The sequence below is a fragment of the Hemibagrus wyckioides genome, linkage group LG18 (assembly GCF_019097595.1).
Source record: "Hemibagrus wyckioides isolate EC202008001 linkage group LG18, SWU_Hwy_1.0, whole genome shotgun sequence".
Taxonomy (NCBI): Eukaryota; Metazoa; Chordata; class Actinopteri; order Siluriformes; family Bagridae; genus Hemibagrus; species Hemibagrus wyckioides.
In genome coordinates this window covers 12,742,412-12,886,590 of record NC_080727.1, presented here as the reverse complement: position 1 = coordinate 12,886,590, position 144,179 = coordinate 12,742,412, and the positions used below count along the sequence as shown (strand labels likewise).

Here is a 144,179-nt window from a genome sequence, read left to right as displayed (position 1 = left end):
CCTAATATATCCCACCCACTAGCAATTCAATTCAATTTTATTTGTATAGTGCTTTTAACAAAGAGCATTGTCTCAAAGCAGCTTTACATAAGAAACAACATAAGAAAACAACAAACATATAAACAGACAAACAGTCCTAGATGTTATCCCAAGTGAGCAAGCCTGAGGTGACTGAAGCGACTGTGGCAAGGAAAAACAAGTGCCATGATGAGGAGATAATCAGTGTTATTCACTTTACTTGGCACTGCTCATAATGTTATGCCTGAGCGGTGTACACTACTAGTCAAAAGTTAGTTTTTTGTTTAGGGATTTATTTTCTACATTCTAGAACAATACTGGAGATTTCAAAACTATGAAATAACACACATGGTCTTAAGTAATCCATATGTAATGACAACAAAAAACAGTCAGTTGTTATTTAAGACACGAAGGTCAGATGTTCTGGAATAGTTCTTGCAAGAACAGTATTGTCAAGTGCATTTGCAAAACCCATCAAGCACCATGATGAAACTGGCTCACATGAAGACCATCCCAGTAAAGACCAAAACTTACCTCTGCTGCAGAGGAGAAGTTCATTTGGAGTTACCAGCCTCAGAAATCACCAATTAACAGCACCTCAGATTAGAGCCGTTATGAAGGCTTTACAGAGCATCATATTTTACATATTTTATATACTTTACAGTAGCAGACATATTTCAATATCAACTGTTCAAATGAGATTATTGTGTATTCCGGCCGCCTTCAGCATTGTTTTACAATGTAGAAAGAAATAAACATCAGGCCATGGAATTAGAAGATGTGTCCAAACTTTTGACTGGCAGTGTATGTTAAGGCATGTACGAACAGAATACAGATTTAACAGGTTTCCAGTCAATGAAATGCCAAATTTCAAGTATTTGTGTTGTTTTTTGTAGCAAGTTCATAGCACACAAATTTCTTGCCTTATGATTTATAAAATAAATAATATGATAATAAAACATATGATGTGGCCTGCTGTTTATAGCAAAACTAACTTCCAAAAGCTGTAAATAAATAACAATACATTTATTTACATTTGTGCACTAAGGCTGTTAAAGGAATGATTGTTTATAGCTACTATAACATACATGATACCAGTTTGTTTACCATTAAACAAATGTATAAGGTGTTTGAAAACTGCTGTTACAGTACAACTAACTTACACATTGAAAGCTTTAAAGAATGATGGCTTTGAATTGAATGACAATTTGTAATAAAAAGCCCTGATAACTGTGTTTTGAAATGTTTTGTGTGATTTATACAGTAATAATATTTTTTTTTTTTACAATAAATTAAATTGTATCATATCTTCATTTAGAGTCAATAAGTCCATTGTTAAAATCACTATAGAAATAAAATTCAAATGAATTACTTCAGGTCACCATTGGGTTTTTTTTTTTTTAAATTATCTTTCCAAAAAATGGATGACTGAGAAGTCCGGAAGAGCAGAAGGGCAGAAAATGCAAAAATCCACTTGGTGGGACTTAATATGCAGCTAAATTAACATGCAGCAAACTTAATATGCAGTTAGAGCTGAGCAGAGAGGGAAAAAAAAACCCTGCCATCATTCTCATGTCTCCTTGCTTTGGTTAAATTTATTACAATTGCATAACCTGGTGGTTCAGGAATGCAGGCCACATAAGTGTAAAGTGTTCATACAATCATTATTCTGTCTCCTGTAAAACAGCCAATTACTGTCAATCTGTCTCAATTTATTTATACCCCCAGCATGAAAAGAAACATGGCATTAAAGAATAGACTGAGAGTATGAGGATATTTAACCCCCCTGAGGAGAACAACAGGAACTGAAGAGAGACTATTAGAGCAGCACGCTCATATTTCTCTCTAAACCTGCTGACCACAGATGAAGACTACAGCATGTGAGTACAGCGACAGGAATTTCATATTGCAATAAAAAAAAAGGCTTATAATGTTGCAGACAGAAAAGGAAACTCAGAGTCGCTGTAACTGAGAGTGAGAGTAAAGGAACGGAAAACAATAATTCAGCTTTGAGCCTGGGGTTAAATGACCTGACGGTGAACTCTGCCCCTTTTCTCTCCAGGTGGTAAAAACCAAGACTGGAGATGTGACAGCTTCCACTTTGACATGAAGAGGAAACAGAAGGAGGCGATAAACTTAGGTTAGGTTTGACATTAAAAGCCAGGTTTAAGTGTAAATCTTTAGTCTTTTTTTTTTCAATCAGTTGGGCCTTTCGGAGTTTATTATCCAGAATATCACTTCCATCCCTGTTGAATTCTGGATTCGGATTGGTCAGAAGATGTTAATTAATTTTCTGCAACAGATGCAAATCACAGGTTTATATTAATGCACTTATTCTAATACATAATGACTTCTATAGTAACAGTATTCATTTACACTGCATTCACAAAGCTGATGCTCCAAATAGTTTTGAAAACCTAATAATAAACACATTAAAACATATTATTATTATTTAATATATAATTGTCTACATGATAACATTTTCTTTAAAGGAGCTTTCTCTTAAAAATTATGGTTAGGGTCAGTGTTTTATTAGTTAGAAATAAAGCAGTTTTCCAATACTGAAACGTCTATCCGGCTGAAATGTAACCACAAATGGATAAAAAGTGTAATGAATCGTTCCCAAATGAATGTGCTATAGGATGAATAAAACATTGTGGATGTTTTTCTAACACTTCAGGGTGGTAACAGCAACATCTACAAGCTTTATGCACTAAAAATGCACATACATTGTACACATATGCACTTTATTCATAAACAGTAATAATATATTCATATAATTCATATCACCATATTCATATTCATATCAGTCTTATTGTATTGTATCTATATGCTAATTTATTTCCGTTTTATTTTATTTTTGTGCAGTTACATTTTACTGTGTGTGATTGCATATGTGATCAATAATGTCTGAATTTGAAGCATATTTTTTTCGTTAACTGTAATCCTGGATTAGATAATAATAATAATTGAAACAAATCAAGTGTGAACTATAATATTAAACAAATATCTTCAAACAAACAATTTCACCTACAGACTTTAGTCCACACTGAATCTGATGTGTGGTTTGACCAAAAGCATGTAACTCTTACTTTCTGATGTCCAGCTAGGAAAACAACAAAAGAACACGGAGTAAAAAAAGGTTCACTTCTCTTCTTTTAGATAAGATTATAGTAGCATTAGTTTCAGATCAGTCAGCACATTAATATGTTGGTTAAATCTATAAAAATTACTGTAAGCTGTTTTGAAAAAGTCGCTAGTGTTAGCTGGCTTTTGCTAATTCATGAAACTAAAGACAAGCTTGTTTTTCCCCTCTTGAATGCATCAAGGTTGAAAATGTGTAATTTCTGTGCTTTGATTTCACATACGAGTTGAGCTGAATGCAAGCATGAGCCTGATTCTGGCATGGAGTGCTGAGGAAAAAAATAATTTGACTTCAGGATGGAGCTGCAGCTGCTTTTAGCTCTGCAATGTCCTTCTATCTAGGTTTATAAACAAAATTGTGTCATATAGTGTCAGAAGGCATCAGCAAGACTGTGTGAGACATTGAACAACTCCACGTTTATGTGATACTAAACCAGAGGCTACAGGCTTCCTTTAATTTATAGCAACATTATTTGTTTGGCTGAGGTATCACTACCAGGATAAATACAATCGAAATTATAGCCAATATGTATGCATCACATCCTGTTTCACAGTTCCACTCTGATGAAGAGAGGGTGCGGCGTGGGATTGTGGCTGTTCCCAGCGTTGCACTTTTCAGGACAGATTGATGTTGTCATTTCCTGAATTCTTTAATTAGTTGTAGCTGCTGTTCCAGCTTAGGGGTTACAACCCTGAGTGTGTCTATCACCTTTGGGACAACCTTAGCTTTAACCTTCAGGATCTGCTGCGTCTTAAGCTTCTCATATTCCTTCCTTACTTTCCAAACAGACAGAACACAGATAAATATCTTCCTAGAATACAGATAAATATCTTTCATAGCCAGATTGATTCTTTAATATCTTACAAACTGACTTGAAACAAATAGAATTAAGAACAATACCAGGTTTGTTAGCAGCCTAGCTAGCATCAGGCTTTTTTTATTATTATTAAAGTATTTAAACCATTAGCAAACTAACCAGCATTAAGTTCACTGTTGTATTGTTTAAACAATTAGTTAGCTTTGTTTGTTGTGTATAACCTTTTAAAAATATTGTGTACATAAGCAGACAGTTAGAAATTTTAGTTTTTAATATTGTGTAAACCAACAGAAGGCTGCTAGCAAAAATACTAGCAGGTTAGCATGTTAGTAACAACTACTTATTATGCTGTGTAAAATAATATATATTTTTTATAGTGCTATATAGAAATTTGTTTTTAAGTTAATATCTACAATTAGATCCGATTCACACTGAAGTACTGAAAAAATGTGTTGTCAAACAAGTAGATCTATGTATCATTTTACAGCTTCCATTATTCATATGTCAACTGTTTTGTTCACTGTATGAAATGAGGATAAAATAAATTTAGACCCTGTATTGTTCTAATGATAGCACACAAGACTGCAGTTTATCATTAATTAAGGCTGCTAGTCAGGATGTCACTGGGTCTTTACAGTTCATCTGAGAGCTCACTTAGAAAACGCCCAGCATTCCAAGCTGACAAACTGGAACGTGATTAACGACGTGCCTGGTCTACTGTGAGGATAAAATCTTGGCTGTGTCGCTTTTTATAAAATGTGGTTTGCATGCTGAGGTTTGCTTCTGCTCAAACCCAAGATAAAGGAGTGTATGAGTCACTAGATAGGACCACAAACTCCACCACATGGGAACCAGAGCAGGCCTATTATACCTCCATCAGCCCCAAGCTTTCCCCAGGAATCATTACTGTCCTCAGGCAGGAGGAGGTACTCAAACCCTCCAGCATTGGACTACTTCCTGGACCATTTGGATTAATCAATCAGCCCTTTGCTTTGTTAAACTCATTTATCTGAGATAAAGTTAGAAAATGGAAGATAAATAAATATATAACGGACATGTATTGATGTTCCAAGAATTACATTACAACTCACGTTACAAGTATGATGTGTTTCCATGGGAACACATGTCGGAAAGACTGGACAGAAGTCTGACACATTTAATAATGTTATGTGCTGGGATAAACCAGCAGCCTTACTTCAAGCTGTGACGCACGTGTTCGGAGCAACAAATGTCAGGACGTGCTTAAGCGTAAAACGTCTCGTTGGTACATTCTCAACTCTATAGGTACGCTGACCAAAAATGCATGTCAAGGATAAACCGAAACCATAATCGAAACACGCAGCATAAACTCTTCCCTAAACAGCATAAGACAAAAAATAAGAAAAGCAAATTGTACATGAAAAATGAATCGGCATGAATATGGACTGTAACTAACTTAGCAGAACCAAATGGAAACTATTTTAAAAAAAATACTGAGGTATCATCAAGCAACACTTGTGAATTTAATACAAAATCCTACTTAAGCATGGTAATTGAGTAATCACAGCTCATAAAGCTACCACCTCTGCGTGACAGTCGTCGGATTTATCCGGAGCTTATGTTTCCACGATTAAGCGAGGTGGTGCTTGACATCAGTGTCACTTTAATTATATGAGGATTTTGTCTTTATCTCAGTGTTGTCATGGATATTTTTCATTATACATCTTGACCAATCACTAAATAAATCATATTTCTGTTATTTATGACCGAAGGGGAGTTACAGTTTGCCACAGTTTTCACAGTAACTGGTTCTAAAAATGTTGAGCTTTTATGGTATAGAGTATCTGCAATAGTACAGAGTGCTGCAGGGATGACGTATGTTTTTAGGCAACCTGGAAGTGATCTTCACTCTGGTTCCCTCAACAAAAAGCCAGCAAAAAGGATTTCTCCATTGGCTTTTTTGGATTATTGAGGAAAATAAGCTCTGTGATCAACAAGTTTATGATTTTGACACATCCTGTTCATCAAGATAATCTTCACTGATGAACAGAAATTTTATGAATTTTGAATTCTAAATACAGTCACCTGTACTACAGTCATGTGAACTCTTTTAATCTTTATTTTAAAAAAATGTTTCCTGATTGGGATCCGCTGTGCTCTTTATAGTGGATAATTTTTAATGAGTGATTTGGAATAGTTTGTGAGAATTTGGTGTTAGTTGAAACATAATGAGACTGTAGTAGATGAGTTTCCTGTTTGGCTTGATAACGATTAATGTCCCTGACAACTTCTATAGCCCTGTTTAGCTACTTGTTAGCAGCCACCTTTAAAAAAAAAAAAAAAACGTGAAATTAAAAAAAAAAATCTCAAGTGGTGTGTTACTGATGTGTTTCCTGTCATAAAATAAAACATGAAATTATCTTGTGCTAGTGTTAACCGCAAGACTTATTTCAGGCATTTAATCAAAAACCTGTTCAAAAACCCAAGCCTTCAGGACAATGGAGCCAAAAGTGTTAAAATGCCAAATTATTTCTGGGTTTTAGGACTCATGCCCACATTAATCAGACAATGGTAAAACATTAAAGCAAACATATTAAACATTCTTGTAAACCTGTACAAAAAGCCTTTTTGAACATTCTTATTATATTGTTCTTTTTGAGAACGACTTTCCCATAATACCCCTTACATTTTCAGTATTTGTCATATTGCTAAAGAGAGAGTAACTATAAGGAAATGCGACACTCGGAGCCAAAAACTAATGCAGCAGTGTGCAGCCCTGCTTAAGGTTTTGGTGTATTCAATACAGGGATAATGTGTGCAAGAGTTGCGTGTCGATGAAACCACATTTGCAAGTTTACATGATAAAATACTCTGCTGTTTTGTATTAGCTGTTGCGTATGACTGCTCCAGTACTGCAGGTGGCACTATTAAAATTTCATAACTATTTTCATGAATACAGGACAAAGTCTGCAAAAGTGATGAGCGTGAAAGCTATTTTTCAGTACTTATATTTCAATTCTATATTTAAAGAGATAACAGGAAAAATAAAATAAGATGCAGGTAATATTGGGCATAGTTTGTTGATAACAAGCAATCACAGGTGTAGTGTGAGTCCATTTGCTCCACAGTTACATCACATTGTCTGCTCAGCAGTGCTGTGTATTCTGTGTGTTTGAAAGCATCCATAAATGATGACGAGGTTGGGACCATGCTTGGAGAAACAGATATGACATTAATGTCACATATTTACAGCAGTCATGTTCCTGCACAGAGAAAACACAGATGTGATTTTGTTGGATTTATGAAGGGAGTTGCAAAATTTTTTATCAGAGTCTCAGCAGGACACCAAAGGAAGGGGTAAGAAACTTACACAAAACAGTAATAGACAGAAGCAGTAGTTTCTTAATCAGTATTTAAAAAAAGAAAAAGTTAGGATGCAGAGTGCATTATTCCTTACCTAGTTGGTAGACTACCCACTCCATGTGTTCTTGAGATCCTGACTGGCAGTGTGTGTCAGAGTTGACTGTAGAAATATAGTAACATCATCATCCTCATTAGGGTCCAGCATTCAGCTCCACAGTGAATTTAGTTTAATTTCTAGATAACAGGAAGTCCCACTGTGTCCCCAGCCACATCAGCATGCCTGTGTGTTAGGACTTAACGACCAACTGCATGTGCTTTAAGACACAGATTTACACAGATTTTAGAATGTTGAGTGGCATCCATTATTTGTTCATTACACTAAATTTGACCGATGACGTAAATGTTGGACAAAAAATGTGTCTTGGCTGTACTGCATTTGGCATAAGTGGGAAACTGTAAATTTTATTTTTTGTTGAATAATTTCTTTAATATTATGCTTTGACCATGGGCTTTGATTGACCATAAAAACCATATGTGACCCTGGCACTATAGCAGTATAGCAGTTTAACCACATTTGAATGTCCAATTTAATTGTATTTGGCATGTGTACAAGGTTGACCAAACCGCAGGGTGCGCCAGTGCTTTATGGTTCTAGTTAGCTGCAGGTAAGTGAATGCACTCATTTCTACAATGGATCGTTTCACTGTTGACAAACTTACAGTAATGGCTCCGAAGCATGGCGGCTGAGTCTCTTTAAAACGTTGCAGTCTTGGGTATAAACCAAATCTGCCTTAATTAACTACATGTGCTCTCTGGAAACGATAAGTCTAACAAAGTTGCAGATTTATAGCAGACTGTGAAATGAAATCCGATTGGAAAGAAAATACTGATAAACGCCTGCATTCTTCGAAAAAAGTGGGATTGTGTCTGAGGTAGACTCTATTAGTCCAGCTTGGGAAGAAAATTTGTATTAATTTCCTTCCTTAATCTCATTTCATAGTCTGGTGGATTTAGTGGTTTGTATTGCTACTTCACCAGAGACCTCACAACAGAAAACAAAAAAGCAAGGCAGTCCAGCTCTGATTCATTCCCTCCTAAAGCTGCACATCCTCCCTTTCATGAACAACATGTAGTCCAACATTAATAAAATCAGTCATTTGTTGCTTAGCAACATGTCACCCTGCCAGTATGCTGTTTCTTCCCTCTTAATGCTCCTGAGATGCCGGGCGCTGTGGAGCACTGTGTCTGGCTAAGTGGGGGTGGGATAGAGGAAATTACTGCTGCATATGGAGTAGGTTTCTATGAGATGCTCAGCTCAAGGATAATTTTTTTTTTTTTTTTTTTAAATCTGAACTGTTTTATATCAGTGTAATCTGAATGACCTGAGTCTCAATCTGAATTGTAGATTTGACAGTTTCATTATACACCAATCAGCCACAACATTAAAATCACTGACAGGTAAAGTGAGTAACATCGATTATCTTGTTACGATGGCACCTGTCGAAGGGTGGGATATATTAGGCAAGAACAGTCAGTTCTCAAAGTTGATGTGTTGAAAGCCGGAGAAATGGACAAGCGTAAGTACCTGAGTGACTTAAACAAGGGCCAAATTGTGATGTCTAGATGTCAGAGCTGCTCCACAATAGCAGGTCTTGTGTGGTGTTCCTGGTATGCAGTGTTTAGTACCTATTAGAAGGGGTCCAAAAAGCACGAGTTAACCAAAGATAGGGTCAAGGCTCATTGATGCACGTGGGATGTGAAGGCTAGCCCATCTGGTCTGATTTCACAGAAAAGCTCCAGTAGCACACGTTGCTGAAAAAGTTATCCTGGCTATGATAGAAAGGAGTCAGAACACACAGTACAACACAGAGTGTCAGAGTGTCCGTGCTGACCCCCGTCCACCACCGAAAGCACCTACAAAGGGCACATGAGCAGAAGAACTGAATCATAGAGCAATAGAAAAAGGTGGCCTGGTCTGATGAATCACTTTTTCTTTTACATCATTTGGATAGCAAGATATATATGTGTGTGTGTGTGTGTGTGTGGTGCTTGCAGAGGCAGAGGCTGGCACAGGCAATGTGATGCTCTGGAAATGTTCTGCTGGGAAACCTTGGGTGCTGGCATTCATGCGAATTTTACTTTGACAAGTACACTCTTTCATTGCGACGGTATTCCCTAACGGCAGCAGACTCTTTCAGCAGGATAATGCTTCCTGACACACTGCATAAATTGTTCTAGGAACGGTTTGAGGAACATGACAAAGAGTACAAGGTGTTGACTTGGCCTCCAAATTCCCCAGATCTCAATCTAATCAAGCATCTGTGGGATGTGCTGGACAAACCAGTCTGATCCATGGAGACTCCACCTTCAGAGGTTTAGTGGAGTCCATGACTTTATGGATCAGAGATGTTTTGGCAGTACAAAGGGGATGTACACAATATTAGGCAGGTGGTTTTAATGTTATGGCTGATTGGTTCATATCTCCAGACATAACAAAAAAGTGAGAAAACAAATTAATTATGCAGTGAACTTTAATCAACTTGACCTAAATACTTCATAATAAATAAATGGATAAATAAATAAATAAATAAATAAGCATTACCTTTTCTCTTTAAGGCAAGAAAAGAAGGAAAAAAAATCAAATTTGTTCGATGTCTAGAACTAAGTAGTAATTAAAATCTTGGATAATCAAAATCCTACATAATTGTCTGCCTTAAACACATTCAGTTTTTCAGTGAAGTCACTTAAGTTGTCTTTATTTGTCACATGTACATTACTGTACAGTGAAATTCTTTCTTCTCATATCCCATTCTTAGGGGTTGGTGTCAGAGCGCAGGTCATCTATGATGCAGTGCCCCTTGATCAGGGTGGGTTAGGGGCCTTTGGAGGACATAACATCCTGAAGGGTTTTATTCCTCTCATTTCACAACAATTATCTTTTTATTATTAATTAAAATATTTAAACAGTTAGGGCCACACCCCTGGATGATCAGAGCCACTATACCACATAATGTGATTTGGTATCAATCTGTCCTGTAGACCCCACCTCCAAAAGTTTGAAGCAGGGCCGATACAGAAGATGAACTGAACGTTGTTTAAATTATAATCATGTAGTTGTACTCTGCTATTTTGTGGATATTACAAAGCTTTCCTATGTAATTTAATGTATAGAATTTTGCATAATTATATACCCCCTTCAGCAATTCCACATTATGCACTGTCACAAACTAATCATTTATTTATAAAATTTATGTTTTATTTTATTTATTTTATTTATTTATTTATTTATTTATTTATTTATTTATTTATTTATTTATGTTGTTAATTTTTTTAATTTAATATTCAAATAAAAAAAATTAAATAGTGATTGCATAACTATCCAAAGGCTGTGTGATTATACAGCAATAAGAACTGTATTAAAAAATGGCAGTATATTTCTGAAGAGATAATAAGTAAGGTAAAGTTTTGTTTCTTAAAAAAAATCAGATCACCTGCATGAGGTGAAAATTGGGTAGATTTGGTAAATAGGGCTAATTTTAATTCTGTATACTACCAAGCAAAAAAAATGTCCATGACTGAGACCTGAGACAGAGCTGCCAATTCAGTGACAGTAGCTAAAATGCAAATGATGTTTCTTTAATTGCCCACTCACCCCACCACTTTAATTCCTACCTGCATAGCTAGTTTGTTTTGCTAATCTGAGAATGAGTCTAATTCAAAGTGAGTGTGTAAGATGTAAATCAAACCAATTTTCACTGATTACTGATCGATTTAACTAGTTTGTTTTTGAAGCCGACTAAACTACATGCTCACAAGAGCGTAACTACAAGCAAAATGTCTAACTTACCATTTGCTAATGTGAGCATACTGTAATATATATGGAAGTTGTTACTTGACTAGTTATTACATGATGAAATTGAAATGATGAAAGTCCAGAACTTTATAGGTCAAGAAAGTTGTTTCACTTTTCAGTGACACTGTTTGCTGATGATATATCACCCCCCGCTTTAACTGTATTGACTGATGAAACAATATTCCTGCACAGAAGGGAGCTTACATGCTGAACCCAGAAACCTTGGCTCCAGAAGCCTCACACCGCTCTTGATTAAGCCACTAATGCCAGTGTCAGTGTCAGTGACAACAGGCTGCCTACAACAGGCCCTAATTGATTTTCCAATCCTCCTCCACTCACTGCACTCATACCTACAGTGTGGGATAGGCTATTTTGAGGGATGATATATTATTCATCTGAAAGTCAGTGGCAGAAATGCCACAAAAGAGAGGAACCTGTAGCCTCTCTTCCAAGATGCCGTAATGAGCCGTGCCTGTGACTGAGTCGTGCCGCTGGCCCATTAAAAAGCAACCCCAGGTTTGCAGTCATTAAAAAACAGCAGCTGCTTTTTCACAGGTCATGACTGATAGAGGACTTGCAGGTTCTGGGTTCTCCGATACAGGCTAAGCTAATTGTAGAAATGCTCATTAAATCAGATAAAGTAGCTCATAAATCAGACTGAAGGGTTGAACTGTGGTCAGTCAGAGCTGTTTGGCGAGAGTAAATCTCCTCGGGACTTTTTTTTATTTAATGCCTTAGATCTCATTACATCTTTTTCCTGACCGTGTTCCAGCGGCTGTGATACTGCACGAGGCCTGCCCTTGTGCGCAGCTGGTTTCCGTGGGCTTGGATAAAAGGAAAGCGATATATTCCCTAATAATGTCACAGACGTGAGCATGCAACTCAAATCTCTCCATTCTTATGTATTAAGGTTTTACAACTTCACTACTAAACCTTAACATAATCTCAGCACTTATACATTCTGTAGGCTATAATTCATCACATTACCTCATCTTACAGCCCTCATAAAATCAACTGACCAGGTAATTAAATGATATTTATATTGGCATATGAATCCCGTATTACAAATCCACAAAATCTGTATCTTGAGGAGTTCCTCAAGAACCTTTAGCATAACTAAATGTGGATTTTAAGCTCATTTAAAAGAATACCTAGGCAAACATACTCCAAATGTAGACTAGGAGCCAAGTCATGGTTAATGTCTGAAATCTGCTGCTTTAGATTTGCAGTAACAAGTGAAGGAAGCTCCTTTTACATCTAATCAACTTTATTTGTATTGTGGTCTTAAATCAGCCTCACAAAGGATTAATAAATAAAACAAGGATCCATAAAACTGTAAAAGAGCAATGAAAGAATAAAAAAGGAATGCTTGAGTTTATAGTTTCTCTCTTTCTGGGACCTTATTGGTTGATGCACCTAATAACCCTAACAAAGTCTCAGTGGTCCTCTGAAGAAATGGGAAGGAATACTTGAACCAAAAGAAGAAAGCAATAAAGACAAAATCACATGATAAAAGATAAAAGACTAAAATAAATAACATCATGTTGTTTATATAGCTCGTACCTGCATCAATGTATAAGAGTAACTTTATTCGAAAAAGTCCTGGGGAAAGAAATGATGATGAGGTAAAAACAAAATGAAATAAATATCCTGTGCACTGAAACTATTGACGGACACAACACTGAGAGGAAACACGTACATCGGTAGTGTAAAGTGTTCTATAGCAGCAGAACATTCAAAGAAATTGGTAGTTATTACTGGACTTACCGGCACTTTCTTTTTCAATCAGGCTTTAAGAGCTGGAGAATGATACCATGAACAAAGCAATTCTGGTATTCCAAGATGGCTTCATGACCCTTGGCCCTCATAAGATCCCTGCATTCAGCTACATGGTCAAGTTTTCTTTATCAGAGATGGTAGAAAACACCATGAAGTTATAGGAAAATGATCAATGGTGTGGTGGTGTGAATAGGTCTGATACAGTGAGGTAATGTTACCACCTTGAAGTGGATTCTTTTCATTTTCTCTTGATTTCTCTTACACAACAACAGATTGCAGATTAATACAAATGTTATGTATTAAAGAATGTCACTTTTTTTAAAAACTAAATAAAATCTGGAAGACAAGCTATTTCCTGTTATCACTTGTTATAGCAGCTATAAACAATTCTTATGTCACCAGGCTCTATTTTCTCTCACAGACAATGGAGACTCTTTCCGTCAATGGTAAATAAACATATCCTTATAGATGTACACAACAATATTGATTATTATACATTTTTTAGTTAAAAAAATCTGTTGTTAATCCATTTATTATGTGGAGCATCTGCTATACAAGCGCCTGTGAAAGAGCTGTTACTATAGAAACAGTAACATATTATAGCAAGTGCATAATATCATACTGGGATTTACCACTGGGAAATTAATCAACACCTTTTGACCAATCAGATTAGAGAATTCGACAGCACTGTGATATAAATGTTTGTAGAATGACAGGAAGTTCCACTATGCCCTAAAGCAAGCCTGTGTGAGACCATAGTTTTACCTGGATACAGCTTAAGGTAAATATTTATACAGAAGATGTCATAGATGAACTTGTTTTTTTTGTCCAGACTGTACGTTTAAGGGCTGAGGTGATCACTGATGAATTGTGCTTATTGTTAGAAGTGAAATGCTGCCTTTATTCGCTCTCCCCTGACTCTTGTACATGAACCATTGCCCATCTGAAGGTCACGCTCCGTCAGAACAGCGCTCTTGGAATAGCACGGAAACACATTAGATGCCTCATTTGGAGCACATGTTTCAGGGAGGAAGCCAAACGCTGATGGCCAAACAATACGAAGCTGGCTTGCTGAATATGTGATGAGATTAATAACACGCTCACATTCCCTATGTGTATGCAACAAATGGTGCTGCCTCCATTACTGGGATTAACTGCTGACTAATTGATATTTCAGCAAGGAATAAATCTCAGGTTTGTGTCCTTTGTACTCGAGACGCTAATTGAATTAAGATGAGGCCTTCTACAGGATACGGTTTACAGCTCAGGCTTGTCATGTAAGATATCAAAACGGTTCCTGATGAAAGTCAAATATTCGCATCCTGTGCTTGAGGAGAAGGAAAGCTTTGTGGGTGTGTAAGTTTGTGGGTGTGTGTGAATGAATGATAGGCTGAAAGTGAGAGTGATCGACTCATAGTGAGCTGCAGCTTCAAAATGAGAGACAGCAGGGTCATTCCTACTTTTCACACCTCCCGTCATTCTTGGCAGACAGCACATCTCTGAGACAATATGCAACTCTGACACACGCTGTTATTTGAGCGCATGCCTAATTACAAGCTGACAAGACTGGAGCCAAGAGAAATACGCATTTCAGAAATATGCATCTCCGTGAGTTTAGATCAGCTTGTCCAGACGCCATATGGAAAAATGGAGGTAGAGGAAGCTACTTGAGCCGTATGTTTAAATGCAGCTCTGTGAGGTGGGGGCTAAAATACCTCAGACAGAACTGTTTACATTTGCACTGTTTCTTAACGTCTGCTTTTGGGCTTTTAGGGACTCAGCCTGTCTCGCAGTGACAAAAGGCTAAAATAAATGGGCCTTCTTTATAAGTGAGCAATGAGGCCCACTATACACACTCACTCACTCATTTTCAGAAACCACTTTATCATGATCAGATTCACAGCAGATCCAGAGCTTATCCCAGGAACACAGGAATACACACATGAAGGGAAACCAGCTCATCACAGCCCACCAGGATCATGTATACACACACTCACACACATTCAAAACAAGCGGAAATTTTTAAAGTAGCCAATCCATCATTAACGGTGCATTTTTGGTAGATGGGAGGAACCGAGAGAACAAATCTAAAGCTCTGGTCAGACAGTAAACTGAGCTGAGGATTGAATCAGGACACTGTGAGGCAACAACATTATCTACTGAACCACAACCTACAATAGAAACACAGACTGTTAAATGAGGAAGGCCTTCAGAGGGAGCAACATTTAATACAGCTTTATGGGGGGAAAATGTCATCGTTTACAATTCTCTGTAACTCAGAAGGATGTTAAGTGGTTAATTTCTCCCTGCTAATTCTTTTCAAAATCCTTCAAAATCCTTTAACATTACATATTTTTCAACAATGAGCAACAATCCCAGATTTTTAAGGTTACTTTGCTACATTTTGCTGTTTAATAAGTAAAAAGGTTGAGATAGCATCGAATTAAAAAATAGGCAAAATGTGGTTAAATAAATCTTGCGATTTCTAATTTGGGTAACAGCATGAGATGTTAAATGGATTCACACATAATTTTTTTTATTATAAAGTGTAAAACAGAAATGTTGTTTGCCAAATGCTGTAGCTTATTTAAATGTGTTAAGTGATTTATCGGAAACCTGCACAAGGGTTGTTTAAGGACACCAATTGCAAATGTAATATTAGTGGAACACAAATGGCACCTCAATTATGGAATTAGCTAAAACAGAATTCTCCAAATAAATCTTAATAAAGTCACATATTGAGCTCAGTTACTATTGTAATCATGTAAAATCCACAGCTTTGGAGCAACTCTAGCAGGCCATGATGATCAGAAACTGTAATGTTTTAATATGTATTGTATATATATATATACACTATCAGTCAAAAGTTTGGGCACACCTTCTAATTCCATGGTCTTTCCTGATGTTTATTTCTTTCTACATTGTAAAACAATGCTGAAGGCGGCCGAAATACACAATAATCTGGTTTGAACAGTTGATATTGAGATATGTCTGCTACTGATGCTCTGTAAAGCCTTCATAACAGCTCTAATCTGAGGTGCTGTTAATTGGTGATTTCTGAGGCTGGCAACTCTAAATGAACTTCCCCTCTGCAGCAGAGGTAAATTTTGGTCTTGCTTTACTGGGATGGTCTTCATGTGAGCCAGTTTCATCATGGTGCTTGATGGGTTTTGCAAATGCACTTGACAATACTGTTCTTGCAAGAACTATTCCAGAACACCTGACCTTCGTGTCTTAAAATAACAACTGACTGTTTTTTTTTGTCATTACATATGAATTACTTAAGTCCATGTGTGTTATTTCATAGTTTTGAAATCACCAGTATTGTTCTAGAATGTAGAAAATAAATCCCTAAACAAAAAACATTGAATTAAAAGGTGTGTCCAAATATATATATATATATATATATATAAATATATATATATATTTTTTTTTTTAAGTTTGTCTTTGTTATATATACCACAAAAATGACAATAGAAGTAATAAAAAAATAAAAAATAGATATAGAATCCCAACTCATGTGTAATTGTAAGCTAGTGTGCTAGTAGTTGTACTAAGTTAGCTATGTTAGCTGATGTTATTGTTATAGGGATGGAGGTGGGATATTTTTCTGTATAAAAATTGCTAACAAAAATCCTAGCAGGCAAAGAGAGAAAGCAAAAATTGTAAATTGGTGTATTGGACCTCTAATTAGGGCCCGAGCACCAAAGGAGCAAGGCCAGAGGCCTTGCATCGTAGGTGCGGAAGCCCTATTGTTTTTGTTAGAATTTTATATTATTTATTTTTTATTTATTATTTTTTTCTCAAACTTTCGGGGCATTTTGGACCCCTTAACATGCTCAAAAACTCTTGAAAATCAGCAGACAGGTTGGAATCTGCGGCCATTAGGACGTCACTGTGGCTCGGCCCTGGGCGTGGCACACACCCGTTACAGTGCCCCCTGGAACATCTTGCTGCGTAGCTGATACACACTTGCACGTATCCATGTACAACTTGGTACACACTTAGATCTCATTGAACTGAACAACTTTCACACTGCATGTCATTAAGTCTAATCCACAGGAAGTGAGTTATTTTGAGTTGTTTGCAAAACGCACCCAATGGAATCTGAAATACTCCTCCTAGGGAATTGATACAACCGCCACCAAACCCAGGGTAAAATGATCTCAAGACATTGATAATGCAAAATTGATGAGGGATTTTTGATATCTCAAACGGTTCAGCCGTGAGAAGCCCTTAAACTTATGGCGAATAAAATGAAACAGGAAGTGGCTAATAACTTCTGTGTACATTAAGTGATCTACATGAAACCTTAGGATTATGTTAAGCATTGAAAGCTGATCACACTGATATGACAACTGTGAGTCTTGGTCATAGCGCCACCAACTGGCAGTTGGCGTGTCACTTTTTGAAATCTCTAATATTTTCTCCCTTATTTTCACCTGATTTGGTTCAAAATCAGTCAGGATAATGACAAGACATGGCTGATGTGAAACTGTGAAGGAATTTTGTGAAGACCTTGAATCGTGTTACTATGGTGACAATTTACATGAGAACTTAATAGAAGAAAATGAATCTTTTCATATATTATGAGTGGAAGGGCCTAATGTTCCAAAATATTTCCCATAGAGAGTGTACATGTTTATGAGAAAGACCAGTGTGGCTGGTCCCCGGGCGTGGCACAGGGCTGTCACAGCGCCCCCTGGAACTTTGTCAGAAATATAGCTGCACAGCTCATATTCACTTGGACATATATGCACGAGAGCCAGTATACATTTAGTTCTCATTGAGCTAAATGACGTTCATCCACCTGTCATGGGATCTGCTTAACAGGAAGTCAGTTATTTTGGGATGTATTAGGATGTATTATTTTGAAAAACGCACCCAATGGAATTTGATATACTCCTCCTAGGGGATTTGTATGATTTTTGATCAAACAGGGTCCAATATGATCTGAAGACACTGAGGATCTAAAGTTGATAAGGGATTTTTGATATATCAAACGGTTCAGCCGTGAGAAGCCCTTAAACTTATGGCGAATAAAAGGAAACAGGAAGTGGCTAATAACTTCGGTGTATATTGTGTGATGTACATCAAACCTCAACTTTATGTTAAGAGAAGAAAGCTGGACATGGACATGGCTACTGTGAGTGTCAGTCATAGCGCCACCAACTGGCAGCAGGAACTGTGTCACTTTTAGAAATCGCTAATGTTTTCCCTTACTTTCACCTGATTTGGTTGAAAATCAGTCAGAATAATGTCTGGACATGGCTGATGTGAAACTGTGAAGGAATCTGTGATATTTTGAATGTTGCTATTGTGAGGACATAATAGAAAAATATTAATGTTCTTATATCTTAACAGTGGAAAGCCCTTCAAAATTTTGTTTCAAATTTTTTTTAAATAGAACAAACATCTGGTTGTGAGTGATTCTGCTTAGTTTCATGATTTTGTGATGCTCAAACGGCTCACAACAAATTTTTACATTTGTCAGTCCAGTGACTAGTCCATTTTCACCTGACTCCTGCAGTACTAGACTATGTCCCCTAGAGGCTCTTATCCCGTTATTTTAATTTTTTGTACAATACTGCTAAATTTTCACAATTCATGCATACAGAGTCAACCAAAAAATGTATATACACTTCAGGAAAAGAAAAATAGTATGATGTAAATAATATTAGTATAATATTAATAATATTATCATAATATTATCATAATATCATCATATAAATCAATCTATAACATATAGCAATAAATTTTGTAATACAATATTTATACAAATAGTAATATAGTTTAGAGGGAGAGTCATTGTCCCTTTGGACATCACTGGACATTGCTATGATCTATTTCATTACAAAATGTCCCTTTTTTCCTTATATAGTTTAGAAGGAAAGTCAATTTTCATTTTGCCATCAGTGAACTTTGCTGTGATCACTTTCAGTACACCCAAATTGTCACTCTTGTCCTTTTGGTATTTCCTCTTTTAATGCATGTACCCACTGTGCTCACTGTGTCTGGTGCACCTGGGCGGCAATGGCACCATGTAGTGATGGCCCATAGTGCGAGGGCCCATCATTGCTGCTTGCAGCTATATTTTTATTTTATTTTTTGCCAAGTTGTGCACTAAGCAACACTAAAAGACATAGTGAGGTGGAAATCTGGTGCGTCACTGTTTAATAATAATCAGCAACTCTAATTTCTTACTGACCAGTAAGACCACAGTCCTGCCTATTTGGTTCCTACTAACTCAAAAGGCAGGCAAAACTATGAAATAACACACATGGTCTTAAGTAATCCATATGTAATGACAACAAAAAACAGTCAGTTGTTATTTTAAGACACGAAGGTCAGGTGTTCTGGAATAGTTCTTGCAAGAACAGTATTGTCAAGTGCATTTGCAAAACCCATCAAGCACCATGATGAAACTGGCTCACATGAAGACCATCCCAGTACAGCAAGACCAAAATTTACCTCTGCTGCAGAGGAGAAGTTCATTTGGAGTTGCCAGCCTCAGAAATCACCAATTAACAGCACCTCAGATTAGAGCCGTTATGAAGGCTTTACAGAGCATCAGTAGCAGACATATCTCAATATCAACTGTTCAAACCAGATTATTGTGTATTTTGGCCGCCTTCAGCATTGTTTTACAATGTAGAAAGAAATAAACATCAGGAAAGACCATGGAATTAAAAGATCTGTCCAAAATTTTGACTTGTAGTGTATATATATATATATATATATATATATATATATATATATAACATATATAGAAAACATATTCACTTATAATAACTGAATTCTGAACACTACACTGGTAAGATTTTTTGTTTGTAACCCACAAGAACATTAACTGAATTGTTATGTACCTCCAGTAAGCAGACATCTGTGAAATAATGCAGACTCTGTATTGTGTAGTGAGGCTCAATGTGTTTTACCAGTTGCTAAAATCCCCTGTCCTCCACTACAGAGAATCTGGAGTTGATTTGTTGAGTGCGATAAGCTCTAAAACTCTCTGAAAAATGTCTCGAGCTTTTGTCTTCTACAGTCTGAATGTTCTTGTGCTGCTGCATGCTTGCAGAGGAGAGGAGCATTAACCTTTGATTTGGATGAAGCTTGTCCCTTTATAGCAGAAGCAGCCTCCACTTGAGCTTTAACGAACTCATCATATTCCTTGCTATGATGAGATTTAAGGTGAGTAATCAGATTAGTAGGTAGTATTAGAGAGTTAGTTAGTATTCCAGCAGTGCAGAGCTTACAATTGCACTTCTGTTATCATTGTCCCTCAATTCAGAGACAAGAGACATAAAGTGTTGTTTTTATTTATCTCCAAAACTTCTCTTCCAAAAATGCTAAAACCTTAAATGTTGGCACATTTAAATTTATGTAAACAAATCTATTAGTTTATTGGCCATTACAAAGAAACATTACTAACAGTTCATTATTCTACATAGAATATTTTCAATTCTGACATGCTCCAGGAGACATTATTGCAGAAGATATCATGTTCTCCAAATGACAATAAATCATACTGAAATGGTATAAAAGTGCATGTTAAAATGAGACTAAAACATCCTTGGCAAGAGGGAATAATAGGTCTCTGGGAATTTGACGCATGGAATAAAACAAGCAAACTAGCATACTAATTGGATATAGTATAATTAAATATTAATTTTGCAACTCCAAATCTCCTCTGGATAGGTAAATAATAAATATTATACCAAATTCCTTAATTTTTTAGAACAGAACTTATAGTAGTTTTCACAATACCAGTTATGAACATCAATGGCTTAATTGGTATCACAAAAAAAACATGTATTCAAAGACAATGGAGAAAATGGATCAAAGTTGTACAACAGAAATGATTTTTGGTCCTCTTGAAAAAATAAAACCTCACACTGAGCAGTGCATGTCTGAAACCACATCCTTATTGCATCTGGCTGCTTGGTGAACACCAGACCATAAACCACACTGGCTCAAGTCATCAGCTTTCCCGTCCACACATAATTATACATGCATGCTTTTATCTTGCCAGTGCAGACTTGATAACTGTTTTAAATCATCCTTGAAATTGGCAGCAGTTCTGTTTGGGGTTAAAAGTGTCAGGATCCCGTAGGGTGGCTTTCAATATTACAGTACACAGAAAACAAGGCAGGAAACTTTGACATCACAAACTGCATAATAGTCATCAGTTCTTTAGAGACATTTTCATTTTCTTCTTTAGCATTTTTTGTAGTGAATACAGTCTTTTTCATTTTTTCCAGTCTAAAATATGTTGTTTATACATTTCTTTCGACCACAATGAAGCTGCTTTCGATGCTCCACGGTTATTCACGGTCATCGTAGCCACATAAAAATTCTCTAAGAGCCTCTTTGACCCTAATGGAAATTGGAAAATACAGAAAACGCACAACTCATGAAACTCATGGCCTTTTTCTAATTAACTAACAAGCGTATAAACCCATGAAAGTACCTCAATGTCCAAGTGAGTTCAGAGAGATGGTTCTCAGAAGAATTCTGAGTACAAATTGTTCTGAATCATTACAAAACAACCATCTGGACTTAAAGGAAAGATTCAATGACAAAAATCAAATGTACATATTTTTCCACTTATTCAAGACATGTTTGGTGAATGAGAGAGAAGTCTAGAAATATTTGTTTCAAACCACATTGAGTTCTCGCCTGATGTCACACAGACATGCTGAGACAGTGACGGTCTTTCACCAAAGTTGTGTAGAAATATGTGACGGTTCATGAAAGCAATGATCTTTGAACAAATCTGGGTATAATTTATGAAACGTTTGTGAATCAGCTTTTTGATCCTCTTGAAAATTTTTTTGTTTAAGGTGACTGCTCCCACGTTTCCTAAGAACCATTTTTGTGCATGAGATAAATGGAAATCTGTCTTCCATATTCTGTATAATGCTGTTAATCGCTCACAGGTCAGCTGTAATCTACAAGAATTCAGTGACTAATCTGAGTTGCTTGGCAGAACATAATGATCAAGTGTGAATTCAAGCTAAGGCATGTGGTTGACTCATCTGTGTGTTACTGACTCAACATGGTGTTTATTTTATATTGTATTGTGGAGCTTATCATTTATCAGAACAAACATAATTAAATCCTCTTTAAATACTATTGCATTGGAAGCTGAGTGTAGATACAGGAGGCACAATAATATCAGTGTGGTATCGAGCATTGTAGGCTATTTTTCAGCCTAATGAAGCTTTATTTGTCAGAAGAACAAAGTCTCGGCTGATCGACTGTGTATGTGTGTACAAAAAAAAAAAGATAGATTTAGATCCAGATCCGTATGGCGACAGTATAATAAAAATACTGCTTTTACCTCACACAATGGAGTCAGCCAGAGGTACTCGGCTGGTAAAGATTTTTAAAAAGCTCCATAAAAAGCCGTTATAGCACTAATTAAATCCTGCCACGACATTTGCAGTTGATAAAGTGGTATGTTTAATGTGATCATTATTCCATGTGGGACTAAGATACCACCCAAGATTCATCCCCCAAAAGAGTCTGAGGAATATATAGTACCTTTCAGTATAAAAAGAAAAACAGAAGTTGACTTATGCCCTGAAAGCACACAGATGCTGTCCTTCCTGCTGTGAATAATGCAGCGTTCAGTCTGTATGGTTATTGCAAGGTGTAATCTCTGCTTAGCGCTGTAATTGAGCTGTCCTGTCTGTGAACTGTGGCCTAGCGGGATGTGAGTGTGATCAGCCAGGTGCTCCTGAGAGATTGCGTCCGACTGGGCCACATGCCAAACAGACTCGGAGCTGTTTCCTCTCGCCCCCCTCATCCCCAGCTTCTCTCGTCATTGACAGAATGAATGTTTTTACAGTTAATACATTGTTTATGTTTTCAGAAATTATCGTGCCCCTTGAACGAACAGTGAAGATACAGCATGTCCCAGGAGTGAAAAGACAGGGATATTTCTCATTAAAAAAACAAAACAAAAAAAAACAGTCTGGGCGAAAATAAAATGTCCACTTTATTCTCATAATCTGAAAAGTTTGTACAGGATCTAGAAAGATAATAAGGTGGAAGCTTATAACTAGCTGTAATCATTACATGCTGAACTCATTAAATAAAATACTAAAAATTGGAAGCTGTAACACTTAACATTATGGTTCATTTTAATAACAATAATAAACCGTGAATAAACCATAATTAGTATTAAGGAATAAAACACATTGGATTATTTCTTGTAACATTATGTCCCAATATTTCTTTTAAACCACAGCAATTTATGACCAATTGCACTTTCGTTTTAAAATGTATAGAAGAACAACACATCATATACTGTATTCTGTCTACTTAATTTTTTTAAATTTTATTTAATATTACATTATGTTAATTACTGTTACCATTTATATATATATATATATATATATATATATATATATATATATATATATATATATATATATATATATATATATATATATATATATATATATATAAATGGATAGATAGATAGATAGATAGATAGATAGATAGATAGATAGATAGATAGATAGATAGATAGATAGATTTAACTAGAAACAAGCAGTCTCTCACTGGCAGATTCCACCATCCTGAATAAATGGTTTTGGTCTCACGTGTCTTTACACAGAAAACAAAAAACAAAAAAACAATAGCAATGGTTCTGCTTTTATATAAACATTAAACATGTATTATATACACACTAGTTACAGCTCCAGGGTTCTGGATTCAGTCCTGAGCTGAGGTTACTGGTCTGTTCCCATGGGTTTCCTCTGGGTTCTCTGGTTTCCTTCTACCTCTAAAAAACATGGAAACGGGCAGATTGGCTACATTATCTCTAAATGTGAATGTGTGCTGGTGAGATGGTCTGGCCTCCCATCTGAGGTGAATTCTCACCCCCTGTGCCCAGTGTGCCAGGACTGGTTCCTGTGTGACAGCTGAAGATGGATGGATTGTGGATCTTCTTCATAGCTTTGTTTTTTGGTCTTTAAATATAACATTTAAAACTCCTATATAAATAACATTATTATTGTTAGTAACATTTCCCACAATTTTCTTGCTCAAGGGCATTTTCACAAGTTTTCTTTTGCAATTTTGGTTTGTTTTGATATATATATGAACATGACAACCATGCTTAGATCCTTACAAAAACATTGCAAACAAACTCTGGATCCCTGCTTGTGGTTAGGACAGAATCCGACCCAATGGAGCAACTAACCAACTGTATAGCATTGCATGATGGGAACTGCATTAGGTGGCATGTTACGTAGGTGTTTGTTTAGCTAATAGCACACAACATAAATCATGTCTGATAGATCTTTGGTGAAGAAGAATTCTGTGAGTAATGGTGATTCAAAATCAAAGTACGCCTCTTCATTTTAAAATGACATATAGTGGCTCGTCTTCAAAAACAGTGCATTGAAAAAATATTGCCCCAGTGAAACCTCGATTCCCACACAAACTGATAAATTATAACGACTATGGCTAAAAAGAAAAGCCACAAAAAGCTCTCTGAGCTGCTGAATATCCATCTTGAACATTGTGACCATTTAAGTTCTTTGTTTCAGAACAGTAACTTCTGTGACACATTCTAAACATATGACACATTTTTCTATATATAAACATAATGCAAAACATTTTTGCTGTTGATTTGACTTGTAGGTCATTGTCTCATTTTCCCATTTAAGGGGAACACAGTCACGGTGCATACAGTTTGCTCTCTGGCTGTGGAAATATCAGCCAGCCTTAGGCTTTCCCTGGTTGAAAAGAGAAATGATTCCTCTCTGCTGTAGCGCCAGAGTATTTTTAGATTGCTGAATAGAGTTGCAGATGGGCCGCATAAAAACTGAATAGTGTTCCATTTCTGAAACAAGTCCTGAATTTGGCTTTTTGAGGCATTTGGCAGGCTTTTTAGCAGCAGCTGAGAAACATCATACTCCCCATGCTTATAATATGATCACTTTTTTTCACCAGGTCGAAGGACAAGAGGTTGCAAAAAAATAAAAAAATAAAAGATATCATCTGCTGAACAAATCCACTGCTTTTAATTCCCTCTTCCTTCATCCTTTTTCAAACAGCTCAGGTTGCCTCATGACCAAGCTATAAAAGCTCTAAAGGTTTACCAAGAGGACATCAATAGAAGTTATAGTTATAATTATAACTGGACTTCAAATGATACATAAGGGTCCATTTACACACTACACCGATCTGCCATAACATTAAAAACACAGAGAGGTGAAGTGAATAACATTCGATATCTCGTTAAAATGGCACCTGTCAAGGGGTGGGATATATGAGGCAGCAAGTGAACAGTCAGTTCTCGTAGTTGATGGGTAAGTGTAAGGATCTTAGTGACTTTAACAAGAGCTAAATTGTGATGTCTAGATGGCCGGGTCAGAGCATCTCCACAACAGCGGGTCTTGTGTGGTGTTCCTGGTATGCAGTGATTAGTACCTAGTGAAGTGGTTCAAGGGAGGTCAACCAGTGACCCAGAGACAGGGTCATGGGTACAGAAGGCTCACTACTGCATATGGGGAGTGAAGGCTAGCTCTTCTGGTCCCACTGCACTGAAAGACTACTATAGCACAAATTGCAGAAAAAGATGCTGGCTATTATAGAAAGGTGTCAGAACACACAGCTTTCTGTGTATGGGCCTGTCAGAGTGCACATGCTGGACACAAAATTGCTTACAATAGGCATGTGAGCATCAGATCTGGACCATGGAGATGGCTTAGTGAATCATGTTTCTTTTAGGCCGTGTGTGTGTGAGTGTGTGTGACTTACTTGGGTAAGAGATGGCACAAGGATGTAGGCAGAGTGATGCTCTGGGCAATGTTCTGCTGGAAAACCTTGGGTCCTGCATTCATGTGAATGTTACTTTGACATGTACCACCTACCTAAACACTAAGTACAAGTACATCTCTTCATGGCAACTGTGTTCCCTAACGTCAGTGGTCTCTTTCAGCAGTATAACAGTAATGCACCCTGCCACACTGCAAAAGTATTCTGGAATAGTTTGAGGAACATAACAAATGATTTGGCTTCCAAATTCCCCAGATATCAAGCTGATCGAACATCTGTGGGATGTGCTGGACAAACCAGTCCGATCCACAAAAGGTTCCACCTCACAACTTACAGGACTTAGTTGATCTGCTGGTAACGTCTTCAGAGACCTTGTGGAGTACGATTTGATGGATCAGAGCTGTGTTGGTGGCACAAGGGGAACCTACACAATATTAGGCAGGTTTGTATATTTATACAATAATTCAGGACCGAAATTTGATTAATGTTGAGTATCTCAAATGTTCCAAAACCTTTGTGATACTAAAGATGGTAACACTTTGTAATACTGTTCCATAACCTATAGGTAAGTACGAAGGAACTAAGCAGTATTAACTGAGTATGTCTTCATTAATACATATTTTATCCCTATTAACTATTAATAAATACTAGTTAATTACTCAGTAGTTAGTTAGTTAGTATGAATCCATTATTAACATGGTTATAATCTCTGAGTATTAACCACTTTATTATTGAGTCTTTAATTTTTCCTTTAGAACTACTATCTAACTATGGCTATTTATAATAATTACTGATTAATTCAAACTAATTCTCAATAGCTATACCTTAGACCTTCCTCCTGGAGTGTTCCAAATAATTATACCTCAATACTTCCAGTATCTAAGTGTCTAAAATGTAAATGTCTATGTGAGTTATTATAGGTTTCCTTAGAGGAATACAGGGTTGGTGTGTTGTTTATATTTAGCCAGTCAAGGTCTAAAGAAAGAAATGGATAACAAAAAGCACAAGAGTACAAGGCTGTAATGCAGAAACGAGCAACACATACCCTCCAGTAACTCTACACTTTCAAAAGTATTGTAACGTCCTTATCCAGAGCAACTCACAGAAGTGGTGTGAAATTGATAAATCCATCCTAATACTTCCTAATAATCCTAATAGTTGTAATAGTTGGACTCCTTCCATCTTAGAAAATCTCACCACATGAACATATGATAAATTCAATGTTTGTGTCTATGACTTGTAGGTGAATCTTCTGACCGATCAGAATTCAACAGTGCTGTTATATGATTCTAATTAAAACTAGCATAAACTGCAAATCCTGTAATGCTGTACAGACCTGCTTCTGCTGTGAAACCTGGTTTAAATTTGTTCACATGACTTGAAGTAAACAAGAATCTCAGCCACAGGGGACAGTGTTTTACAGCATATGTTTACTCAGTAGGTTGCTCAACTTTTTTGAATAGTTTTTCACTTCACACCTCATAAAGACCTTTGAGAGGCGAGTCCTGAAACAGTCTCCACCCATGATGACAGACCATCTGGACCCCCTGTAGTTTACCTACCAGGCACACACAGGTGTAGATGAAGCTCTGCTCCATATGTTTCACACAGCTGACATGTATTTGGACAAAACTGGTGCCATGGTTCAGGATTAACTTCTTTGATTTCTCCATACCTGAGTCTGCGAGTGGCGGAAAGCTCAAGGCAATACATCTTGAGATGTTTCTACTGTCTCCGGAATCTGTCTAACCTCAGCAAAAATGAGTGTAACATTTTTTTACACCCTATACGTCTGCCTTCTGGTACAAAACAGGCTCATGTCAGCTTCTATTGGTGTAGTGACAGGACGAATAGATGCAGGAGGCTTGCTGGAGGGCTTTGTCAAGTGATGACTGGAGAACCATATGCAGCTTAACATCAGCAAGACGAGACATGTTGTGATCGACTTCCGATATGTTCAGCAAATTTTTAGATGATTAAATGGACTAACCAAAGCTGCTAATCAGACCTAATAACCGTCCTATTCTCTAGACTCAAGTTCATCCACTGTTTCTCTGAGCAAATGTTTTCAGATCATTGCCATACAGATGACAGTTTACTACATTGATCAGCTTTTACTGCCTTCTAAGGCTATGTTTATGAATGTTCAAACTTCCCACCTAAGAGTGCTTACATGACCTCAACATTAAGATCAGCCATGAAATGATTAGTGTTTCATTTTATTTTAAAAGTGGGAGGAGTCTTAAGGAGTAGTGAGACAAGGTCTTTGGTTTGATGCTGAGCTTAAGATAATGTTTGCATGGAGTTTTGTATGTTCTCGCCATGTTTTTTTGGTTTTCAGCAGGTTCTCTTATTTTCTACCAAAAAAAAACATGCAGCTATGTGGAATGGCTACACTAAACTGCCCCTAGGTGTGATTATATGTAAAAGGTGCCCTGTGATGGACTGGCATCCCATCGAACATGTATTCCGGCCTTGCACTCAGTATTCCCAGGATAGGATAATGTGCTTACTGGATAATTCCATGCTACTCAGGGCAGAAGGCAGGGCACACAATGGCCATGTACCAACCTATCACAGGACACATACACACATTCACACACTACAGACAATTTAGAGATGCCAATCAGCCTAGAACTATGCCTTAGGCCTGGAGTAGGAAAGACCATGCAAACTCTGTGCACACAGGGTGAAGGCAGAGAATCACACCCCCAACCCTGAAGATGCAAATCATGATGCAAACCACTAAACCACTGTGCCCCCTTGAATATAATTTACTCATTCAGAGCACTGAAAAGGAACAAAGAAGAATTCTTCAGTCCGTCTGTTCATAAAGCACCTTGAACATAAAGAGACCTTCAAAAGTGAAAACTGTTAAAAATCGAAAACATGGTTCTATTTCTTGTTCTTATGCTTTACTGTGTAAGCTGAAATAACCACACGGAATTGTCACTTGGATTGCTGCTCATAGTGCAGACAGAAAGCTCCCAGGTCCCAGTTCCCAACAACAGTAAATCTCATTTCTGGTGGAACATCAATATACTCGCAATGAGAATTAAACTCTATCTACCAAACAGCCAAAAGTGTCTCACATTTCTCTATTACCTTGCATATTTATTCCTAAAGAGACTAGACATTGCTCAAGAGGTTAATAAATTATGTCAAAACCTGGCTGCCTTGAATGCTTTATTTTGCAGTTAGGTCTTTTTTGTTCTACATGTACAGTATTTGCAGTTATAAGCATTATGCTTGTTATTAGACATGAATTTTACAAATATTTTAATTAGTGATATTGGTATTGATCACTTACCTGTTAGCATAAAAATGCTCAGATGCCACTATTCATGCAATATCATGTGATACTATGTTTTGTAAGCTTAGTGTTGTGGGGTTTTTTTAATGAAAGTACAACAATTATTTATGATTAATGATCATAGAAAAGCAGCCTGCAAACTGAATATATCAAGAGCAGGAATATCCACAGCTTCTTCCTACATTACAGCTAACCTGATTAAAAACATGTTCTGGGGTTAAAAAATATATTTAGTGTGAGTGTGAGGACAGCTGACCTGAACACAAAGAGCATTATCAGCAAGCCTGGTCATTAAAAATGAGCACATGCTGGAGCTTACACACTACAGGCAAGCCTGGAAGAGTGAATTGGGCACGTAGAGATTGAGCACTGATACTGTATACTGATACATGTGAGAGCACTTCAGTTCTGCGAGCACTGAGATGACACACACACTAACACACACTTCCTTTCCTCCTCACTTGCAAATGTCTGTGCTTTGCTAGTGAGCCAAAGTGCAGTTCACAATACCACTGGAGTGAAAAGTCAAAATCCTGGACTGTACTTCAATAATTGTTGACATTGTAACACCTTATTCATCATCACGATCATCATCATCATCATCATCATCATCTTCCTCACTCTCACTTTATCCCTGTAGATTTGATAGCATCACTGTACCTCCATCATCACCCTGGTTAGCATCCTCACTGTCTCTATGTAGGGTATTTCAATATCCTCCTCAGCTAATCTCATCCTCACTATCCTCCACAGGCAGTACTACAAACATAGTAAGTAAGTACCTTTGTACTTTTTTGAAGTTTAGTAGGTTAGAGGGATTTATCTTAAAAATAATACTGTAATTCTAACATAATACAATATATGAGATAATAGAATGATTAGGAACTAATGAGTTAAGGCATGTACTAATCAGGAACTAATGAAGGCTTATGAACTCATGCATGAATAACAACCACCTTAAGTACATGTAAGTACATGCTTGTTATTGTATTAATTAACGATGTAAGAGTAAACTAAATCAAACAGAAAGAAAATAAATGTTGTAATAATTGTGTAAATCAAACTGTTTATATAATTTTCTATATGCAGATGAGTACACAAACATCATTGGATGGTGCTGGAGTATTTTCATAATTTACACTGATCTAACTTATTGAACACAGAAGATGCCCTAATAATAAACACCAATCAATTCATCTCAACACATTTTGCATCACTCTCCATGCATTTCTCTTCATACCACACTGTGGTATTTGTACATGCTCTGTGTGGCTCGGCCCACGGCTCTGCTCCTTTACACACAAGGATGAATTTAATACAGTAGCATTTATTCATTTAGCAGATGCTATTATCTATTAACATTTAAAACCAGTGAACTATAATATTATTTCCTAGTGTGATAGCATCTTTTTTTTGCTTAAATAAAGCATGTTTAATTTCATTTATCCTTACATGTTAATGAATGCACTCAATAACCAACATGTCCTAACATGTACTTAAGGTGGTCATTATACGCTCATGTTCTCATAAGTAGTTCATAGTTATGATTAGCTCTTCATTAGTTCATGATCAGTACATGCCTTAACTTATCCCAGATCCACCAAGCTGCCACTGCTGAGCCCCTGAGCAAGGCCCTTATCCCTCAATTGCTCAGTTGTATAGAATAAGATAAAAATGCAAGTCCCTCTGGATAAGGGCGTCTGCCAAATGTATGTTAACTCATTATGAGTTATTTTTTCAGTATTTCTATAAATAACTAACAGTATGCTACATTGTTCAAATTACATCTTGACCTAAAAAACTGAACATGGTTCAATTGAACATGTTCAATTAATTTCATTTTGAAGAACACTGACTGGAAAATTGTTTAAAGGATCAATTTTTACTTAAAGAGGGACTCAAAGCAGCTGCCAGTGGATAATGTGACCAATTTTCACATTCTGTTGCTTAGTATTGGGCCTTCCTCACTTGATTTATAAACTCAGAAAACTGGTTGATTTTGCATGTTGACTGGAGGAAACAGGGTACTTATTCAGGGTTAAAATGTGCCTCCAACCATCAGGGTTACAGGTTTAATTTCCACCTCCAATCTGTGTGGATGAAGTTTGCATGTTCTTCCTGTGCTTTGTGGGTTTCCTCACAGTACTCTGGTTTCCTCCCCAGTCCAAAGTCGTGCTGTAGGCTGAGTGGCATTTTTAAATTGTGCATAGTGTGAAAGGTTTTGTGTGCATGTGTGTGTGATTGTGCCCTGTGATGGGTTAGCACCCTGTCTAGAGTGTCTGCTGCATCATGCCTCAAGTCCCCAGGGAAAGACTCGGATGGATGGATGGATGGATGGATGGGTGGATAGGTGGGTGGATGGATGGGTGGCTTTATTGTTGGATGGATAGATGTTTTGATGGATAGACATCCCTGGTTGGTTATATGTTGCCCATTTCTGTGTCAGCATCAGGATCAGCAAGTACCAAAAACCTGTTCTGTATGTCACTGAGGTCTGTGGGACAGCAGATCCCAGAATTATAAATTCTCCATGCATATAGCTATAAAAGTGCTCCAGATAGATCTTTTTTAAAAATGAGTCTATGCACTTGAACTGTCTTTATTACCCTGCACTGACATTATCATTGACCACTGAGTGCACCACATAGCATTGTAATAACCCAATTATGTGTCAGTGCTGGGTTAATCAGCTTCCTCTCTCGCTTACTTAAAACAAATCCCACTAATTCAAGGATATGAATTATGACATAATGAAGCGATTACTAACTTTATTAAACGAGGGAAGAGAAAGTGTACATGTGCGTCGTTCAGATGTATCACCAGCACAGCAGCTGTCACTCAAAGCAGTAAACCTGCACCTCTCCTGCTTTACACTCCTGACACCTTTCATCATAACACAGCAGTAATTGTAGAGAAACACACATCACACCCTCACACCCAGCCTTCACTCCATGTTTGATGTGAATTACAAATGGAGCGAGGATCTTGACAGCACAGGCTCTGCCAATACACAACGCAATAAAGAGAGAAATGATGTGTCACATGCGCATCCACTACGGCTCTGCCATTATAGATGCAGATGTCAACCTTTACTTGGATCTAATCTGTATCGGGTTTGACCAGGATAATCCATGACCCGAGCTTTCATAACACCTCTCCTACTGCAGTGTGAGGGATGAGCTGGGGATTAACGGCCCATGTGCAGTCACCGTGCTCTCCATTCACTTTCTTCTCAAATATTGTAGTGACCTTCAAGAAAAAAAAACATGAGTCCAGGCTGTGAGGCACTGACATTTGTAAGCAGTGTTTGAATTGTGAAAGGATGGACAGTGGGTTGAAACAACAGGGGAATGCATCAGCCTCGCCGATGCCAGAAACTTAGATCAAATTATTTCAGTTTGCTAAAGTATCCTAATTTGTATATGACATAGAGTGATTGCATTTTAAATGAAGTCAGTAATGATTCAAACGCTTTCTGAAATTTAAATAAGTTCAATTAACTTGTTAATTTAATCAGACTAAAATTTTCTGGCCCTGAAATTAGCTTTCTAACTAAACATAGTGGTCAAACTTTTCACATTTTTTTTTTTACTAAAAGGTCAAAAGCTACTTCAATATAAATCCTAGTTTAAACTTAAACTGACGTTTACTGTTTCTTAACTAAAAACATCTTTCATTTTTCAGATAATTTTCCATGTTAAACAAGTCCACGGATATTTTTGTAGCTACATGTCAGTTCTAAATGCTGAATCTGCAGTATTCCTCTATATTAAACATTCCCCTGCATTATTAATGAAATGAACACTGCTGAATTCTGGATTCTGATTGGTCAGAAGGTGTTGATTAATTTTCTGTAACAGCAACTCTAACAGTAGTGCAGGTGAAAATCACAAGTTTATGCTGTATTGTAATGAAGCACATTCATTCTAGCATGTTTTATAGTAAAGGCATGTTCACAGGCTTGTATGGAGGACATGGCACCTCAGCAAACTGTGTAATCATTGATATAATGAAATTTAATTATCTTTATAACAGTCAGAGGTAAAGCTGCAACCATAAATGTGATGTCATCCTTTAATAAATAAATCATCAGAAATATAGACAAATTGCTGTGGTATAAGAGGAATAAAATACTTCGGGGCATGCTGTTATCAGGAAACAATCAACTGTGTTAAGTCTGAGTGTTAACAGAGACCCTTTTGAACCTCCTGTAGTTCCTTAATTTTTCTTTGGGTGCTTAGCATTCGATACTTTCAATAATAATAAAATGTAAGTCGCTCTGGATAAGGGCATCTGCCAAATTGTAATGTGAATGTTATAGACATATATGGCTTTATATATATAGGCTTCTTGAATAACTAAGAGAAAAAAATGAAACCTTATGCTCTTTTCACACACACATAGCAACCAGAAACCAGTCATTTATAGTCATTTATAGTCATGAAACTTCTGGCCACATGATTGACAGTAGCCATTGGTGACTAGATGTGGGCGTGTCCAGCGATGCGACAATGTTGAGAAAAGTTGAACTTGATATAAATATGGAGTGACTCAGTGCAGCAACTATCAATGGGAGCAAAGAGTAGAGTGCACATGATCCATGATCAGTAAGAGCACACACTGCTTCTCCTTCATCTCGTATGATATAATGCAGATATTACACTGCAGAATTATATACACAAACACCAAATCTCTGTCCAGAATGTTTCATTTAACTGATTTGTTGTCAAGTGGAATGCTAGTGGCTCCTACCACCGCTGCTCATTATTATTACACCAGCCAGTTGTATGAACTCATCCTGGTGACATCATAGTACAGCGAGTGTGTGCTTTTTAATGGAGAGGCAACACACCAGAGACACATTTACAACAATGACAGATTTATTGAATCTTTTTTTTTTTTAATTAGTTTTAGCTGCTCTGACAAGTGTATTTACAAACAATGGCATTTGAGGATATAAAAATGTGTGTAACATAAAGCAGAAGATCTCAAGCATCAGGTGAAGGTGACCAGCGCCGGGGCGTGCGGAGGAACCGAGCCAGACTTCTTGAAGACGGCTCATGACTGAAACAGGTGAGTGTGAATCTACATACTACGTGATCATGTCACAGTGCTAAGGGGAAATGCAACAATCCAAAACAATAATGGGTGCAATGATTCATGCTTGGTTAAAGTTAAAACAGACAAGACCATCATCATCATCATCATCATCATCACCGTCATCATCATCGTCATTCCACTGTCAATTCTTTACCCCTTTAACAGGTACTTTTTTATACAGAAATGAAGTGACAAGTTACAGCCAACACTGAACAGCAGTTGTATCATATGACAGAAATTTTTGCCATGTTGCAGATACAAGGATTTTGGAGATGCATTGCTTCTTCTTATTTAATAAGGCTAATTCATGGTTAACCCCTTAAACCCTAAATAAGCACTCAAGTGGTTCAGACGTCGATTCCTCACTATCTACATGTATATCATATTCGCTTAACTCAACCTGGTTCTAAAGAACCTGCCTGTCTTGTGTATTTCTGTGTTTTCCTGCTCTAACACACTCTCTTCCTGAGCCCCTGAGTTGAAGTAAGTGTGTTAGAGCAGGGAATATGCTAAAATGTGCACGACAGGGAGTTCAGAGCTAGGCTCGGGAGGTTAAGGGGTTATGGTCAAACTGTATTGACTACATAGCTATTTTTTGGCTTGCCTATTATTTTTTAACAAACTTAGCGGACAAGATTCCCAAAAATATTTAAAAAATTATTCGTGTAAGCCATTATGTCTGGGAAAAAGCAGTTATTGAAAATAAAAGAAAGAACAAACGAAAGAATGAATGTTGTAAATTTGTCATGTATCGCTGCACAAGCTCTCTACACGCTCTCATGTTAATGATCATGACCTTTCTGTGTCCTTTTCTTCTGCAAGCTTCATATCCACCTGCATGAAAGTAAAAATCACCCTTACTTTTTTTTATTGATCCAGCACACCACTAAAATCATGCACAGGAAAATCATTAGCATCACATATAAAAGAAATCAACATGTTCATGAACACTGTACTTTAGCATCTTTTTTTTTTTGTATGTTAAACGTCTCGCTCCTATTATCACTGTATAGCATATATCACATAGACAACCTACGGATACACAGTATCCATAAAATTAGGATCAATATTCTCCTATGTTATTAAAAAAAAGATTGTTTCGTTACAGCAGCACACTGCAATCAATCTCCAATCAACAGATCTGTTTTCTTTCAGTGAAAAATTTTCATCTTTTTCTTGAGTTGTTTTGTTACTGTAGCTCAACACTAAATTTGAAAAAGAAGAGGCAGAGCTATAAAAAGTTGCTCTGTTGAAGCTGAAAGGAATGAGATTGTACGGACAAAAGTCCAGTTTTATTGTTCAGACTATTTTGTAAAACTGCAAATTTCAAACGTGACTGCGGTTTTAAGGCAAGGATCATTAGCTATAAAATTCATGTGGTTAGTTTAGTTACGTTTAAAAAGCAACATTAAAACATGGATGATTTGTTGTAAGGTTAAAATTGTAGACATTTCATTTTAAATTCGATGTCTTCCTTGTTCTTTAACAAATGCTCTATTTCAATCTTTTCATCTTCAGAGGACTTTTTAAAAGCTACAGCCTCTTCAGTCACTCACACTCTAACTGTATCGTGCAGGAAATCGGAACCGGCACAGAGACTGAGGCAAATATTTACCATTTTATTCAATCTGCAAAGCCCATTACTATCGATTGCAACAAAGACTTTTGTCCCCCTCCCCCACTAGTTCGAGTTCGTGTCAGTAACGCTAGCCTACCGTTGAAGTGGACACCGGTACGGTCTGACGCGCCAGTCGATTTTTAATTCCAGAAATGACCCACACGAGGCCACAGTATGTGGCTTGCATTCCTGTCATCCTGGACGACTTCAAACAGTCTATTAAATCACTTCAGGCCTCCAGCTGCCACCAGGGCCGGCTACAGTGTACTGCTCTGTCAGCATCACCTCGCCATGCACATATCATGTTTACGTCTTTAAGAAGCTGAGAGCGAAACTTAGACATGTTAAATGAACACTTTAATGTCTTTAAGATAATGATTTATACACTTACTCAAGATGTTCAAAATTGCCCTGACGCTTTAAACCGTGCACAGATATGCATGGCGTTACGCTTTATTGTTTTGTTTTGTTTCATCTGCAACATGTGATAATGATAGCACATTGAAATCTTCACCATATTCCCATCATAGACTTTAAATTTTAAATCAGTCAATTAGTCAGTTCAAACCACTGGAAAAAGATGGCAATGTCTAAACCTCAAACATCTAACTCAGATTATGGCTACAAACCCAATGTGTTTTTTTAAAAAATATGTATTTCATTACCTTGCGTTCACACTAGCAAGCAAACTCAATCATACCTGTGCAAGTTTTATGACACAAAGCTGTGATTCCAATGAAAAAATGAATTGGGATTCTATCCGATTTACACAAATTAGCAAGAAATCCAATCCTGTGTCGGAAATTATGCGCTGTACAAACTGGATGTACAATGGATAATGGGATAAAGCCATTATTACAGGTTAAGATACATCATTAGGACACTAAGCAGTTTCAGATGTGATGAATAAACTCAGCTGTGCATTAAGACATGAATAAAGAATGATAAAATGTGGATATGTGTGTGATTTCATATATAAGGCTTTAAGTAAGTGATTGTGTTCTGTAGATTCCTTGAACCAATCATTGTGCAGGGTTAGCCAGTGTCTATCTCTCTTTCTCTCTATACTCACAATTTCAGTTCCTTCCAATTCAACAGCATTTGGAACAAATGTACTAGATTTTAAACGTGTCAGACACCTTTATCCACTGCGACTTACATGTATCTCTTCCATACAACTGAGCAGCTGATGCTTTGCTTGGGCCTTGCTCAAGAGCTCAGAAGGGGGGTTTGAGCTTGTGACCATAAACCCAACATCTTAACCACTGCCGCTGTAGAAGATATACAGTAACCTGTAAACATTTTGAACAGTACCATTTCTGATCAGCGCTTATACTACAGCAGTGTTGAGTTCTTGGTTCTGATTGGTCAGAGGTGTTGATTAATCTTTTATACAGCAACCCTGACAGTAGTGCAGCTACAAATCACTTGTGTATGTTAATGCGCTTGTTCTTATATGTTAGAGTTTTTGTTATATATAACATCTCATTCATAGGGACTTTCATGCTGGACACGCCACATAATTTTAAAATAATAAAAAACAGCAACATAAAAAATACAACCAAAAAAAAAGCGTGTGAAATTGCTGTTAAGGTGATGCTTTCTGTAAGGAGATTTATTTATTATTTATGGAATGGCATGGAGTCTCTAGCACTTTAGCACAGTCAGATGTAAAGGTGTAAGTTTAAGTTTTCTGACACAGGAAAGTTTAGACCTGACAAGCTTCGTTTTTTTTTATCTTATTCAGTTCACATGAAAGAGAAAAAACAGAGTCTGGTGAGGGCACAATGTAAGTGATAACAGGAACTAAGTTTGTGGGTGTTCCATTAATATTAAATGTAACTATAAATGGATAAAAAGTGAATGTAGTGTAGTAGGTAAAAAGAGGATTAAATATTACATGATGCTATAGGAAAATGATCCATTGTGTCACATCACTCCATCCCATTGTTGATTATTTTCCCATAACATCACAAACCCAAGTGTTTTACTCTTTACGCCTACATTGCTGATTGCTAGTGTGAACGCAGGGTGAAACCTCACTATTAGCTGCAGTGGCAGTGGGTGAAATAATGAGTAATAAATAGGGAAAAAATGCTTTTTGTCAAACAAATAAGTATGTTCATTTAAACAATTGATCATTGAGGCTCCAAACTCTATAACAAAATACCACTGTTGCTACTACACTTGAGCACTTATTCACTTCAAGAATACAGTCTCCACTTTGTTGTATTCTGCTTTTTAAACTGTACACAATGTACAAAACAGACGAGTGCTTATTTCTTTTTATATAAGAAAACTCCTTAAAAACAACAAGAAAGTCCTCAGGTAAAGACTCGTCCCATTAAAAATTATCTCTTTCTGTTTTTTTTTTTTTTTTTTTTTTTTTTAGAAGGTACACTCTGAAACCAGTTCTCCATCAGTCCTGTACACAGTTGTGTCCAAAATGTTCCCATGTTTCCAGAAATCAGACACCTGGCTCGTGTTGATAGGAGTCTGCCATTCCTTATACAAATATAATGTCCAAAAAAACCCCAAAAAAACTAATGAGTATACATGTCTTTTCAGCCTTCTGTTTTAAGGTATGTCATTGCGCGATGAAAGAAGTTGTGTGTATGCATATACATGTATCTGGGTAGTGTACCGATATCCTCCAAGATCCTGTAATGAATCCCGGATGAGAAGATCCCACTCACATCGTCTGGAGTTCTAGTGTCTTCTCATTAGAGGAACACGTTCTGAATCTCAGTGGAGATAATGAGGACATCTGATGTCTACTTTTTAAAAAAGTGCTCTTTTAAGAGTCCTCTTCTGCGTTAAGATTGGGACCTGTTACTGCACCCACGCTCACGTAGGCCGCTATAACGATATGTGAGAGATGAGGATGATCAGGGCCGAGGCTAGCGGGAGACTAGCCATATGTACACGTCCAGCAGAATTGACGTCCCCTCGGGACGGCTCGGCGGATTCGTGGCTCGTATCGTCTAAAAAGGAGATGGGAATTATTTTTAATGAAGATTCAGGAAAATAGATCACAAAAACCGCCAAAGGAAAAGTAGTTAAACATACAAACCTCTGGGCTCTATTGAGTTACTGTCATTGACGTCAAAGACCCGGTCATGAACGCTGACAGTTTTCACGCAGTTGTCTGTTAGAAGAACATAAAACAGGCTTCTATTAGGACAGGCATCATGATGTCATCCTTTCATCACTCTTATCCTGCTCTTGATAAGATGAAACAGCGCTAAATGAACCCCACAGGGAGCTCGTAAAACTTACTTGCTGGTCTGACGAAAACTTTCAGCCTCAGGCAGGTCTTTCTCCCATTTTCAGCGACCGTAGAGGCTGTGGAAACAATTAAGATGTTTACTACTAGATTCGCTGAATCTGAGCCACATGTGAAGTCACAGCATTTCTGTTTACTGTAAAATGTTTAACCCTAAATAACCAAAGCTAAAAAGTGGCTGCTCGGACCTCAGTGATTGTAGAGTGATGAAAATAGTGTGTGGAAGAAAAGTAAAAACAAAATTATTTTTGAGAGTGGAACAATGAGAACACACAGGATGAAACTACGTGGATAAGTAACATGGACAATTAAACTGTTTCTGAATTAATAAAGTGCCTGAAAATTTGTCGTGTATCTGGACAGCCATGCTTTGGAATTTGGCAAGAACAATCGCATGCATGCAGGATGCAAATTATATGCTTTCATCATTCTAATACAAACTAAATCCCACCCTTAAGGAAAATAAAAAACCCAAACATTTGAAGAGCTATACTTAATAAATATTCAAATGTTTCTTTGGCCTTGTCACAGTTTTGAGCACCACTACAGCAGGCTGTATCATTTCCCAACCTTTGATGCTTAAGCTCTTTCAATGTCAGGCAAACTTTTTTTTCTGAATTAGCTAACCACTTAAATTTGTATTGGATTAGTGTTACATGAGGAGGCAGATTAATGTAATTACTACAGGAGTATCTCTGGGACTTTAATTCTGTCCATCATATCAGTAATGTCAATCTGTTGTGTCAGTAATTTTCACAGATGAAAGAATATACCCTATTTTACCTTCTATAACATGAGCATTAGAAAAACCTCCAGTAATAAATATCCATGCAAAACTGATCAATGGATAAAGATTCCACTGTAATCTGGGGGATTTTTCTTCTTCAGTATAAACACACTCTAGGAAACGCATGCTCTTATCTATTGTCTTCTGCTAAAACCACAGAGTGATTAAAATATAGTTATCGTTTTTAAAGGGCATGTCTGAGAAGTGATGCTGTTGCTGGTCTCAATGTTATTGAGTTCCTTACACAGAATAGAATGGTCATGTGAGCTCACCCAAAAAAAGAGCTTATAATAAAGGTGAGAAAAATCAGTTTGTATTAAAATGAAGTCTATGTAGTAGCTACACATGGAATTTTCTCTGTGATTTAGAGAGATCACTTATCATGCAAGAATCAATCCTAATCACTGCAGACGTCTTCCAGAAACATTACTTAAGAGACAAATGTCTGGAAAACGAATCCGGTCTGAATAGTGCTTTTGTCTTATCATTTATCATAGTGTAGAGTCATTACTCTGAAGGAGAACACCTTTCTTAATGTCTTTGTATATCACACTCAATACAATCCAACAACCCAAATGCCCTGATTAGACCTCTTGCATAGAGATTTTGTCTGACAGACAATTTGGTGAACAGTAGTAATCTGATGATAAGTGACCTTATGTTTAAAAAATGTCTGAATGGCTCCTGAGTGGTGCAACAGAAATGCGTTTGCTCTGTAGAGAGTCCAAATCCTGTAGATGCCAAAACTATCTATGACCGGGAGTCCAAGAAAGCTAATGTGTCCATACTGTCTTGGTGGGAAGGACATTATAATCTCTCTCCCCAATCAATCACAGCAACAATAGCTAATCACGGGCAACTGTGAGTTCATGTATAGGAAAGAATAGCTTTATATTTGCAGTTCAAGAAGACATGGCTGGTTTGTACATGAGTCTAAAGATTCAATTCAATTCAGTGCTTTTAACAGTGAACATCGCCACAATGCAGCTTATACAGAAATGCAGCTTATGTACAGAAATACATAAATTTAGGATAGAAATGATCCAATTATATGATGAATAAACGAAGATGAATAAAAGAAAGAAAAAATACAGGAATCAGTGAATCAATGAATGAGGTCGAAAGTAGTAGCTTAAATTAGTTATAAATGCACACTGTGTATACTTTTCCAGATGATTCCAGACAATTAAGTACAGAAAACAGTTTATTTCTAAACATGATGCTAATATCGCAAATTGTCAGAAAGTTTAAATAAGTGTTGTGAAAGTAATAAGAACAACTGGATTATTAGAACTTTACTGTCCTCAGCTAGAAGGCTTGCTAGCATGCTGTGATGTATCATGAATGGTGAAGTGATAGAAAACAAACCCCTTGCAAATGCACTTTGATACTGGAGTACTCTCTGTCTCCTCTGAGCCATTACCTGCCTAAGCAGAGCTGCTGATGTCACAAGCTCTGTACATGTTCCAGGTCTCATTTAAATGCCTGTGCGAGCACATGGGCCTCAGAGGGAAACGCAATCAGCATTCATTTCATTTCCTGGCCATATACATGGACAGTGCTACATCGACTATTCTGTACCTACCGGCCTGTCAGCCATGGGCCATGTTTCTCAATTTGTTCTTTCCATAAAGGAAAGCCTATTAGTGCTTAAAAAGGAGCAGGGAGACAGGCTCCTTCACTGCCCACCCTCGCTTTGTGCAGCAGGTAATGTAATCTCCTGCTGTCAGGAGTTAATGCAAATGAGGGTCGTGGAATCTGGAGAGAGAGAAAGAGAAATGCTATTTCTTTCACAGATCACACAAGAAATAAAGGTGACTGTTTAATGAGAAATAAAAAAGCATTTCAAATCAATGCCTCCGTTCAATGACTTCAAAGAACTTGTGTGCAAAACAATAGACATCTACGATTGGTTTACATAGTTTTAGTTTATATGCATGCGACTTAAAATTGACCTCCTGTTTTGGTCCCAACACAAACAAAATGCTTTTAAACATCCAGACGTGGGACATTTACAGTGCCTCTGACCTTTCTGACCTCTAACAGAGGTCACATGATCTTTCCACCTGCCTCTAAATCATGATTGGCTACTACATACATCAACGCCTGCTACTTAAAGTCCTATTGGGTGCTAATAACATCGACAGCTGCAGATGACAGGTGATAAGCGCCACACCTGTTAGACAAAGATCTTGACTGACGATACAAATGACCTCCATTCAATCAATGCCACTGATTTTACTGGGGATCTACAACGGCTATCCATTCACTATCTGACTAATGTCGGGTTTACAAGTGGTACTTCAAGCAAATATATAAAACATTCACCAAAAAGACTATTTATTTAGCTACAGATAACTCAGTACAAGTTTAGATTGTATTGTTGCTTAGAATGTCCATTCCTTAGCTTCTTGCTACTAAAGCAGAAAGAGTCAGTATTTACAAACAGAAGTTCTTAAGCCCTATTTGGATAGGATTATTTTCACTGAGCGGTGTCTGTAATAACTGTTCTGTCTAGATAGCAATTATATGAATCCAGGAGGGTGCGTTTCTGCAAGTTATTTCGTCTACAAAGCCAAAATACTGAGTCAAACATGGCCATGTCCCTGCTTTGATTGATTCAATTTTCTTTCTCCTGCAAAATTGTTGGGAGAGGCCTCAAAAGAAGATGTAAAGATGTAGTTGTTCGAGACTGAACTTAAAATGAACTTTACTACTATTCATTTTACTTCCAGCTTTTGCATACAATTGTCCATGAAAACTTTAGGAGACAAGGCTCTGAGGAGGAAGCATTACCAAAATGTCAAATGATTCTAGTTTTCCAAAATGGCTGCTGCTATAACGTTCCAGAGTTTACTTATACAATGAAGATCATTCATTTGTGTTAATAGATGACAGTAAATTCCTTAATGGATCAGCCACAAATCAGCGGGATGTGGTTTGAGGTGGGTATGGTACAGAAAGACAGACTCAACCTCGGGCATCAAACAAATCTGGGCTGACTCAACGCATATGGGTTAAAAAAAGAGAAGAAGAATCATAATCGGAACAATTAGGAATACATGTATGAGCTAATATTACAACCAGACGTCTATGTGCATGTGAACTGTGGACATTTTGTTAATCCCAGAAGCCTGTGTATATTCCCAGAATGCAGTGCGTTGCTGCCAGCTCTGACCCCCATGATTCTCTGCTGCGTGGGGTCTGCAGCTGCTCTTAATCTGTCTGCTGTCTCGCCTTTCATCCTTCCTTCCATACTGTGGGAAGAGGATGGGTTAAATCAAAGCACTTATGTTCTGTCTACAGGGACACAACTGGGGGTTTGTAAACCCTTAATCGTGTCCCCACAAGCATATTTACTTTTTACTTTTGCCTTATGTCTCGAGTCCAGCCATATTCAAAGCAGAAGCCCGGTGCTGATTGGAAACATCCCATAAGAAATCTGGCCCTGCTCTGGGCGGGTCTAGCACCGCCTTCTATTTATTACCATCTTTTACTACTTTTACAGTACACATCGAGACTCTTTCTGCAGTTATAAGATGTCACTGGTTATTTAAGCCAAATTACTTCCTGTTTTAAGTAGTGCCTGTCATTCTTACAGAGGAATGACAGACTCCCAGTGCCTTCATTTACCTTTCAGAATTTGCAACAGTGAAAAAGAACAGCTATCAACATTCCAGTCCATGCTACATTAAGATAATTATGTGAATGTTGCATAAAAGACACTTGAGTCCAGTCCATCACTGAAATTATACGTTTGTTAGCTTGGATCATGTAACTTACCTCAGTGTGCAAGTTCAGACCAACTCAAGACAACACTAACCCAGACTCAAGGCCACTGCATGCTGCCAATGCCTGAGCAGCTTCTTCATTTCTCCAGACTCACATAGCAGACATTACATCTGCAGCATAGCCATGCATCCACATTTAAGACTCAAAGATAAACCTTGCAAACACTACTATTTCAGCTATGAGATCAGACGAGATGAAACTGAGAGGTCTGATGAATGATAAGGAGATGGATTGATGCCCATCAGTGAGATAATGCGCCCTGATGTCTTCTGTTACACCACATTCTTTTGCTCTAAAAGAACAGCATAAAGTCAAATCACTCATTAAAGGACACCATATCTCAAATCTTAACTCTTCAGTAGAAATGTGAGCGGATTTTAACACTATAGTGCACAGATTCTTTTGAAGCATGCTCATATCAGACAAAGAGCGCCACCGTCAGCTCCCTCAACACACCCCCACTCCACCCTTCATATCACACGTGTTTGGAGAGACAAAAAACTCCCTTGAAATTGGATTTCAATCCTCCCAGATTAAGATCAGACTTCCACCCATACCATATTGGAAAAACATGCCGCCCTAAGCCATTCAGGAATCAAAAGTTCGACTGAAACCATCGGAACATGGTCACTTTTGACCCTGCAGGGGCCGGCCTTCTGATCCCTACTGATCGTTTCCTGAACAGGCCAGGCCTGTGACTGACAGCTCTGAGGCCGAATGTGTCGCCCCGAGGCTCTGCGAGAGCGACCTCTCACTCGCAGTGATTAACCATCACCGGCTGTAACAAAGGCACGCAGTGTTGCTCACGCAGATACACAGACATGTAAATCCAACAAAACAAAGGAGGACACATACAAAATCACAGCTACAAGGCATCAAGCAGGACTTCTCAGCTCAATAAAAATAGACAAAAGTTACTATTAAGAAATTGTTGGTCTGATTTAGTGTTAAATTGTCAGCTACCTTAAATATGCAGGTAGACTACTAATTACAGTTATGAAAATTGTAGCAAACATTCTGTTATCCATTAAACAAATAAAAGTTTTTATGTTTAAATCTCTCTGTAATATCTCTCATCATTTCAAGTCACCTTGTCTTGATATTATCTTTTTCTTTACCTAGCTTCTACCCCTCTGCTGCTGTAACTATGCAAATTTCCTGCTGTGGTATGAGTAAAGGATTATCTTATCTGATCTTAAACTAAACTACTTAAACTACATTAAATTACAGAACTGTTGCTAGCTAAACTACAAAAATCAGAGAAATGTTGCTAGCTAAACTACAGCAAATTGGAGACATATTGCTAGCTAAACTGCATTATATCAGAGAAACTACATTAAATTGGAGACATGCTGTTAGCTAAACTATAAAAATTAATAGCATTGGACAGGTCCTGATATGATGCAGCATTTTTACGTTTACAAAATTACTTTGTTAACCCCTTACATCTCAGTGATTGCCCATTTAAGAACTCTTTAATGCTAAATAAATATCTGCAACGCTAATCCAGATGGATCAGGTGTGTACTGGCTTCAGGAGACAAACTGAATATCAGTATCACTACTTAAATCCCATAATACTGCATTACTATGGAAAATGCAGTTCCTGACAATTAATAGCTTTGCTCCGTGCAGTAAGCCAATTGCCCAAAGCTGTTTAGCTCACACACTTTCGCCTTTTACAAACAATTCTGAAATGTTTGGGGTTGATACGATCTGCTTGACTGCAACCTAAGCAGTTGCTTTCTGCTTGAAATTAAATTCCCTGCTATGTGGGTGTATGATTACCTTAACACTCCACTGTACACTCCAATATGAGCCAAAAAATGCCTGACTGCTGACAGATTGTTTGTTATTTCATCCTCCCTTCGGTTGCATCCGTAGGTCGGAGTAACTGGCTATTTGTTAAAGCGAGTCCGCAACTGTTGAGTCATAAAACTGAGTCACACAGGAAAGAGCTGTGGGCTGTGCACAGGCTCATATTCTCTCACTGCCTATTCCTGTAAAACCTTCCGTTTACCTGACAGCTCCAACATTTCAACTGGTTACACGTCCTACTGCTCTTACTCAAAGTCTCAGGATAATGAGCTCCGTTTTACAATTCCTTTCATATGTGGTCATGTTTAAAAAAAAAGAAAGGAAAGAAAGAAAACACTCTGATCTGCTGTGATCTCACCTAATCACTGTTTATTGTGCAATTCATTCGATCTCTTTATATGCCACACAAACAACTGCGTTGTTTTGGCGTACCCACATGATCTGTCAGTTCATCAGGATGAATCATGCTAAATCCAAAATCTCCTGCGTGCGCCTGCATAAATGAAGCTATCTCCAGAGCCCGAGCTGTCCAGGCAGTCAGACCATTCCTGCGTCTTATTTTGTCTTCCGCCTCTCGCTCTACAGGGATCTGACTCCAGTTGTAAAAACATGGGTTTAGATGCTTGTTTTTAAGAGGCCTCTTGTGAGCATGCGAAAGCTGAAACTTTAAGGCCGTAACAAAGACCCCTTACAGGAAAGACGGTTTTCCATCAGAGTTCATGTTTTTGTTTCAGTCTGTTTTGTCAGGATTGCTGAAGCACAAACGTTTTCTCAGCAACAGCTTTTCTTCTCCCTGCTTGGAATCAGCCGCTTGTCCACAAATTTACCTGTGTACCATGAGGTCATGACTAACGTGTTAATAATAATAATAAAATTAATAAGATTTGTTGTGAAATTGTTCATAAAAATTGAAAATGGTTAAAATGATTTTAATTTTAATGTTAATGTTTCAAATGTAGCAAGTGACTGTAAATTGTAAAATTGTAAAAAGAAACCAGAATATATGATATAAAAATAATAGTTTTTAAAAATAAGATGAATATAAAATCATTTTACTGCACAAAAAAATTATTACTATATTTGGGTTACTCTATGGGAAATAAAGGAGATAATTTTCGCCATAATTCACCAAAAATATAAAAAAAAAGAAATACTAACAAAATATACCTTATTAAACCTATTTCTAGACTTTTTATGTCATTTTATTTTTATTAGTCATTTTATGTTTGAAATACACTTGTACTATTTAGCACATAGTACTAGAAAGAATAAAATATGCTAATTAAGAAAATTTAAAACTTGAAATGAGTAGAAATGGTTTTAATAAAATCACATTTCGTTTATTGTAATGATATAATAAGAAGTAACTAATACATTTGGCTATGTTATTATTATTATTATTATTATTATTATTATTATTACAGTTTCAACTGGTGATTGTTATGTAGCACTGATTTTCATTCGGTTGTACTTTTCAGTTGTACACTTTGTTGTAACCTTTGTGTAGTGTTTTTTTTCTTCAGTCATTTTTCAGTCATCTTCAGTAACCACTTGACAACCTGTGGTCAGAGTTCTGGCAGATTCTGGAACACAGGTCATGAGGCAGGAATACATCATACCATAGGCTGGGCATCAAGCACACACTCATTTACACACACAGTCACATGGACATGGGAGAACATGTGAAACTCTGTAGAAACAGTAACCTGAGCTCAGGATCCAACCAGAGACCCTGGAGCTATGAGACAGTGATGCTACCCTGTTTTTAGTTTCAAAAATGCTTCTTCTAGCTTTAAATTTCATTAATAATAATCCTGGTATCTACCTGCATTCTGTGATTTATGTGGTTTAACGCTTGACTATACTCACATATGTAGTAGTATTCTCTGCCTGGTCGGAACTCAAAGCCCAGCGAGAATGGTGTGAAGAGCTGAAACTTCTCAGAGAACTTGAGAGGCCCGTTGGGAGAGTATGGCCGGTTGCACTCCCAGCGTTTGAAGCCCGTAGCTGTGTGGTCGCAGGAGCTGTAGCCATCATAGTTGACCATGTACAGCATGTAGCGCTCGGTCCTCTCCTCCGGCACGGAGTCCATGTAGTGAGGACAGTAGACATCCAGATAGTCATTGATGCACACATCAAGGTGGTAGTCACCTCGGTAAAATCTGTGAAAAGTGAATAAGGCACATACATTTTTAAAATCACTTGCTAGAGGATAGATAGAGAATGATAAATCATAGATAAAGATTTCTATATATCATGAAGGAATCTAAAACATGTGTGGTGGTAATGAGTAGTGAAATGAATAATCCTAGACTTGACGTTGGAGCTTTAAAGCGATGAGGCTTTTAAGGGCAAAATACGACCCATTGAATAATGAGACTCTGAAGAATTTCAGAGATGACAACGCAAGCTGCTAATCCAAGATTTACTTCTTGAATATAGTGGAAGTAACAGAATTTTTGGGTGATGGGGTGGTGATGTGAGACATGTGAACGACGAACAAGGAAGCATTTTAAAAACATGTACTCCCCAAGGCGACATATAATGTTGCAGAAGAGTTGAACTGGGTCAGGTCTCACAGCTAAATGCTGCTCGCTTACAGCATGGGATCATGTGCTAGTGCCTGGACATGCATGGGGAGACAATGTGAGGTGTTTTGTAGCTTGGAGGGATGCATTAGAGCATCGGCTGATTTTTAACCCAGTGAAAGAACCTCGGGTAAGCAGACACCCAGCAGCGACCCTGCAGCTCACAACTAATGTGAGGTTAACGTCGAGATCCCGCTGTGGACAGAAGCTCTGCTGGTGCATCGACACAAAGATTTCCACTCATTAGATACAATAAAAGACCACTGAGCCCAGATGGAGCTCAAGAGCACTTGGATTATCATTATGTGGATTTCAAATGCACCGCTGGAATACTGATTGTGCCTGCTGTTTGTGAGTGTGTACGAATGTGTTTCTCAAACTCATTATGCACAAAACTTGTGGAGATACATTCGAGAACCATTATTCACCAGGGTGCTACTTCATCCTAACTAAAAAGCAAAAACTAGGCTAAGAAAAAATATTGTCTCTTTCAACCTCACTGCTTTTTATTGCCCAGAATTTTCCACATCATGCATATGCATTTCACTAAATATAATAAGGTCCTGCTTGTGACAGGCCAGGAGGTCTTTAGATTTTTAGCTTATTCGTTACCGTTCTTCCACCCATCACGGGTCACCGATGGTGAAAAGTCAGCCATTTTCTCGGCCAAATCATTAACGGCTTACATTTCCTGCAAGGGTGATTCTGCTCGAGGCAGGCGCTGACGAGACATCATCAACATATGTCTCAAAGCCTCGAGACAGCTCTGCTGACTGACCTGGTGTACATTACGCCTATGCAGCGATTTGCATCCTGGGAAACTCTACTTTAACCATTCAATACCCCAATCAGGACTTCAATTTAGCACATGATCGCAGCCAAAGCACACAGCCATCCACTTGTCCATCAGCGCTTCTTTGAGGCTGTCATACAGGATTAAGGAGAGCAAGGCCGAAAAGGTCTTTTTGCTCTAGGATATTGAGTGGATGTCTTTCCTGGGTCACTGAGGCAAGGGTTCGTGTCAAAAAAAAAATCCAAGAAAACAAACAGCAAAGGATTATTCTGCTCTTTGGGCCATGCAGCCCAAAGCAAAGAAGATGGACCTGTCATATATCAGAAAATCAATAAAGCGGAGGATTAAGGTTGTCACACTGCAACATTTTCATCATCACACTGAAGCATTCATCACTTCTGTTATATGCCTTCAGTGACCATAAGATGTGCTCTGGTGATTCCTGAAGAGAACCGACCCCATTAAACTACAGGAACAAAACAAACAACTCATCAACATGACACTAATTCATTTCTCTATTCATTTGCTGAAGAGTGATGATGCCAGCTGGTCAATAAAGCACACAATGCAATCGCAATTTGTCGTTAAGATAGAAAAACTTGGCCATCTATCACTGCTACTTAACACAAAATACAGAAATGTAGCAAAGCACTGCCATGATGCTAATCCCCTTTCTTCCTACACATCTGTCTCTGTGACCTAGGTTGGATAGGTGATGACCAGGGCAAGCTTCTATCTAAAGAAAGGCAGAGGACTGGTTGTGAAAGCTCTCCTGGTGTTTTCATGATGGAAAACGGGTCACCACAAGGTCAGATTCCTGACATTCAACAATGCATTGAGAAATGGCAGAGGTACTTGGGACTGTTTCAGTGAATTAATGTTTCTACTTAAATGGATCAAATAAATTACATTAGACATTTAGAAACATTTAAAATAGCTGTGTAGTGTACTGCAACGGCACATACTGTACACTGAGGATTTTCAGTTACTCTGGCCCAAAGTTTTAACTTACTGTTTTCCAAAGTTAAAAAAAAAAAAGTATTAAAAAATTATGCAATGAAGTGGTTGACAAAGACAGGAAAAGGAGCAAAGGAAGGGAAGGCCTAAAGAAGTCGTATGAGTAATATACACACTATGACTTTTCAGATCCAGCCATACTAAGACAGCAGGAGAAAGACTGATCATCACTCAGCATCTGTGATAAAGCTGCGATGAGAGCTAAACGTTCAGACCTTCAGCCCACCTGCTCTCACTCAATAAGTGCTTAATCTCCCAGGCCTCTAGAGGGAGCTCTTTAGATGATTACTGACAGGGCTCCCTTGGGCACAGGTCAGCTAAGCCTTTGGCCCGGTGGCCCTTTCAGAGCCACAGATGGAGGGCCTCCATCTCGTATTACAGCTCCCTGAGCAGGCCTAGAGCGATCTTGCACAGTTGGCCCATCATTCACCCAGCGGACGCGACGGCACATCTTCCAGCGCTTCACATATCACTCATCCTCTGCTTCCAAACAAATGTCTGTCCAGAAGCATTAACGTTACACCCACACAATAGTCTGCCAGAGCTCCGTGCTGGGCGTACTTGGCAAAAGCCTCAAAAGGCAGATGAAGGTGGAGTGGAAAAAAAAATGAATAAATAAGACAGCTCCCTTGTTCTATGCATTTCCCATGGAACAAAGACTCATTCTTGGAATTCTATGCACAGAGACAAGAAATATTGCTCTTTACATGAAAAACACATTGATGTGTCTCTATTTGAGTTATGGAAAAAAGGACTACATCAGAGATGGGATAAATCTTTTGTGGCTGTCTGACAGAGATAGGGAGAAGAAAGACGTATGACATTAACATTAACATTCATTTATTTGGCAGATACTTTTATTCAAAGTGACACTGAGCTCAGGCAGATTTCAACCTAAGCATAGAGCAGCTGAGGGTCTTCAATGGCAATTCTGAGATTCATACTAACAACCCCAAGGGCTGAACAGTGGCAGTGGCTTGGGTTTAAACTCATGACCTCAAGGGGCCAATGACTCTGTGGGAGTTCTGGCATTTGAATTTACAATCTCAAGAGCCAATAGATCGTTACCTGTCACAGGATCACCTTTGACCTCACAGCTTTCTGGTTACTAGCACCGAACCTTGAGGTACCTCTCAATGTCTTATCTCGATGAAGGGAAAGATAGTGTGAGTGAGTGGGAATGGCTTTATCAGTCTGTCTGAGATTGGTGTGTGTTTTACATGCAAAATTTATAGAAGATGTTCTGAATGGTGTGGGTAAAGCTGACCGTTCTCATGTCACCCTGATTAGCGATGAGTGCGTGCCACAGCATGGCGAGTGTCACTTATCGCCTCCCCACCCAGCAGGACTCTGTCACTCCCATCTTGGTTAACCCTCAGGCTTGACAACCAACACACGCTGACCCACACCATTCTGACAGCTGACCTTCACGCACAGTTTCCATGGTGCTGTCTCACAATGTTAAGCGCACAAGGAACATAAAAGCTCCTTCACGGTCCGCATACCTTGAGTTTTTCCATAGCTTCATGCCCTTTTGAAATGATGCACTGCACTAAAATAAAAAAACTCATTACCTAGAGTGGCACAATCTGAGCAGGAAGCATCTCAGTGCGCTATCAATCTCCAATAACTAGATTGATGAGAAAGAGTGCCTGTCACAAAGTACACTCTAGTGAGACTGATGAACACCCAGTCTCCTGTGAGGTCAGAAACAAAGGTCAGGGGGCATAGAGTGCTTATTATTTTAATGGAGGCCCTATTATTCAGCGGAGACTAAAAAGCGCGACCCATGGGTCGTCCATCTTTAGGGGTGCCTTAAAAGGTTATGCACTTCGCTGAGATACAGGAAGTGTGATTAACTCAGTGAAAAGGTAAATCTCTTGGTCTGGCAAACATGAACAGATTGTCCTTAAGCAAAACAAATAAGCAACATGGGCTAAAATGGGAGTCCAAGTCTAACTTAATGGCAAAAGTGTCTTCCACTGATGGCTTTGTTTCAGCCTGAGGCAAATCTGCACACATACACCATCGCATCAAAGGCAAATCAATTAAAGTAAGGAAGCAGTTAGCTAGCCACAAACCTTGGCTTCATACCAACAAGCCACACTAATTTTCTGTGGTGTTCAGATAGCCGTTTATGGGCAATTTGAAAAACTGTCAACAGTGCATTGTATTGAAACTGCCTGGCGGAGGAGATTTTAAAGTCCAGTTTGGATCGATTGGCTGAGGTGAATGGATGCTATCTATTCTGGTAGAGCCTGAAATGAGCACAGAGAGAGTGAGAGGGTGGTCTACATGCTGGCTGGCTGACCATTTTATCTTCGACAAATGCAGCAGCTACAGAAAAACATTGCATGTAACGTAATGTAACTGCTAAACTTAGAGCACCCTCGGAGTGCCTAGCATGCCCAGGCCCCAGACACCTGGTGCCCTCAATCTCTCTTGCCCTGTCCAGGCTTTCCCCTCAGAGCCTGTCAAAACCTCCTCCATCAGCTAGCCGGCTGGTCCACAGGGCTCTCAGCCAGCAAACACACACACAAACACACTCTTTTTCACAGTTTACTCATAACGGAACGTAAGGTAAGATATCAGACAAATCTGAAAACACTGTTGGGCGTGGCCTGATAGTCTAATGAGCGTGATTATTTAACATCTAGTCTAGTTAGTCTTGCTTTCACCGTTAGGTCACTTGGACTCAGAGATAACGATACAAGCCTTGTGACAGGTGAGGGTCCATGAACTTTACCGCAGATTATAGAAAATGAGGAGAAATTCAGGCAAAGTGCATTGGAGAGTTGCCAATTATTCACACTTTGCACTATTTATTACAAGACCAGCTTTAACCTAATTAGAAAGCTTTGAGAGGTTTGATGGGGCATCTTCTGAAGCATTTGCATATTAAATTCAGCAACTTTGCATAATAGGTTTAGGAAAGATACAGTCCTAGGACAATTTTAGAGATAAAATCCAGACTTTTCTCAGAGATGATTATACAGCATGCATCACAGAATTTCTGAAACAGAAAACTGTCTAAAACACGATCTTTAATTTTTCCTCATTGGCAAACATTTCAGTAACCCGAGAACCATGCTTTCAGATAGATGTTCCATCTCAGAGAGATGATCAACTTTCACCTATTCTTGAGAAACAACTCATCCCCCTGACTGACTTTCTATCAGACTGCTCAGAATGGGCAACACGGACAAACTGTAGTCTGGCAGCCGACTCTTCATGTCTGAGCCAAGTCCACTCCTTCCCCAGCCTGGCCAGGTCCCTCATACTCCTCTCATAAACACCAGGATTTACCATCTCCATCTGATGATAGGTGATAAAGCAGGACAGAGCACCTGCCCATAAATCAGCTTCCTCTGCTTCTGTCCTACTTTCACCAAACAGAGAACAGCCTAATGGACGGAGACGACGGTGAAAAGGAGAACAACTACTAGGACTGCCAAAATGCTTTAAAAAATTACAATCCACTCTTAATGACTTAAAATTTAGTACCCGAAAGTATGTGAATAATAAATATCCCAAATAGTCAAGTCATTTAATGTAATGGCAGATGATGAGCTCACTATTCAGATTGTTTAGGTGTTGATTAATTTTCTATAGCAGCAGCTCAGTGCAGCTATAAATTGCAGCTTTATATTAATGCACTCCTTCTAATATGTCAGCATTTCTGTAGTAACAGCTCTTTCTCAGGGATGCTGGTCACTCCACATTAAAACTTGTAATTATTTCATATTAACTTTTTTTTTTTTGCAAAAAGACATTTATTTAACATTTAAAGATTGAGGCTTCAGTATCAGCACTTTGTAAAAGTCAGAGGTAAAGCTTTGCATTGTTTACATTGTTACAAATAGAAAGGTCTTCATGACATAAGAGTTTATGAGTTTAAGTTTCTTGCTAATATAAGATGAAACATATTAGTATATGACTTTCTTGGAGAAAGAAAGGCTGAGGTTAGGGAACAACTGTGAAAACATGAACTAATTTGTTTGGTGGATATTCCCCTATATGTGTTACTAAGAATAATGGTTTAATAAATTAATAGAATGTATTGGTCGGCAAATTAGTGAGATATAAGTAGGAAAAAAGCACCTCCTAGAAGAAGTGACTCCACTTCATCACATTACCTCACATGTTTTATGTTATTTTATACTGTACTGGTTGGTAACTACCAAACTTTATACAGTGCCTGGTTGTTTATTTATGGTTAATTGCTCAGTGATGATATCATGATGTAACACCAGCCAGCTAGCTGCTTTCATGGCTAAACAGCTAGCTAGCTAAACTTTAATAACAGACAGTTAAGTTAAATCTTCATTTTTTTTCTGTTTAGCCATTAGAAGAATATGTGTGTAATATCTGAAGAGAAAAATCTGTTTTCGTCAGTTGCTTTTGCAAGCTCATTCTGATTCAAGGGCATTCCAGGTCTTGAACACAGTGTGTTCTCTAAAGGAGGTGGTCATTTCTAGCGCAATCCCACAAAACCCTGCTCTCATATCTACTTCCTGACCTGAGGGCTCCAAGTTCAACAAGCTCTTTTGAGAAAATATTTTGCATGAGCCGCGGTTGCATGATTGACATCGTAAGATAATACCCCAGCTCAAAACACTGCAATTGCTGTGGTATTCGTTTTGAAGTCTTCAATTGCAGCCCTGTAATAGAAACATATTAAATCTACATTTGGGCTATTTTTGTTTGATGAGGATGAAGGACATTTAGCGAGCATATTATCGTCATGGCTGTGCTTGATTAGCTTGTTAGACATGAATCTGAGTTCAGCTGCACATTAATACAGGCCTGTAATGCATCAGATATGCACCGTTATTTATTTAGCATGCAGACTAAAGCGATTAGGGCTACTCAGTAAACTGCACGCCACCACATTTACCCCGTTGTCTCAGGAAAGGGTTATTGCTATGCAGTAGTTACCACTCTATTGTTAGAACCACAAATTCTTTGGCTGTTCTCACTTTAAGGGACGTAGAGAGTGGCCTTGCCCTGCAAACAGAAGAGCAACAAAGCAGAATGATGAGATAGCAAAGCTGACACACACATGACGCTATGTATTAATACACTGTCCAGTCGAGTGACAGGCACGGCAGGGCCTCATCCAGCCCCACGCACAGCGAGAAATGGAGATATGACAGTTGTGTTACAGACTCTGAGCATCAGCCCTCCTTCTTGCTTATTATAGCGCTTACAGTGCATCCCTAACTCGTTCCACTGTAACATTAACGTTGTTCCTGGCCTGTCTAATCACTAACAGACTCATGTCTACTCACTAAATGTTTGCCAATGACTGGTTTATTTATGCGTCTGGGAAAAATCACTAAAAGACCTTTTTTTGCTCAATCATGCATGTGGCAGTTGTGGGAAGGGAAATGAAAAAAAAGGAAAGGGAAGGGAAGGGAAGGACAGGATAAGGAAGGACATGGTAGGATAGGACAAGACAGGAAAGGAAAGGAAAGGACAGGACAGGACAAGGCAGTAAAGAAAAAGGGAAAGGAAAGAACAGGACAGGAAAGGACAGGACAGGACAGGACAGGAAAGGAACATAACTTAGAAGCACCATTCGAGGTTTCTGACTATATGCTAATGTAAAGATGTAGATCGACACAAAAAAGGATCCAGTCTGTCAGTCTTACTGAAGCTTCATTAGCTAACTGGAACATTATGGGAACTCAACTCCATGATTCTGTAGCTAAGCTGTCACTGCTGTCCAATGCATCTGGCTCTTATTGACATAATTGTAGCTCTGTTTTTGTCCCAAGGCAAAATGAAGTGCTTTTGGAAGCCTCAAATAAAATCCTAATAAGGTATAAATTATATCACTTACTGAATCGAATACTTCAGCAGCTCATAAGTGCTTGGAGAGAGCTTATAACTGAATCGTAAAATCAATAAACTGTTAAGTGGGAAAATGAAGCAATCCAGCAAGCTTGAGGTTTGTGCTGCTGAAACAGTCCCAGCCTACGCCTGACTCACAAACCTTGACCTAACACAAAGAATCTGTGCTTATTCATTTCACAGCAAAACGGCTTCCAGGCCTGGAGAGAGACTCTCGTCCACCCTCAACTCTGGCTTTTGGACTTTCGAGTCAGAGTGGGCACCCGCCTGCTTGAATTTCCTTTCGGAGATGAAAGAAAATGCAAAGGTGCTTATTTGCACAGTATATTGAAGGATTTTTTTCCTTTATTTATTTTGAGATTCACATGTCTGTATGTGAGTATTATTTTGGGGGGATTTATATGCTGATGTTTAGGAGTGGGTGAGAGGATAATTTTATTTATTTATTTTTTTAAATTTCAGTGACACCCTATCATAAACAAGGTTTGCTAACAAAGAACTGCATTTAAAACCAAAACCACTTTTTAAATATTCCTCTAATTAGCAGCTTTCGATAGATTTTATAACTGTTTTAATGAACCTAAAAAGTGTATTGTGGCATAATTTATTACGGTATCTATATTACATTGTCAACTTACACTTGATCTGTATTTTTAGACAAATATGCATCTTTGTTCTAAAAGAGCTTTTCTGTTAACCAGCCACAATAAAATCAAATCTAATAAAAAAAAGGAGTAAATAATATGCATAAAAAAGAAGATATTATTGCAAAGAGATGTAGAGTTTTATAAACACTGTACCAACAAAAAATTAAAAGCTGGACCTGTTTGGCATTGCGTTCTATGCAGCAAAAGGAGCAGAGCTATCAGTGGAACTTTTTTTGTTTTTGAAATTAGGGTGAAAGCCACTACACAGCAGATGCAAATTACGAGAAAAAATGATCAGGGCAGCCATTTTGGATGTAAAAATGCCTGGTTGTTCCTGTAGAGGCTCAGTGACATGAGATTCTGCAGTTATTTGAGTGATTTCAGAGTGTACTGCTCTGCAGGAAATATATTTGATATATTTTACAGTTAAAAGTGCATGATTAATGATTACAAAGTAATGCCCCAGGTTACAAAGACCAGTGAAGCATGCTAAGCAGCCACTAGAGAGTCCATAGCATTCTTTTTTTTTTTAAGTCATTTTTGCCTCCTCTTTTTTCATTTTCATCTGATTGTAATCTATTGTAACCTCTTAAAAATGCTTAGACAGACTTGCTTAGTCCTGTAATCTCTGACTCGCATCATTCTGTCCGAACGCTTTGGGAAATACCTGAGAATTTGTACAAGGTTAAGGTTGAGGAGTTCTGCAGTGCGGTCGGATGTCCGCTGATGATTTTGCACTTTCTCTAATCCTCTTTCGGTGCTAAAGAAACGCAGGTGAGCATTGATTCAGAAAAAAAAAAAAGATCCCAAAGCAAGAGGTAAAATCCTTATTGTGAGCCGGATAAGAAAGTATATACCGGCAGAGATAAACCACAGAAAAATAACTCGGACAACACAGCACAGGAAATCATTTGGTGGTCTTTTTGAATGGTGGGAAATTCGAACTAACCGCATGACTACAGCTAAAGGCTCTGAGGGATCAGTATCTGCACAAAAAAAGCACGGAACACAAACCCACGTACACAAACGCAACAATAAATAACATACGCGGAGAAAAAAGCCGGGCCCACATTCAGTGCTGCCATGCATAGCATTCATCTGTGCCTGCTGGCTCTTGTCCCTTCACACTTGTCACTCTGAAATTCAGCCACTCGAATGTTTTCGAGTCATCTGAAGAGCCTCTTACGGGGTTGTTAGCGTGGGGGAAGTGTCAGGTGACAAAGCCTCACGGGGGGCCCTCTCCAATCGCCAGGCACTTCAGCTTGTTGTCTACACAACGGCTAATTGGAAAAAACTATGGGGTTTGAAAATCCAAGGTTTAATCAGTATTTAGCACCATCTGGACGTGGGCTGCTGGCCTCCTTCTGCTTCTCTTTATTCAAGACTTCCTGTTAAAGCCGGGGACTGTCAAACCCTGCCACAAAATGGAGATGGACGACGAGAGAGATGTGTGCATGCTGTATAACACTGAAGTCTTTTTTACATTTTTTGTTTTTGAGCGGAGATTGATCATGCCTTATAAACGGCGAACAGATGTGCGTCAGGTTTCTATTAAGGGATCTGGAGAGAAATATTTTTTTTTCCATGGTACAGTAAATTCCATGTTCAAGATCCGATACACACGCAGGTGGCTGCAACTTGCGTTTCAATGCAACGTCATTGTGTCCTTCAATCCCTCATCGCTTTGCTCTGGATCTTTCAGCGAGAAAGCTGTTGCCTCAGCAGAAGAGAACAGTAGTCCCTAATGAGTCTTTCACAGCGCTGCAGCGTTAACAGCAGGTCTTTCACACTGCTGCATTGGAAACTGCCATGGCTGCCAAGTCTTTCTTCCATCGACAGGTCATGCTGAGGCATTTAACATGTTTTTTAGAGTACGCTCCTCACACACAAACACCACACAAAGCATTGGAAGATTTGGTTATTCTCACTACAAATCCAAGTGCAAATAGGGCAGAAAGGGAGAGGGACTTAGTGGTTTCCAGATTGCTTTAGAAAAGGGGATGAAAGCAGCTGCACATGTTTACCAAAGAATGAGAGGATGGCAGCATGAAAGACAAAACATGCTTTTTCCTCTCTAAGAAAAAATGCACAACACATCCAGAACTACAGCTGCCACTACCGGCATGCTTTATGTCCCCAGGTACTGGTGCTTTCGACCAGTCAGCTTTCTTTGGCAGTATTGATTCAGTTACGTCACAAAAATACTGGAGGCATGAAATGATGACATCATGATTTTTGGGGGGAAGAGTCATTACTGAATTGCTACATTAACCCAAGCAACTGGTTTTATTTACTGCGACAAAAAATGGGCAGGAATCGTCTTTTTTCATAAATTAAAAAAAGGTATTCTCTGTAAACATTGTTAATAAATATAATATAATTAACATTAAAAGCAATTTGCTTTAGAAATACTAAAAAGAAGAAATAAAGTCTCTGGGATTTTGTATAGGGTGATATTAATTGGGGAATTTTGTGGAAAAAATGGTAGAACAGGGAGCACTGCTGGCTCACGGCATCAAATTTGAACTTGGGTTATTTTCTGTGTGGACATTATGTGCATTTCCCATTTGTGTCCACAGGTTTCCTCTGGGTTCTCTGGTTTCCTCCCACATCCCAAAAACATGCAAGTAGGTAAATGAAGCCTTAGATTTTAAATATATTTCTGTGCATGGACTGCTGACTCGTCCAGCATGTACACTACCTGCCTGAATCCACTTCAATTAATCAAGTACAAAGTTGGAATGGAAGATTCCAACATTATAACATAAAAACATAGATACACACTGAAGAAACAAAAAAACATGTCTTATCTTGCACACAATTGTTGCTCAACTGTAAAGTATTTCACTCAGGATGGCGAAATTGGCTCTCAACACCAGAACTTTCTTTTTCAGGCTACTTTTAGCAATAATCTCCCACGTATGATCATGCACTAGCCATTTCTTCAAGTGGACCTCAGTTCTTTGTAGGAGAAAAAGTCTCAGTGGCTGGAGTTGGAGAACTTTCAGCCTTTCTGCCTTTGTTCAGCAAGTAGCAGAGCTGTTACAGGATATCATGTACATCAGAAAATCTTTGTCTAAGCCAATTAAAAGTCCATAGCTGTCTTTCATCATCTCGTCATGTCTTTTCCCTCCTCGAGGAATTCCCTGCCACCCCGAGGCCGTTTATGTGTGCTGCTGTTTGGAGTAAACATGATCATCTCCATTTCACAGCACTATCATCTTGCTCATCTAAGAGGATTTGAAATATGAGATGCGCAGAGCTCTTTTCCTCTCTGTGAGAGCTGGACGAGTTTCCAAATTGAAACCCAGGCACCGTTCACCGCTCATCTAATGAGACTTAAGCTCACCTCTCACAAAGAAACGCTTAGGTCCCTGATATCCTTCGGTATAAACCTGTCCTAACATGAGGTTTATCACTGGCACAGTGGTAAATCAGCTCTGGGGGATGAGTGCACTGAGGACAGCAAGCATTAAGAGGATGTGGAAATAGTTAATAGGAAAGACACAAAGCATGTTTGTTTTATCAATGGGCTTGGCTGCAGCCTCCGAGGGATAAGATTGAGACAGAATACATGAGTGAAAGTAAGAGAGAGAGAGAGAGAGAAAGATAAAGAGATGGAAACTCTATTTTTAATACATTAGCAGAACAATGGCGTACTGTAACCAATCCAGGTGTAAATATTTTTGGAACATTTTTTAACCAACTCCAGCCTTAGTGTGTTTTGCTGCAGGCTAAATAACAAAGTAAGGTTGCTGCTTGGTGACAGGCCAATGTTGAAAAGTGTAGACGTTGTTGCCGGGGTGAGGTTTCAGAGCACACGTTTGAAATAGCTACTAGGAATTTCCCATAAAGCGTCGAAACAGCACATTAGCGGGTGTTGCAAACGCTCGGCTTGTCATAATCCAGAAAGTGAAAAATATGCCTCAACAAAAAGCCATTCATTTTCCTGTTGTGAATCACGATGGTAGTTTCGCCAACATGCGTCCTTCGGCACCTCCACCCAGCGAGGCGTAGCTCTTTTTCCTGTGAGGTGGAACCAAATACGATTCCACATGGAGATGCCGTCAAGTTGTCAGACTCAGAGCCCAACCTGATGTTACACAAATGGATACTGTCCATGGCACATGAGGTTGAGATACCCTTATCTGGGTCTCAGAGAGCACAACTCCTTTTTCTGCACTCCTCCCACTCCAGTGCTACTGCATGGTAGAGGATGACCGACTCCCGCTCTATCTTTGGAATGTTGGAATCTAATCTGTGGAACACTCGGGGCCTGGGAGAAGACCCTCCGCGTTGACAGTCGGCCTCTTCAGACAGACACCTTGGGCTGGTCAGGAATTCCAGGGGCTGATTAGCACTGGGCTCAAAGCCTCATCTCTCTGCACTTCCCACCCCCACATCCACCCTCAAGCACTGCTCTCACAGTCCTGATCAGGTCTCAGGAAGGACAACAACAGTCCAAACCCTGCCCTTGAGCTGTCTCAGTCCATACCTCACCTCACAGCCAGAAGGGATCGATTAAACACAGCGTGAGAACAATAGATAAAGGCATTGCAAAGTGACAAGACAAGAATTTATAGCCATGTCACTATGTATGCCTGGTGACAAGAAATTTCCATCCTCTGATTTTTTTTGTTGAGTTTCTGGTTTCCTTCACAACATACTAACAAAATATGAATGCGTTAGTTGAATATCTGAAATCGGGCATGTATCTGCGCAATATCAGCCAAACCGTGGGATTCTGGATGTAGATTTTCCAAATTGACATATTTTAATAATTATGACATACTTTTTTTCTGGTTTTTAAATCAAGTCTGTGAAATTTCATTTGACCTAACCTCTTTTTAGTTTGGATTAGTTTCATAGGGGAGGTGAGGCAAAATCATTTGTATCAGGGATTTCGGTATCGTCTGTCTCAAATCCATTGCATGACACAGTCACATGAACCACAAATGATCGAACACAACTTGGACAACCAAGCTGACTACAACGGAATTTATAATAAAGGTCAATACATTCAATTTGTATTAACATGTATGTAGTAAACACTGACATTTTTAAGCAAAAAACCTGATTCTGATCTTTGAGATATCAGAAATAATAACTACAGATGACATTATTATCAGACATATATGTAAGGAAACCTAATTGTCATCAATTGCGATATAATCATATTTAGTCTGATGTATTTTCTGACGTGCATGTGCACAAATAAAATCTCTAACACCATGCCTGCTAAACACTGACAAAGAAACACTTCTTTTCCAAATCCTGAAATACATGTTTACCGTATCTGACATGACTAATTGTTTTTTATGAGAAAAAAAAAGAACTTGGCTTGTTTTAATTTTACATCATATCTATCGTCATTGGTGAGTTTTTTGGCAGGTCATAATGCAGCTGTAGAAACACGTTCATCATTTAATTAGGAAGAAAAGCAATTATTGTGTGATTCATGTACACCCAAATATTTCCTGTTATCACTTCAGTAAAGTGTGTGTAAACATCTTGGATTAATTAATAGCCAAAATCTGATCCAGTTATAGGTTTTTTGTTCACATAAATGCAATCACATCAGTATCAGATGTATTAATGTGGTGTACGGGCTAAAGATCAGAGTTCTGCTAGCTACATGAGACAATGAAACAGTAACATCCAGATTTAAAGGGTGAAAAGAAATACTTTAAAAAAAGGACTCAAAAAAGAGCCTCTGTTTTCTAACAGATGGGGCAAAGCTGTCCAGAGGGACAAAGACTTCAGTGTCATGCAGGTGCTTCTCCCAGCCTCCCAAACCTCCCTAATCCAATAACAAAACACAGATCAGGAATTATTGACACACTCTGTCTCTGCACCGTCTGGGCCTTAAATAAAGTCCAGAGGTGAGGGAGGGACGAGCGGTTCATCAACTCTACGCTGTAGACTGTATCTCATGCTGTACACCTCACTTAATTCTCACTCTCACTCCCTTCCACTTTCTCAAACTCAGGGAGGGCAAGCGGTGGATCTGCATGATGAATGAGCCATGAGAGATTTGTTTTGTGTCTCGCTTTCTATCTCTCTCCGTCTCTACCCCCGGTGCTCCGCTAATGAGTGTGCCGCTTGCCGGCGCACGGTGGCTGGCCATCAATATCCCTCCATCTGGCAGGTATAGAGGAGGGGAGCGGATGAGCCTCCGGCAGGCCCACATCTGCTTAAGCATCCATGCTCTGCTGCTGGTCTACTTCACCACACACACACCACACACACATACGCGGTGAAGGTGGCATTGCTAATGCAACGGGTCTTGTTAGCGTGCACACCGATGAAGCTCTTTTTTATTACATCACTCCCACATGTTTCTAGTGAACGGATATAACGTGCCACAGATGTCTGCCATGAGCAGTCGTGTTCTTTGGCGAATCCAGGTTGCATAAAACGTGCAAGTACATGCCGTGCTGGCACATGATAGATTTCACTACCCGATAGCTCAGACATCAGACACAAATTCTTCCTTAGGCTCCCAAAGACGGTCTGTTATGGTCCCGCAACATTCCCAACCAATTATATAAACAGAGTGGCTCAATCTCCTACCTGAGCCCAAGGCGTACATACATGATAGAGAGAGCGATACTGAGTGAGGAGACAAAGAAAGAAAAAAAGAGGGAAAGATAGAAAATGAAAAAGAAAGGGTGAGATAGAGGAAAGAAGAAAGACTTCAGAGGCTTCAATGTGGTTCCTGTATTTCATTACATTTCCATCCCATTATTCAGCCACAGCTGTTTGGGTGGCCGAACATTTAAACAGCTGTTATTTTACTGAATTGGCAGAATGAGGACGCGGCCATTTCAGCATTTTCCCCACTGTAAAAGGTTTATGCATATGAGCAATTTGCCTTTAAATGGATGAATATTAAAGGAAATGTTCCGTGAAAACATTTATGTAATCTAAGTCTAAAAGTAATGGAATTCTAATTCATCTAAAATATTTTGCACTAATACTCAACCCGAGGCAGTTATTTGTGTGTGGGCAGACATTTCCAAAAAATTATTTTTGGGAAGTTACATTATTGGTTGCTAACACTGCAATGTGCAAAATTAGGAGAAAAAAAAAGGAGCAATCCTCAGACAGTATTGACAAAGATGTCTATACATATGAGGTAGCTAGAATAGTGATTTGAAATACTTCAGTGTCACTATGAAGCAGGGCTGTGTGATAAAGCAGAGTTACTGTAAACGTCCTGAAATGTCTTGGTCCACTTTTTTTTATTAAAGAATGACATTTACAATACATTTTTTCTCTATATGCTTACATTATAATGCTGAGGAACATCTACAAATTACAAGATACTTACATTATAGCAGCTATAAACAGTCAGAGATGCAGTTATAGAATATTAATCAACAATCAACACCTTCAGACCAATCACAATCCAGAATGTACCAGTGCTGAGCATAGGTGAATTAACCATATGGGCAACTGGGTGAGTGCCAGGGGCACCAAGGCTCCAGGGGCACCAACATAACCATAGATACAAAATTCAAATTCTTGTGCGCTTGTTGCCCAGGGGCACCATGACATCTCAATACGCCTATGGTGCTGAGGTACAATTAAACAATCCATCCAAAAGAAACCCATTTTTAATTTTTGAAATAAATTTCAATCACAAATCAGTCAGAATAAGGTTTATGTCCTCATTTTATTGAGGCTTTAAACATGCAACAAGTTTGTGCAGATTCATATTCAAAAGCTGTTCAATAGCTAGATTAGAAAAGTAGCCTCAGTGTAAATCAAGATTTAAAATGAAAGAAGATTTAGGGGTCAAACAAAACATGGCTAGCTAACCGATTATAGGTTACATTAGTTTTTGTACTATTTCTTTCAAATCTAAGATCTAAGCTATTAGCAGCCTGAAGGACAAAATGAGGAAAGACATAGAGGGAGTGATCCTACTCTCACAACTCAGATAAAATCCAATATGAGCTTGTGACACTTGACTCAGCAAGAGCAGTTAACGACACCGCGCCCATTAGCCAAATGGAGAGTACTTCAGCAGAATTGATCAGGACCTCTATCCACTTGGCTTTGCGTCCTGCCATTTTGCAGGCTCTAACCTAACGGGGCAAAGGATAATAAATTTACTCCAGAGATGACATGCAGCAGAAGCAGCATCTCTAATGGCGAGTGACAGACACCGGGCTCCTCTCCCACCCCGCTCCTCCCTCCTCTCCGAGTCAGGGATTAATGTGTGCCGGGTTCCTTTTGATGTCACCACAAAGCACCGCCGCAACCTTGTGGTAACCAAATGTGCAGCTCAGTTCCAGAGCGGTCAGTGATTCATCTACCCCGCTAGAGTTTTCCAGTATATTCCATTAGTTTTTACACTCAAATAGACAGCATAAAGAGGGACAGACGAATATGACTCAAGAAGACAGAGTAAGCGATATTGGAAAAGGTGATCATATACAGCTGTGCTCGGGCTGAATTTCATGTAGCGATGCTTGAGCGACCGAGAAAACGTCTTTAAAGCCAAGGAACTGGGTTTACACTTCACCATATTCCACATTCTTCATGAACGCTTATGCTTAAGCAGGCTCACATGGTTTAGCCATCCATTTTTCCAAAATAAAGCTAATCCCAGTGAGAATCCACTGAGCAAAGACGTCCTTTACTGAACCAGTCTGGCCCTTTTCCTAAAGACAGAAACGCTGGAGAAATGATTCCGTTTAAACTGGCCCATAAGAAGACTTTATTATTAACCCATGTAAGCAAGTCCTGCACTTTTGGATCTATATTTAGTTTGACGTCTTGTTCGCAACCACAATCGTCGTCTTTTCTACATCCTCTGGAGATGCATTAAAATGTTTCACTGTGACCAAAATCTAGACGTCCCATAAATGTCTGGCAAAGGGGTTCTTTGTGCTCAGTGGGTTGCCTAAAAGTCTAGCTCTGCACTACAGGAGCGCTAACAACTCACTGTCTGAAGCTGCTTTTATTCCGCCGGAGTCCCGTCCTATACTCTATCATTATTATCAAGCTACTGCCTGTCACCGTCAGAACGACAGCTGACAGGAGTAGATACACGCGATCCCTGAAAAAGACACGCTGGCCCCTCACCGACGTGCTGGCGGCCGATCGAGATTAAAAGCATATCCTTATGAAATATTGATCTTTTTTTGCCAGTGGTTCACAGATCTCAGATAACAAGGAGTCAATCGAGCTGCTCTCAGGTTCTGGCAGGGTTGACAGAGAATACCAGAGGGGGTAAAGTCATGCCCTGATGAGCTCATAGCTCCCGGTTCTTAATGTACAGATAACAATGCGCATGTTGCTTTTCATCACGAGCTACAGAATTTAGTCTAATTTGTCTTTCTCTGCAGACTAGACGGAGTGTGCTGTGCGTTTCAATCGCCCGAGGTACTGTTACAGGATTTATCCTGACTTGCAAAGGTGCAATGTGTGTTTGCCTGAACTCTTTTTGTCTATTATACTGTGGATTCAGCTGCGTTAACGTGTATGCATGAAGACCCTCACGCTTCCATGCAAATATTGTCCAAGTAAACACACACATACATCGAATTAGTAATTGCTTTCACTGTAACTGGCAGCGCATGACTCAGAATACCAGTCTGTTTTGTTTCACCTACCCTACAACTACCGTAGAGCTGGAACCGGCTCCAGTCACCTGATATTGGTGCCATCAGGCTGAAGAGGAAAGCTTTCCCGAGGTGAGATCAAGGGACACGCAAACAAACAGATATCGCAATACCACCAATACGACCCAAGTTCTCACACTATTAACAAAAGTGGTTGCACATTAAAAAAATAAAAAAGCCCAGTCCGCTCGTACGGGGCCGACATTGTGTTGTACATGGTAATTATCTCAGTCAGAAGCTGGCAGGAGAACAATTGGCTTTTCACTGCAGCTTTAGAGGAGAATGAGCGGGAAGGGCCAGTGCTATGTACCATGTACTGTGTATTCCCCTTCCTCCAAGAATGAAGGCTCAGCTCCCTTTGCTCATGCTGAGTGAAACAAGCAGGAAGTACCAGTGTAATTGCTTTTGTATGTGATGGGGGTGGGGGGGTGGGGATGTGTCTGACATTCATACTATGCGGTGCAAGATGGGACTCGCGGCTGTCGCGCTGCAATGAGTGGCATTTGAGACCTGGCAGACTCCAGCAGAGGAAAGGTCAACGTGGTAGTTGGCACGGTCTCACGGGACACTACTATAAACCTACAAATCCCACTGCTGATTAGGCCTGAGCCACTCATTTGCGCGTGATGCTGAGGGGTAGCATTGCATTAGCCTCTAACAAACACTGGGGATCCAGAGTGACAGTTTAGTGAGTGGATCAGATGACATGACAGAAAAGCATGCAGTATCAATGCCATTGAGTTTAAAATCCATACTTGTCCAGAGAAAATGATGCAGGACTCTAATTAGCCCGAACCCTAAGCAGTAGCTTGAAGGTGCACGTCTCATTGTGTATGTGTGTGTGTAGGATTTTAAGGTTAAAAAATAAAAGGAAGAAATAAGTGCTGTTACTGGCATCACATAACATTTGTCTATTAATATTGCTTACAAGTTTTTCAGATTATCTGATAATGGATCCCAAACTATTAGTAGAAAAAACAGACCACTGTTTACAAATAAAATCAATAATTATCTAGTAAACAAAAGCCATCAGTGCAGCCACTGCAGCTAACTAGCTATTTATTAGCATAAGTTGCAAGGAAGTCTTGTATTAACTAGCTAAATCCACAAAGACTAATTAAGTTGTTAGCTAAAGAAAAATAAATAATTGATTTTTTATTTGTATAGGTTACGCTGTAGCTGAGCAACAGAGTGAAACATTTTAGAAATCTAGTGAACAGAATAACAGGAACAGCCTCACCTTGAAAAGTCCATGCAAGCATTTGGAGCGCTAATAATTAGCATGAATTAGTGAAATCATGAGGACATTTTAGATCCCTTTGACCACAAATCTGCAATGTTCCCTCTTAATACATAAGATATGGGAAGTGTCTGCTTTTTAAACAGCAGTCTGCTAGCGCCATTTGCTCTTCTCGCTCACTGCTATCTATTTATGACAAGCACCAAAAAATGCTTTCTATTCTTGTACCTAATCAAAAGTAATTCGACAGGTAGCATTCTTAGCAAAAACATTTGCTGTGTTGCTTTTAAACAAATCCTAAATAGAGGATTCTTGTTTTGAATCTAAAATATTAGAGATGCTCGAGAGCTGGCGCCTCGGCTCAAAGGACAAGTATGTTGCGAAAAGGACAGCTATCTGTTTAGTATTATTATCAAGGATGCTTCAGCATACCATCACTTTTGAAAAGCTGAGGGAAAAAAAAGAGTTTTTTTTAGAGGCAGCACCTCAATGAGCACAAAGATGTTTGAAAGACATGAAAATGGTGCCTTTGCCAGATTTTTGTCTGGAATGTCTAGACTTTTTTTTAGACTCTGAAAAGAAATACAGGACGCAGACATGATGTCAGGCTCGTCAGTCTGCGCTTACTGTGATAACAATTGTAGACTTGTAAAGAACAACATTTTTGAAAATAGTGTGAGGTAATTCTGAAAAGGAAAAAAAATGTTGATGGGACCATATAAAACCGATATCCAGAGGAATTTAAAGACGTCAAAGACATAAAGGTTTCATTTGTTTATAAAGCATTGTCTTGATAGATGTTTAGATGTTAATAAACTTGTCCTCGCATGAGTTCAATTTCATTGTCTATGTTTACATGCAGCCTAAAAATCAGTTAATAATCTGACTCACAGCTCAATCGCAAAAAAGTTTTCTTCAGTATGATTTCAGAAAAGGTCACTTTGAATAAAATTTCTATCTGATTGAACAAAATGGGTTAATATCCTAATAATCTGTTAAGAATGTGTTAGAATGCAAAAGTTTTGAGTCTATTTAAAGAATAAATAAAAGAAAAAACAACATGGAGATAATAGGAATAATATTAATAATTTTTATAATAATTATATAATAGTAGGAACAATACTAATAATAATAATAATTATTATTATTATTATCATTATTATAATAATAAATAAATAAGATTTATATTCCTAGCTGTTATTGCCAAAAAAAAATAATGTTCAGTGTATATCTGTTTTATCCGTGGATAATTTTATGCATTTTATGTTATATTTAACAATCAAAGCATCCTTGCATCACAATCTTGAGCAAGTATGAACTTGATTATGAACGATTATGAACCTGATGGGACGCGCACATTTTTGTACTGGTAATGTTGATCATGTTGACATCAAACCTTGCTCCATGCATGCGCATAACGTTGGATCATATTACATGTAACGTGCAACTCGAGACATATTTTTAATTTAGAATCTACACTAGAACTGAATTCATTCGAGTCGAAAGTCTGGAGTCTAGTGCTGCTGATGGGAACGCTGTTCCTCAAGCCAGCCCACGCAGATTTAAAACGAGACACAGGATCACCTCATCCATCTGGCTGAAAATCAAGCTGAGATGTTTATTTTATTTACAGCGTCAGAGACAAAGACAATATGGGTTATCATAAGACCCACATTAAAAGAAAGCACATGTTTGGCCTCACATGAGAGGCGACTGTCAGGGTAACTGAGAGGCTGGGAGACGCCCGGATTCGTCTGGGATGATTCCACCGATCCGCGATCCGGCCATTAACACAGCCATGATACAGACACTTTAATGTTAACAACACAGGCAACGTTGTTGACGTGCCATGGAATTTTTGGGGAAGAGCCCAGTAGCCATCGAATGCAACATAAAATTGGCTTTGCATAAAATATCCTTGAAACATAGAACAAGTTGAGACTATTAACCCTGGTGTGTTCAGCTAGAGCCTCAAGATCAGTTGTGTGCAGAAACAAACATCATGAAACTGTCTGCTTGAAGATCCCTACAGCTTCAAAGAAAACCACACACCACCCAGCACTACACACACACACACACACACATACTACTAAACCAGCCAGTGAATGAATGTGCTCCTAGCCATGTGTTTGCCCTGTGTGTGTGTGTGTGTTTGTGCTTCTTTCGTGTGCAAAATCCTATCAATGTCACAAAGGTCACGCTGTCTCAAGATAACCCGGAGAGATTGCCATGAGATCCTGGGATTTTCAGCCCTATTATTTTGTGATTAGTTGTCACCCGAGTTTCTTCGGTGTCACAATGAAGCCTTTCATGTTGTGGGCTCTCGCAGCTGAACAGGCACTTCGTATTTGTATTCAGCACAAATCAAAAAAAATGGGAGAAGCGGTCAGCTCACAATGCTCATTCAAGCTGGAATTATATATACACCAGCTCTTTTACAGCTCATGGGGAATGTGTAAGTGTAATTCCCACAGGAAGTCTGTGCTTCGTATTTATTCATTCGTTTATTTGTTTGTTTGTGGGAAACCAGTCAGTTTTGTTTTTTGTTTTTTTGCAGTCAAACTTATTCAGGTAAGTTAGGTTTCGGAGGGGTTGGTATCGACTTGGCAAAGGAAAACGCACGTTACAGAGACAAACCTGTCCAAACCCAACCTCGCCTTAACTAAACAAACAAGTAAGTGTTCAGTGGAACCCAGAGACGCAGCGCTTATTTACTGAAGTACTCAAGTGTACACGTCTTCAATTAGCTAGCATAATTAACCTGTCAGCTACATGTCTCTAAAAAATAATCTTTTAATAATCTGGCACTGTGATACTGGCTATAACTGTAATCTTGACATACAGCTTCTTTGTATTAATTTTTTTTAAATATTGAAACTCAGCCAAAGCAAGACATCCAATACTTAAAGTGGTCCATTAAGTAAAGAAAAAAAAAGAAAAACAAAGGATTTTTTTCCGCTCAATGTGCCAGAGATTACCAGTTATTTATTATAAAAAAAAAGTTATATTTTTCAGCCATTTGTAGTTACATCTAAAATAGTGGAATCTCTAGAAAGCAAGTTAGTTACTGTTAGTCACTGCCAAGCTGCCACTATTCGGCCCTTGTGCAAGGCCCTTAACCCTCACCTACTCAGCTGTATAAATATAAGTCGCTCTGGATAACATTGTGTGTCAAATGCTGTAAATGTAAAACAGTTAGAGCAACCTCTGATCATTACCACACCCTGACACTGCAGACTCCTTCCATAAACATTAAACAAACGTTTCCTACAAAACACCACATGAACGTTTCAATACAAACTTTCCTTTATTTTCTAAACTCATAAACCCTAATGAAAAAAATCCATCTCAGAGTGTTTATTGGAATTGAACAGATGGTGAGTGGCAGCATAAATTCATGTGTTTATGTATTTTAGTTGATATACAGCTGAACTGGATTAATGGTTGTTCTGGATATTTTACAGCCTGATTCACCCGACAGTATTCAGACTCATAAAAGCAGCTCTCAGACCATGCCACATGACAGCACCATGACAGACAGAGTTAATCACGGGATTATTTGCACATTTCTTTAGCCGCAACTTAGATCATTAGAATGTTCAGAGACTAGCTGTGTTTGAAATATTTACAGTATAATAACCTAGTGTTAAAATATAAGAGTATCATGCTATAATTAAGCATTTAAAAATACACAAGGCAGTGGTATAAATGAAACAAATCCACAAACTGTTTTTCTTTCATTTTTGAGGAAGACATTTCTATACAATCTTGCACATTTTCACTATTTATCAGATTATTGCTATAAGAAAAATGCAAAAAATAAGACACTGTATGGTTTACTTCTGATGGCCAGTGCTGTGTTCTTGCTGTGTTTGATAGTTGTTGCATATGATAAAGTTCAGAACATGGCAGCAGATGCAGTGTTTACAGCAGTAGCAGATTATACACAGCTGAAAGCACTACTTTTTCAGCACATTTGCATCCCGGAGCAGAGAAATGGAGGTACTGTAGTGTGATTTAGGGCACGTCCTAAGGGAGGAGGTGTGAATTTTTTGGGGAGAGTCACAGCCAGACACAAAAGAGATGAGAACTCTCATTACTGAAGGAAGGAACTTGATCAGGTTGGAAAAAAATGTATGATGAAGAGCTGTAAATCCAATTAAATCAGCATTTGGAAAAAGTCAGCGTTAAGGTAAGTGTCTGATCATAGACCATGAAATTCAATGAAAACTCACTGAATCTGAGACTTTAAAGAGTGTAGCAATGACGTGGCATGCTTCTGTCTGGCTGCCAGACAACAGACTGGAAAAAATACTGCAAGTGAGACTCATGTGAGACAAGTGTTCTGATGTTGATGTTGGATCTGGTATCTGGACCTTCTGTGCTGGGGTCAGTGTCGGCTACTTTGTTATGGTGATGGAGGTCTCGTAGAGGTCGTGGAGAGCAACAAAAGCAGCGCTTGTACCGGTCATGCAGGGTGAACTCGACCAAGCGAATCTGCCGACTGAATTTCTGCACAGGAAATTGCCAACAAAGGCCTTTTTTGGCACACACAATTAGCTGGACACTTAAGGGGCATGTGTGGGCGCTTACACACACACACACTCATGGATGCATGGACCGATGCACACTTAAGCACTTCTCAAGGTTTTCAAGTGAAAAATCCATGTGAGCCAAAGCAAAATGGGATTAGCTGCTAATCTAGCTGGCAGAACACATGAGAATACAGCGGCGGCTAATATGAGAAGAGACGGCACGTCTAGCCTATCAGATCAGCTTCAGCATGGCTTTAGGTCGCTTCAACAGCTGGGATGAGAAAGAGAACACACCGGTGCGAGAAAAAAAGCAGTGATTGTGTTGAAAGTCACACTTTTGACGTGTAGTTTCCATGCTGCTGAGCTGCACACACACACACACACCCGCACACATTTGCCTTACTACCTTTTTGGGGACCCTTATTCCTTATTCTAATCTTTAATTAATAAACTTTAAATTATAATATAATAGTAAAATATAATATACTATTTTTTTGTAATTTTTTAATTCTAATTACTTTTTTTTTAATAAAGCACCTATCCTTTATCTTCCAATAAATGGCCCACTGTATATATAACTATATATACATATACACACACACACACACACACATGTAAACACAGGGTGGAGGGTGGGGTCAGTCCCAGACTGCAGAGTTTGTGTTTATTTATTTGCTCGCACAATGCAAATGCCTCACCATGAGGTTTATTTAAGCAGCTAATGGCCCGGAGGCAGCGGAAACCCGAATCACTCAATGCAGCATGAACACACTGACTGAACCCACTTTTTGTCTTTATCGATGTGTAGATTGTTCCATTAGAAAAAAGTTCAGTGACGAAGCATCTGGTGAGAAACGAGCCAAGCTTTTTTTTCCAGTCGCATTAAGCTCGAGCAGACGTGTTGAAAGCTCCTGCATGGAACACAGAGATATGTCAGGTATTATTAGCGTACTCGCTCTTGCCTAAATCATTACATCGCTGTTGGCTGCGTAGGCGATCCTGTCCCAGATGTATTCGTCAGATTATATTTTTTATTTTACTGTACTGTTTTTATTGTATATAATAATAATAATAATAATAATAATAATAATAATAATAATAATAATAATAGTTCTGCTCTTTGAATATGTCCTAATAAACAGCAGATAAACCCACAGTATCATTTATCAGAGACACAATGATTACTCAAGACGCGCCCTTATAAATCTCCATTTTCTACTTCTCTTCAGTTGCAGAATAAAAAAATATTAAATTAAATTATATTTCTCCTCCCATGAGTCTCCTTCAGAAAGACTATTTAAAGCTACCATTTAAGTATAATATATATTTTCTTTTATATAAAAGGCACATCTAACGAAAAATCCTTTCTATTTTTGTCTAATTATATTGTCATTACGGATGTATCTTTTTGTTTTATGTTCTAAAGACAACAATGGAGAGAAAGGCTCTGGGGCTTTGCTGCGTTTGTATCTGTGGTGAGTGTAATGTGTGTAATGGCTGCCACATGGAGTCTTGCACATATTTGAATCATCAATTAAATTCATTCATTGAAATGAAACAAAAAAAAAAAGAAACGGATGAGCGCATCCCTAGGGCTTCTTGTTCCCCCTCATTTCTTTCCGCAGATCTGCTTTGAGCACTGAGAAATATGCGTGCTGAAATAACCCCGGATGTATTTTTACCTTTACGTGATGACAAAACGAAAGCAGGTCCTTGAACCGAGAACTTGACAGTAAACACCAAAACAGCGGTCTATCGTAGACGTCAGGTCAAAGGTAGAACCATGCACTTTTTCATCATTTGGTTAAGTGGCTAAGTGGTGTTTCCACACAAACACTTTAACAGGACACACACATTTCATTTGAAGAGCCTCTGGAGAGCGCAGCACATGAGTCACATGAATCAGGATATCGGATATCACCCAGTTAGCACTTTTTCACTCAAATCACTGGCATGACTTGTGGGTTTTATGCAGTCATAGATACCAGCGAGCTCTTCTCTCCTCTTTTCTCTCCTCTCACTGTTTTTTGACAAACGCAGCAATTCAATTAACACCTGAACGATAGCAGAATCCTCAGGGGTAACTCAGTTGTGTTTGTGCGCTCTGTAATTGGAGGGTTTAGGGATGAGCTGATGCTTGAGCGCGGCCTTCTTCAGCACCTGTGTGATCGCTGTCCGATTTTCCATTCTCACTTCGTTTGTATCCAAACTGCCTATCCGGTGATTGCGTGCAGCAGGCCCGGAATTGTAGAAGGTGCCGATTACAACTAAGCTGGATGTGCCTGCGTCTCATTAATCACTATGAGGAAAGCGAGTGTTAACAAACAGCATTTGGGTTGCTTCAGCTATCAGGTATCTGCACTTTCATTAACACGAAGCAAGCGCCATTAAGTCAGTAACGTGAATGGAGTTCTTTGGCAGCTTATAGTTACAGACAATGAGGGATGTAATGACTAAAAACTAGCCTCTCATTATAAAAAAAAAAGAAAGAAGAGCAGTGATATTAAGGAGGTAAATTGGCTACAGCCTGCAGGCCAGTAGGAGAAATTTGTTCAGAGCTCATTGACTGCTTAAGACTGAATTGACTTCTTCCTGACACTGCAAATCTCTCTGTCATGCACGGTTATTCGAGGAGCGCCAGCAGCTAACAGTGCTGAAGAGTGACCTGGGTTACCACACACACACATACACACACACAAACACACTTATTTCAACTCCAAAAATACACCCAGCATGACCTCACACTAAAAGCCAACACTGGGCAGTGGATAAGAATTTCTTTGCCCAGACCAATCTAAATCGCTTTTAACCCCTTCAGCTCTTATAAATGCTTAACTATATGGACTGAGTGTGTTTAAAACCAGTAGAAACCTGAAGAAAAAAGGAATATTTTACTGAACAAAGTCATCAGTTCCAGTTGAATCAACCGTCCACTTTCTGTACTGATTTTCCTACACAGGGTCAGGGCGAGCCTGGAGTCTATCCCAGGAGATTCTAGGCACAACTCAGACCGAATTAATGGGACAGCGCAAGGCACAATTACGGACGATTTAGAGATGCCAATCAGCCTACAAAGCATGTCTTTGGACTGGAGAAGGAAACTGGATTTCCCAGAGGAAACCACTGATGCACACTTGCAAACTCCACAGGACAGACACAGGACTCAAACCACCAACCACGGAGGTATGAGACAAACTGTGCTAACCACTAAGCCACCAGGCCCACCAAATGTAAAGAATATGTCACAAATCAATGTGAACGTCCTGAACAAAAAATAATTTTTTAGTTAATATAAAAATGACATCCATTTATACTTAACAGGTTAGTTTGTGTTATTGTTTTCATCACAACAGTTATAAACGGTTCCTTTACGAGCCTCTGATTTCCTTTCTTCCTTGAAAACCAAAACGAACCTGCAGCTTCCCGAGAAACCACAAAATGTAAACTTCAGCTCAGAGAATTCAAAACTCTCTGTCATTCTTCAGTATTGAAATACAGGATAACTGTACAGCAAAAAATATACAGCTTACATTTTTTTACTTGATAGAATTAAATTTTCGGCCTTAAAGCAAACAAGCCAAAGACGGCAGAAAATATAGGATTACGGTAAGCGCACGATTAATACGGTCCGTCTATTATAGCGAGTCATTTTTTGAGTCGGAATAGACGGACGGCTTAAAACAGCAGCTCTGAACTGTCATCTCATAATTACTGTAACTTCAGCATGATGTGAACGCACTATAAATAATTGCTCTGTCCACCAACAAAGCTGGTGGATGACAACTGATCTGAGTGAGTAATACACTAAGCAGCCGAACACGCAGTCGGTTTGTCTACCACTTTACCTGAAAGAAATGAACCAGATTAGCAAACCACGTACCTCTAGTTTTCCATGAGCACTCTAAAACAAGGTGGAATTTCCAGAAATTTGATATGTATTGTACTTTTTGGGGCTTTATTTTTACAAAAGGAAGTGAAGTAAAGAAAAACAGCTTCGCTTTACAGGTTCGACGTGCCCTTTCTAAACCTGAACCAAAAGCAGCACGAATCAACATGAATTATTACTTCAGGATAATCAGTGAGATTTTGTGCACATGCTCCAAGAGACATAAAACATTCTAAATGCATCATAAACATCTCCTAGCAGAGCGGCGATTAGCTCAGGCTGGAGCCTCCTCGCTCATGGGGGTTAATGCACTTCTGCACAGTATGGGGCAGGAACTCTCCGATGTGAGTGTGACCCTGGATCATAAACCTCAGGATCTAACATTGCAACACTGCCATAGGGTCAGCTTCTGTTCCTTTCTTCTGTCCTCAAAAACAGAATGGTTTATCGTCTTGGTTCAAGAAATAATAGAGTTCATGTTCACCTGCGTAGTAGGGTGCGTCTTTATCAGCTTTGTGAATCAGAATATTATGGACGCAAGTTTGGGCAATCACAGGGCAACAATTTCCAATGATTTGACTACATCCTCATGTTGTATATATTCATACATATGTCATATTTGTCATTTGATAGTTTAACCATGTGTGTTTTTCTCAAGCACGATTGTAAACTAGCTAGTGGATTTGTTAAAAATTATTAAGTAATCATTTCAGAGCTACAACAACAATAACAAGCTGCTTACATTTGTAGCCATTCCTCATGTTGATTATTATCCCTATGTTATGTTTTATATGCCGTTATATTTAGATATGCATGTTTTATTTCTTACTCACGCCCTCTGCTTACACAATTTCCACTGATCTATTAAGGTATATTTTTTTATTTATGTGGAATAGTCGGAGCACAGCTTTCTTGAGGTAACGTGTGGCTAACAAGTCTGCTTTGTAGAACACGGGCCTGAGACAAAAAAAAGGAAAACCCATACTATTAATTAGTATTTTCTGTTTTCTGTGTGAAATGAATGCAAATGAATGAGTGCTTTTGTTTGTCTTAGTCTGTTTATGTGGGTGGTGAATAACACAGCATTATCTGTTTCTCGCATTTTCCCATCACACACACACACACACATTAAGTTGCATGTAGACTGTTTAATGAGGTCTGAAGCTGTTGTCACCACTCATCTCTTTCAGGGCTGAAGTCAACACAATGGAGCTGCTCCTAATGGAGGCAGTAAATACTTGTGACCCAAAGACAGTCCTTAAAGACACCTGACCAATTACTTTTGTTTAATTGTGTGTTTTGTATTTTACTTAATTGCATTTTGCAAATCGTTTCAACTCGCTTAATAATTAGAAATAGACGTGACATCCGTCATGGTATAGCTCTTACTTAGTTCACCTTTAAGTGAGCTGCATTACTCTGATTTCTGAAGGTGCGTCCAAAACACTGTGTAGTATAAATTCCAAAAAGAAGACGTACACTTCAAGTAGCCAGATGATGCACTTATTTAACTGAAAAAAAAGAGAAATGTTGGACAGTTCATGCACTCAACACTCACAGTTTTGCATATGTAGAGGAAAAGGGGCGGGGCTACCAGGCAATGGCACTGGATTAGAATACATTTTCAAGATACGTCTTAGAAATGTCTTTTAATTTAGCCCACGTTGTCTGATATACTTATGAACATTAAAAATATATTATTAACTGTTTGCTTTTAAAGCCAGCGGCATCACGTTACGTGCATTTGACATCCGACTGAGAAATGGCTCATACTTCCAGTTAGTGCTCCATTTGAGACCCTTCTAAAATTCATACACTAGACACTCGAGTGCACAGTGAATTCTAGTGTCCAGTCTAGCTAGATATATTCATCTGATTTAGTTATAGCTATATTTTTGTCTCATAAAAAATCCTACACACGTGGACTTAAGATGGAGCCAACATTCAAATATTCATATACTCATCTTCAGTAAGAGCTTTATCCTGATCAGGGTCACAGTAGATCCAAAGTCTATCCTTAGAATGGTACGAGCGAGGTGGGAATACACCATAGATGGAATATCAATTCATCACACAGGGCCATGATATCACTTAAATACAAATTGCATGGTGTCTTTAGAGCACAGTTGGGTCTTTGTTCTGTGTTTGTGGGACCTGCAGTTTCTTTCTCGTAAAACTAGAGATATCAGAGAGATTTAACTAAAAAAAATTTCATTCACTAATTTGCTGGCACAGACACAGGGAATGAAAAAGAGGGACTCATGCGCCATTTTGTTGCTTACAGACTACTATTGTGTATAAAAGAGTTTATTGAGCAACACACCTCATTAACTGGTCTCCTACAAAACGCAAGACCATGCAAAAACAAAAATGTTTTCTATAGGTCACTAAGGGTTAAAGACATACAAACAGGGCAGGACATGCCACATCTGATAAGTGTAAGAGCAGAGCAATGTGTGCTGTTAGCGATGTTAGCTGTAGCTGTAGTCTCCACCCTGTCTGCTCCCATGTTTCCACTGCAAATAAAACGAGGGATTGTCGACTGTGCGAGAGTGGGGACTCAAATTAAAATCATGCAGTGCCTCGCAATCATCTGAAGAGCATCTGGACTCACTGATGATCTTTGCGCCGTATCAAGCACACACAGGAAGTGATGTCGAAAAAACAAGACAGCAGTAATGAGAAGAACAGGACTAGCAACAATAAGGAAAGCGAAGCGATATAATTAAAAAATATGAGTCACGGACTGTACGGGAAACAATGAGTATGGTGGTGTGCATGCAGAGGCTGCTGGGAAAAAAAAGCACAAGCTGATTATTATCAGTTCAGCAGGGTCACCCGAGGACGGAAATCCGATATCTGATTTCAACTTAAATAAATCGCATTGCCACTTTATATCCGTACACAGCGGATCCGACTGTAGATCATGTTCCTCACTGCCACAGTGTATTTATTGCCATGTCTATTGTAGTTCATATCTTGTACTTAATAATGTTTGTGCTCAATGTTATCCCCCAGCCCCGCTTGTGTAACTGCACTGTCTACATACTTCACATGCTGAAGGTTGATCCAAACCAGAATCGGAGTAAAAAGCACTTTATTTTATAGTGTGTCTCAGTAAGAGTGCGGGAAATAGCCAGCGATTTATGTCATCATATATATTTGAAATGATTGAGAAATATCCATTATACAGAATATGTATGTTCATTTGTTTTTTTTGTTTTTTTTCTGTGTTCAAATTAAAACATAAAAAAATATATAAAATGTCTTGAAAAAATAGACATTTTTAAAAAATTATATAATTATTTTCAATTAAAATTATTTTTCAATTATTTTATTAGTTTCTTACATATTATACAATGCCTGCCACAATAAACAATTATATATTTTTCTTGTACTCTGAAATCATTTCTTTTTGATTAATAATACTGAAAAGACATTTATACTCCATTTTAAACAAAATACTTTTATAAACCTTGAATTTTTAAATTTTATTTCTAAAGGTATGTGAACCATGACATTTAAAGCAAAATTTACAACCCTCCACCCCCACCCCCACTGACATTACTTCAAAAACAATTTCACGTAACCGAAGGATCTCATGAACCTGAAAGTTCAGCAACTTCAAATTACAACCCTCAAGCCACCGGAACAGAAGCGAACTGAAGTAACATCTGAGCAGGTAAAAGAGGCTGAGAACACTGAGAACTGAGCCTGGATTCTGGCCAAATGTGTGTTGCGTCATTTTATCCCTCAGATATCTGATAGTCAGCCTTATAACACACTCCATGGCCATAACGGCAGCATAAATGAAACTGAGGGCTATAGGAGGACTGATACATCATTTCCAGCATTGAGATTCCTGCTCCTAATCTGATAAGATGCAGAGTTTAGAGATCGAAGCTGTATTGTTCTCAATTGTTATGTTTTTCCATAGACGTGCACTGCTTCTATAAATCTGAGACCCATAGTGTAAACTGAGACAAAGGACAGAGCTGTAGCACTGCTGAAATACCATGTGTTTTAATATGTGATAAAGGGCGGGATAAAAGGTCTAAAGTAGTTAATTATATAAGAGCAAATTATTGATTTAGTGCCAACTCCATGTTCGCTCGAATGATTTTTGCGATGTCTAAAAAGAAAAAAGTAAAAAAAAGTTATACGAGTAGATATTCAGCCCTACGTATCCCTCAGTTAATATGTTTTTGGCTTTTGTTTATTTGTTTATTTATGTGCAGAAACCAAACCATCTAGCAAATGAACCAAAAGAATTAATTTCACTCTGTTTTGGGCTCGGAAACGGGCTCACAGGCATAAAAGGGAGCTGAAAAACAGTATGTTGCAGCACCAAAATAATGCTGCTGTTCAAGACCCGAGTCTGATGAGGTCATTGGCTTGGAGGTGGCATCGTTGCTTTGCCAACACAATGACTCGAGCAAGATATTTACATGACTGCCATTAAACAGTGCAAAAATCATTGCTGGAGAAAAAAAGGTTCAGCTGTGAATCAGCAGTGAGAGGAAGAAATGATTGGGAACATTTAACCTAAAAATTTGAAACAAAATCTTTTAATAGTTTAAAGCTTAAAGGCAAAAGATTAAAAGCTGTAATGATTGTCTATATGCTGTGCTACACAAACTACAAACTCCCACACCTGATTACGTAAATGTACAACTCTTACACGGCTGGAGATGTGGGCCGTTTTTTTATTTATTTCACTTTTTTTTCCCAAGAGGTTTTTCAGTACCTTAAACCCACGCATGCTCTGTGTTGGTGGAGAAGCTACGGCAAAAGAGGCACATCTCACAGAGAGCGAAAGGTCTTCAGGAGTGAGGGAGTGTGTTACGAGTGAGGACACACTCACTCTTACTCTCAGACCATCTCAACATTTAAATGTGAACTCGGTAGCAGCTGCCAGTTTATGAACTTTTCTATAAAACCCCGAGCAAAGCAATCGTGTGCTCTATATTTATTCCCTTCAAATCTGATTGGTCACCAAACATCTGCAGAGACTATATCTGAGCGTCTATTGGTCGACATTTCGGACCACTCCCACTGATTTGTGTGACCTAGTTCAAGAAAAGCGTGCACTCGTTATAAGATAGTAACGAACCTGCTTTTCCAGCATCCAGGAGAATTTCTGAAGGATGATATAAATGCAAAATGAAACAAGGCGGATAATTTGATAATTAAAGGGTGAGTGCTTGAGAAAATAATACAATACTGAAATAAATACCACAATTAATTTTCCATCAGTGCCACTCAGGCAAAGAGGAATAATGCTGTAGGTTTTTTCTTTTTTTTGGAGGAGAAGGACAATGCATGCAGGCTGTGCAGTAAATGCATGTTGCGTGTCCCATGTGCATCGCGTGCCTGAGCCTCACCACCAGAGCTCTCGCTGAAGCCTTGCTCACGCATACAGTGCACTATTCCCCTTTTCACTTTGGTCCTTGAATCATTACTGATGCTCAGAGGGGCATAACAGAGGACAAGCGAGAGTCACGGAAAGGTTGTCTTTAACCCTTCGGTGCCAACGCATACGCAATAATATAGAATTCATTTATTTATTCATTCACATTTTGCAAAAAAAATTTATTTTTAACTTCAGAAGTGGTTCATTCCGAACTTTCTTCAGATGCAATTTGGTGATCGAAAGGGAATCGTATACAACAAGTCTTTATACTGCCTTTAAATCATTACAGAGCGTTCAAAACCTGCTAAAAATGCTGCCTACGTAGGCAGCCTTCCCTCATGGGCAGTGGTGATAATTTGATTAGAACAGTACATTGTATAATTGATTTTCAGGGCAAGTCGATACAGCAGAGATGCAAAGAATAATAAAGTAGACAGAGTTTAATAAAGTATAAATTAAGAAAAAAACAGAATATGGGATTTATTTTCATGGAAAACTTTTGACGGGGTAACTCAAAACCAGCTAGATCAAAAATCTGAGATATATTTCATATTATAGCAGGGCACATTTATCATTTATCTGTTTGGAACGCAGAGAACAGAAAAGAAATGACAGGTTCATAAACTCCAAGTAAACCATATGGCTCACCTACGTCTATTATATACTTTCCAATCTATAAAATACAGACTGCTTCTGATAATTGGAACTCGCTCACTCAGAGACTAATTAAAGCCAGTGACTAGAAGAAGTGTGAATCATACGTGTTACTGCTCAGTGCTATCACTGTAGATAACCTCTTATCAATTAAAATAATAATAATACATTGAAAAGTATTACCTTGTGATTTTTTTTTTTTTTTTTTTTACATGAGAAGGAACCGGCGAAGGATGTTTAAAATTCACATGATGAAACTGTTTAAAAAAAAGAATATAAACATACTCAAACATCTATTCATGCCAGATTTATTTATTTATTTATTTGAGGGGGATAATTTTATCCTCTGGTATTACAAGGATATTACAACATTTAAGGTCAGTATAAATGTTATTACCGATCAGAATTTGTAGTGTTTTACACATTTATTAAATTTCAAGCTTTTTTTAATATTCTAATATATGGTTTAGGCACACGTTTGGATGGTGAGCAATCGTGTTTACGATAAAAAGAAAAGGTTAAAAGGTTTTCATTATTTTGTTCTGTTCTGAATTTGATTGAACGCAGTCTTTCTTATTTTCTTTCACAACTAAACGACACACCTACAGTGTATTCAGTATTGCACTGTTATTATTATTATATATACCACAAAAATGATGTGGAGTTAAACACAGGCACAAAATGAAGTGTGTGTGTGTGTATGGTGGGTCCTTGTGAAAGAAAACTGCTTTAAAATAGCATTAAAATAAATTTAAAAAAATTCTATAATAATAATAATAATAACAATAATAATAATAATAATAATAATAATAATAATGTCATTTGAGCATCCTTACAGGATAGAAAGGCAAATGTGTGTATGTGTGTGCGTGCGTGATAGACAGAGAGAGAGAGAGAGAGTATTCATCTGATTTTACAGCTTCGCAAATTTGTTTTAAATATTATACTCTCACTCCTGAACTACTGATATAACTACTCAATCTAAAATCTCTGTAATATGAATCTATGAATGGCATTGTGACTGGTTTATAAAAGTGCTGTGCTCTGAGCAAAACAGGGTTCCTCAAGGGATCTGGCTTTCCTAAGAGGGTCAGTCATTCTTATGGGAATCTACAAAGAACTTTAAAAAATATTTCTTTACAGTGGTTAGATACCCACTTTCCATCTGTAAAAAAAAAATCTAAATAAAGCAAAAAGCTTGTGATAATTCTTGTTTATCACTGCATCAAATAAATAAATAAATAAAATAAAGAAAAAAAGTTTCATTTCACAGCCTCACACTACAGAACCATTCCTGCTAACTTTATTACAAAAATATTTATATAAATGTATACACATAACATATATATATATATAAGTGAGTGTAAGGCGTTTTGTAGGAGTTTCAATAAATAAAAAATTAATATAATTTATTAAATGAATTCTATGCGATTTTTTTTAAACTTTGTTGAATGGAAGTTGAGAATCTGTTTATTTGCCATGTTTATTTAAAAGAAATCAAATATATTTTATTATAAGTCTGCTGTGTTCATTTAGATGGTTTGGTTAGTGGTCACAAACCTGAACCTGAAACTTGTGTCATTATTAATAATCTTTATTACTTGAAGTTAGTTAGAGATAAGTTTAGAATGATATAGTAGAAGAAGTTTTCCTATGTGTGATATGATTTCTGTGACGAAACTTTGGCTCGACTAGGTACTGATGCAGCTACTTAGATTCACAAAAAAAATCACTTAAAATGAAATAAAAAGCAATAAATGTGAGCAGCGGTATCCAAAAAATGGTCCCAAGAGGCACATTGTTTGTATTCTTTATATGAAGTAGCCATATTTTTTGTTTGAAATCGATTCTGACAGTGGAATTACGAGCCAGTATACAGCAAGCCTTAATTAGGAAGTCTGTCCAACAGCACCATTTAATTCCACACACTGCTTTGTCATCACTGTGGTCAAGTTTCAGTTGCAGGCCAGATTGAATCAGAGGGAGGGTTTTGTGAAAGTCAGGGCGTGAGCCAGGCTTCTTTGAAGCAGGCCGATACTGACTAGCTTCTTTCTCGCCCCCATTGTTAATGAGACAAAGCCAAGGTGTTCGCTCATTAGCACCTCTTTGTAACATGACAGTGCTGACTCACCTGTACAAAGCCCCTTTAACAAAACCCACTCCATTCTTACCATCACAAAACATTATTTCCCTCTTTCTTATGACAGCGACACTTCAGTTTATTTTCAGCAAGGCCAGAGCGAGGGGAATGACATGCTGTATTGCTCGATGAAAAACGGCAAGACTCGACAGACTGCATGCTGACATGTTCCTCCGGCTCAGTGTCAGGACCTGTTACTCCAGATGCCCTCTCCTTCGGCTGCGAGTGTTTGCTGCCCGACGCACGCGATCTCCCTCTCAGCTCAGCGCTCGGCCGCCTTGCCGCTTCGCTGCACCCTCTCATCGCATTACTTCTGCTATTCTAACTTTTCCATCAATTATGCACAAGAATAACTGAGGCCAGGCCCGCACACAGGCATAAAGGAGGAGGAGGAGGAGGAGGACGAGGACGAGAAGGAGGAGGACAAGTGTGCACGCTCCCTCTACCAGCGATCCGAGTGCCAGGACGGCGGAACCGAGCAGCATGCTGGCACTTCCATCACACATGACGGTGCAAAGTTTCGGAATTTTTTACATTATATAGAAAAATTTCACACCAGTGCCCAAAGTGGGGCATCAATAATATTCCAAATTTGTCAAATATTGTGTGAGTCCTGCCAGCAAAAAATATTAAACTTGGTTTCCTGGTGTGCCTTAAAAAAAAAACAAAAAAAACACGGAGCTCTGCACAGGACACAAAATGGAGGCGAGTTAGGAAATGGCTGCTCGCGTGCGTAGCCTCATAGCTCTCTGTCCTCATAAAAGACAACCATTTGACTCCGAAAATAATAAATACTGTTTTTAATACCCCATCATATCGTCTAGCGTTAAACTGACACATGTTAATCGTAAAGATGTAAAACAGGCCCAGAAATGGAACAAAAAACTGGATAGGAAGTTGAGCCAAACGTAATACAGCACCGAGACAAAACGTCCACCCCGAAATTCCGATCATGGACGTCCTGACCTGGTTTTTCTTCTGACACTGCTCGTGAAGGCTTATTGGCTCAAACTGATCGCAAACAGTTTTTAATGCTTCATTTATCCCATAGCTGCACTCAAATCTGACAGGAGAAAATGCTTGAGTTTTCCCCTAAAGGATAATAATTCACATAAAACGCTTCGCTACAAAAATATTCTCACACAAGTTTCTGTTTATTTTTAGTTATTTTCTTCATTTTATCGAGTTAGAGCTACTTCGTTCAGAAAATCACAGTAAGAAACAGCCAGATGTTCAAGATGGCTGTTAAACAAGAGTGTACGGTCTTTCCGTAAAACCACCGAATACATGACACACACAACACAGCACTCGAGTGCAGCGGCTCGCTTTTTAATTACATTTTAATGAACTGTTTGATATAAAGTGACACCACACTTCCCTCTGAGATGTTTTAATCATAATAAAAGTCTCGCTTACAAAAATAAACTCTAAAAAAACATGCCGTCATGATGTTACTTGTCAGGAATAGCGTTTTTGCTGATTCGGCAGAAGTCAAAGATGGAGCAGAATAAAAGCCGAAGAGTTAATCTAATATCTCTACAAACACTGCTCCATGTAAGAAACCGAGAGTCCAGAAATCTGGACGTCATCAGGAGAAGACTGAAAACAATATCCTGATAGATTATGCTTACACCACCAGAGGCTTTGCATCTGTTTTGCTTCCTCCTTGATCATCACTGATCACTTTATTTAGCTAACATTCAATTCCAATACATACCAACAGTCTAGTATTATATGGCTGTTGCTATGGCAACATCTCAGCAGGTGTAATTATCTCGCTCTGGTCTTAGAGTGAGTTCATGTCAATTTGCAATTATAGCAATTATGAGCTTCATCACCTCGCGCTCAGAAGGTTGCGTCTACGGAAAAGCAAACAACGCATTACAGAGTTATCGCTAAGGTATCAGAGTCAGTAGCAGAAAGTGATCTAAAATCCTTGATAGACACAAAGCGTTAAATCCTGACTTACTCCTACATGCTGTCAAAGCTCGTAACTCGGATTTAAAAGCCAAATACATTTATTTACACGTGCTTCTAATTACAACACCCTTAAATCTTTAAATCGAGTAACAAGGGCAACCGAAAAGCATAAACACACAAGTTGTCTGAATTGTTATGGATGTTGCCATGGTTACACAGTCTGACATGCACTGATTTAGAACCATTTAGAACCAAGTTTTTGTGGATATACGATAAAGAATGTGATTAAAGAAATTAATACACACTTGCTAATCAGGCAGAAAGGAGCATACTGATTATTAGTTCTATTAGTTATATAGCGGTTATGGTATTAATAATAATAATAATAATAATAATAATAATAATAATAATAATAATAATAACAATAATAGTTTTTTTCCCTACAGGCCACTATATAAATTTGAAAAAATATCAAATACCATAAAATAATGAATCAACGCAATAGAAATGCTTAGTATTCACTCATCATTCATTCCTGAGTATTCCTATTTCCTACTTCCTGTTTCCTATGACAGGCACACAGGAACTCGACAACGAGCAGTGACGGTGTTCCTTCTGTTACTTCCTCTTGCCAAGTAGCTTAATTTTTATTAGCTTAGTCTGTCGGACAAATGCCTCCATCATTATTTCCTATTGCGATTAAATGTGCCGTAATGAAGGGCAACAAAGAGCTCTCGCTCTGCGCTTTTGCCTCAGCTGAATGTGCAGAGCGGTCGTTAGCGCACGCCGTGTTTCCCTACAATGAACATCAAGTAGGTTTAGCCAACTTTAGGATCCTTTCAAGAACTTTATCGGGGTTTTTAGAGCTTGAGGTTGATGAATATGAATGGCCAGTGAGGTTGTGGCTCAGTGGAGGAGAGACAGAAGGGTGAAGGGGTTCAGAGGAAGTGTTTTGTGTCTCTGCACAATGGGCCGATGACCTCTTAAGCCCTTTAGAGTCTCGCCGTTAATACCTTCACCCAGACCTTCAAAGGAAGCGAAGAAGCCATTTCAACACTCACATTTTAAAGAGGAACTGAAAGTATGAGCAGTTTACTGGGAGTAAACATGAAGGGATGAAAAACAGAAGAGTCCCAGGAGAGAGATGGATCACTAAGGCAACAAAACAAATCCTGCCTTTTTTTCCTCTTTAAGAAAAGAGGCTGCATTGCTACAAACAGTCTTGGGACAAATTATTTTTATTAAGCGTATGCCAGGATCCTAAAAATCACCTCCATGTTTAAGCTGATTTTTCAGATCAACTCTTTAAAAAAAAAAAAATTACACATTTAAAAAAATTATTTCTCAACCAGGAGCAACAGAGCCGCTCGCCACGTTTTTTGAAACATCCATTAAACGCCCATCTGGTGAACTGAATTATGGGATTTCCATCACTGTGGAAATGCAGCACACATGCAGTGCTCATGCAATCCTCTAATAGACAGCTGTGTTTTATTCCGCTTAATCAAACCCAGCAGTGTCAATGAGATTTCTAGGCATCCACAATAACAATATTTGTGGAATATCGCCGTGTATCAGATAACTGTTCACTGGAAAATGCATACATCTTACGATCCTGTTCGGCCATGATGGAATAAAAAGGAGGTAAGAGGTCAGGCGAGCTCTCTGTGTGACGGGTCACTGAACAGCAGGATGTGTGGTTCCCCTGCGGCTCTTTTTGACACACCGTGCAGGGATGCAGCATTAAAATGCACTGGTTTCCGGTCCAAATTTGGCAAATCGACCTTATAGACTTAAAAGGTTTTAAGTAGACCTCAGTCAGAAATCTTAATCCTAAACAAACTAAATTACTCCTGAGGAACCATTTTATGGAGGAGTGTTGTAATCACAGAAGGAGTGGAAAAACATTTAGCACAACAAACGTGATTATTTTATTACAAGAGCACGTCCCAAAGGGTTTAATTTCTTTTGACGATGTGACTGGAATTTTTTTGAGGGAAAGCTTGTCATGTTCATGAGAAACCGTACAAAGATTCCTTCCAAAAGTAAAAAAAAAAAAAGAAACATCTCATCAATGAAAAGTGGGTATATATACACATTATATATATACACACAGCTTCTTGTATAAATTGTTACTATAGAAATGATAACATCTAATCATTTTTCAGAGTTTAATATAAACCTTTTTTTTTTCCCTTACTGTCAGCACTACTGTCAGAGCTGCTGTTATAGAAACTTAATCAACACTTTTGGACTAATCAGATTGGAGAACGCTACAGAGCTGTGAAATATTGTATTGCAGTACCAAGATCACAAACTTCCAAAAACAGTAGTATGCTAAAATACGTGATGTTCAATCCTTACTTATCTTTAAATGCAAATTACTTAATAGGAAACTTGGAAATAAAATCTATATTAAGATCGATATCAAGAACATGTAACAGCGCTGCAGAGGTGGTGAAGGTTTTATTAAATTTACTAATAATGTCATGATACTCTCCGTGTCCTAATTTATCAGAATATCTATTTTGCTTTATAAAGCTAGGTCATTTTTTATTCGAATTTAGTGTAATTAAAGAAAATAATCACAAGGGATCTCAGCTAATCTGGCAACACTGACCCTGTGTCCCTTGAGAAAGTTCCAGCACTGGCAATACCACCCTGGCCCCTCACTTCCCTTTTCCTCTAGTCTATAGGGGCTGAGGCACTTCCAGACTGTTTTTTATACCCCTCCGTATGCCTACAAGCCCTGCTGTGCCCTTCCCATGTGTACAAGCGTGCATACTTCAGACCCTGGCAAAGCTCCACTAAGCCACGAACAATGGCTGCCTTTCACACAGGTTGGGCACTAGCTGGGACACCGCCGAGCTCCTAAAACCCAGTCAATATTTGGTATTTGGGTGTTTTTTTAAATCCAAGCACAACCCGGGCAGCCTCCAGGAAAGAGTCAGGAACAGGAAAGAAAAAAACGGCAGGTAAACACAGCGAACAATGTTCACGCAGACCCGAACACCACCACAGAACAGCTATCACAACACGGACTCGCCACAAACCGCAGAAAAGGGGGGAGCCTTTGTGTTTTAATTGGGGATTAAAACTGAGCTGGAACATCAAGGAAAACATTTGAGGACTTTTCAGAAGACTAAGGAGATGCAAACGAGCAGGGCTTTAAAAAGATATTTCACAGTTCTCTGAAAGCCCACTACACATGTGCTTTAAACAAGGTGTGGTTCACTAGCAGGCTATAAATCTGCGAGATTTATCAAAAAAAAGTGTTTCACATCTGTCACTCAAGAGCTTCGGAAGGAATTATCCAGGATTAAAACAGCACTGTGGAACGGAGCTGCGCTTCCCGAGATCCTTCACTCCAGCTGTTGAGTGCTTAGATCTATCTAATGGATCTCTTTGATGGCTGAAGGTATCAGCTTCCATGGAACCACATATACAAACACCCTGAAGATTAAGACTGGAATTTAATACTGATTCTCCACTGATCCATCCCTGAAGCAATAAATAAACAAGGTCCGTTGTCAATACTGGATTATTTCCTTGCAAAGGGGGAAAAATCCCTGTAGCAATTTGCCTAACAGAATAAATCAATCAGAAATCTAGGATTACTTTAACGACATATCTAACTTATGAAGTATACAACTGTTTTCTGTTTTTTTTTGTAAATCAGGGTGGAAGAAGTGAGTCAGAAAAAATAATAGACTTTTTTTTTCTCAGAACACAATTCTCAAGCCAATGTGAAAATGAAGCAGGAGGCTTTGGAGGAAAAACTTGAATTGACCCAAATTTTGTAATTGCAAGTGGCCCTGACCGACCGCTTTCCTAACAGCCCCGAAACCCTGTGAGAGTGTAATGTGGAGAAGGAGGGGAAGGATGGAGGGAGGGAGAGAGGGAGGTAGGAGGGGAGGGAGGCTTCTCGCATCTGAATGGCTTGGAGCTTAAACACATTTTTGCATTAAAACTAAAGCAGCATTTCCTTTCAAAAGCCCCTAAAGAATTTCAGCATGAGGTGTGATCACAAGGCTCATTTTTTAATGTCGAACAAAATGCAAAATGTTGGACAAATACACAGTGTATTATTTTGCAGTGTGAGTAAAATCAATTTGGGGACTTTTTGTTCTTTTATGGATTTAAACAAACCAGCAAACTTCCTGCAAAAGCACATCACACTACACTACACTATAGTGAAGTGTGGTACAGCAAGAAAATACATCACATACACAATATCACAATATCGTGGTAGATTATTCTGCTCAGGAGAGATGACAAGAGCCTCTATAGGTTTAGGTTTTTCAGAAAAATGTCAAGTCAAGTTTTACAGGATCAAGTTAAGAATAAAAATTTCTGTGTCGTGTTGCTAAAAGGAAGATTATTGAAAATTGGGGCTGCAACTGAAAGTCCCCAAGTGTTTTTCATTCATCTCATAACACTGCAATTTTTCAAGGATTCCAATTAATTAAAAATAAAATCATACTTTTAATCCATTTACAGCTACGTTTAATGTTGGTTCGTTCCTCGTATTACTTATGTTACAGTAGATATCAATGTACAGTCTTTCCTTTACTAGCATCTCCTTCTTCTCTAAAATAACAAAAAGTAAATTTCATCTTCCAGCCACACTGAAAGCACGAAATCCGCAGTCTTTATGACTTTTCCAATTCAGGGGGAAAAAAAACAGTCAGCGTTCCCTGTTACCAAACACTGACACTGGAGATTCCTTCCATAAATGCCAGATAAACGTACTGTATAAAATAAAACAGCATTTTCTTACCATTTGTATGAATGTGAATGAAATCCAACCCCACTGGCATTGATCATAAAGACTGAAACAATTAAGTGCATCTGTTTCTTTAAAACATCATTAAACATATTAAAAGTCGAATTAAAACTCTTCTGATGCACATCATCGCATTCAGCCACCAAACAGACGCATTAATATTTCACAGCATGCCTGGCTAAATCTTGGATTTGATCTCTTGTAACACTCTTTCTAATGCCTGTAATTTGTGCACATTAATGAGCTACGTTCAAAGATGCAGCTGCTACAGATCTGCTAAAGGGTTGGATGGAAGGCGGAAAAGTCATGATACAAGAATTTTAATCCAAAACGCTCAATAATTAGAGATCAAAACATTGCATCGTCCACACTTTTACTTTTTTTTTTCAAACTGTTCACTCTTTCTGAGAAGGGTTTAATGGCATGCTGATAGCATGGAGCAATAGAGTCAGTGGCTCTTGATGACGATTTCCGAGGAGAAGACGTGATTCCTTTCGGCTGGGGATATGACTGACGGATGGCCAGATTCAGGGCCCCAAGGTCATGACAGACAGCACTGCTACATTATTCAGCTCAGCCAGATTTGGATTAGGCCACTGGGTGAGCGCATGAATGCGAATGAGAGACACTCATTTAGAGTAGCTCATTTATTTACCAGAGGGGCCTCATTGTGCCAAGACAAAACTCAGGCAGGGTGCCACTAACACACACACACACACACAGCACCCCTGTGCGTGCACAGCCTCAGAGACAAGGTTTGCCCCGAGGTTACACCCTAACCAGGGCCCTGAGTTGCTTGGTTGATGGTTAACACAGACCCCGATGCTGTTAGGGCTAAATGCGCGAGCTCGGCGTGCGCCCCTCTCATGAGCAAACCCCCGGCCGGGCCACACCACTGCTCAGGGCCGCTCCGGGCCTCTGCCTTTGTGTTCGCCCAGCATGGGGCGCAGGGCGCTGAAGGAGCCCCATGGCAACTGAGCAAGAAACCTGGGAATGGGGAAGAGCTCGTTTCAGAAACAAACCATGGACTCCTGCAAAGAGCTGTGAACACTACGGCTGCCAGTTTCAATGCATTCTCAGGGCCAAACTTTTCTAAAAAAAAAAAAAGAAGAAAAAAAAAAAAAAGGATGGGATAGTTACGGACTTATATAATCCTTCTACAAGCAAACTTTTTAGCAGGCAGGAACCCGTTAACTGCAAAACAAATTTCACAGATTTTGACTTTCAAGTATTAGCCTCATTATTTAAATGTGATGCAATAAAATTTCTGCTATTTATAAGAGCCATAAAGGTTTTTTTTATTTTTTTTTTATTCATGAACATTCCACCGATCCTACTTCATTTATCGGCAACTTGTTTTAGAGTTACTGAGGTTTGGATTAAATCCATTCAATTTAACAGACCAGTCAAACATGCTAATAAATCTAAAAAATAAAAAAAATCAATGAATATAATGACTTTGATCATAACTGCTTGTGATTTTCATCACTGCAACTAAATGAATAATCACAGAAACCACTGGCTCTGCTTCATGGACCCCACTTTGAGAAAAACTGCTCTCTAGTCCTACATTTCAATGGATTCGGCACATTTTGATGCCTTATAAATGAGACCTGAAAGTAGGATTTTCTCCCAAAAGTGTTGTTCACTTTTTTAGGCAGCATTTATTTGATGTTAACATTTGGAATTTGCTGGCATTTTTTCACATATCATTTCAGGATTCAAAACTTTGTCATGAATAAATATGAACAGATCAGTGAGTAACAATTTGTACAACATTAATTGGTATGAAAAGTCACAAACATTGAGGTTAACGGCAGGATTAGTGCTTTTGTTTTAGTTTTTTAAAGACTTACTTAAATACTTTAAGTTAATAAGATAAAAAAAAATTTAAATGCAGTTTGTAATGTTAGACAAAACTTTCGGAAAACTTTACCTTTACCTCTAGAACTGGAGACTCCTTCCCCAAATACCTAAATACTAAAGAAACACTTCCTTAAAGAAAACTTTACCATAATTAATACCAAAACTCTAAAAAGATTTTATTCATTAAATCAGAAGATTGTTTTTATCCTATGTTTTTTTTAATTAACATTTCTTTAGAACTATCTGATACATCTTCCGTATAGAAACAATAGCGACTTTTCAACCTGGTCTCACTTTTTTTACTTTTAGAAGTCATATAAAATGAAACCCAACTTTATTATAGTCATCTAGCTAAATTTCATCACATTTTGTTCTGTAATTCAGTGTACAAGGAAACAGTTCTGGAAATGTCTTATCTGAGTAAGACACATGCAATGCTTCTAGAAATTTGTCCCAAATAAGGACTCATAGGGAAAAGTTTTGACGTTACTGGACTCTATATTTCAGCAGCACAGACACTGCCCTCAAAACCTGCTTGTCTCTGCAGACTCCACTATATTTAAAGTGAATAATAACTCTATTATACAGTTTAAATATTACAATATAGTGTGTAACTCAACATCAGAACATAGCAACTTTAGGAAAAAAAAAAGAAACAACAGCATTTCACTGAGATTTACAGAAGCACAGGGCTCGATGCTAACATTTTTCAGGACTGTGGAATCATTGTAAAAGCTACTGCTGCGTAGACGCCCTGTTTGTCATTATTTTTCATTTCAGCTAACGAGCTTAAGATGGAAATAATCCTGACTGAGCTACTTGACTTTGCATATGGAAAAACACTGTTAGATGACATCACACATGACATCATCAGATCCAAAAATATTTCAAATCTCATTCAATAATATCCAGTGTTTTACCAAAACCACAGCATATCACATGAGGGTGATTCTATATTCATTTACACAGGCACTCTGATATAACTAAAAAGTGGATAATTAAATTGTCACAAGAAGGACTTTCCAGTTGGGTCAATTAATAAAACCAAATGAATATGTTTCTAAAATTATATATATATATATTGATAAATTAACCTTAATGTACCTGAGGGCAACAAAGCCTAAACATAATCTCACAGCTTCTATAAAGCAAAACAGCTGTACCATGTTTAAAACGCCCTAAACATGATGGTTTTAATGATGTTTTTATTTCACAGCCACATAGAAAGTTATTTATTTGAAATCAAAAAAGTCACATTTGTCATATAAACCATTTCCAACATCATATAGCCTGCTCATGGTCCATAAAAATTTAGTCAATAAACAAAAAATGTACTCTGGCGTATTTCACATCATCACACTGACCTATTATTTTAAAGATCCATGAAAAGTACGGATTTCTTTTCTGACAGCAGATCTGAGCTGCCATGTATCATTAAATATACTTTCAGGTTTTTGTTTAAAGTACTGAACTGGCTTTTTAATATACATCAATTTGTTACAGGGGTGTAGTATTATAAAGAGTGCATGGTTTATATATCTAAATGGAGGAATAATGTTGAGGAACATCATTAGGGTTATAATTAGTCTTTAATGAACCGATGATAGTGTCTTACATATTTACATATACATAAAAGCATATTTACATTCTACCTGGCTGCATTAGAACAACAATACTGTCAGTGAGGAATCTAGGGATGTGTGTATATGTGTGTGTGTGTGTGTGTGTGTGTGTGTGTGTGTGTGTGTGTGTGTGCTTGTGTCGAACCAAAATAAGACTCTATGCTATTTAAATTAAAAGGTTTTGGTTAATTTAATTTAATAACCCTAACTGACCCCAGTGTTACTCACAACAAATTACAATCCAATCACTCATTATTTTATTTTCTTAGCTAATTTGCTCAGTTATTTTTTTAGACCATGATGAAATGGTGAAATGCTCTACGGCACTCTTAGATTTTCATAATACACCGGGTATTCTTAAAATATCTTCAAGGATCATCCAATATTTCTACCACATCTGCTTGTCTTTACAAAGTATCTTCAGATGTACCGAGTTCTCTCCACCATGCGACCGCTTGTCATCAGAAATGTGTGAATGTAAATAATTGTGTAAATATAGTCTGCAGTGCCTAAAGGGACCTTGTTTCAAGGTTCAAACACTGTCAGGAGAAGACTGTATAGCAGTTACATAGTAAGGTACAATAGATTGGATGGAAATGTTCTATCAGAGGTAAGATACAACTTTTCAAAGGTAACGGCATTACTCTGTAATTATATTCATCTCAGTAAAGGTATTAAAGATTTAGCCTTCACTTTGTACCTTAAAAGCCAGATTCGACTTTTTCCCCCCTAAACACTGGGATAACAGTGTGATAAAAGCGGTGTATAACATAAAAAGAAAAAAAAACCTGCTGTAAATGAAGTCTTTATAAAAGTCCAGTTGATATTGGAAAATATAACATAAGTGCATAAGTCGAGGTGAAGATGTTTTAGATGTTATTTAGGCCTTGACGCTGATTTTGAAGACAGAATGGAGCCTGGACATAACAAGATGTCCAAAAAAGTAACTCTAAAAAGCTTTCTGGTGGCATTTTAAAAGCCCTTTCAGAAAACATAAATGTCTGTTTGTTTGTTTATTTGTTTGTTTTAAAGGATATCCAAAGATTCCTGCACTCAGAAACACCAAATATTCGTGCTTTTAGTAGAGTTCACATATTTATACCTTTAGAAATAATTTAAGGTGCATCATTACACAAGGGACACTTTACTCTAAAATCTAATTAAAGATAAAACACTTTTGTGCATGAGAATAATATACAAAAGATGCTCCAGCCCAGGAGTGTTTGGCATCATTTTTTGTCAGAGTGTAGTGGAATCTTTTTTTTTCAGTGTGTTAAAAATTCGTTGCATGAGCAAGGTTAACTCCTTTAACCCAAACCCTAATGTGTATTTGCGTTTCCGCGTGCACTCACCGGGGATTCGTGCGGTTCCAGTAGACAGCGTATCGGTCAGCTACGGCTTTAGCGGCTGGTTCTTCACCCAACACCGACACCCACACTAACACAGCCCCGATCAGCAGCGTCCCCACCGGAGCCATCTCCAACAACCTCAAGCGCGCAGCACAGTCCTGAATCGGGCACGCGGTACCGGGGTCTGTCCGGGGGCACGAGCTCCAGGTGTAAAAACAAAAAAATAAACACCGGCAGCCAACTCACATGTGATCCTTGATGAACACTTCCACAGGTCTGTGCATAAACTGTTCCCTCTCTGAAGATGTCCAAGAGCTGTTACAGTGCCAAAGGAGAACTGTGGATTTATTAAAGCACCGCTGCAGCGACTGCGCGTGCCGGCTTTCAGTCTGTAGTCCGGGCGGAGTGGAAGCGCATCCCTTCTAGGAGCAGTTACCGGAGAAACAAGAAATACAAAATCCACCCAAATCAACAAATAAAAGCTGTTCACAGTCCCTGTTTTTACAATCCTTTATACTTCCTTGTTCCCTCGCCGACAAACTGTTTTGCACGATTTTTTTATACTGCACCTTCTCACGAATGAAAGTTCAGAATTAAAACATGTCACATCCGTGCATGCATGAGCAACACACATACACACACACACATATGCAGGAGATCACGAGGGCAGAGTGAGGGTGAGCTGCTCCTGCGTTTCTGCTCTGGTCCTCTTTCAAAGCGCAGTTTCGCTCTCCGCGTCGCCTCCAAACTGAACGAGAAACAAATGAGAGAACCGCAAACACACAGAAGGCAAAGCGCTGAGTTACGCAGGCGTAAAAACAGCCCCGAGTCGTACTGAGCAACACTGCCTTTACAGATCCTGAAACGCGTAAAGTTACTGAATCGGAGCTGCGGTACAGAGAAACTGCGTGACGCGCAGCACCGGAGCTGGTCGGAGTGAAGCGCCGAGCGCGTGAAAGCCACGAGAGAGAGAGAGAGAGAGAGAGAGAGAGAGAGAGAGAGAGAGAGAGAGCAGGAGGGAGGGGGCGCCCTTTAGGCCTTATTGGCCTGCATTTCAGAATTATCTCGCTTTCAAACCCACTGAAGAGGGAATGACTGCGTCTTACGCAGAGTTACACAGAACCTAGAAACCTAGAATGAAGTAAATTCAGGATAAAATGAAAAGGTAGAGGATAAAGAAAATAAAACAGCAATGAGAATACGTACTACAAATAAAGAAACAGTAATGAAATGATTTGTGAATTGGCGAAATGTAGTTTTACTAGTGTCCCTCTGGTGGATCACTCAAACCAGTGATTTGCAAAAGCCTGATGATAATTTGAAACTTTTTTTGTTATTTAATGTAGATTTCTCTCTCTCTCTCTCTCTCTCTCTCTCTTTCTCTTTCTCTTTCTCTTTCTCTTTCTCTCTCTCACACACACACACACACACACACACACTAGCTCTCTATGTATGTAAGTAAGACACTAGAGGTGAGTTTTGCTGTTGTCCATAGAAAAGTGTTAATATTGACCTAGCTGGTTAAAATAATCACATTAGCGCATTAGACATATTAGCTTTCTTCTAGCTAGGTGTCCATTTTCAACCTTGGTCTAGCTCACAGCTTGGAACAAGAGACATAATAATGTGTTTACATGTGTCTCTCTGTGTTTCTTGTTGAAAGCACAAAGTCAGTGGAGTGTCACATGATTTCCCGATGCTCACGTATGTTTTTCTAGGTTCTCCAGTTTACTCACACTGTCCAAAAATATGCAGATCAGTGGCCTGACTTGTTAATGCCCATAGGTGTGAATGTGTGTGTTCATGCAGCCCTGCGATGGACTGGCAACTAGTCGGGGTACTGACGGGGAATGAATGAATGGACAAACCAACAAACAAATGAATGAATTAATGAATGAATTTATTTATTAATTAATTTGACAGCAATTACTACTTTTTAAATCTATTTGTATTATTTTTTAATATTACAGAAAATATCAAGTAAAAAGAAACCAAACAAACAATTTAATAAATCAATAAATCTAAATAAATAAATATGAACTAAACGAGAAAAAAATCAACCATTACTTTCAGATAGTACACTTTGTGAAACCTTGTCAAGAAAGTCTTTAGCACATACAGTATTTCTACATTTTCTACAGTCTATATTTTCAAGATAATATATCAGAACCTGTCTGAAATCTTACTAGAACATACTAAAAATACTAGAAAATGTTCACTGTTAGTAAATGCACAGTTTTTCTGTTCCTCTCTAACCCTGTCAGTAGATTAAGCTAATATGGAATGCACACTCTGTAAGACAAGTAGGTCAAAAGCAATAACCATTACCAAAATCCAGATTTATCTTTAGATGTGTTCTTTTTTTACACACAGGTAGTCCACATGTTGTATCACTGAGCTGAAAATTGTGATTAAACCAGATCTTATCACTTCCTTCCACCAGAGTTGTAACACAGCACTGAAACTGACACCTCCAGGTGTGTTTGGGGTCTGAGAAGCCCACACACGGCCCGCAGTGGAGCCTGAAGAAAAGCATGCACATATATCTGTGTGTGTGTGTGTGTTTGTGTTGGTAACCTCTCAGAAATCTCCCTCTCTCACACACACACACACACACACAAAAGCTGCAGGCTGTACTCTCATTTACAGTAGTAAAAGCTGTCACGCTGACTAAATGCCCAGATTGACATGAGCTTCCAGTAAAACATATAAAGCACAGCTGCTTCAGGAAAAGGAGGACACATGGACCACTCTGTCTACGGGGGACAGAGAGCATGACTTACAATTAAGAGATCTCACCTCCATTCAGATGATACTGTCATTCAAACCCAGCAACCTGGTTTATTTTATTGGACTTTAAATCCTGACAAGCATGACTAAAATAAATATATGTCATGATGACATGGCCCACATACTATACCAACCCCACCCCCACGCCACTGTGGAGTTGGTACACTCCATCCCTAATCAATAGTCTATACAGAGTTCTGTTTGGGGTGGATAGAAGCTGTGCTTCAGCTGTTCAATGTGAATCTAGTGAATAATTCAGGCCATGATTCTCTCTGGCCTTGTCAACAAGGGGCTAAATAACATCACACCATAAAGCAGGTGTCTTTAAATGTGTCTAAAGCACACATACAGTGATTTTATCTGTGCAGGTCACTAGTCGATGTTCTGTGAAGTCACCAGTAGGTGGTCCTACTACTGGTTGCTATAGTAATAATGTTTATCAGTGGGGGGCACAGCTATCATCATCTCATTCCAGATGAAGGAGAAGCAGTGTGTCTTCACTCCCGTTGGTAGTCTCCGCACCATGTCGCTTCACCTTTGCATATAGTTCAATATAGTTTTCTCAACATTGTCACACCGCTTGACACGCCCGCATCTAGTCAGCAGCGGTTGCTGTCAATCATGTTGCCGGAATTCGCCAGTTCTCACTTAAAATGGAGGATCTCTGGTCTCTAGGTTACTGCAAGTCACTGTGTGTGTGAGTCTGGTGCTTGCCCAGGGAACACTTTGGCACCTGGATGGGACACTGGTCCATCGCAAGTAATCATTCACACACTCAATCACACCTAAGGGCAGCTTTGCATAGACATTATGCCTTTCTGCATGTTTTTGGACAGAGAAAGAACCTGAGGGAAAACTACATGACAGTAACCTGAACCCATGACCCTGGGGCGGTAGGCAGCTATGTTCTTGAATGTAACACAGTGCCACCTCTCTGTAAAGTTTTATTCAAAAACAATTAGACACTTTTTAACTTAATACAGAATATCCATCCGTCCATCCATTGTCTATACCCGCTTTATTCCTAATTAGGGTCACGGGGGTCTGCTGGAGCCTATCCCAGCGCACATTGGGCGAAAGGCAGGGGTACACCCTGGACAGGTCTAATACAGAATATCTAAGACTAAAAATACATTTAATCCACAGGCACTATAATGGGAAAATCTAACATTAAACTGAAATACCACATAATCCCAACAATGGTTGCTGTGTAAGGAATAAAACATACCTTGTCATGCGGTTATGGGAAAATAATCAACAGTGAGGTGGTGTGATAAATCAGAGTTCTAGTTATCACCCTGAATTTCTTTCCTTATAATAGCATGTGTTTTATTCCTACTATACTACAGCCATTTGACAAAACTAACAAGGTTTAATTTATTGAAGTATGACTTATAGTACAGTTTATAAATACGTTTAAGGTCACTTCAAAATAAACCAAAACTCTGTTGATGTTTGCATGAAAAACAAATTGAGAAACCACAAGGATTAAACTCCTCCTGAAGACTGAAGACTTTCTAATAAAAAACACAACGCTCTGACTGTTTCAAAGTGCTGACACTGGAGACTCCTTTCATAAACCTTAAATTGATTACAATATCAATTGGAAACATGATCTTTGCACTGATTACACACTGTTATTCAGCTTGTGATGAGCTGTTACTATGGTAACAGTAACGTATTTGACAGTGTGAATTACTGAAAACTTGTGATTTGCAGCTGTACTACTGTCAGAAAATGAATCAACACCTTCTAACCAATCAAAATCCAGAATTCAACAGTGATGTGACATTAAATGTTATGAACATTTCATAGATTCATGATGTTGTTAAAAATGTGATGCATTGCCATAAGATTCAAGCAGGAAGTAGCTTTCCTCATGTAAACATTTATAGCAATGGCATAAAATTGTTGACTGAATGAAGATGATGTGGAATTTCACCTCTAGCAACATGAACAATTACAAATCTAAAGCAAAACCTTGGTTAGATTTGTGACTGGTGGGAAAAAGTCTATTTTGTCTACCAGAAACCGCAGATCGCTTCATCTCACCCCAGGGTCTCGCCTCTGTCTCATTTCCATCTACTGATGTAGGCCTACAGTGCACAAGACAAAGGGGTCTTTATTTAGACAGAGGAGTCTGAAGAAAAAAAAAAGCCATCTCTTCCTTTTCTCATATACAAATGCAGATTGGAGCTAGAAGCAAATGTCTGAGGTGGATATTATAGGCTGGGGAAATAAAGGAGATTATGAGTGCATTGAAAGCGTTTCTCCATTTACAGCAGTATTGATATGCAACAATAGCAGTTGTCATGAGACACCCAGTTCATTTGTACCGTAAAGGACACTGCTCCAGAGTCTCATTCCATTAGTGAGGGATAAGCTGGAGGTAATCACATAATAACTGCACAATTTGAGTCTTTAAAAACATTTCACATTCCCCGATGAGTTTCTTTCAAAGAAAATACTTTCCCAAATGCAATTATTGCAAAAAAATAATACAATACATACATAATACAAATAATAATATGCATAGACAGCTTCTTGAGCAGATTTGTAAAGACAGCTGTGCTAATCTGAAATAATGTGATGCTATTAGTAATAAAATAATAATGCTCAAGTTTAAGATCTTCGAGCTATAACATTTTTGTGGAGTATTTAAAGGAATAGTTTGGGTAATTAGAAAAAAAATGAAACCAAGCAACCAAATAAATAAATAAATAAATAAATAAATAAATAAAGCCCTGTTTGGTGTTTGTTTTTGCAGTTCCACATTGGTGCTACATGTAACTAGCATGTAACAGAAGTCTATCTCACTCCCCATAAGTGATTTGCATAAACATGAACCTCAAGCCACATTCAGCTGTTGTGATACATGATTTAGAATTTAAATCATCATCTCTAACCACAAACACAACCTTGAAAGTGTGATTTTCCTGATGTGCAAGATCGTTATATATTTTGCACTATGAGTTTCATTTGCATATAAAAAACAAAAAAACAAAGCCTTACATTAATTTATACTTGCAGCTTTATCATAACAATGTATACAAATATTTACAAGTATTTCTATTAGGTATTACTGTTAGATATCAGGTTTTATTCTTTTATTTGCAAAGATTTTGAAGCACCCTGATGTAGAATAGTGCAAATTATTTAAATATAGATATTTTTGCCACAATCAGTTAATGCTTTGCATTTAATTTTCAGTCCTGCATTAATTTGTGAGGAGTCCAAAACTTTGCATTGCTCCTTTCCCCTTCCCATCCTGGTAATATGTCTTCACCAAACCGCTTGATGTCCCTGGGCTGCTGTGAATGTAGCGCTCTCCCCCGCTGAATGAACTCCTCCTGGCAATGTTTATCAGTGCCCTGGAAAACTCGTTTATGTGTGTATGTATCTCAGAGAGCTCGGGCTCGAGCAGCCCAAACTCTTAAAGTGAAAGACTCCAGCTGGATTTGTGTGGAACTGGAAAGCATCAAAGATGGCAGAGAAGAGTTCAGGAGTGTCAAGAGAATGAGAGAGAGTGACAGAGAGAGTGAGAGAGAGAGATGGATGGAGTGATGGATGAGTCAGGCTGTAAGGTCACTGCTGGTTTGTGACTGAAGAGGAGTGAAGCTTGTTATTGATTAGCCACATGTGTTCCAGTGAAAATGGCTGATCCTGACTGGGATAAGAGTGTGAGCTTGTCTTTGTAGCTGTGATAGCACTGGGAACTTCCCAGAATAGCGTACTTAAGCACTATTCTGTACCAGTGTGTAGTATAAACAGTGTGAGGAGTGTGTTCACACGGAAAATTCCAACAATTCCAGTATTCATTCCACTGAAAATTCCAGAAATTCCAACACAGTGAAAATTCCAAGTATACTGAAGTGCATGTCAAGTACCTGGATGACGCACTTACTCGTTTATGTAAGACGGTGTATGGTAAAGTTTTAAACAGCAATTGGTGAAGAGAGTACAAAATGATCTTGAGTGAAAGTACTTCTACTACAGTAATAATTCACTTAAATAAACAAAGTAGTGATCTGTAAAAAGAAAAAGAAGTAAAAGTGGTGATCTGTAAAAAAAAAAAATGTAAAAGTGGTGATCTGTAAAAAAAATGCAAAAGTAGTGATCTGTAAAAAATGTAAAAGTAGTGATCTGTGAAAAAAATGTAAAAGTAGTGATCTGTTAAAAAAATGTAAAAGTAGTGATCTGTGAAAAAAATGTAAAAGTAGTGATCTGTTAAAAAAATGTAAAAGTAGTGATCTGTAAAAGAAATGTAAAAATAGTGATCTTTAAAAAAATGTAAAAAGTAGTGATCTGTGAAAAAAATGTAAAAGTAGTGATCTGTTATAAAAATGTAAAAGTAGTGATCTGTTATGTATCTGTATATGTATATCTGTAAAATTTAAAAGTTATGATCTGTAAAAAAAAAATGTAAAAGTAGTGATCTGTAAAAGAAATGTAAAAATAGTGATCTTTAAAAAAATGTAAAAGTAGTGATCTGTAAAACAAAAATCTAAAAGTAGTGATCTGTAAAAAAAAAGTTATGATCTGTGAAAAAAAATGTAAAAGTAGTGATCTGTTATGTATCTGTATATGTATATCTGTAAAATTTAAAAGTTATGATCTGTAAAAAAAAATGTAAAAGTAGTGATCTGTAAAAGAAATGTAAAAATAGTGATCTTTAAAAAAATGTAAAAGTAGTGATCTGTAAAACAAAAATCTAAAAGTAGTGATCTGTAAAAAAAAAAGTTATGATCTGTGAAAAAAAATGTAAAAGTAGTGATCGGTGGAAAAAAATGTAAAAGTAGTGATCTGTAAAAAAAAAAGTAAAAGTAGTGATCTGTAAAAAAAATTAAAAGTATTGATCTGTAAAAAAAATGTAAAAGTAGTGATTTAAAAAAATGCAAAAGTAGTGATCTTTTTAAAAAAAAGTAAAAGTAGCGATCTGTGAAAAAAAAATCTAAAAATAGTGATCTGTAAAAACAAATGTAAAAGTATTGATCTGTAAAAAAAATGTAAAAGTAGTGATTTAAAAAAATGCAAAAGTAGTGATCTTTTTAAAAAAAAGTAAAAGTAGCGATCTGTGAAAAAAAATCTAAAAATAGTGATCTGTAAAAACAAATGTAAAAGTAGTGATCTGTGAAAAAATGTAAAAGTAGTGATCTGTGAAAAAATGTAAAAGTTATGATCTGTAAAAAAATGTAAAAGTAGTGATCTGTAAAAGAAATGTAAAAGTAGTGATCTGTAAAAAAAAATCTAAAAGTATTGATCTGTAAAAAAAAATGTAAAAGTAGTGATCTGTAAAAAAAATCTAAAAGTATTGATCTGTAAAAAAATGTAAAAGTAGTGATCTGTAAAAAAAATCTAAAAGTATTGATCTGTAAAAAAATGTAAAAGTAGTGATCTGTGAAAAAAATTTAAAAGTTATGATCTGTAAAAAAAAAAATGTAAAAGTAGTGATCCGTAAAAAATGTAAAAGTAGTGATCTGTAAAAAAAAAAAAAAAGTAAAAGTAGTGATCTGAAATAGTGAAGTAGAAAATACTTAGACTTATATACAAGCAAATCTAAAAAAAAAAAAAAGACACCTGCTGGACAGCTACTCAAGAATTAATTTACAATTACTCTTTCTATATCTACAGTTGACACTAATCTGGAAATGTACTATTGCATATTGCATATGAATATTGCATTAGAACTGGTTACATTTACACTCCAAAGTTAACTAGAAATGAGGACATACAAGCAAAGTGATATATCAAGCAGAGGATAATACGAGTAGTGTGACCATACAATATTTTCAATAGAGTGCTAAGGGAAAGTGCACAGAGCAGAGGTAGAAGAGCGAGTGTAAGTGCGTTTTTTTATACGTTATATAATATGTTATTAGTTATATTTCAAGTCAAGTCAAGTCAAGTCAGGTCAAGAAGCTTTTATTGTCATTTCAACCATATAGCTAATGCAGTACACAGTGAAATGAAACAACGTTTCTCCAGGACCTTGGTGCTACTTAATCAACATACAGCTACATAACAACACAGAGCTAAGGACTGAAAGTAAGTTGTCCTAGCTACATAAAGTGCAATGGACAATACAAAACAAAGCACTACAGGACAGATACACAAAATAGCACTGACCAGAAAACATTCTGTATAACATACTGTACATTGTGCAAAAATAAGAGGATCGTAACCAAAGAGGGTTCATGTAAACATATAAACACTTCTGTAATAGCAGCAGTTGGAGGCAGTTTTTGAAATGTGGTGTACAAAAAACAGCAATTGAGTGACCGTGCAAAACAACACGTGCAAAACCAGCAGGTAAACAGTTTTAATATGGGTGGTGCTGTAGACAATTCAATTATGCACTTTATTCATAAACATTCATAAACAGTCGTACAATATTCATATCACCATATTAACATTCGTATCATCCATCGTTGTATTGTATTCATATGCTGTTTTTCTATTTTTTCCTATTTATTTTTCCTCTGTTCTGTACAGCTTATTTTATTTCTGTCTTTATTTCTGACTCTATTTTAATAACACACATAGTTGTAAAAAGCATTTCATTGCATATTGTACTGTGTATGATTGTGTAACTGACCAATAAAATTTGTGTGTGTGTGTCATTGTATTTCCTTGTGGGTTATTAAATGCTTTGTCTCAGGCCTGTGCGATATGCATCGTAACAGTTCCTCTTACGCATAGGAAACATATCTAGAACATGCTATTTTGTGCTGTAAACAAGAACATCCAAACATCCTGATCTATAAATAGCTCTTTCCTGCGATAAAAAAAGAGAAACCAAAGCAGATCAGCATCATTCCTATAATACGGTGAAATATTAAACTATTTCTGACTACATTTTTATATTGGTTGGTGCTATTGTTATGCTTTGGGATCATTTCTTTAAGGAAAAAAAAAATCCCTGCCACAATGAGTTATTAAACAATTGTGTGTTATCAGCTCATAAACACTAAGTGTGTGCCTTATAAACAGGCAGTGATAATATAGTGGGCACTGAATCATGCAATTATCCAGCAATGAGAAATAAAAGAGCTTATTTCATCCACAATAATGAGGTGATAAAGGCCTTATCTAATAATGTGAGAGGTTATTTTCAGACTCGTGGAGATAATTGTACCCTGTCTGCTTCAGAGGCGGGGCTCCAAGGCCCAGATTCAGGGATGGGAAAAAAAAAAGTAATAGAAATTATGCCCGTACTAAAACCTTTACACTGGCTATCTTTGCCAAATGTACTGTAACATTTACAAATAAGCTTGTATATGACACAATTTGTTTTCACAATGCTGTATTAAATATATGAGCTCTAAATAGTATTATATCACACATATTGTAATACATAAAGACAGTACATTACAAGTAAATATGCATTTACTCTAGCTATTTCCACATATATACTTTTATTGTAAACACAGCATATAACTGGATAATGGACAACGTATTTGCAGTATGTTTTAAGAATTCTGCAAATTCAGAGATCTTGTAATATTTGATAAAGTTCTCCTCACATTCTCACACTCAGCTTCCATAAAATGTCTGCTCAGATGACTAGTTTTCAAGAGAGAAATGTCTAATAATGTGGACAATAAAAATCAGCCAGAACAAGAAGTTATAGAGTAAATTCAGAAAGCTCCTCCTCGTGGTGTCTTACTGGGGCATGGCTTTGGAGTGAACACTGACTGAGATACTGTAACAAGTAGCCTCAGCTTGTACCAAAGTTACTGAACATTTCCTTAATTGAATGTATGCAAAAATATCCAACCCTGAACAAAAGAAAAAAATGAAATGTAGCCGATAACTGGAGCCTGGTGTGAAACTCCTAAAGCGTGCACTTGCTCTACACATGTGATTTATTTTCAGTCTGTGTGTGGCACCCCTGCTCACCTCTCTTATCTTCAGGTGACTTCTGGTTCATGAGCATAAGATCTTTCCTTCTTACAGACAGGGAGGTAAAGACTTGGGTATATGCTTTCACTAGCATGTCTTCAGATGCAGTGCCCAGCGCCCGTGACCGACACGGCCTCTCCTGTTTAGGCTCATTGTATAAAACGAGAGCGCTGCTGACATTGGAATGTCTGCTATTCCAGAACGGGAAGTTCTCACCGTAGTTTAGCATTACCGGGGTGACAGAGCGCACGGCTCTGATGGAGGAAGAAGAAGGGGGAGAAAAGCTTCACACTGCAGGCCGCACAGCTGATAGAGCCAGATTCGGAAAACAAAACCCTGGATTCATTCAGTTAGCTTGGCTCAGCTCATATATTAGTTTCGACTGACTTCATCCGGGTAATCTCGGCCCCCGAACACAGTCTCGGATGACGGTGCGGCAGATAAAGAAATCCAAGACTGGGAGTATTACAGGACTTTCTTTCAGCGTCTGTTGTCTCGAACCCACAGAGATTGTTTAACTCGATCTAAACAGCAAAAATGTATAAGAACTGGATACAGATGGATGAAGGGAAGTCTTGTGAAATATATGCGCAGCGAGTTACCCGATCTGTCTGAATCTATTAGTAAATATACTGTTACAGAGATGCAGTAGTTACTGAGCTGTCGCATTTCAGATGAAAGCTGTTAGTAAAACTTGCCATCAAACTCTACAAATGTACATCTGATACATTAAAGGCCTGCTCCTTCCATTTGGCTACAAGAGTGTGTCGACATAACCTGACTAAACGTTTACGCTCGGTGCTTTTTGATAGGAAGCATTTCGAATGAAGAAGGAAGGCACTTGTTGAGGACAGGCCTATCGGGAGTTCAGATCTGAGGAGGAGCATAAGCTTGCACAGATGTCGAGCTGATCTAAGAAGCTGTGTTCCAGAGACAACAGCACGCTCCCCATCACATGAAACCAGCCGGGATTTCCCCGACACAGGCAGAGATCTACGCACGACACTGTCTGTGGTGGCACAAGGGGGAATACGTCAGGGAAAAAGGAATGTCTGCCTTCATTTCCGACAGATACCCGACCCTCCTGTGGGAGCTGGTGAGCATGAATGAAGCAGACGGACACATTTCCATAAAGTCAGAGGGCCAGAGGTGGCCTTTTTCCTGCGACTGAAAAAGACAGTCATCCCCAACATGTTTAAGAACCCGTGATTGACAGATTGATAGCGAAGCAGTCACTTTGAAGAGGCATTAATAACAGTGGGATTATTGTATTAAGAAGTAAAGAGATGGTTTGAAGCCTCCTTTTTATAGTTATAGTTACTTGGTAATTCTATATCTGGGAAGTCTGTTGAGTTTGCAGGGGGCCAATTAAAATGGCTTCTGGAAGGATATACTCTATCAGCCCCTCCGCTATGGAGAAAAAGTTCTTGCCCATTGTCAGATTAGCTCAGGAGTTATCCCATCTTCAGCTTTTGCAAATAATTGGGGATGGGTCAGATCCTCTCTCCCCACCTCCACTGAAATTTCATCCATTTAATAAAGTTATTACGGCGTGTAGAACAGAGAGGAGCCGCCTTCTCTGCACAGCCATGTCATGGGTGAGCGATTATGAAGACCGAGCCGCTTCATCTTCGGCGACACGAGGTGGCCACGGCCTGGTCATCTAGCATCCAACATGATGGAACAGCAAACGATCAGAGGCACGGAACGGGATGCTGTCAGCTTCTGAAAGCTTCCGTCGTTTCTCAGAGTCAACTAAGCTCGTTACAAATGGATGAGGTAAACGCTGTTGACGCCAAACGGTGATTTATTGGTTTTCTTCATGTGCCTAATAGGTTCCTTATTAAGATTTACGATATCAGCCGCACATATGATTAATTAGTTTTTGCTCTTCTTCCAAGCACTTTTTCTAAGCACTTTGCTTCAGCTACAGAACAACAAATCTCATTTTGCTTACTTTCAAATTACAGGTACCAGAAATAGCCGCATAGCAAAATCCAACTAAACATCCTATTCATGATTCTTAATCTATTTAGGATTCTTACATCTTAAAGAACTTTCACACCATAAATATCACCAATTTAATGAAACCAAAATGTGTTTAAAAGCCTGTACTGGCTTTAGACTGTCTACAGGCATTAAAGAATGTGTAACACATTCTCCTGTGAAAGAATAATGGTTTTACCTGCCATGTTAAAGGCTACATCAGACTGTCTGTCAGACTGCAGGCTGTGAAGCAGAGAACCAGCGAACTTGAGCCTGGTGTTCAGCTCAGGCTGGAGAGAGTCAGGGGTCACTGCCACACTCATGATGCGTGGCATAATAATGAGCTGCCTCTTCGCTCACCCTGTCAGGATGCATTAGCGCCGGGGAGCCTGAGTCGTTTCACTGCTTTGCTTTCTCTCCCACACAAGCTCATTTCTTCTCACGCATTTCAGCTTCAGTCCTCTAGCTCTACCAGCACCTTCTCCAAACACACTAATTATTTGGCAGATATAACATCATCACACAGACAAACAGGAAAAAAACTTACGACACCTAGAAATCAGTTAGCTTAGCTAGCATGTCTTTATAATTAAAATATCATTCAGTTATTCTGGAAATGCCCTAAAATAAACTGTGTGAAGAAATGGCTAAAATGAATCTAATTCCTCTGACAGATATAAAGAATTTACACAGATATGTGGAAAAAAAATTCTTACATGAAACCCAGAAAACAGCTAGATAAAAGGTTCGCTTAGCTAACATGTGTTGTTCCTTCAAATATCATTCAGTTATTCTGGAAATGACCTAAAATACATTTTCTGTGGAAAGAAAAGCTAAAAATGATCTTATTACCCAGGCAGATATAAAAAAAATCACACAGATGTGAGGAAAAATCCTCAAATGAAACCCACAAAACAGTTAGATAAACAGTTAGCATAGCTAGCCTGTGTTTTTCTTTCATATATCATTCAGTTATTCTGGATATGTGCTAACATAAATTTTGTGAGGGGGAAAATGACTAAAATGAATCTTATTATCCTAGCAGATCTAAAAAGAAATTACACAGATATGTGAAAAAAAACACACTAAACAGTTAGCTACAAGGTTAGCTTAGCTAGCCTGTCTTTTAACCATATGAATATCATTCAGTTATTCTGGAAATGTTCTAAAATTAATTTTGTGTGTAGAAAAAAAAGCTAAAATGAATCTTATTAATCTTATTATGCATCTGTGGAAATTCCACCCCCTCCACACACACACACACACACACACACACGAACACACACAATTAAGAAGCATCTAGTTGTAGAGTTGCTTTGACAAGCCAGATAAGGAATTACAGGTGTTTAGCTGAGGGTGGCCAAAAGAAAGCCTGGCTGACATCATCATAAACATCATCATCATCATCATCACCATCATGCTGTACCACACAGCACTTGGCTCACTCTCTCCACACAGAGGAGGTTAGCTTTTAATACAGTCATTAGTCATAGGCAGAAAAAAAACAATGTGTAGTTCTCTTCCAGGTGTCGTTAAAACGAGTGCAGGCCTAATGCTTCGAGCACATCTTTACTCAGCTAGGGAGAATGTGCATGCAGAGCTTTATACATGACATGTTAATCCCGCTAACTCCAAACACAAGCTGCCCACCATTCCACCATTCCACATGTGCACCCGGTAACACACTCTCTCTCTTTATCCCTGCTGCATCACATACATAAACAATAGCAGGCACTAAACCCAGTCTCCCACACACACACACAGACAAACACACACACGCACCTAGACACACACACATACACTGAGCTCAAGGCTACACTTAAAAAAACATGTTTATGAGCACAAGTGGGGTAGCACGGGTTCTACGGCAGCAGTAAAGACATCAGTCCTCAGCTGCACTCCCGAGAGACCTCGCCATAAAGCTGCAGACTTTTTTCTTTTCAGCACTGTGTATTTCTTTTTTTTTCTTTCTTTCTTTTTTTCCAGCGCAGTAACTGCAGAAATGTGCTCTGTGGGATTAAACGGACATTCTAATGAGGCTGAGGGTGGATGCGGGGTCAGATCGAGGGCTCTACTCACCTCACAACTCATTCACAGTGGGAACAAGTCAAAGCCAAAAAGGTTCCTATTGTAAAAGTACAGCATGCAGTAGCTCAATAGTGGAAATAGAAGGTGATACCAAGATGAGATGAGATGAGGATGTGAGATTTATGGTCTCTAGAGTCCTCTCAGTAATGATATGTGAGAGATGATGGGAGAGCTTCTCATTACAATGCTACGCACTGCCAGCCTGGTCATGGGCCACCATTTTCCAGACATCCAATCACAGTACAGTGAGGAACAGAGCCTCCATATTTCACTACAGTCACCTGAACATCTTATCAGGGAGGAAAGCATATAAATTTTGCATAGCTGCATGTACAAAATGGCTGAGGCGGATCAAAAGCATTTTTAGGAATGGAAATTCAAAGAGAGGTTGGATAAATGGAAACCTCAAAGACTCGAATATTCTTTGTGAGAACTGAAGCGTTGGTCTCGGCAAAAAATAAAATGTGCATATTTTCCCTATTAGCTCAACTAAGCCAATGCGTGTTTGTGTGAAACGTTTGTTTCTTTCAATTCATTTTTCTGTATAATAAAATGAAGTATACACAGTGCAATAAAAGATATCCTGGATATAGACAAATTGATGTAATATTAATTCTTAATTCTAATCAGATGGTGTTGATTCATTTCCCATAAAAGCAGTTAGTGCCGCTTAGTGCTGCTGCAAATCACAGGTTTATATTAAAAACAAAAAATGGCTGATGATCCATATACATACATACATACACACATACAGTCCAAGACTAATAATAAACTAATAATTAATTATTAAGAGTTAATTAAGAGTTTTTCTGTGAGGAGACATTTATGGTCTTCTGCGGTATGCCAGTGATTTTGTATCAGTCAGAGGAAAAAATCCAACTGCAAGATCTTCAGAGACAGGTGAGTTAGTGCTCTGCGGTGGATAAGCTGCATTTGTGTTTCTTATCAACATCAAGAGAGAGTAAAAAGAGAGGCTCGGTAAGGACTGTTTATTGCTGCTAAAACATAAAATGAAAACAGGAACTAACTAGTTTCACAGATGTTCCGCAAAATTAAATTGACATCAACACTTACGGCATGACATTCTTTAATAAATGAAAAAAAAAAACACTTTAAAAAAGGTGTTTTATTCTTTACTTATGAGATTACAAAAACGAAAGTTCATGAGTACCATTTTTTATCATGTAAAATATTAAATTCTATTAACAATCTAGTATACTTCTTATTCTCTTTATTACATTATAAGTATCATTTTATTTTTATTTCTATTATTTTGATATCGGTGTACAGCTCAGGTTAGAATTATATTTTTATGCAAATCATTTCTAAAGCAAGTTCCAGAGGATGAAAATGATTCATCTTCAAGATGGAGCTTGTTTTTAACATCTGCAATGTTAATTGCCCATTGTTTTACATAACGGTGTGGCAAACAGTGTCAGAAACCACCCAAATCTGCACGGTTTGAGGCAAGTGAGCAATTTATGCATACAATATGCTAAACTAATTGTCATAAACGTCTTGTCTGATTCTGGATGTAGGAGCAATGGTGTGTAATTTTTATTTTTGCCCTAATTATTACTGTGTATACACAGCCAGTATGAGCTGAATTTAAAATATGAGGAAATATTTTAACTTGTTCAAAATAAAGCAGTGTGTAGAGAGTGTGCTCTTGTTTGTCCTTGTAGAGGAACTCGACGCAACAGCTCCTGGCAGTTCCTCCCTGTGAATCACTGGGCATGCAGCAACACAGCTTATGACTGCTTTCTGCCTGCATCCATTTACACATTATGAATATGGCACTCTTTTCATTTGCAAATTTGGCCATTGCATAAAATTATAGTGCGTTTCCGTAGGAGACCGTTATGATAGTGCAATTCAACCCACATTCTAAAATACCTGACAGACATTACAGAAGCAGTTTCATTTACATTTATTCATTTACATGTTAACAACACGGCAACTACTTGGATTGTATAATCTCTCAATTTGAAATTCATCTGTCAAATGAAACGCTCCACCCCCCCACCTCCACCCCCCTCCAAACCAACACACAAACACTGAAAATGTCAAATATGGCGGATGCTTTTATCCAAAGTGACTCACGGTTGATTGCGTATGTTTGTGCAAATGTTTTCCGAATGGAAGAAAAAACAATGTACCTCCGTTTTTACAATGGATCTAGATCTAAAAATGATTGCAATCATTTGAAAAATGAAATGTAGGTGAGTCTGGCAGCAAGGGAACGAGCCAAAGCCAAATACAAATACAGCCAAATCAAGAAGACAAATTGTTGGAAGAGTTTTGCCATGAAACATAACATATGTCACCTGGCTGGTAGAACAAATTTGTCAAGAATAACAAAGGTGAATATTACTGTCAGGAGCCAAAAGCTGCTCAGACAATATAAAAGAGGCTAGAGGACGCTGTAAATGCAAAAGAGTTTTGGTTTACAAGTTTGAAGGAAATATTTATAAGACTTTCAGAAATGGAGAAGCAAACTTTTGAACTAATCCATCAATTTTCTGAACCATCCATCGTGGTCGACAAATACAAATTTATGGAGAATTTAGAGATGCCAATCAGATGCCAACACGTCTTTGGCCTGGGGGAGGAAACTGGAGTAAATGAAGGAAACCCCTGAAGCACAGGGAGAACATGCACCCAACCACGGAGGTCCGAGGCAAACATGCTAAGCACTAAACCACCATGCTGCCCACGTGTGCTTATGTTATTAACAATTTCTTAGCACTGACTGACAATTTTTTTTAGTGTTGATTGCTTCAAATAAACAAACTTTCAAGCTTGAAATGAGTAAACAAAAACCTTAATTCAAGCTGTTTTCCTTATTCCTTTTTTCATTCATTTATAATTTCTGGTACTGATAATGATGAAGGAACTATTTGTGGTATTTTTGATGATGAAAAAATATCTATAAAACCCAACACACAATGTTGGTGCAAAATAAAATTTGCCATAATTTTGCAAACTATTACACTTAACTGTATATGTGGGACTGAATGTAAGCTACACTTATGGTATTTCTTCTACAAAGCAGGACCCTTAACCACTGGCTGTATTGAAAGGAAAGCTGAAATGGCAGACACATCTCCTCTTCCTTGTGTAATAAAAACGGACAGAAAAAAGGAGCGGCGTTTTGTGTGAAAAGTGGTAAATCACTGTGGTTAAAAAAAAAAAAAACAGACAGCCTTGAAATGTTAACAAGTGTCATATGACATTTCTGTCTGTCTTCTGTTTTGCTTCCTGACTTCTCCATTTCTGCCTCATCCACACCCCCTTAATCATTGTTAGCACATGTCCCTTGTGATCAGCCTCATTGTGTCACCTGTGTGTTGATCTTATGTCTCATTACTCACTGTTTGTCAGCATTCTTTGTAAAAGTATTACATGTCTAGTTTTTCATTCTGCCCTTTTTGTTCTTCTGACCTGGTTTTCTTAGCCTAGTTTTAGTTCTCTGGTATTTATTGTTTTTGACCTTTGGCCATCTGTTTGGGTTTGAGAATTCGTTACAGACATTTATTGTTGCGGCCTGTGCTTTGTCTCCTGCCCTGATATGTACCATCATGCATGGAAAAACCTAAATAAAGACCATCAGCTCCACTATGATCTTAGATCTTAAATCTATATCTTAGATATCCTTTTCACGTTTTTACTTTCACATTTAACAGGTTTTAAGCTTTGAACACAACACAAATATGCACAGATACCTTTTCCACTTCTGTTTTTTTTGTTTGTTTGTTTTTTCAAATCGAATTAACATCTTCCCAGCATTCACACACTGCAGAAGAACACGAGCTTATCAGCCGATGAAAATATATTATACAAGAAAACATCTAATTATGAGATTACAATAAAACATATTTTAGGTAAATATAATTAAGATGATTCCATCTATTTCTAGTCATTTTTACTAACTGCTAGAAACAAGTGTTTGAATAAGCATTGAAATCAGCCATACACTGATCAGCCATGCCTTCAAAACTAGTGACAGATGAAGTGAATATCGTTGATTACCTCATTACGATGGCATCAAAGGGGTGGGATATATTAGGCAACAAATGAACATTCAGTTCTTGAAGTTGATGTGTTGGAAGCAGGTTAAATGGGTAAGTCTAAGGATCCATTAGATCCCTCAGCTGCCAGATTTCACAGCACATCTTCAGGTCTTGTGGAGTCCATGGTTTGAAGGATCAGAGCTGTTTTGGTGGCACAAGGGGAAACTACACAATATTAGGCAGGTGGGTTTAATGTTATGGCTGATAGTGGTATGTATTTGTTTGATAAAGTATTATAAAGATACAATTTGCCTACATTCAAGTTTTCTTCTCTTGCTAACTTACCTTTTTTAGGCAAGTTAGTTGAGTAACAACATTAATTTATAATTTGTTAAAAAAAAAATGGGAAGAAGCACAGAAGAAGTCAAATTTTGCTGTGAAGTTCGAACTCAGTCACTTAAAAGTGCATTTAACATTTTTGTATTTAAACTATTTTAATTAAACTCAAAAATGTGTTGATGTTTTTTCCCCTTCATTGTATATCTCTTTACACTTAAAAAATGCATAGCAAAATTCATACCAAAAGTCAAAGTATTTTTTCATCATGATATTTAAAATCAAACAAAAAATCAATATGTTTAGAATTATATATAGAATTTGTATAAAATTGGGTTTGTTTGGGTTTTTCATTCAGTAATTCCTGCTTTTGCTATTAACACAGCAAATAGTCTTTGTGCAAACATGACCGGCATCTGTACTTTTCATGCGCATTTCATTCCATCATTTATAAGCATCTGATCATGGTCGTGAAGGATCCAGAGTCTGGAAGACCGAGCATAAGGCAGGTCACACCTACATTTACACCTACAGATAATTTAGAGTTGGCATCCCGCATGTTTTGGGAAGGTGGGAGGAAACCAGAGAACCAGAAGGAGTTGTTGCTGAGGCAAATGTTAAAAAAAACAACAGCAACTGGTGGACAAATAACCATGTGGGAAATTGCTAACAAACTGGAAATCTCCTTTGGAATGAAATCAATTCTAATTTCATCAACTTCATTAACTGATTATGAGATGTAGGTGTGCTGTAATGACCCTGAAATTAAACTCCAGTGTTAAACAGTATCATCTGAGAAAAAAATGAAAAGATTAAACAAAGACGATGTTAATCAAATTTGAGGGCAATGCTTATTGTGTTAGATGTTAGTCATCATGAATTGGTACCTCAGATCTTAATAGGAAAGAACGAGAAAGAAGAAAAGTCCATTCTACACTTTTCACAGCAGAAAAGACCTTTCTGTATCATATCCTCTGTATTCAGCTGAACTGGACTGTATACTTTTTCGCTTCCTAAAAGTAAAATACAGAGCTCCAAAAAAATGTTTAATTGTACATTTTATATGGGTTTTTTTTAATACCACATCACTGTCAAATTCCAAATCAGAGATTACTTTTTCAAGATTCTCTGTAACATACAAAGCTGTGTTCTTGTCTTATATTAAGGTAACTAGAGAGAGGAAAATAAAGGCTGGTAAGGGAAGAACTGTTATTAAAGTGGATATAAAAAGTCTACATTCCCCTGAACTAATGATGAGTTGTTGGTGGCATGATGGCATGTACTAATCACAAACTAATGAAGAGCTAACATTATCTATGATGTGAGTCTTATGAATTCATGCATGAATAACAGCCATTTTAATTACATGTATTAATTAACATGTAGGGGTGAACTAAATCAAATGTGCTTTATAAGATAGATCATGTATTAAAAGTTCAGAATGCCCAATTCAAATGGCATTTTTTTTATTTATCACATACATAACCATACCCATTACAACATGCAGTGAAATGTTTTTTCAACTGTCTGTGTTATAAAACTAGACTGAAAATACTGAAAAATAGAAATATACTAAGTATATTTACTAAGTATATTTAAAAAAAAAATGAATTTAACTATAAAAGTAGAAAAGATAGATAGATAGATAGATAGATAGATAGATAGATAGATAGATAGATAGATAGATAGATAGATGACATTGCTCCAACTTATCGAACACAGAAAGACGCTCTAATAATAAACACCCAACATTTTATCTCAACCCATTTCAAATCTCTTTCCATCCATTTCTCTTCAAAAAATCCACTGTAGTACTTGTACATTCTCTGTGTGGATCGGCCCACGGTTCTACTCCTTTATACCCAAGGGTGAAATTATTACAGTAACATTTATTCATTTGGCAGACTTTTATATCTTTTAACATTTAAAACCAGTGTTATATAAGATTATTTTGCAGTATGTTAGCCATAGAACTTTAGAGTGTTTGATTCAGTTTACCCCTACATGATAATTAATAAACATGTACCAACATGTACTTAAGGTGGTCATTATTCACAAATGTATTCATAAGAGCCATGTTACCTCAAAGCTCTCATTACTCCTCACACTACACCTCGCTCCCTCAGATCCACTAGCACTGCTCCACTGGTCCCACCATCTCTCAGGGTGAAAGGTAAATACATCTAGATTCTCTCTGTTCTGGCACTGAGGTGACGGAATGAACTTCCCCTAGATGTCCATACAGCCGAGTCACTGACCATCTTCAAACGACGACTGAAGACCTACCTCTTCATGAACAAACTAGCTCTTATTTTTTCCCTGTTTTTTGTGTATTGTTATATTGTTGTATGTAGCTCTTCATTAGATTATGATTAGTGCCTAATAGTAGTGTTGGCCAACTGTTGTGGAACAAGAGGTATAAAACTCTTGGATCTGAGCTGTAGGAAATTAGTCAACTTAAAAACGTAGATTTTCTTCAAGACAAAATGATTGTAATGGATTATTTTCCTAACAGCAAGGCACAGCGTTTTATTCCGTTCTAACAGCAGTTTGGTATTTTCTCAGACTAGCATGGTCATGCCTTCATTAAAATTGCAAAAGTGTCTCAAGCTCACAGAGAAAACAGTTCATCATGGTATGTACACACAACTTGGTTCGGTTTATTTGCTTTCATCCCACAAATCCATCTGAACACTGTTAAAAGTGAGTTTGCATCATTGCGTTTTGTTGATTATGTGAGTCAGTCGCATCCGCACATGCTGTAATGTGTTAAAACTGTGTCTCTTGGAATGAGGTGAGGGTGAAACTTTTGCAGCTAAATTGTGCTCTTTTATTTTTAACACATTTACGATGTCAAATTAATCATGTGTGTTGACGTATTTATTTTGACAGCCCTGCATTCCAGCTATAATAATAACAATAATAATAATGTAGAGGCAGAACTTCATCGTATTACAGTTAAAGAGTTCCAGCTTTCCTCATGAAAGCAAAATGTCACAATGAATAGAAATCAGTCGTGAGAAATTGCTTTAAAGGGTACAGAGTAATAATGATGGATGTACGTTATTAGTTACAATAAATCTAACATCTTAGATCTTGTCTTAGAACTTAGAACCACTGCTCACGTTTTACTTAACATATAGACCACTATGTACTGTACTATATGTGTTCAAGCTCTCACTGAGGTTCCCCTCAATACTCTCATAATGAAAGGGGCCACAAAACGTTCTTCGGCAGGATCCCACAGAGGAAATGTTTTTTGGTTCCATAAAGACTCTTTTGTTGTTGCCACAATAAACTAAATCATTTTGCAGCACATGGCACGGTGGTTAGCATTGCTGGGTCCTCCAGCAGAATTTTATGTGTTCTCTCCATGTCACTGTGAGGTTTTTTTTCTTGGATTACTAGGTTTCATGCCATACCCTTTAAAAGAATGGCTCTATACCGAAAATGGTTCAATCACTTGTTTTATTCATGGAAACCCAAAATTGTTCATTATATAGAACCATATTGAAGAGTCCATTGAAAAGAAGTCAATGGGATCTTTGAATCCAAGTTAGATATTTTATTAAAACCATTTAGGGGTTCTGTATTCTTCTTCTTCTTCTGCCAGTTATTATTACATACAAATTTAGACAAGAAAATACAGCAAACAGTATATTTCAACAAAATTGTAATATGAAGAAAATACTAAAACAACAGTATTGTGTTATGAATGAAAGAAAAATGGTATATATAGTATTGATAACAGTACAACTTGTACCTCTTATTTAAGTGTTTCAGTTTGAATTATTTCACAAATATAAGAAACTATTTAATCTTTTCCAAAGTATGTAATTCATTACTTTAAAACATACAGCTTTATCTATATATAGATATAAATGTTAGGTATAAATAATAAAATATATTTAAACTTTATAATATTTTTTATGTTTCTATACTTCTGTAAAGCTGCTTTGAGACAACGTCCATTGTTAAAAGCACTATACAAATAAATTGAGTTGAATTAAATATAGATAAAATTCCAAAAATGAATATACTTCAAAGAACTTTAATGGACATCACGGTGTCAGGTGAAGTGAGTAACACTGATTATCTCCTCATCATGGCACCTGTTAGTGGGTGGGATATATTAGGCAGCAAGTGAACATTTTGTCCTCAAAGTTGATGTGTTAGAAGCAGGAAAAATGGTAGTGTAAGGATTTGAGAGAAAGGACCAAATTGTGATGGCTAGACCACTGGATCACTGTCAACTCTATTCTCTTGCACAGAGTCGGTCTATATGTTGTTTGTCTGCACTGTCTTGTCTTGTCATCCTGTGCACTTCTGTTGTATGTCTAGTTTTTACTAAAGGTTGCACCTTAAGTATAGTTTAGTTTTATCTCTATGTTTAGCTCTATGTTTGTTGGCGTCACTGTACTTTGTCTTTGTTATGTGTAGCACCTTTGATCTAGGAGGAACGTTGTTTCACTTCACTGTGTACTGCATCAGCTATATATGGTTGAAGTGACAATAAAACTTCTTTGACTTGACATCAGAGCATCTCCAAAACTGCAGCTCTTGTGGGTTGTTCCTGACAATGCAAGTGGGGAGCGAAGGCTGGCCCGTGTGATCCGCAAATTGCTGAAGAAGTTAATGCTGGTTCTGATAGAAAGGTGTCAGAATACACAGAGCATCAATGTTTGTAGCATATGGACCACATAGCAGTCAGGGTGCCCATGCTGACCCTGTGCACCGCCGAAAGTGGCAACAATGGGCATGTGAGCATTAAAATTGGACCACAGAGCTTGACAAACAAGTCTGATCCATGGAAGCCCCACTCGCAACTTACAGGACTTAAAGGATCTGCTGTTAACATCTTGGTGCCAGATACCACAGCACACTTTCAGGGATCTAGCGGAGTCCATGCCTCAATGGGTCAGGGCTGTTTTAGCAGCAAAAAAGGGGACCAACACAATATTAGGCAGGTGGTCACAATGTTATGGCTGAGTGGTGTATAGTGGCTGTAAAAGCTGTATGTGAATATGTGTGGTGCCCTGTGATAAACTGGAATGCTATCAGGGGTGAAATCTCCTGCCCTGTGTTCCCGGGTTAGCTTCCTACTGTGACCTTGCTGAGGATAAAGCACTTATTTAAGATGAGTGAATAAATGCGTTTTTCATCACACAGATCCTTTCACATGTTAACATTTATGGTGGGAGAATTTTTATTTTATTTTATTTTTTCAGTTTTCTTTGGCAAGATCAAAGATGAGTAAAGAGGCATCAATCAAAAGGTTGTTTGGGAAACAAAACAAAAAATAGGTTCTTCTAAGACATCATTCTGAAGAACCACTTCTGGCACCTTATTTATTTTTAAGACTGATCCCCATCCATCAATGGAATGGTTCACTATATGAGCAAACATTATTTTGGTGGTGGTTTATTCTCAGTAAAGCAGTGACGCTGATATAGTCTGTGTGTGTGTGTGTATGTGTGTGTGTGTGTGTGTGTGTGTGTGTGTGTGTGCGCGCGAGTGTGTGTGTGTAGTTTGCATACAGTGCCTCAGCTACAGCCATATTGTTGCTGTTGGTTTGAAAAACCAAGAATCTCAAGCAAAGTGCAAAATGCTCATAAACTCACACTGATGAAGAATATAGAACATTTAGCACACACTGCTCAGTCTTTAAATGTACACTTACAAGGTGAAGCAGCAAGACAGGTATGTCTAATTAAGTGGCTTTTTTATGTCTCAGTGCTCCACTACAGCTAAATAAGCCATGCATCAGTGCTCCTTCCATTGGAAATATCATTTATAAGTGAATGTATGCGTTAAGACATCAAGGTTCCGCACTATTGAATGGAAGGTTATGAGTTGAAATCTCAAGACTGCCGTAGAGACGTTTAACCTTAAATCCTCAGCTCTGTGTTTGGATTAAATTGTCCTGGTTATTTCTGATTTAAAAAAAACGGTCTACCAAATGAATATATGTAATTACTTTCTCTGGGTTGGAAGAATCATTGACAAATGAGATTGAAATAAGGAACTTTATAAGACTGATCACATAAAAGGTGAAGACTGCATGGGGTCAAGGCTGCTTGAGACGACATCAGCCTTAGCAGAGATACAAAAGAGATGGACTTTGCAATTTTTTTCTTTCTTCTTCTTTTTTTTTTTCAAAATTCATGCCATTATGTGTAGCTCATTTGTGATGTGATTTAGAAGGGGAGTGTTAAGGTTCTGAACAGTTAACATAAAATAAAATAAAAACATTTTCCTCAAGGTGCATTATGCAGTTGGCTGGTTTCACATGTCTTGGAGATAGCATGTATAAGACTTCACCCTCACCCCCAGCTGGTAGCTGTCATATTATAGGGAAGCACTGGCTGGTGGGGGGGAAGGTGTGTATTTCTGGGACTTTCACGGTGACACAATATGACGTCCCCCTTCAACAGTGGCTGCATACAGTCAAGTCACACAAATTCTCTTCATTTTCTGCCTCCAAGCTACACCACATGCAAACTACCACCTCATCACCAGACTTCCATCAATCTTTGTTTCATCTTCAGTACTGATAATAATAAATCTCGTGCAGAGGGGGAGCTAGGCTAGCTTCCTCACAACTCCAGGGTGCCTTGTTTTTTCTTGATGTCAGGTTACTGTCTGTGTGGAGTTTCATACCATCTCTCTTTGGCTGTGTGGGTTTTCTACATGTACTCCTATTTCCTCCAACCTACCAAAAACATGCCAGTCAGTGGATTGGCACTTCTAACGGTTCTTCATGGACTATAACTGAATATGGTACAACCCTATGTTTCAGTTCAACATTTTCAGTATTTCAGTTATGGAAAAAGAGAGGACCAGATGGGAACGCTGATTCAATGACTTTTGACCAGCTATTAAAGAAATACCACTTACCCTGCCACTGCTTTTTTTTTTTTTAAATACATCTCCAACTGAAAATGTGATTACAGAAAAGAATCAATATCCACAATTTTTACTGACATCCTCCTCATTTTCCCCTCCCCTCTCTGTTTTTCTTCTTTTGTAAAGCTGCTTTGAGACAATGTTCATTGTAAAAGGCGCTATACAAAATAAATTGAATTGAATTGAATTGAATGAGACAGTCAATCAACTCAAAGAAAAATACCACAACATATTAATGCTTCTTATAAGACATATATATATAGTATATACAACCTTCTATAATACAGAATGTCCCTAGAGTCTTCATACATAGGGGAAATGAAGACATTTTAGCAAAATGGTTCCTGTTATCACTTATATTATAGCAGCTGTCCAGATGCTGTCCCTATCAATACTCAGTACTTCCTGAAAACATTCTTCAAATCAAGGTATACAGTTCCCATCAATGGTCATGTCCGAGAAGAGGCCCATGGCCTTTAGCATGTGGCTGCTCAACCCAGTGCTATTTGCCCTGCTGTTCTTCCCCTGACCCTGCTGGCATTTACCCTGATCCCAGCGAGAGCTCCTCCTGCCATTTAGAACCATTCTAATGACTGTGGTATTTACCGGCTGGAGCAGGACACCGTAATGGCTGCAAGCTGTTTATTGTGTTGGGAGGATAAGAGAGTGGCCTCGGTGCCATGTGATGTCATGCCCTGTGCCGTAAGGGGAGACAATGATTCGTCAGGGATATTGGCACAGAGCTCGGCCGAAAATCGCTCCCCAGCGTCTCTCGCCACCAAGTGATGGACAGCTCCGTCAGCATCCCGAGAGGCCCCTTGATGAATGTGAATTGGGTTAATGAGGCTTAACAGATGAAAACGATTTTGGGATGAATATTTCATTCACATATCGGCCGATTTGGCTGGCTCATTCGTCACAATCCATAGCGTGCCTTTGTCTGGGCGTATGCACATGTGCATGTGTAGTAAGTGAGTGTGTGTGTGTGTGTGAGTGTGAAAACTCAAAGTGAAAGACAGAAAAGGAATGAAAATTGCAGAGAAGAAAGAAATAGGGGAACAAGAAAGCTAAAAATTGCAGAAAAGGAGGAGAATTGAACACCAAATTGCATGAAAAATGCTGTTTCGCTTCAGACAATTTGTTCGGCTTCACTTTGAGCACCAGCACCTAAACTGCTCTCTCATGCTTCCCCGCATTTCGAAAGAGTCCCTGCCATCAGGGTGGATGAGCCAGACTGGCATCTTAGTGATTACAGTAATACGCACCTTAGTGTGCAATCATAACAATAAAGACACTCCCTGAGATCGATAGAGCCCTTCAGTTAAAAATGAAATGTATTGATCCCTGCTGCTTCCAACAGCGCTGCAGATTGGGCTTAAACAAATCTCTTTCAGGTTTCACATACTCTCTGGGTGTGCCTCAGTATTGAAAATGCAAAGACCTATGCTCCTCATGCTAATTTACCATGTAAGAACCAACTTGTGAGACCGCAAATTGTGAAAACTTCTGTAATAGCAAAATTTCCAATATTTTTTGTAAACACACACACACAACACACACATACACAGCTTCCAGTACAGCTGACCACATGTCTCTGTTTGTTTGGAATAATAACATAGAAGATTTTTTTTTTTTTTTTAGCTACTACATTTAGCTAAGTTAGCTAGTTACCACCAAGTTAGCAGTAAGCTCCTGTCATTTGTTTAAGGGTAGTTATTGCTATCTAACGAGCAAATAGTGCTAATAGGCCCCTTTAGTTATTGCTATCTAGCAATAGATACCTGAGAAAAGAAACAAATAACCAAATATGCACCAAATTTATTATTCTTTATTTGTTTTTCTCTGAATCAGAAAACATACTGTTTTACAGCTCCAGTTTCTGTGCATGTGTCTCTGTGAAAGAAGCAGCATTCGTTTACTAGCTAACATGCTAGCTAACTCGGTAAATCCAGGGCCGTTGTCTGACAAATTGATGAAGATGAAGTCAACTAAAATGTGGTATTTTCTGCATGGAGGACACTGGAGGAGACAATATCTTAATTGTAGACTTCTTATCTCAAGGTGTGAATATGTTTATCTGAGCAACACTTAAAATCTTCACAGAGCAGCACATGCCATTGTTTTATTAATTCAGCAAATAAAAATAGCACAGTGACATAGCTTTTGACAATTTAATTATCTTGATTTTGTATCTTGTGGCATTAATTGTGAACAGTTCATTGAAGGACATTAATTTGAAATAAAATTAAATACAAAGTAATAAGATGTGCCGGATTGAGTGCTGTTTTAAAGCTGTTGAATAAAGCCTTCAGAAGCCATATTGTAAAACTAAACCAGATTTACAGTGATTTATGTAAGCATTGCAACTAGGACTATCCATGCAGCAATAAGCAATATACAGCAACATCCTTCGAAAGTATTAGAACAGCAATGTCAATTCTTGCTATACACTGAAAACATCTGGGATTGAGATCAACCCCATGATCAATGAACATTAGTCAATTGATCATAAATTATACGTGGATTTCCTGAAATTTAACTCCTTATACACCTCCTGGAGAGGAGGCTGAGGGATTAAACCCCTGAAACAATCAAACACCTGAAAGCAGCTGGAAGGTCTGGAAGAATGCAACAATTAAGTGATGCTATCATAAAGTTATTGCATGTACTGGTATGCAACTGAATTTTAAAAAAGTGTTATTTGGTAGTTTAATTCACTTTAAGACCCTCTGCTTCTGTACTTTTGTTCATTGAAAATGTTCGCAATACCATGCTAGTAGTTTAGCAGTAGTTTAATACGTCAACAAGTAAATATCATTAAATGGGCTGAAATTCTGATCTATTGTCTCATATTCATCTTTGAATGCCTTCAGTGTATAACAAAAGCAAAATAATATGCCTTGCTGTTCCAGTACTTTTGGTGCATGTTGGAGTCCTTTTAGATATTTATTTCAATGCTTGCTATCTTCTCATTCAGATCATTGTATTATTTTTCATTTAATATATATATATATATATATATATATATATATATATATATATATATATATATATATATATATATATTATAATAATAATTACATTTGAATATTTGTGATTTAAAATGGAAATAAACCAGATTAGTTTGATTTCAGGGTAGCTAAACCGCAGGGTGAATCATAAATAGCTTCCTATTAGCCATATATTGTATTACATAGGGTGTAGAAGCCATTATGTTTTGCTTTCTGTAATGTATGCAGGCATCAGGAAGTTATCTGGGGTACTTTCCAGTCTACTGATCAATGTTACCACAGAAACAGCCATAAAAAGGCAGCCATTGTTAAGCCTGTTATGGAGAAACATGTGTGTGCAGTAGACAGAGAAGAAAGGTATTGATTTATACAATTTTGATAACATTTTATCAGTGGCTTCACATCTGTGTTTAAACTTTATCTTGTTGATCCGTTTCAGATTTCTCCCCATTCAAGTACATATCAACGTGGTCTTGTATAATTGGAAAAATCTTCTAAATCTGGTCACCGAGTGGACAGACATCACTCAAAAGAAGCTGCTAACGCTCTGGCACTGGAGCTCTGCCTGATTATTAATGGCTTTATAAATAAACCCAACCAGCTAGCTAGGTAACGTTATATGACCACTGAACCACCAGGATCCCTCCAAAATTACATCACACCATGACAGCTCCAACAAGATGAGGAAAATATCCATCGCAATGAGGTGTGAACACTTTATATAGAAGCTTTCACCATTCCAACACAAACACACCACCTGTCTGAACTGCGGTAATAAATGCAGCATTGTTACAACACAATCGAGCATCATTAACAGGTGTACATTCTCACCATGCTCTACTGCATATGAACCAAAAGCCAGAGAGAGCGCTCTCAACAGGAGAGGGAGCAGGAAGCAGGAGCAAAGCCAGCTAATGAGATGTTAATTAAGTTGGATTACTTTTCCTGATGCCTTCTTCTCATGTGTGTGTGTGTGTGTGTGTGTGTGTGTGTGTGTGCAGGCTTGCATTTCGGTGCTTTCTGGGACTGGTTCCCGCAGCAGCCACTGACGTAAAGTCATTCTCTAGACTGACACATGAATCTGAGAGAACAATACAGAGCCGGCACCCTCATGCTCTCCATTCTCGTTCTGTTAATTACAGCGGGAGAGAGCAGTGAACGGAACCAACCTGACACAGGTACGCTTCATTTAGCACACTGCCTTAATCGCCATGCCACCACCACTAGTCCCCTGCCTCTAGCTCCAAACACGATGCAATTAAACACACTACCAGATCGACACTCAAGTTTAATCAGAAAAGTGTGTTGTTTTGTGTTGTTGCATGTGCAAGACCCTGTAATAATATTCAATGCAACAACATTATAGCAAATAAAGTAAAGACTATGATCCGCTATCATTCATAGAAGGTGCCACTGCAGATGTCACATGTATATTTGCTGCCATATAGGGTCCTGAAAACAGCATTAATGTTATTACCTGTACATAAGAAGAAGATTCATGTCCATTTATACTGATAATACACACACAATAACAGCAGTAGTATAACAGATCCTTGCAGTTATTTCACCTCATAGCTCACCTCTGTGTGTTAGTTAGCTATGCTATGGGATGAGTTCTTCTTAGCAGCAAGTTTTGCTAATAATATCCTAATATCTATAATATAATAACAACAATTTTAGTTAGTTAGCTTACATCATCTTAGCATTAATCCCCAGTTCCAGGGGATTAGTATTGGGTTGAAACCTAGCAAAAAAAATCATATATTGAAGATTTTTTTATAGCTGGAAATATACATTTACATATACACAAGATTCAATTTTTTCATTTAAATTAAGTTAAATTTCTTCATTTGTCACATATACATTACTGCACAGTGTAATTTCTTCACATATCCCATCCTTGGGGTCAGAGCACAGGGTCAGCCATTATACAGGACCCCTGGAGCAGGGTGGGTTGGCGACCTTGCTCAAGGGCCCAACAGTGGCAGCTTGGAAGTGCTGGTGCTTTATTAATTAATTAATTAATTTATTAATTTATTTATTAGGGATTGATTTTATTATATTTATATTTTTAGAATAACTTTAACTTTTTTAAAGTGCCTCAGTAAAAAAAAGTAAAAAATATCTGAGGGTTTCCGAAAAAAAGTGTGTGTGTATATTTATGAGTGGAATATTCTTTTACAACAGCAGAGAATCACATCAGGTTTCACTCCTGTCAGCCAAAAACAAGGATCTGGGACTATCATGAATCTTCAGCGATCCAGTTTGGATGGGTTTGTGCCCATGATAGACTCTTGTTTCTTGTTCTTGGCTGACAGGAGTGAAATCATACGTGGTCTTCTGCTGTTGTAGCTCATCTACCACAAGTTTTGATGTGTTGTGCAATCTGAGATGTTTATTTGAGTTACTATATCCTTCCTGGCTGCTCAAACCAACCTGCCCATTTTCCTCTGACCTTTCTTATGGGTGTTTTCGCACCATTCTGTGTAAACTCTACAGACTATTGCGTGTGAAAATCTCAGGAGATCAGTGGTTTCTGAAATACTCAAACCAGCCCCTCTGGTACCAACAACCATTTTTTCTTCATTCTGATGTTTGATGTGAACATTAACTGAAGCTCTTGACATATATCTGTAGGATGCATTCTTGTTTATGCACCGTGCTGGTGCCCCATGATTGGCTGATTAGATAACTGCATGAATGTGCAGTTGCACATGTGTTCCTAATAATGTGGGTTTTTTTAAAGAACAGTTTCTGCAAATGTTGATGCATTGTTACATATTTGATGAAGAAAAAAAATCATTGAAAGTGACATGTGAAAAATGTTCAAGTCGAGATTAGGTAACACTGCCTTTTCACAGCTTGCAAACATATTTATAGCAAGCTTGGAACCTTTTGATTCTCGTTTGATGAATTTTCACCCGCACTTCCTTGCAAACCGTTTCTAGCTCTGAGATATGCGAAGCATGCAAAGCATGTTTAAGATCTACCTACAGATTTTCAATTCAGTGGACTGTAAGAGCCATTCAAAACGCTTCAGCTTCATTTCTTGAAAAGTTCCAGATTTATAAATATGAATTAAAAATCCTATCAGAAATCCTGTCTGGTTTATTTTAGCTAGCTGGCTATAGTATTAACAGTGAAAATCATGAAGATTTGTGAATGTGAATTTGAAACCATCTCATTTTCAACCCTCTCAGGCTTAATTTAGCTACCTGTATATAGCATCAGCTGTGAGGATAATGTATGAGCGTCAATTAAAAATTTGTTCAGAAATGCTGTGAGGATCATTTTAGCTAGCTGGCTATAGCGTTATCAGTTATTAACAGATATTTCTAAATGACTTAATGTCTATATCTAGCCCAAAATCTTCTTACTAAATGTGTCAGACATGTTTATGTTAGAAAATGTATGTTGAAGATTGAAGAAATTAATAGGAAATGTTTTCTTATTTACATCAACCAAGCAAGTTTGTTGACAACAGGTAAAGTTAGCAACTTTTATCTTGTTAACTTTTAAATTAGAACAGGAGCAAATAGTAAGTGCTTTAATAGGGTTTTTTCCCCTCACAACAATTGTAACATGACTGGAATAGAAAAGGGGAAATGCCACAGTATGGCATATCTGCCATAATAGCCGTGTCAGCTGTGGCAAGCATGTAAAATTCAGGAAGGATTCCTGTTTTTGTGTGTGTGTTGGTGGGTGGGTGGTTCAGATGTGGTCATGTTTTACCATCTCAGTATGGTCCAGATGACCCCACAAGCGTAGAAATCTCTGACACTTTTGAACCTATGGGGACATTTGGCTTGTTAGTTTGTTTTACAAAACTGATTTTATTTTCCAAAAAAAAGAGAGAGATTTAGAGATTGTAGAGATTTAGAGATTGTATTCACTCAGCCTTGAACTTGGTACCAAGTTATTTTAAAACCCCTGCAGGAAAAACAACCAGATTCACACAAACACATCCCTAAAGCTAATAGAAGAACAACTCTGAAATTCCTGTCCGCATTCCTCGAGTCGTATGGCTCTCGAACATTCCGTGCAAAACTCATGCTGGTACATCACTGTGATCTGTAATTGAATGATGGTTCGCACTGTGACCTATTTACGTCCTGCTAAACCCTGCCTGAAGCCAATTAACCTTTGAATCAGACTAATGATCTGTTAGACGACGTGTTAAAGTGGAAACCGCAGCTCTCTGTTACTTAATGAACACAGATGCACTCGTATAAATGTAGACGTCATGGAGGACGGAAACAACATGGCATAAACACTGAGGATTTATTGGCACCTCCAGTGTAAATGCGGTCTTCTTCTTCTTCTTGACCCCCGTGCTCTGTCTGGCCTGAGTAGATGTTCAGGCTGATAAGGGTCAAATTAAAGACCTAAGTCTCTCATCTGTGAAGGTGTGGGGGCAGGTGGGGCACAGCTGAATCCACAGATTACTTTCGGTCAGCTCGATTGATCATTACACCATAGAAAACCGACACAATTTGTCATTGGAGCCCATAAATCATGCACAGCGACCCAGTGATCTCATCCCTCAAGCGCAGGTCACCAAACCTGTTTATCTTGCTGCTCAAACAATCCATTATGTTTGAGGAAGTGCCAGAGAAGGATTTCCAGCGTGAGAATGTGTGTGGATATGTGTCAACATGGGCAGAAGAATGATTGCACAACAAATTACAGGCACAAAAGAGTGGGGAAAATGTGCAAATAGGGTATATAAATGGATAACAATAAGCCCCTTAGACCAGGCAGGCCAAATACTAGGAGTGCAGCTAATTTAGATAAGCTAAGCTAACACACTTGAAGCAATGGCACTTGCTTTAGAGCCTGAGAAAAAAAAGAAGCAGAATGTAAACAGTGAGCTTCGGGGGGCAAAGGAACACCTGTGTGACGGCGACACACATTCCCTTCATGCTAAGTGTTTAATGACTCGCATTAAACAGTCTGGCCATCAGTGCCAGTGCCTGATAACCAGATAGAGCCCTGACACACATCCACGTTAAGAATCGCTTTTCAAAGTCTTCCTGATGTGTGTGCTTTTTGAAAAAAAAAAAAAACACAGAAGATGAAAACGGTGATTGTGCTAAAGCAGGAGTCTGCCGTTTCGGTGTCATCCCCATGCTAATTTATGTTTACAGACAGCAGGGTGTGTATATAATAAGTGCGTATTTCTGCACGCTGTGAAAGCTTCGGGTCAGTGGGGAGGAGGAGGGTTAGGATGTGGAAGATTTGCAGAGAAGCCTATTCTCTCTGAACCCTGCACAGTCTGAAGAACTGACTGTAGGATGTTTCTCGTCCAGATACACACACACATATACATATATATATATATATATATATATATATATATATTTCAGCTTGATTCGTATATATGTTTTGGCCTCAAAATGTGTCAAGCAGCCTCAAATGTGTCAAGCAGCCTCAAATGTGGATACATTATAATTGTTTCATGTAGATGGGTAAACTGCATGTTTTTGAAAACTCAAATGTCATAACATCATCCTTAGTCTCAAACCGCCTTCAAACTGTTGGCTGAACGTCTGAGGCATATGGCACACAAAACTGGAACCACTTCAGGAGTTTTAAAGTCATCATCTGATTGGACGGATTCTACAGAATTTATGGGAAACGTGTGTGCCACGTTTTTTTAACAGTCCGTCTGGAAACAAAGCCGGCGTGATGCTCTACTTCCCTCATGGAAGAAGGAAGTCGTCTTTTTTACAGCTGTGAACAATGAGCACTGATTTTCCAGGTGCTGTGAAATTCAGAGTTTAGACTCATTAATCTCATAAAACTTTCTTAAATGAACAATTAGTAGTTGCACTGTAGTAGTGCAGTAGTAGGTCTGTTTTTGTATACATTGACTTTACATTTTCACACCCCTAAACATGACCCTGAACAAAACAAACTGTGATTGGCTGCTTTACATGTCAGCCAGACACCCTCTTGGGCGGTCCTTGGCCAATAAATGCTGCTATAGAGTACAGACATTCTGCTGTCATTCTGAAGGTCTGGCTACATGAGACTCCTGTACATTTTTACGCCCCTAAACATTATTATTTCTGTTAATACTGTTCAATAGGCTAGTCTTAGAGTATGACTATAAAGCAGCCAGAGAGAACAGTTAATGTCACAGTATAGTGGCTTGCTGGTTTGTGTGTTTTGTTTTTTCAAATGGTTATTGTGTAAGATCTAAAACTGGTACAGTCACATCCAAATTTTTAGAAGGAAATGTAAACAATTCAATGTATCTCACCAACTTTTATTAAGCATCATAAAAAGTGACATGCCATATTTAAATACACAATAAACATTTTTGTCCAAAATTCTTCAAAGATTTCAAAGTAAACTATTGAAATTGATTTTTGTATAGTTCTAATAATGCTTTTGAAAATTAAAAAAATAATAATAAGTAATGCTTTATTTTAGTAAATCCTTTTAAATATGTCCTTTGATTGACATCTTTGATTGTCCTTTGCATAGGACATTTTTCTACGAAATTGAAGTGGCCTTATATAAAACAAATTCAGTTTCTACACGGTCTGCATATTGATCGTGATGTCATGTGTCAGATGAGCTCCAAACTAACAATGATAAAGTCCTTGGGTGTTTTGCCTCCTCTTGCTTCCCCTGAAGCAGAACAGCTAGATAGAACAGCTGGATGAAGTGAAGCCACTTGGCACAATGATGGTGATGGGAACCTTTGTGACTCTGCTAAATATTCTGCAAAGTAGCAACAAGCTAACGTCATCGAAAAGGACACCAGCCAAAATCGCAAAGTCAGACAAGCTGGAAAACACCGCCATCATTTATTCCAAACAATCTGCCGCCAGATTAGCCTTTAACTCATCTTCTCAGTATCCATACGCCAAAAGACATTAGCGACATTTGTCAAATGTTCTGTCATTTCCATTTATATTCTTATGCGCATGTTCAAAGGTTGCATTAAACAGATGGGATGGATGAAAACTACCCACTAGAGACACCAGGCACATTCCATCATACATGCCACAGTAAATGACCCTGAACAGTGTACACAGCGTCCCCTGCTGGTGTCTCTGTGGCTGAACCTTACAGGAAGCGCACGATGCTTCAGTGAAATGTTGAACAGATTATACATAGCTCCTTGTAGCTCCACTCATTAGCCACAGTATGGATTTCGTAGGTACACAGTTACTAATCAGTGTAAATAGAGCACAACAGGGGTATATTATTTAGCTAGTGAACATTCTCAGCAGTGCAGCATTTACACACTATACTTAATGGCCACTTTATTAGACACCTGGGATGTCCACCTTGTAGGAATGTTCTCAACCCAACACTGTGGTATTTAAGAAAAAAAAACATATCCGGTTCTCTTAAAAAAAAAAAAAGACAGAAAGGTGAATTAATTAAGAAATAAATCCTTTTAGGGCATGCTGTGAAATAATCCACAACTGGGTGCTGTGATGAAGCAGAGTAACAAGATTTTACTGATTACAGATTGCAGATGTAAAAATTTACTGATGTAATTTGAAGCAAGTTCATTTCTGCTGTCATTTATGTTATAGCAGCTATAAATAGTCTCTAGTTTCCCATCTCTCTCTCTCTCTCTCTCTCTCTCAGACGTTTTGTCAGAAAACTTTACCTATGATAGAGACTCATTACATAAATGTAAAAACATATGTTACATATACATGTATACAGGCATAACATTATGAGCAGTGAGAGGTGAAGTGAATAACACTGATTATCTCATGGCACCTGTTAGTGGGTGGGATATATTAGGCAGCAAGTGAACATTTTGTCCTCAAAGTTGATGTGTTAGAAGCAATAGGCAAGTGTAAGGATTTGAGCGAGTTTGACAAGGGCCAAATTGTAATGGCTAGACGACTGGATCAGAGCATCTCCAAAACTGCAGCTCTTGTGGGGTGTTCCCGGTCTGCAGTGGTCAGTATCTATCAAAAGTGTGCTTTAAGTCTTGTAAGCATCCTTTGAGTCCTGTACATATACCTTAAGTTTCGAGGTGGGGCCCATGGAGGCTGCTAATTTTGGTGCCTTCAGGGATCTAGTGGAGTCCATGCCTTGCTGGATCAGGGCTGTTTTGGTAGCAAAAAGGGGGGGGCACACAATATTAGGCAGGTGGTCATAATGTTATGCCTGATTGGTGTATTATAGAAATATAACATATTACAATAAGCAAATTATTATAAGTCTATGATTTTCAGCTGCACAGTTGCTGTTACAGCAAATTAATCAACACCTTTTTACCAATCACAACTTAGAATTCAGCTTTACGTAGAAATAGAAAGTAAAATGCTGAGAAGCAGCAAGCTTTCTGTGAGCGATGACTGTAGTGTGCCATTTCAGACAAATTGTCTTCTCCCGTGTGTTGAGGAAATTTTAGGCTTTCTGCTATGTCTGTTGTTAAAAGCACCATATAAATAAAATCAAATTGTATTGAATTATGCAGTGCGATGAAATATCATGCCTCTAGGGATGTGATGCAACATAGCAGACAAAACAAGAAAACTGTGTATACGATTAGACAGAACAGGAGCAATATCAGGATCAACCAAACAGCATTAATGGAAAACGAAAAGCAATGTGACTGCAAACTGAATGGTAAGTAGGAGCATATAAATGGAACAGCACATAGAATGAATAGATGTAGTAAACATATGCAGTGAGTGGGAACCGTCCAGAATGGGGACTGTGCAGGAAGGTGCTGATGTGGGTAACAGTAATGTAAGCAAGTAATGAGATGCGGATATTATGGTACCTATTGCCAGATGGCTTGAAAGCAAAAGGTCTGCGAAAGTGTAGACAAGGCTGTCCATAATCCAGGCATTGCAAATGCAGCACTTGTGGTAAAACTATTTATGTATGAATAAGATGGACTCATAAGCTTTCATAAGCAACTAGACTACTACTGAAGCTCTGACCAGGTGGTTACTAGGGATTAAGGATATAACCGAGTACAAATACATTATTCATATTTTTAAAAAAAATATACAATGCTTTTTTGTTGTTTTGTTTCAGAGACTTTTAGAGAAGTGTGCCTCAACATTTCTGGGCATACTTATTTCATTGTGCATTACATTACATAGTAACTGCCTGGTCAAGTTTTCTGGTGCTTTAGACTGCTAGTATGTTCTATTTTGTTATTTAATTTAGTGGGCAATTTTACCTAGGGTTTAGAATTGACCTCACCCCAGCTTTACCTGCTGTTTGAGTGGAAATGTATAGTTATTGTGTGTATTCTTTACAACAAAACAGGGTGCCAGTAATTAAGGAGGGCACTGTAATTAAAGTTATATCTTTAATAAGGAATATTGTCCCTGTTGTGTGTGTTGGGTTGGGGATTGATTCCCTCCGTCACTCTGTGTCCCCTTGTTTCCTCTGGATCCTCTGTTTCCTCCTCCAGTCCAAGACATCTTTATATTGTCTGCAGTGTGTGAATGGGTGTGTGTGTATGCCATGCGATGGGTTTGTACCCTATCCACATTGTCCCTGCCTTATGCCCCAAGTCCCCTGGGATATGCTCCAGGTTTACTTTGACTCTTGGTAAGTGATGCAGAAAATGGATCATTGGAGGCAAATATTTTTTTAGCACAGGCAGGATTATAAAAAACACAAACCAATTAAACAGCTATGGCCTAGAGTGATGAGAAACTGTCAGAATGGTGTTCTCTTTTCCCAGTTTAACCAGTGTTATCTAGTGGTAGGGTTAATATTCAACATTTAGGCCATGCCCAGTTTTGTTTAAATCTGGATATAGATATTCTGAGCTCTAAACAGATACAATTGAGATGATGGTATTGTGTATCCTATTAACAATGCTGTAAACATTATGGACAGTGCTGGACAAGTTCATGATACTGAACATGTCTTTCTTTTGACTGGTGAGCTTCATACCTGACCACTCGCAAGCACTTTTTTTTTTGTTGTGTCCTGTATGATACCAGTCCTGATATCTTTAATATCAACCAGATGGAGCATTTCTGGGAAGTTTTCATAAAAAGAAAACCAAAAAAAAGCAAATAGTGTGCCTCAATAGTAGATTATCCAAAAAAAATCCCTTTCCATGGTGTGAATTCATGTTTTAAAACTAAAGCATATTATAACTAAAGCATACCTAACTTGTTCTGAAGTATATAATAGTGTATTTTAAATGAAAATGCTTGCATCTTAACAAGACTCCACAACGTCACTCTAAAGATGGCCACCTTTCCCTAAAGAGAAAAGCCAGATAAAGCTGCACATTCCTTCCTGTATAAGCTCTCAGCTGTGTAGAATGGACTCCTTATTAGTAGTGACATGCTCACTAATGGCCCTTAATGCTCACAGCCGCATGAGTCGCAAGGCCAGAGGTCTGGACCTCCATCTCTTTAGCTCTGTGTTAGGACAGTCTCTATAATGGCCAGATCTCATTTTCTCTCTAAGAACTTCTTTAATCCCTTTCTTCTGTTCGGTGTATCCAACCCTGACACCTCTCTCTGTGTCCGGGGTTAAGACGGGTGGCTGAGCGTTTCAGCTTGACTGATGCCAGACACTGGGGCGAAGCCATGCACGGGGAGAGTCGACGTGGAACGGGAAGCTGAGTGATGGAGAGACCGAGCCAAAAAGCACAGCCTCTGCGCCAAAAAAGCATTTGTAAGGATGTGCTAAAAGGCCAAGACGATTAGCGGTGCATTAGTCATTTGGAGCACATGTATGTAAAAATCTTCCCAGTCAGCCAGATTGAGGAACTTGGCATGCTGAATATGACAAGGAAATGGTTTTGCATAATTGTTGACTTTGAACATTTTAGTTTTCGTCTTCCCAGCAGCACACCAGCAGTATTTACAGATGCAGCATGCATGAAGGAGAGGCAATACAAAATGCATATGTTTTGTTGGTGTAAGCATTTTTAACAGTGAAAAAGTCACACAAATTACAGCTGAAATAACTCCATATTGCAAATCACCTCTTTAGCATTTGAAGTGTCTCTATGCCAGGTCTGTTCATACGTATTAAGAAGAAATTTCATAAAATGGCATAAAAGCACCGTTTCAGCAACATTACAGATCTGTCTCTCTGCAAACAATGAGGAGAGATTTCAACACTATTTAAGGAAACAAATCAGTCAGCAATGAAAGACACAAAATATAAACATGAATAATTTGGTAAAAAAAAATAAATAAAAATGAAATTCACCCTATTTCCATATTTTTCATTAACAAAGTTTGCTTTTATTTTATTTTGCCCTGAAGCTAAAGAATTATAGCTTGGCCTGCTAGATTCCCAACACTGGAAGCTGTATGTGAATAGCCACATGAATAACAACTTTAAAACAAAAAAAGATAAAAAAAAAAATTCCTAAAATCATCTAAACACAAGCACCTGCAGGCTTCTCTGGGTTGTGTTTTTCCAGAACCCTAAATTTGCAAGTTTTATTTTTTGTAATTCTAACTTTAATTTTGCAAAAATCATTTAAAGTTTGGAAGCTGTATCTGTACTCTGATTTCTATAAACCTAACACTATGTTTACTGGTGTCATTCATGCAAAAAAAAAAAAAAAAACTGTATTTTTGGCCAGAAGATCTTTCTGCACACGATCAGAAACGAACAGCTTTATGCAGCAGAAATGAATTTTTAGTCACATACAGAATTTTTTTCTGTCTATATGTAGACATTTAAGTTTTATTTCATATTAATGAAAGTATTTGAACATGTTCATCACTTCCAGCTTTCTTCCTGTCAATTTTGAGAGGTGTGTGGAGAATGTTACTACGTTACCAAAAAAGGAAGAAAAAAGGATTCAAGATGTTAAAGATAGCGACCCCTATAAATAAGGTTCCAGTGTTCAGTGAAGTTTAAAACTTTTATCCATGTTTATAGATGACAGTAAGTCCTACTTTATTCTAGTCCACATCAATGTGTGTGTGTGTGTGTGAGTGTGTGTGTGAGAGACATCACTGATGAACTGTATATGCTTCAAGACTCATATTTAGTCTTATATTTTTGATGAGAAAGGTGCTTTAATACAGTTTAGCTTCGTTTGTGTCCATTGTTCTAGCACAAAGCTGAACATGAAGCATGTCTTATCTGATTTGTGTCGAAGAGAGAAACCATCTACATTGGATTATTTGCCAGAATGTTATGCACAAGGTTAAAATACAGTAATAATGGACAGGAATTGCAAAGCAATTAAAGTTTTTATAGAAGGTCACAAGCCTTTTATCCTCTTTTTGTTGTAAAATCTCTGGCAAAAAGATCAGCCTATATAAGTGAATGAAAAGCACAGCTGTGTAAGCCTGTTCACTGAGGTGAGTAAGGAGAGGAAACATCCTGTCGGGCTTTAAGGAAGAGCTTAGCGTCACCAAAAAAAAAAAAAAAAAAGAACAGGAATCACTGGAGGTAGATCAAAGTAAGGGTCAAAACCTTTGGACAAGAGGAGCCGACTCCTACAGCTTCAGCACTGAGGTGATGTTTGCTGCCCAGCGAGATGATAAAACTGCAAATCAGAACAGATTCTCCGGCTCTGTCATGAACGCTGAGTGTCCTTTCACAAATCTGCCCTCAAATGAATGACATGATGCTCTGTGAGTGAGTGTGGTGCAGTGTGACTCTGCCGCAGCCTCATGGGTGTGGGAGTGTAGAAATCACGACCATTCATTCATTACTCTGATTATGGCTCAGCGGGGCTTTAATGAGTCATGTCTATCAAGCCAGAGAGAATCGTTTCACACGGATTAGACCTGAAGCTCAGTGTACAAGTGTGAGAGGACAGGGCTAAGGTCAAAGGGCACGGAGGTCTAATGGTGAGAGCCAAGGTCAGAGGGTTAATGAGTCTGGAGTCCTACAGGGAGGATAGATCATCGTATTTTGAGCCTTCTGAGGTCAACTGGCAGATTTGTTAGGAATCAGATTTTCATCACATTTACATAATTGAAAGTAAACAATCCATTTGGTTTAATATTCGAACTAATGTTCAACATTTAGTCTAATACACACACACATCTAGTAAACATTTTAGATAAATCCTTCGTGTATGAAAAGGGATCTACAATAATGCTTATCATTTTGGAGTGCTAAATTATATCCAGTAACAAAACCTTTATCCTGGTGGATTCAGAGCGTAGCACTGGAACACTGTGTGTGATGGGGGAACATATGCAGGATTGGATGTCAGGTCATCACAGGGCATCATGCAACAACACACATACACCTTCACACACTCATTCATACCCAGGGCAATTTAAAACAGCCAATTCACCTACTAGAATGTTCTTGTGAGGAAACCAGAGAACCTACAGGAACTTCATGCAAACAGAGGAGAACATTAAACCCCAAACAGAAAATAACCCAAGCTGAGGATGACACTGGGGAGCCTGGAGCTATGAGACAGCAATGATATAATATGTAATATGTATTTGCAATTGTAATATGTCGATATGTAAATAGTTTCTGTCTGGATTCATTGTTTTTCTGAGCCTGCGTCTTGAATGGTGATGCAACTGGGCCAATAAAACATTAGTCTGGAGGGTTTTCCACATGTTGTGAGAAAACATAAGTATACCATACACACTAAAATATCTATAATATAATAACACTATAATATCTATAATATAATAAAACTCTGAAGCAGTCTTTGGTTTGTCTCAAAGCATTTATGTGGAATCTAACAAACCTAACAAATGTCCCTATGCATTCCACTTAGAACAATGTTTAATACAACACCATTTTGAAATAATTTTCAAATTGTGATATAAAGAACCATAGTTAAAAACTACTAGACATATATACAGGGTTCTGAAGAAATAAAGTAGAATAAATACTCAACAAGTGGATCTAGTTGCTAATACATTTTGGGTAGTCCACAAGAACCCTGGAGAATTTTTGAAAAATATTTTGTGGTGCAAATGAACTTTTACATTTTTCAAACAAAAGACCAGGTTTATCCCAGAATTATAACCATCCAGAGAACCCTGGAGGAACCTGTTCTTTGCTGCGAGTGCATGCGGTGAATGTATATCGCTTACACATTTAGAAAAATGGGTCACTTCAAAGTTTCTTATATTACGAACTCCTATGGGTTCATCATATTATTCTTTAAATGAGTTCTGCTTGGAAGCATCTAGAATATGGAAACACTCTGTTCCAGGTTTCTTCATAAAGCTTTTAATAGTTAGCAGTTAAAAGCAAGGCTAAGGATGACGAAGTGAACAGAGCCTCTAACTCTAAGAGAAATTTTCATGTTTTTTTCCGTAAAATGTGCAGTACACTAGCTTTGAGGATGGATGCAAACAAACTAATGCACCATGTGTATTATCCCTGAAACCATGGCAGCCCCATTATTTTTCTGTAAAAGCAGGGCTTCGGTGAGATTTCAAACATCATAAGCCCCATCTTGCACTCTCAGTCCTCTTCTCTCCCGATCTCTCTGAGCCTAATCCAAACATCTCTCCATCGCCTGGCGGCCAGGAGTCTAGGGATGTGGTCTTTTCTCCCCGCTTCCTCTTCTATCGTGCAGCTCTTAAAAGCTCAGGCAGTGCTCTTTGTACTCGGAGGAGTCATGCAACCATCCCTCTCTCTCTCTCTCTCTCTCTCTCTCTCTTTACTCATCCCAATCTCTGGTCAAAGCACATTTACATAAGCAGCGGCTGAATCGCTGGACCTAGCAGGAGGAAATTCCACCGGCAGGATGGCAGGATTTGAGCCAAGATGAAGCAGGGAGTATCATCAGTACTAATCCTGCTCACTTCTGCACATGACCACTCACTTCTTCTTGTGTATAAGTGGGCATGCAATAAAATAACTATATCTAAAACTCAGACTAAATATTTATATAGTCCATATAATGTCATGGAGAAAGCCCAGATGAAATCTGAAGAAAATTAATGAAAACTGTGGCACCCGGGGTGTATCGGTGCGGAGGAAGACTCAGGAGGCTTTTTTCATTTTTATTTCTCAGCAGCTGTTCAGGGCACTTTCAAAACCTCAACAAAAAAAATGCAACCTAACAGAAAATGCAACCCAAAATTGCCCGTCACTAGATACTAGCCCGCAGCTTTTGCCTCATTCAAGGTCAAGATTATGCTTTCTGTTTCTGTGTGTGTGTGTGTGTGTGTGTGTGTGTGTGAGAGAGAGAGAGAGATCTCTGCCACCTATGCCACAATCTCCCTGGCTCATGGTAGTCACCGCCGGTTTAACCTGCCTCCTGTCTCTCCACAGCTGACGCTCAACCATGCCCACTTGACACAAATACCCTTACCTAAAAATTCAATATATTTTTGCTATAGTTTATGCTAAACCATTATACAGCCTTCTTATTTCTATGGTGCTCCATACACCTCTATATACTTTATATATTATACCAGCCAAATATTCTTAGCTTTCTAAAGCTGTTTATCTCTGAGCTCACACTGATATAATTGTAACAAGCATGGAAACACGGGTGAAGATTTGACGAAGAACCTTGTGGGTTTATTCTAGAGGAACAAACCTCTGGATAACCAAGAAGAACTCTAGATTTAGCCTTTTGTGTATGAAAACTATATTTATAGCACAGCACTGCTGAATACTTAAACCTGATTGGTCTGTGACTTGGAAGAAAGTGTTGAGGAGGCCTTGTTACTAAATAGAAGAAGTCTCCAGTATCAGTGCTTCAGAGGAAAAGCTGTAACTTGTCTTCAGGACAGTTTAGACTTTTCTTCATAACATGAAAAGCCTTGTATTTTTGTCTTATTAATTTAAAGAAGGACAAAAAAGAGAGGCCAGTGAGGAAATGACAGAACTAATAAAAGGAACTTAGGCATTATATGGCATCTGTTACTATGGTAACTATGGCCACTGTATAATCATGTTTGGTAATAGTAACATTAAAATGTTCTCCACACTAACCATGATTTGCAAGCCATAGTTTTTGTTTGCACCAATTGTTTCAATGTCATGAGTCATGAGTGATGGATTAAATTTGATAAAAGTATGAACTTTATTCATTATAAGGGGTTAAATGGACTGAAAGTTACCACTTTATCCTCAGGAACACACATAAACACACACACATAAAACCACACATTCACCTAGGGGCAATAAAAAAATTGCCAGTCCACTGCTTTGCATATTTTTGCAATGTTGGGAAAAAGTGGAGCGCCTCCACAATCCCATAAAGAAACATTGTGAACATGCAAAGCTCCAAACAGACAGTAACACCAGCTCAGATCTGAACAGGAATCACTGGAGCTCTGAAGCTGCAAGGCTATCCACTGAACCAACAGTCCACCCCATTTTTTTTCTTGGGGTGAATCATTTTCTTTCTATGCATTCTTTGCTCTCACATAAGTTACTGGTCTAAACATGACACGGGTAATAATATATGTAAAACATCATGTTATGGAAAGTTTTTTTTTTTTTTTTAATTATATTTACAGGCAGAAGAAATCTGTTTGTCTGCTTGGACTTGGAAATCTTGGAAACTTTACAAAAGATCTGTGCATGTGCACATGCTTGGCATTCACTCAGTAATGATGATCCTCTTGCTCTATATTTGGTCATGCAATGCATTCTGAATAGTAATTGAAAAATAATTGTAGTTTCTACAAACCCAAGCTCACAAATCAGTCAGTAATGAATGATCTTTTAATCCAAATACTTTATCCCATAATTTCACCATTTCCTTTCATTATAGCAGAGAAATATGGGTCAGTTTAGTACTGAAGGAGGCATGAGACACTGTTTGGGTCTCAGTGTGGTTGTTGAAGGAAATTCCATCGCGCTGATTCTGGAGAAGTACACAAGCCAGGTTTCTCATTGGTTTGTGATGAATGAGCACGGTCTGTTGATGGCATGGTGTCTGCTGCTCGTCTGCAGACGTTTTTGTACCAGAACCACACTTACCAGACTATTCATGATAGGAAATCTTTTAGAAATTGTAATATCAGTTGGATTTAAAATGCAAGTAGTGATGTGTGTGTTTTTTATTTAAATAGACATGCTCACAGTTCAAGTTCAAGACATCAGGTACAAGTTAGCTAAACATTAAGAAATAAACACATAACGTTTAGCCATAAAGTCTTAGTATCCAGAAATTCTGAAAGCACACTGACACTGAAAACAAGAAAAGAAATCTCTCAGGAATAAGAAAACATTTGCACCAATAAATGTTGTGGAAGTACTATTTTTTGCAGAAGCATAAATTGCGACATAATTTAAATGAAAATGCAAATCACGTATTACCTTTTACACGAACGTTCAGTGTCTGCCAAATTTCAAATGGAAAAGCAAAGTCCATTTCCAATTGCACTTCCCAAGTCTTATGAGTTATGACCCTGTCATATCAAAATAGCAGTAACCGTTACCCCTATTATACGAAGTGCTAATTCACTTCCTTAGCATCGCATATGGAGCCTGCCAAAATTCAAACGTAATCGCAATTCTCTTTACATTCGAATTTCCGATCAATGACGGTCAGTGAAATACTATCATATGCACTCTAACTACACTTCAAGCAAATCAAACCCAAGCCACTTTCACAGATTACGCTATACTGAAAAATATAAAAGCAATACGACATAAATTTAGTCTGCCAGCTGTATGCGAGCTAAGTTGGTAACTAGTTGGGTGAAGGTAGTGACAGCTTCATATTTAGACCAATAAAAAAAACAAAGAAACACAAGAAGTCATATTACAATTACATTTACAATTTATTTACAAGAATTGCTAAAATAACAAGCTGGTGTTAATCTGTTAGGGATTTGGATACGGACTGATTGCTGCAGCTCTGAGCACTCTCTTTGTCTAGTGCTAATATGTTTGAGAAGTCAGTCACTGTTTCAATGATTGGCAGTTGGTTGCAAGGTTCAGCTCCTGGGAGAGATCTTGTGTGTATGGGCATGACAAGCTAAGTGTGCACTGTCCAATAAATGCTGAGATATTTTTTTTTCTATGCAGAACCCTGACGGTGTGATGGGGGCTTCAGAGGAAATTTTCATGCAGGCTGTGCTGTCTATCGAAAACAGTTTGTATTAAATGAATGAAGAGTATTTGATCATTTAGTTAGCTAAAACATTGAATTTAATGAATAATAGAGACTTTGTTTCTACATTTAACATTCTTATGTAACTTTAAGGAGGTCCAGGTTTTCCATTTAGTTTTAAAGCAATTGCTTTAAAAGTCACTTTTAATGAGGTGCACTTGCTTCCCATTATGTATGTTTGTTTTTCACCCTATATATACCACTTGGTTTCAGTTCCTTGTTGTGAGATGACATGCTCTGTATTTTTGTTCTGTGGTGTTACTAAGCCATTTATTGAGAATTGGGTGTTTATCTATTGTTCGACTTCGCTAGTGTTTCTTGACTTCTGATCCTATTAAGCTCTGATATTGCTGTTTTGCTTGTTTTGTTGACCTTTGCCTGTTTTCTGGACTGTGCTTTTGTCCAGTGTTTTGGATTTAAGTTGTGCTTGTTTACCTATCCTGATACTTTTACCCTTTGTGGTTTTTTGTGATTGATTCCTTATGTTGGGGCTGTTCCAATACTTTTGCCTATCTTTATTTTCTGACTTTTTTGTTGTTATAGTCTGTATTTCCTCTGGAGTCTGCCTTGACTCAATTAAACTTTGTGTAGCTTTGAAACAATATGAAATGTTGCAAAGCAGCAGCTCAAGTGGTTATTGGGTTGTTGACCTGAAGATTGGGGTTCAAGCCCCAGTACTGCCAAACTGCCACTGTTGGGCCCTTGAGCAAGGCCCCCAACCCACCCTGCTCCAGGGGTGCTGCATCATGTGCTCTGACCCCAACCCCCAAAAATGGGATATGTGAAGAAAAAACAACAACGACAAATAAAGACAACTTAACTTAAAATTTGGAATATAACAGAAAAGTTTAAATTCAAAATATATTTATCGTTAATGAGGGAGCCAGAGTTGACAGTGGTGAGGAAAAAACTCCTTGAGTAGAAGAAACCTTGAGAGGACACAATGTTATCCCCAATGCACCCCGCATAGTCAATTCCCAGCATAGTCTCTGGATCCACCATAAACCTGATCAGACTGAAGCAGTTACTAAAGATGAATGAATGACATGATTGACCAAGACTCAAAATGTTGACTTCTGAAGCTGTAGCAAAAGCATGGCATTGATGCTAAATCTTAAACACAGTGAACATGAGCTCACTGGAATCCAGTAAAATGGGCCAGTGTGCACCAGGTTCACAGAGCTGTTTATTCCAGCACAGTTCAGAGCCTGGTGACTGCATCATTACAGGTCTGAATGACAGATTATAATTTTGCTTCAGAAACTATTCAGCAGCCCTGCGTCTTTCTCTGATGTAGTGTGTGACGGAGGGTCCTCTCATCGAGTGTTTACTCTCATTTGAAACACTAACAGGGAATGAATGTGTCCCATTTGCCTAGTGTCGAGACTGATGTGACTCTGCTCATGGCACTCACAGCTCATGATGGACCATCTGCTACACATATCCATCATCCATACACGGCTCTCTCAGCATGGCACAGCTAATGAATAGCAGTCAGAACCACAAAAAAACAACCTGTGTTTGTGTGTGTGTTGTAGGAATGTGACTAAGTACCCATACTAACAAGCAAGCCTGGGTAAGACATGATGAATATCATCCTGCACAATGCAAGCTAATTAACATAAAGTCAAGCATGCAGCAATGCAAAGTGATAATTGTTCATTTGACAGTCAATGCGCACACACATACACACACACACACGTGCACACACACATGCTCTTGGTG

The 144,179-nt window shown here is 38.2% G+C and overlaps 1 protein-coding gene across 1 annotated transcript; it reads right to left on the bottom strand.

Moving 5' to 3' along the window:
* Nucleotides 1–33,927: 33,927 nt before the first annotated feature.
* On the bottom strand, nt 33,928–96,371 carry efna5a (ephrin-A5a). Its single transcript, XM_058415567.1, has 5 exons — nt 95,416–96,371; nt 47,335–47,627; nt 39,063–39,128; nt 38,857–38,931; nt 33,928–38,767 (listed from the first exon to the last, which is right to left on the bottom strand). Exons 1-5 carry the CDS (start codon nt 95,538–95,540, stop codon nt 38,643–38,645), a joined length of 684 nt encoding a protein of 227 aa, XP_058271550.1. The 5' UTR covers nt 95,541–96,371; the 3' UTR covers nt 33,928–38,642.
* Between the last annotated feature and the right edge of the window lie 47,808 nt (nt 96,372–144,179).

Coding starts and splice junctions, on each gene's coding strand:
- efna5a (XM_058415567.1), bottom strand. CDS start 95,540: ATGGCTCCGGTGGGGACGCTGCTGATCGGGGCTGTGTTAGTGTGGGTG. Junction 39,129..47,334: donor CAGAGAATACTACTACATAT/GTGAGTATAGTC, acceptor TTGTTTCCACAG/CCTCTACGGTCGCTGAAAAT. Junction 38,768..38,856: donor TAACTCAATAGAGCCCAGAG/GTTTGTATGTTT, acceptor TCTCCTTTTTAG/ACGATACGAGCCACGAATCC.